Source organism: Haemaphysalis longicornis, unplaced genomic scaffold (genome assembly GCF_048455015.1).
Source record: "Haemaphysalis longicornis isolate Haplotype H1 unplaced genomic scaffold, Haemaphysalis longicornis Haplotype H1 scaffold_6, whole genome shotgun sequence".
Taxonomy (NCBI): domain Eukaryota; kingdom Metazoa; phylum Arthropoda; class Arachnida; order Ixodida; family Ixodidae; genus Haemaphysalis; species Haemaphysalis longicornis.
This window is the reverse complement of record NW_027526407.1, coordinates 28967995-29087180: the sequence shown is the minus strand read 5'-3', so window position 1 is coordinate 29087180 and position 119186 is coordinate 28967995. Positions and strand designations below refer to the sequence as shown.

At 47.2% G+C, this 119186-nt stretch overlaps 6 protein-coding genes and 1 pseudogene across 12 annotated transcripts; 3 read left to right on the top strand and 4 right to left on the bottom strand.

Moving 5' to 3' along the window:
- Positions 1-2836: 2836 nt before the first annotated feature.
- Positions 2837-14531, bottom strand: LOC144142392 (uncharacterized). Of its 4 annotated transcripts, none has more exons than XM_077673879.1 (5): positions 14434-14531; positions 11946-12268; positions 11780-11878; positions 8888-8993; positions 2837-3957 (listed from the first exon to the last, which is right to left on the bottom strand). In XM_077673879.1, exons 2-5 carry the CDS (start codon positions 12025-12027, stop codon positions 3132-3134), a joined length of 1113 nt encoding a protein of 370 aa, XP_077530005.1. In that variant the 5' UTR covers positions 12028-12268; positions 14434-14531; the 3' UTR covers positions 2837-3131. The 4 variants fall into 4 exon arrangements, with proteins under 4 accessions (XP_077530005.1, XP_077530003.1, XP_077530004.1 ...); XM_077673877.1 differs by lacking the exon at positions 14434-14531 and adding an exon at positions 14230-14422; XM_077673878.1 differs by lacking the exon at positions 14434-14531 and adding an exon at positions 13897-14099.
- LOC144142383 (kelch-like protein 12) lies at positions 14432-16440 on the top strand. The gene has a single exon (XM_077673853.1). The coding sequence runs from the start codon at positions 14528-14530 to the stop codon at positions 16364-16366; it is 1839 nt and encodes a 612-aa protein (XP_077529979.1). The 5' UTR covers positions 14432-14527; the 3' UTR covers positions 16367-16440.
- Positions 16441-21145: 4705 nt separating this feature from the next.
- On the bottom strand, positions 21146-45073 carry LOC144142384 (uncharacterized). The gene is made up of 5 exons (XM_077673854.1): positions 44790-45073; positions 43528-43854; positions 42184-42282; positions 39875-40040; positions 21146-23974 (listed from the first exon to the last, which is right to left on the bottom strand). The coding sequence occupies exons 2-5, from the start codon at positions 43664-43666 to the stop codon at positions 22546-22548; spliced, it is 1833 nt and encodes a 610-aa protein (XP_077529980.1). The 5' UTR covers positions 43667-43854; positions 44790-45073; the 3' UTR covers positions 21146-22545.
- A 295-nt stretch (positions 45074-45368) lies between these two features.
- Positions 45369-48681, top strand: LOC144142395 (uncharacterized). The gene is made up of 2 exons (XM_077673885.1): positions 45369-46188; positions 48135-48681. The coding sequence occupies exons 1-2, from the start codon at positions 45577-45579 to the stop codon at positions 48471-48473; spliced, it is 951 nt and encodes a 316-aa protein (XP_077530011.1). The 5' UTR covers positions 45369-45576; the 3' UTR covers positions 48474-48681.
- Positions 48682-53617: 4936 nt separating this feature from the next.
- LOC144142390 (uncharacterized) lies at positions 53618-70297 on the bottom strand. Of its 3 annotated transcripts, none has more exons than XM_077673871.1 (6): positions 70156-70297; positions 66408-66531; positions 66134-66222; positions 65446-65547; positions 63703-63874; positions 53618-58614 (listed from the first exon to the last, which is right to left on the bottom strand). In XM_077673871.1, exons 2-6 carry the CDS (start codon positions 66467-66469, stop codon positions 57711-57713), a joined length of 1329 nt encoding a protein of 442 aa, XP_077529997.1. In that variant the 5' UTR covers positions 66470-66531; positions 70156-70297; the 3' UTR covers positions 53618-57710. The 3 variants fall into 3 exon arrangements, with proteins under 3 accessions (XP_077529997.1, XP_077529998.1, XP_077529999.1); XM_077673872.1 differs by lacking the exon at positions 70156-70297 and adding an exon at positions 70067-70140; XM_077673873.1 differs by lacking the exon at positions 70156-70297 and adding an exon at positions 68974-69034.
- A 67-nt stretch (positions 70298-70364) lies between these two features.
- On the top strand, positions 70365-101218 carry LOC144142394 (uncharacterized). 2 transcript variants are annotated; one of them, XM_077673883.1, is made up of 7 exons: positions 70365-70471; positions 78085-78272; positions 78346-78444; positions 79945-80028; positions 86251-86355; positions 87634-87805; positions 96452-101218. In XM_077673883.1, exons 2-7 carry the CDS (start codon positions 78239-78241, stop codon positions 96957-96959), a joined length of 1002 nt encoding a protein of 333 aa, XP_077530009.1. In that variant the 5' UTR covers positions 70365-70471; positions 78085-78238; the 3' UTR covers positions 96960-101218. The 2 variants fall into 2 exon arrangements, with proteins under 2 accessions (XP_077530009.1, XP_077530010.1); XM_077673884.1 differs by lacking the exon at positions 78346-78444.
- A 4645-nt stretch (positions 101219-105863) lies between these two features.
- On the bottom strand, positions 105864-107290 carry LOC144142401 (SOSS complex subunit B2 pseudogene; annotated as a pseudogene).
- Between the last annotated feature and the right edge of the window lie 11896 nt (positions 107291-119186).

The following is a 119186-nucleotide window of genomic DNA, read 5'->3' as shown; positions in this document are numbered from 1 at the left end:
CTGTAAAAGAAGAAACACCCATGCTCTCCGTCCAGTGGCGCTAAACGAGACGTGAAATGTGTGGCCCATGTTCACCCATGTTACTAGTCCACATGGTTCATTACAGTCTTTCTCATTATACGTTGCATGTTCGTGGTACTTTGTTTGAGTTGTGCGTATCTATGCTGCCCCACCCACAGCGCTGTCACTTGAGCTGTGCTTCACGTAGCAGCTGGCTGCACGCGTGTTCTGCTGCGATTGAGACTCCGTCACTCCCTCCAATGCGCTGTTCTTTGGCTTAGCAGTGTCACTAGGTGCGAGTGTAGTTGCATCATATCTCAACCCAGGCAATCCCTCCGCCCTTTAGTTCTAGCTAACCCCTCTCCAACAGCTTTTATTTTATTTTTTTTTTCCTCGCATGTGCACGAGGCTGTGCCGGAGCAGCTTTCTGCGTGCACGGTACGGCCGGATCATCCTTTCGCCTAAGCTTCGCTTTAAGAGAGCTCGGACTGGAATCGCACAGCCACTCTCAGGACCACTTCCGATAGCCTGAACGTCAAGTTCAAACTGAACAACAACCTGCTCTCCCCCCTCCACTGCCCACCATTTCCGCAGCCGACACTGACACTCGTATGGAAAGCTACAAGAAGCTCGAGTGTTCAAAGTAACCAAACACAAAACAGTACCACACACACCAGCTCTGAAATACCCTCACTGTCCGAATGTTAGTCCTAGCACAACACCATTTCCCTCTATCGACAAGCACAGCAAAGCACAACTTTCTACCCACCTTACCGCTAATCGAGATATTAATTGAAACGTATGAGCCAGTGACGACTCCGCAGCCACCTTCAGATGTCGCAGAATCTTGTTCGGGCCACTGACCAAATGATTGGACAATTGGAGTAGAGCCTCCAGTTCCATTTAATCATATCACTTTATGGTAACGTGCAGGTTACCCACTAATAATTGCGTTTATAGTGCTGGCCTCTACTGTATGCCTCTCCTCCCCATACCCTGTCACTGTAGTGCCAAATTTTAAAGTTTTTCAATATTTCTTGTTTTTTCAGTTAAAAACGTTTAGTGGCTGGAATAGAACTGAGCGAGTTACAAAGGGCTAGTTCTTTCAAACCAAACAAAGTCGTATATTGTGAGCAGAGACAGCTCAAATACTTGGACTCCCCTTTTGTTGGAAAGTATTTACAAGTGCGCGTCGCGGAGACGAAAATCTAGGCTATGACACTGTTACTGGCTATGGTTTTGTTAGTGATTTCTTCTCGATTTTAGTTATTTTGATTGATGTCTGCTCGTGAATTTATCCCCATCCTCAAGATTTGCATGTGGTCTGGTGCGGCTTAGGTGTGCTGCCCTTCCGACTCTCCTTTAGTTCCTTCCTGAGCTCGAGCGTTCGGGTTCGAGAATTAACTCCGCACTGTCCAAGACCTGACATGGTTCTTAAAACTATTTCTTTTATTTTTCAAGTAAACTCTGCGAAACTTGTCAGTCTTGCTGCTTTTCCCCCACTGATTTCAAATGTGGCATCATTTTTTCGTTTCGTCAATTAGTTCCCGAGATAATTAGATATAGTAAGTCATTTTTGGAGGAACAATAGACAAAACTGGGTTGGTCAAAGAACTGTTATGTTTACATTTTACAACACTATGAACCCTCGTGAGTGCAATAATCGAAGCAGTTTTTTTGATGCATCACTTGGAACTAATTTTACAGCTCGTCAGTGTTTGAAATGGGCACTCGAAATGGTTCCTTGCCACTGGTGCCACCAAAGTTTAATGAGCTGTAAAATTAGTTCCAAGCGATGCATCAAAAAAACTGATTCTCTTATTGCACTCACCTGGGTTCATAGCGTTGGAAAATCTAAAGATTACAGTTTTATGACCAACACTGTTTTGTTTATTGTTCCTCCAAAAATGACTAATTATCTCTAATTATCTCAGGAACTGATTGACCAACTAAAAAAATGCCATTTTTGAAATCAGTGGGGGCAAAGCAGCAGGACTGACAAGTTTCGCAGAGTTTACTTAAAAATTAAAAAAGTTTTCTTAAGAGGAGTGTCCCCCCTTAAAGGAGCCATGAAGAAAAAAGACAACTTCGTTTAATTTGAAAGAACTAGGATTCAGTATCTCACTCAGCTCCATTACAGCCACAAAAGATGTTTTTTTTTTTGACGGAAAAAAAAGCAAGAAGTACGTATCTAAAAACTTTCAAATTTTGTGCCACAGTGACGTGTTATGAGCAAGAATGACGTCATACAGGCCAACAATAAAACATAATTTTCAGTGCGTTAACTGCACCTTAGCGTTCAAGTTATGCGGTCAAATGGAACTAGAGGCCCCATTACAGACGTCCAGTCATGTGTCGTCGCGACAGGTCAGTTAGGCGGCCGCCAATCGCACAAACAAGGTTCCGTGACGTCATAGAAAAGTTGCGGGAAATTGGCTAGGGGGTCGCGACTGCTTCACACGTTTTCTTTAATATCTCTGTTATTTGTTCGAAGATTGTGATGATATTGGTATCATTGTTATCGGGACTCAGCAGTCTTTCTAGTAAAACCCAACTTGGATTTTGTCTTCATGGCTCCTTTAAGTAGCCATTCTTCAGATTAGTGATTGCCTGTCCTGTCATTCCCCGATATGCGTGCAAAGTACACCTCTGCTACAGAGTTGACCTGTGAGGTGACAGAGATGAGCCCATTCTTTTGGTCGACATGGTGCCACCCTGAAACCCACCGCTCGCCTTTGGGGGCCGCAATGAGACAGCCCACTTTTCGGCGACCTGGTGCCGTTTCTTCTGAAACTGCAAAACCATGGAACGGAAGCAATGTAATCTAGGAATCATGTGCTGTAGGAACCTTTTGTTTGTCTCCTCTTCTAGGTAGAGCAGAACGACGCAGTGGTTCTGCAGAAGTACCAGCTTTACGGGTCTGGCATTGTGCATTTCAAAATGGGCCCAAGCACGTCACAAAAGTCCATTCCCACGCTTGAGACGCACGTGCGCTATCACCGCAAGAGGCTAATGGGGCTTGTTTGCTGAGTGATGAAGTTGAGGTCTCTGCCGAAGCACTCCCAAGGCATCATTGCCTGATGTCTTTGAACTTGGCAATCGCCTTAACGATCAGCTGCTCGACAATCGGCTCACTCAGGGAAGCTGTTTTCGAGGGCTGCCGCTGCCGCCATGCGTCTCCTTAGAGGCACGCACTCGTGCCGCACTAGGCCCGCTTTTTCAAGAAACACCTGGTGACACAAGATGCACGCATAGGGCTTCTTCTCCACGTGCGTTATCATGTGATCGATGAGAGACTGCTTGCACAGAAAGTGGCCCCCGCACACCTCGCACGTGAACGCTTTCTTGTGGCTCTTGGCGTGGTTGTCCATGTCTGCCTGGCGGCAAAAGCGTCGCTTGCAGACGTCGCAAGCGAAGGCCCTCGCCCTCGCGTGACTCGCGGCGTGGTTCCGCATGTCGGCGTGACGGCGGAAGCGGCGCTTGCAGACGTCGCACTCAAAACGCTCGTCGTGGGCCGCTTCGTGGGCGACGACGTCTGCGTGGCAGCGAAAGCGCTTGTTGCAGAGCTGGCACTTGAAGCACTGCGCGGTGTGGGCGACCAAGTGATCTTGGCGGGAGAAGCCCCTCTTGCAGACAGGGCACACGTGGGCTGCCCTCTTCGCGTGCATCCTCTCGTGGTTGCTGCAGCTGGTCTGGTCGGCAAAGCGCCTCCAACAAAAGTGGCACGGATAGCGCCTCTGGGTGTGCGTTTTTTCGTGGGCGAGTAGGGAACGTTTAGTGGAAAAGTGCCTCTTGCAGAGACTGCACTCGTGGGGAGGTTCGTTGGCTGCCGGTTGTGCGCTCACGATGACCGGACCCGTCTCGGGAGGTGGCCTTGTGGTGGAGCATTGAGCAGGAGACTGGCGGGCGTGGGGCTCTTCTTCTGCGTGGGTCTGCTGGTGAACTTGATCAGGGCTCCTGCGTAAGTGGGACAGGGTGGATGTGGGAAAGAAAACAGTGAGGGAGGAGGGAGAGAAGCAAGGAGAAAGATGGAGGGTGAGATTGAGAAAGACAGCAAGAGCGAGAAAGAGAGTGAGGGATAAAAGAGAGACAGAACAAGGAGGGAGAAAGACAGGGTGAGAAAGCTGGTGGGAGAGGTGAAGAGGGAGAGAATATAACGAAAGAGGGAAAAGGAGGGAGAGAGTGAGAAAGATGGAGATATAGATAGAGGAAAAGAGGGAGAAAGACAGACAAAAGGTGAGGGAGAGACACAGAGAGCGCCAACAACTGCAATGGAGGAGACGTTTAATGACAGTCGAGGTCACCTTCTGCGACTCACTTAGTAGTGTCACGCAGGCTCAGAAGAAAAACCACCAGGGCTGAATACCCCCCTCCCCTTACCCATGTGCTAGCATGTTCAAGATTTGACGCCATGTGTAATGCCATGAAGTGAGATGATGCACTGAGGAGGATACAGCTGCGTAAATTTCCATTGAAACCTGTCTTTTCATAACAATAGAAACTACAAAAAGAAAGCTAGCTTCAAACAAACTGTCCTCATTGCTTTTCCCAGTATATTTTTTCTATAGTGGAACAAGAAATGTGCAATATGAACCAACGCGCAAGTTCATGTCCTGCACATGAGCGTAGCAGTTCATGGGAAGCGCCAAAAAACTGTCAAGTGGTGACAGGATATAACGGACCACTTGCTGCACTCGTAGAGAAGTTGCTACATTATCCAATCACTGTAACTGAAATCAGCTACAGCGTGTAAGTTGTTACTACTCTTCTGCAAGACATCGGGTCGTAACTGATGACTTCAACATCAACTTTACTCAGCTTACAGAAGAAATGTTTTCAAATGGCTGAGAGAAATATTACTCCACAGCCCACCGGAACTGCCATCTCGCCAGAAGTGACAATGGACTTGTGTTTTGCGAATTTCGTTGCGCATTCGACCTCTTCCAGTGCAGTAGCCGACTGATTTTTCAGACCTGGAGGGGAACGAAAAATAGTTCGAATAAAAGAGCAGTCCGAGAAATCCACGAGTCACAAAAACGAGATTTATTTCATTTAGATAGGACTGAAGAAGTCACGCATGGTTTAGGACAAACCTGATGGTCATGTTCCTGATAAGTCAGCGTCACCTCGTTCCCCCAAAAAAGCGGTGTCTAGAAAAAACACTGCCCTTGTATGTCCCGTTTCCACCTTTTGATATCGCTTCTGCCACAGACTACACGCAAAATTATGGCCTCCAAGGTCAAAAGTTCGTAATCTCGGCGGGAGCCAAGCCAATCACCATACATTTTAAGGCTAGCCACGTGGCTTAAGATTCAAAATCGTGTCGTATGGAATCGCACCGTTGCTATGTCGCGGAAAATTTTGTCTGGGAAATGGAACTTTTGGCTTTATTTTGTCCGAAATATCCGCTGTTCATCTATCTACATTGCTCCTACAGGACAACTGGCGGTTCCTCGGGAAGGTCCGGCATATCCAGCAAGTCTGAATTTTTGGAGTCCGAAAAAACGGTCGGCTACTGTACGCCAGAATCAAGCTTGAGCAGTCACATCCCCACATTTGCAGTTGTACTAACTCATTTACGTGTAGAGAACGGCGGCAATGCAGTGTGAGCCACAAACAACCACAGTACACCTTAAAACAGTTGCCACGTCTGCTTTACCTCACGGCACGCAGCCAACCAATCTGTGCTCAGGGGAGCAGCGCACACAAATACTGAGGCCAGACGGCTCAAAAACACAAAAGGTCCTCTGATATCATGCAATGTAAGATGCTGCACTTACAGCGTGCACCCATGTAGGCCAGATGCAAATTTTCGAAACAAATCTCCTGCTAGGCTTCATGACTAGTCTGCTCAACTCCCATTGTGTCAGTCATTGAGCAGCCAAATGGATTGTGGCGGAGCAGATGTGCCATTTTCAGGGTTTAGCTGCCAGCGAAAATTAGGATTGCGTTTACGTCGAGCCAGGGTTCTCCCAGTGGTGGGCAACGGTGAAAATGCTGCCCACTGCCTTCGGTAGGCAGACAACGGCCCAGAGTGACTTGTTCGAAATGCACGTCTGAGGGACTCAAAACGGCCACTGTGCGAAAGCAATGCAAGCGGCAGCGGGATGCCCCTCCCACCATCTGGTTACAAGGAAAGGAGTATCAACGAGTGGCTTTGAAGTCTCCAACTGCCAGCTACGTCCAAATGTGGAGTCAATGCGTGCACCTGTCACTTTATTATTTTAAGATCTTCCCCTTTTCGTCATGCTGCGGCACCACAATGCCCAGTATTTGACAAGAGTTGCTTGATTTCGCGATGAAAATTTGAAATTCTCGAATTTTATGCCCCCCCCTTCCCCCCCCTTTCTCCCTTATTTTCAATATGCCCACCGCTCAAAAATTCCTGGTGATAACCTGTGAAGAGACCGATCTCCCAAAATCCAACGATACTTTTATCCAGAGATTAAGAAATATACACGATGTTTAGAGCCCCTCACTTTTTGCGGTGGAACATTTCAAATTCTGCGATTCTAGACAGGGGAATCTGCAAAATTCCGCGACAACATTGAAACAGCATAAGCTACATGCGACAGTTAATTTATTAGACACTTCAGACTCCTAACATGCTAGATTTTGTTTACACCTGAAGGAAGCTGTTGTGCCTGAGCATCTGGTGATGCTTTGTGCTTTCTTCATCAAGAGAATGGCGCTTGTGAGGCACGATGTCACCACAGCGACTGAATGACTTTTCTGCGTCAACAGAGTTGATTGGCACCGACAGGTATTTAAGGGTGATGGAAGAAAGTGTTGGAGTCAGGTGTTCCATCCCAGCCCAGAAAGCCAGGACACCAAAATCTTCACCTAGCTTTTCTTGTTTAGAAAGAAATTGTGCCAAGTCCCTGTCACTAGACTTGAGGTCTTGGGCAGACTTCAGGACACCTGCCATTCAGCAGCTAGGGCTATAAATCCAGCAACGGCCCCAAACTCTGATCTCTTCTCTGAGAGACACACAACTTGGTGGGGATCCAAGCACCTCACACTCTTGAAGAACTTCCAAGTGCCAGAGTTCTCCAAGTATACTAGTGCCTTGCTAGCCGCTTTACTCATTGCATCCTTCATTTGTTTGCAATCTGACCAGCCTTGTCGTGTACAATGTTCTCTTTCTGTGGCTATGGCTAAGCCCTTTGATTCAGTTGAAGGCTGCGCCACTTAGCCACTTTTATCATTTGATAAGGTAGGAATACGCAGATGCAACTTTAAATTTTCAACAGTAAAAATATTGCATACAAACAATAGAAACCATTTTGCTATTGCTAATAGAAAATACCACTTTCCCGCCACATTTCACCGAATATATCGTTTTGGGGACGTAGTGCCACGCTTTTAACGGTTTTTTTGGAATTCCGCGAAAACACCTTAATTCCGCGAAAAATTGCGGAATTGCGGAATCGCGGAAAGCTAGGGGCTCTAACGATGTTGCACTTGCCTTCAATCAGCAAATTGAACACACGTGAGCAAGGAACGAACAGACTCTTCATAGAATTTCTAAGTGCAAAATGCCCAAAGCTTTAAAGGGGCACTGACACAAAAATTTTGCAACTTGTTTTTTTTGTTGCGATAAGTAGCTAGTGACCTACTTATAACCTGTAGAAACCTCATTTGCTTCAGCGTGCGACGGTTGTTTAATTAGAGGCATTTTAAATGCGGCCAGTCGCAGTTTCGGTTTCAGCGAGTGCCGCGAAACGATGGATTTTGTGGATTTTGTGTGCACAAAGCTGACCACGTGACCGTCGGAGGGATATCACAGAGCAGAGCCGCCGTAGCACTGTCGAATCCGCATCTACGGCAGTTTCTGCGAATGCCCCCCCGTACTGATCTCGTGAGGCGCTTAATTATAAAGCGACCGTGGATGTGACGCAGGCGCTGCGAGTGCAAATGCTACCGCGGCTAAAGAACGACGCGCGACGCTCGAGACGGTGGGTGGCAAGACGCGCGCTGGGAGCAGCCGCCCGGTCTGCCTACAGGTCCGCCTACAGATGTGTTTGGCTTAGCACTGCGGCGGATATTCGAGTGCCGCTCTCGTAAGCGGTGCAGATGACAATTTTTAATGCAACCCGCCATCGCATCATTAACTCCTTTCTCATGTAAGCCACCATGGTCGGGACTTGGGGGCAATTTCGTGCAGCGGTAACAAGATATCACTCGAGCTACCTGCGTCGGCCTGGGCCACTGCGCGGCCGTGGCCGCCGCCTGCACAGCGACCGTGCGGCTAGCTCAGTGGGCTTTTCGTGCCTCCGGCGCGTTTTCGCATCCAATGGTAATAAACAGTAATAGAAACAGAGTGCCTGGAATCGCTGTAGAACTTTGATCGCGGCCAGCTGCCCCATGAGCTGACGAAATCACGGCGCCTCCGCCGCCAACGATCGGGTCGTTCGTTCTCGAGAGCAGAAGCTCCGCCCTCCGGCCCTCCGATTGGAGCGGCGAGCCGGGCGAGCCGGCCGGCAGTGCGGAAGTGGCAAACACAAACTCGTGACGTGTTTAGATGTTGTTTATTTACACAATATCCTCGGGATGTCGATTGCGCGTGGTCCTCTGCTGACAGGTCGGTTCAGTTTTGCACACTTTAAAATTGATTTTAAATATGTTCTAGGCTGTATTCGCCGCTGATATTTTGCAGATGATGTATATGTGTTCCCACCAATCTATCTCCGAAGTTATCTCGCCTTCAAAATTTTGTGTCAGTGCCCCTGAATCCCTGAATTCAGTGAACCTGAATTCCTGCGCAAAATTAAGGTTAGGAACAAGCACTAATATTTAGTGAGCAACAGAGCAGTGACCGCTGCAGTTAAACTCATTTCATAAGCCGTTACCCATGACCCCCTATCTCAGCACAAGTGTCGCTCACCTTGTAAAGAGTGTTTCTTGTGGCCGTTCGGGTGGCTTCACTGCGTGGCAAAGTCTCCGGCACCTCTCACTGGTGACTCCATCCTCAACGAGTGCGACCTTGGTATCTGAAAAGGTCAGAATGGCAAAACAGGTTCCAGTGTGCCGCCGCTGCTAGCAAATCGTTCAGTCCTGAAAAGCTCGTTTTAAGACACGTCTGGAGGAAATGACAGTGTTACAAGACCACTCGTGGTTTTAGTGTGCAGCACTTTAGTGGTCGGTACAGTGGTTTGGCGGTAGTGGTCATGTCCGCGTAACCGAGCAAGCGAGACACCTACAGTGAACTAGAATGTCTTGATCCAGTGGCGCGAACGGGAGCGCTCTGCCGCGTTCGGCTGAAGCAAAGCGTGTCTACCGCCGCCAGGGGCGCCACTGCGCCTTCTCCGAAAACGGTACCGTGGTTGAACGGGCCGTTGCTTGGGGCGCTCGCCAGGTATTGCCGCTGCCGTTTTTTAGTGTGGTACAGTAATTAATCTTTATGGCAGAAAGATGCTCCCTTTTGTTGTCCCTGCACCTTTCTAGGAACGTTTTGTTGCTTATCAGACCCGTTTGAGCCATCGGGCAACGGCAACAAACAAAGTAGCGCTGTGTCGTCTGCTAGCGGCGCAGACGACACGAGGGGATGTGCGATGCGTTGGCGGCGCTCGGTCGGGCAGACTCTCCGTCTGTTTATGGTCGAGGCCGGCCTTTCATTTTCTGCGTGTTTTACGTTTCCGTGATGTTCCCCTACAGAAGCAAGGGGTATCTAATCGTCAGAAAAATAGTTATTGCGAGTGCTGTCGAATAGAGGTTGGACAGGCGCCGGGTAGCCGCGATGTCAAAACGAAGGACGGACACCTATTCCCTTGCTCCGGGTTGTCACAGTGGTTACCCAGGTGCTCCCAAGGCGTCTTTGTTCGCCGCTCCAATGGACGATGAACTGCGCAAAAAGTGCGAACAAAATTGGGGAAGACTGGACAAACTCTTGACCATCTCTTTAGCCGTCGGTGAGCGCCACTTTGAGCCCGACTGCATATTGCGGCATTAAATCCGCGTAATAAACGGCTGTGAAGTGCGACTTGCACGCGGGAAGCTGTCACTGGCTCCAGGTGCTGTACCTACCATCCTGCCTACTGTGCGTCGAATTCTGTACGGAGCATGCAGGCGGAAGCTGCAAAGAAAAAGGCGGGCAAAAAAAAAAAAAGAGTTCCAGTTTCGGCAGTCAGCAAGAAGCCACGACAAAGCTGAAGAGCCGAAAAAGACGAGGTGCACCAGCCACACCACGAGGCTTCTCTCTCTCCGCAGGGCTCGTCAAATGAAGGAGCAAGTTCTGTGGAATGGGATGCTTTCCCAATTACCCATCTTCAAGAAGTCAAGCTTCCTTCAAAGCTCTGGTGCCGGCTAAATTTTGCCGACGATCGAAACGTTCTTTTCGCTACCACATCGATACGAAGAGAAGAAAAGCTAGAAGTTTTTCACGAGAAATCCGTGCTCTTCTATCCACATGACGACAAAGTGTCGGCGCAAACATTTTTTCGTAGTGTGTTATGCGGAAGCGGTTAAATAGATTCCCCAGCTGTTGCGAACAGTGTGCTGCAAGAAGCTGACAGCAGTTCGGCCTGCAAAGGGTCGTGATGACGGCTACGGGGTTTAGTGATGTATTGCACGTGCTAACGCCGCATTCAGCCCTAAGTGCCTGGGGAAAGCTTCCTCTGAAGGTAATTTGTTCATTGCAAACTTTGCTGCTGAAAAAAATCGGCCGGGTGCTACTGGACGCGTGAATACTGGGTATAATTTGCTTCTGTAAAGTCAAATTCACGAGTAGGTTCATGCCGGGACTTTATTACAGTAAATACAAGAAAAGTAAATCCATTCGTAAAGAATTAAACATAGCAGTTGTCCGCCGGCAGCACATCGAACGCGTACGCTCGTAACGATCATCTGCACAGGTAGCAGACGACACCAAACAACACGATTTATAGCCGTTTCCCTACCGCTCAAACGTGCAGATTTGCAACAAAACGTTCCTAGCAAGGTACGGGGATGCCAGACGCGAGTAGCTTTTTTTTTTTTTTTTGTAAAGGTTAATTACTACCCAACATCGGAACAACGACAGTCATAACAACTGCAGATCGCCTGAAGTACAGCGACTGCCGCGGCGGCGCCTTTCGAAGAGGGCGCAGCAGCGCCACCTGGTGTTTTCTACACAAAAGAGCACACCCCTTCCTCGCCGTTCGCGCCACTAGATCATTCTAGTTCACTATAGAGACACCGAAGGAAGAAGGAAAACGGAGGCGGAGTGTCTGGCGAAAGTGTGAGGGGGAGGGCAGCACACGCTGCTATGGCGTCATCTCCCAGTGTGTCGCCACGGCTCAGTATGTCTCACTGCATCCCCCTCACTTTTGCAGCGCCCTTCCCCTTTTGCCAGTCACTCCTCCTGCATTTGTGGCTCATCTGAACCACATGACGTTTGTGCGGGAGGTTCAAACACAATTTGCAACAACGTGATCGGCAGCAGCGACGCGCTGCAAGATAACGGCAGAGTGGTGCACGCCGCCGTGCATTTGCTAATCATGCGATCTCTTCCTGAGACGCAGCAGCTATGCGTCGTCACCGAGAAGACCACAGTTCGTGCTGTGCACTAACTTCCCACTAGAAACTATAGTAATGTCAGCTACTTTTTTCAATAACATGTGTCATGTCCTGCTCCCAAAACCAGTGCCTAAGTGACGTGTTTCCCAAATGTTTAACGGCAACACGAACTGCAAAGAAGAACTACGGCAAGTGGCAAGCATGTCACATAATCTGTGACAACAGCAGCCAAGTGACACTCCCAGCATGTAAAGAAAAAAAAAAAAAGTGGCGGCCCCCAAACCTGGAGATGCGGCTTCTGTTTGGCAGCCTGCACTTGTGAGGGATGTTGGGTCTGTCTGCGTTGCCTCCTGTGTGCTCCCTGGACAGCCACAATGAACCGCTGCACGAGGAAATAAAACTTCTCAACGTGCACCCCATACAGAAAGAAACCTGCAAAGCAAAGGTACCTTTGTCGGCAGTGCAGACAGCGGCCTGAGGTTGCCGACTTCCGGACATTGCGGTACTGCTTGGTTCACGGTTGCAGGTCATGCCGAAGCATGCGGCAACGGCTGTGCAGTCTGTCACCAATGTCGTCGGCACTGCCCGTTCAGTCACTGGTCAGTGTGGCTACAGACGTAGACTGTCCCAGCTCACGAGGCATCTCAGCCTGGAACTCACGCTACGGAAGTGTGGTATGCAGGGCTCTGTGGTGCAGGCCCCTTTCCCCTGTCGGACATGTTCGAGCCAAACCACTCCTGGCACCCAGTGCAGCCGACAACTTGAGGTAGGCCTACAGAAAATGGAAAGAAAGCTCTTTGTTAGAGGAGAAAGTCAGGATGTTTGCACAATTTTCAACACTGACATGCTACTTGGAGGGGGCAGTAGGAAAAAAAAAAGGCCCGACAGATAACAGGACAGAAAAAGGATGCGGAAAGATGAAATAAAAAGAAACGGGAGTGTTCAGTTTGTGTGAGCAGTTGAGTAAAGCAATCTGAAGGTCTTGGTATCATTCTGAATCATTTCAGTGATGCCGACCTCTTCTAAATAATAAAACAATTCCACTAGTGCGTTGTGTTGAGCTGATGGGGAGGGCCATGGACCGAGAAGCCCTCTTAGAGTGAAAAGCACGCTCTGTCCACACAATCAGCTTCTAAGCTTGCAATTTCATGATGCACACGAACAAGCATATGCACTGCACTAAAACTGCGTTAACTTAAATTCCTAACATCTGAAATCCACTTTCAAATGAGCACAATTTCAACTTGAGACAACAGGCAGAAAATTCCTCTCCACAGGTGGAAGATTGCAGTATGTGCAGGAACCATGCCTTGCGAGCAACTTTTTTTTTAGGTGATGTGCACTTACAAAGGCCTTCATGCTAGAAAGACCAGAAAGTCTTGAATGACAGGCGCCTCTACTTTCAGAATGACAGGCAAATTTAAACATTAATTTGCATGCATTTTACATCACTTGTCACCAAGTTCCTGAGAGGATTGCTTGTTCAGTAGGTTTAAAAAAAAAAGCCTGAAAAGTGCCTCTCCTGTATACTTTGTGCTCGTTGTCCGTGCTTTGAGGAGAACCCAGTAAGTAGAGTATGCAGCAAAAAACCCCTACATTTCTAATGCTTCTGACTAAGCTAAACCTGATATCCAGTTTTAACTTGCTTATCCCATCTCGAGGCTCACCATAGCTGGACAAATGTTAAACGGAGTGAACCTTGAAGCAAACTCTACCACTAGCTGCTTGTGTACTATTAGTACGGGAAGATAAATTGTGCGGATGTTCGTGCTAAAACCTTGGCTTACAGCAAAGCAGCTACGGTAATAGTAGGGCACTGAAATACGAAAAGAGAAGGGAAATCCTTGTATAAAAATTTGACAATTCTGTTGGCCTACGTGGAAGCGTGGCGCACTGTGCAAGTTCTAAGCACGGATAACAAAATGGGTCGTTCTGAATGAAGCTGGTTACTGTCGTTCAAATAAGGAACCCCAAATTTGAGGGAGCAGTTAGTGTATAGTGTAACTCATCTTGATCCAAACTTTATATGTGCCAACCACGCAGAAAGCACCATCTTGGTCTTATAAAGGAAGAGAAACCATATACAGTATTCTAATTCAAGCTCGGCAAAATTACAAAACTCTCCTTCGACATTCACTCTTTTTTAACATGTCAAGACTCGAAAAATTCCCTAATCTGAAGGTTGAAATACCCCTGCAGCGCGGCGGCGTACGATTTGGCGCTGCTTCGGTCACACAACGACAAAAGTTGCGAGGCTGGATTGCGCTTGTATGAATATCTTGTGCATTTAGCTTACAATTGCGCCATACGCAGTGCCTATTCTGTGGACCAGACCCTGCACGGCGCTGCATTCGGGCTCAAGGGGTGCGCACATTATCCCCCCGCTCATCCAGGGCTCACCAACAAGCAGGAACGCCTTTGGCGACTTTTGCAAACGAATATGCTTTCTTGTCGGGCAGTACTCCATCGCATCTATTTAATTGCCTCCTCTGTGGCGCCCCATGGATTCCCAAATCACTGATTTCGCTACATCACAACACAGCATATCTTCGTGTGGTCAACTCGGCGGCGCATTGATGCACGTTGTTTCTGATGGCAACATGACTTGTACCATACTTGTAGGATAGGGAACGCAGAACTAGCGGTAACAAACTACGGATCGGTGTCATCTCGTCGCCGTTTCGCCGGCGAGGGCTCAGCCAACGCCTGCTCAGCACGCCGGCTCACCCTCACCTGGCTCAGGGAAGCAGACAATTCGAAGACGAGTGTTAATAGCTCGACGCTGCACGTGCTGATTTAAATAACCGGCCACGATAACGTATCATAGCATCTACGTTGAGAGAAACCAACTCGGACGCCAAACGCCGAAGCGACCGCACCACAAAAACAAACGCACAAAACAAGCGGATGAAAAGGTCTTTGACACGTGACTTTTACCAGTGACGTCACGACCCCGAATCCTCCCTGTTCTGTGTTCGCGCCAAATTCACGCTCCCGGTTGCAGCCGCATTTATTTTCTTCGTGCACCGAAATGGGCGAAGAGTCGAACAGCGGGTCTTCGTTAGCTTCGGAGGAAGGTTCACCCGACGAGGAGATGTCCAGTTCTAAAAGCGCTGTAGAGCCTTTGAAGGATCCCGGAAACATGGAGCGGATTTTCAGCAGTATGGACGCTTTGCGAAAGGACAAAGTGCTCTGCGACGTCCTTCTGTGCGCCGAAGGCGAAGAGTTCCCGTGTCACAAAGTCGTCCTCGCGTCATGCAGTCCCTACTTTAAGGCAATGTTCACAACTGCGATGGCTGAGAAGGAACAGCACCGGGTGCCCGTAAACAACGTCGGAGCGAGCGAGTTGCGCACGCTCCTGGATTTTGTGTACACGTCGACCGTCGGCATCACCGACACCAACGTTGAGACCTTACTATCCGCGGCCAACTACCTCCAGGTAACTCGACTCAAGGACGCATGCTGCCGCTTCCTCGAGGCCCGCTTGGACGAAACCAACTGTCTGGGTGTCTACCAGCTCGCTGACAGGTGCGCCTGCGCTCACCTCGAAGCCAAGGCTCAAAGACTTGCCTGCAAATATTTTGAGAAAGTGATTTGGCATGAAGAGTTTTTGGAACTTTCGAAAGGTAAACTCGTCGAATTGATTTCTCGGGACCGCCTCAACGTACAGAACGAGGAGCTTCTGTTCAAGGCAGTCTTGACGTGGCTCAGGCACAGTCCCGAAACACGAAAAGAGGGTTTCGAGGAAATCTTCAAGCACGTGCGCTTGCCTCTCATGAACCCCTACTACCTTGCCCACAAGGTTGCGGAAACGCCGGAGGTGATTCAAAACGAGACTTGCTGCAAGTTGCTTGAGGAAGCAAAGATGTTCCACCTGTTGCCGGACAGGCGTCGCGAGTCCAGCCGGCCCTGGACGACTCCTCGGAGCAAATCGTCCATGCTCGAGGCCGCTGTCCTCGTTGGAGGTCACGATCAACTCGAGCCTGTGCGGAATGTGGATTGCTATATTCCCAGCAAAGGCAAGTGGCTTGACCTTGCTCCACTTCGTATGGGAGTGTACAAGCATGGCGTCACAGCCAGCGGTCAGAATTCTCTGTTTGTTGTTGGGGGCGAGCACCGGCGAGTGCAATGCAAGTGCAATGACCCCACATGGATCTTCCACCCGGCCTTGAACTCCTATTGCAAAGCGGCTGCTATGACTTGTAGGAGACGGAATGTGTCCCTTGCGTCAGTTGATGGATGTGTCTACGCCGTGGGAGCTACCGACAATGAACCGGATGTTCCCAGTGTGGAACGATACAATGCGGTCAGCAACCAGTGGGAGCCCGTGAAGGCAATGGACACCAAGCTGGCAACGCCTGCTGTGGCTGCGTCTTTGCAGGGAAAATTGTTTGTTGCAGGCGTTACTGATACGGCAGATGACGAAAGAGTGGGTTGCATTCAGTGCTTTGACCCCGACTCTGACCGCTGGGAAACCGTGAGCTCATCTTTGCCGCCACTGTCCTATTCGTCCCCGTGTGTGCTCAACGGGAAGCTGTACCTTGTCGGTGGCTGGGATTCATGGAAGAGGGAGAGCAGCAGAAGTGTGGTGTGCTTTGACCCTAAAACGTCCACCTGGAACATTTGTGAGCCGATGAAGGAGGGACGTGCGAGTCCTGGAGTGGCTGTCATGGAGAGCAAAATCTTCGTCTTTGGTGGGAGCCCGGACGTGGGCGATGAGCGGCAGGCAGTTGGCACCATGGAGACTTACCACCCAGAAACCAACAAGTGGCTCTGGAGAGGGAAAATGAAAGCGAAACGAAGCTGGTTTGGTTGCACTACATTGAACATTCCGTATTCTATGGCTCATCGACGAAGGGCTTCGAAGTGAAGTGGCGATGGGCAGCTATGTATGGGGCTGAAAACTACAATGAAGGCAGATTAAAGTGGGCCTATTTCGCACTACTCTCCGACTGAAATTTTCCATTGTAAACCTTGTACTGAATCATGCAGGATAGAGTGGGTCCTTAACATCTTCAACGGGACGTGCATGGGCCTATACTGGTACGGTATCTGGGTTACCAGGACCATCCAAATCCCATGAGAAGTTGTGCCAGCGGCGAGAAGGTACATCCAGGCACCCTAGACCGTTCCGTCGATCAGCGCCGTATGATGGGGTGATACGACAAAAACTCGACGAGAGTAACCGCATGCGCACTAAGCGAAGGCCGCTGCTGCCGTCGTCTGCTAGGCTGTTCTAAGAGCCGACAGCCACCCCATACTGCTGTTACCACTCGCTTTCACTTGCCCTCTTCGCCCCGTTAAAGGTGGGTTGGAGAGCAGTGTGATAAGCAAATGAAAAAATCGGGGTGGTTGTCTGCTGTTGGAACAGCCCAGCAGAAGACGATAGCAGCGGCCTTTGCTTACTGCGCATGCGCGCGTTACGCGCTGAGTTTGTCGTATTGCTCCATCATACGGCGCTGATCGACGGTACGGTCGACGCTCCCGTGATAAAAAATTGGGCGGGTGTACATTTGGTGGCTTACGTCTTGCACCAATTTCCTATATGCCTTTGTCATGCTCATGATCATTTTCGCATCTTTTTCCATTATTGCAAGTAGCGTGAAGCTCAGTAAAAGTGCGAGTGAAAATCTCAATTCATGCTAAGAATCTTTTTGCACTATTCCTTTTGAATCCACTATCGCACTTCATTGATAGGCAGTGAGCCCCTAATCATGTACAGCATGCTGTTGATGAACACGTTAATCTCAAAGACTAACGAATGTTGTCTCACTTGTACACTAAATAAGGCGTCGCCATTTAACTTACAGTGGTAAAAAAAAATTAGCCCCACCTTCCCGAAGAGAACGCTGAGTAGATGCGGAGCATCTCGGGGTTCCGTTGTGTTCTTAGTCGAATTTGGGGGACCCACTAACTGACGGGACTGTTGCTTCCATCACACTTCATCGGAAGACTGGAGTGGAGTCAACCGCAGCAAGCGCTGAACTGAACGCGCGCAGCCCCCTACCGGATTTACAGTCAAGGTTGAAGGAGACGAGGGGAGGAGAGATGCGCAAGCGCTGAGCATGTGCCGCGAAAGCAGAAGCGAGATTGCGGGAGAAGTGAAAGCTAAGTGCACGCAGCCGGTACGAGAGAAGTGGCAGAAGTATCGCGCAGCTGTGGGAGAAAGGGAAGGAGGAGAGTTGCGCATGCGCAGTGCGAAAGCGGACGCCGACGCGGGACATGCACAGACTATAAGATGCTCCTCATCTAAAACTTGTGCAGTATCTTGACTGTCAGTATTAGGTCATTGGCATCCTTGTGCTTGGAGGACAAACTGTTGCACGGGCTGCCTATGCTGCCTTGCTGGATGGTGTCAAGGCAAGTGTCTTCAGCACTGTTTCCTGATAAGGCTGAAACCATTAGGACAGCTGACAAAACAAGTGTAAAATAAAATCACGGTGTCCAGGCAACAACCTTGGCGAGGCGTCGACCAGGCCTTTGGAGGATCAACCGGAGTTACAATCAGGAAAGGAGCAACCAAGCGTAGCCATTCACTCAGCCTGAGCATTCACAGGAACACAGCTGCAGTGCTTAAACCCATCGCGGAAGAATGACTTACTTGGTTGCAATGATGGCACACGTGGGTAAAGTTTCGAGATTTTAGAGGTTTACATTTGGGTTTTACACCCCTAGGTTGCCTAGTACGGGTGTGCCGTGGTGAAGGCCCACAAATTATGTGAACGAGTTCCCCGGATGCTAAATTTGGACAGGGAGAGGAAGAAAGGCGTGCACAGTTGCAGTTGAATGCATTTATTTCACATTTTTCTGCCATTAGGCTGCTATGAAGATGACAACAGAATCCTGTAAAAAGAAACTAGAAACAAGTTCTCATATTTCATCACTGCCTTCGACCGTGACACGCTCTACTTTTGGCTCTGTGTCCGAGCCTTGAATTGCTGGCAGCAGCTTGTGGACCCCGCATAAACTTGTTCCACAATTGCCAAAACCCATTGGCAACACCTGCGGTAGTATGCAAATGTGGTGCCACCCAGTTCAGGAGGGAAGTTGACCCCCCCCCCCAGAGGCGAAGGCACCGCCAGAGCTCTGGCAGCTGAATGCAGCCACTGCTCAAGGCCGGCCTGGGCACCGCTGGGTGCCAGGGAACGGTGGCCTTCTTTGCTGCAAAAACACTGAAAACAGAAGAGGGGGGGGAGGTGAGCAGGGTTCGGTTTGTAGCCACCAGAATGTCACTTGCAGCCACCGGGTAAACAGTCTTGCAGTGAAGTAGAGGAATATACTATGAAAATTGGAGGCGCTGCGGAGATAGTCCTTGTCGGAAGCTACGATTGCTGTAGGATCTAGCCACTGATTGCGTGCCTGTTTGAAGTAAGCGGATTGGAGAATCACTAGGGTGGTTTTGAGTATGTGCATAGAAGTACTGCGCATGCTAGTCGATGGGCCCAATTGTTTCCTTGTCAGGAGCAGGGCCACTCGACCTCCCCCCTTTTGGAGTGGCCTGCACATTGGTCTTGCAAACTAAAGAACATTGTGAAAGGAGAAGTTGGTTCGCTGATCTGCGAAGAAAGTGCCTTGCACATGCTTGCACCGCCGCGTGTGAAGGTGGCAACCTTTCTATTCTTCGCTCTTTTACCCTGCCATGGTCTGGTCAGCATGAGAGCTAATTTTTTTTTTCCGGAAATGGTGTTAGGTTTACCAGTCTGTGGATGCCTCAGAATTGTTGCACGACACTTTTCAAGTGGGATGCCTCACAAAATGCGGAACTGTGACACCATGGGCTATCAAAAGAAAACTTTCAATATGACCAGCTGCGGAACATTTTCTTAGTGGGGTGATTCGGGACATGGAAAGGTAAAAAAGACAAGAGGTTGAGATTGGGAGAAAGCATTTTAAGCCGAGTAATACTATTATTTAAAACGTTACATTTTGCACTGAAATTCATGCAGGCAGAGGCAACAATCCCACTCACTGTTCTATTAGGGGAATTCATTTGAATGTCCCGTCCGGGGTGCTTCGTTGCTTCGCTGACGGTTTAATTTGCTCCTAGCTCCAGGACCGTTGCGTCTTTGTTTTACCTCACCACAGACAATTAAAAGGTAGAAAGCATACGCAAGTTGCTGCTTCCAGCTGCCGTACCGACTCCGTTTTCATCCTACCCAGCCTACATGTTGCTGTCTCGTGCCAAGGAGAGCAAAACTCGGTTTAGTGCTTGCTCACGTCATCAGTACACGTAAGCCAGAATATCTGGGGAACCAGTGTTAATGGCATACGAGAAAAAGAGAAATGCCTTCGTATAGAACAACACAATACTGAAAGCGCAGCCAGTGGATACTGCACACCAAGAAAACATAGCTTCAGGCAAGCCTTCAGACTGTCGGAAACACCTGGAAAGTGAATTGAAAGCTGAACAATGCCAGACGACATTTGACCTGATTAGATGAACTGCAGAGACGGAATGAAAAATGCACTGCTTCGAAGTGAAAGTGCAGAGGCTAACCAAGTGCTTGGAAAAACAGTTCAGCAAGCCCGTGATAAATCCGGAGGAACAGTTCAGCAATATGGCGCCAACCGAGCTGTGCAAGCTCTAAAGACCCTTCGGAATCCGCACAAGGAGGAGATGGGAACACGAAATTTGTCGTGGAACAGATTATCAACATTGACAAGGTACGGCCAACTTGGAGCCCAGGCTGTGGGAATGTGTGTTGTGGAAGGCGACATCCTTAAAGGGGCCCTGAAGACAAAACAAAAGTTTGTTTCATTCAAAAGGCGGCCTCGTTAGAATCACACCGACACCACTTTTAACGCCCACTTCGCTCAAACAGACTATACACCAATAAGGAAAGATGGGAACGGCCATGCGACCCACTAGCTCATTTCTCGCAACAGAACCTAGGATGTCATACCAGACAGCACCGTGAGTGGCGGCAAAAACAAACGCAAATTAGGCAGAGCTTGTAAGCTTGCCGAACGAGCTATTTCCGCTTAAATTTAGGGCACATTCTTTTGACGGCAGTAAGAATGGTGGGACAAACAGCAGAAGTTACCACAGCACACATGAACGTAGAAGTACCGATGAATGCTGCTGTTGGTACTTGGTTCAGCTGCACAGGACTGCAGGGCTTTGGGGTTGTCTCAGACGACACTGGGCGATTGACGCATGCAACAGTGTGAACTATGAATCTTATCCTAAGTTAACTCGTTATGCCTGCTTACACAATGGCGTCTGCTTGGGAGGTTCATTCTCTGAAAAACGCTTCCTTTGCTCAACTTTTGCACAGTTGTCCTTACCTGTTATGGCCAGCCCCTGGTTGTGAGACCCAAATATCGAGCACCATAAAATCCTGGTGACTCTAGTGCATTCAAATACTGCCCTAACAATATGTAATCGTCGCACCTTCGGTTTGCCAACCCTGACTACCTTTCTCGCCAAGCTGTCAAATGACTTACTGCACAGGTCTAGCAGATGAATTTACCATACTGACTTTGTGAACGCAGTCCTCAAGAGGCAAGGCTGAAAATAAACAAAGCACAGACCACTTGCAGCTTGAGACACGTGGGCATTGTAAACGTAGGGCATCGTCGCAAAATTTTCCAGTTTCGCGAATTCTTTAATAACACAATCAACGCATTTGACGCAAGCGAGGGAAAATTTTTGGTTGGCTATAACTGCCATTTATTCACTCTATCGCGTACATTTAATAACAACCGGGCAGCTATAAAGCAGAAAGCTCCAGAAGCCAACTCCACTGTTCCAACAAGTTCTGTCTCCTTGATCTCTGCTTTGAGTAGCAGCAAGCATTTTCACTGAAGACTGCACAAAAAGCCGACACTTCAGTCTTTAAAGGAGCCATGAAGAGAAAACACAAGTTTAATTCATTCAAAAGATTGCCTAGTTAGAATCATACTGACACCACTTCTAATGTGAACTTCGCTCAGATAAGCTACATAATTAGGAAAAAATGGAATGGCCATGTGCCCCACTAGCTCATTTCCCACAACAGAACCTATGATGTCATACCAGACAGCTCTGCAATTGGGGGAGGGCGGCAAAAGCAAACGCAAATTAGGCACAGCTTATAAGCTTGCCGAACGAGCTTTTCGCGCTTAAATTTAGGGCACATTCTTTTTAAAGCCCAAAGAATAGTGGGGCAAACAGTGTAAGTTACGAAAGCACACGTAAACTTAGAAGTTCCGATGCGTATACTGCTGTTGGTACTGCGCGCACTATGCTTGGTTTAGCTGCACAGGACTGCTGGGCTTTGGGGTTGTTTCAGACGACACTTGCCGATTGACGCAAGCGACGATGTCTTGCGTGACCGTATTTGTCGAGCGATCACCATGTTTCTCGAAACGATTGTCTCCATGAACAAAAAAAGCCAGGTACAAATACGTACACAAACAAACCAAGGGCAGAAAACGACTTGCCGCGGTGTGGTGGTGCCATCTAGGCTCACTAATGGTAAACAAGGCCCTGTGATGTCATTGCAGACCGCGAAAACGCACGATTTAGCGGCAAAATCAAAATTGTAACTTAAATTAATTTCTCAGTGAATAAAGCATCGCTTGCATTTGGACAAGCGCTGGGGGCACTATAAAACACAAAATCTTTTGAATAACACAAACAAACTTGTGTTTTGTCTTCATGGCTCCTTTAAAAGAGCCCCTTTGATGAGCATAAATTTAGAATACACATACATTTTTGGAATTGCCACAAGCTTTGGAGAGGCAAGAAAGAGAACGCACCGAGTTTAAAAGCGCACCACTTGTATGCTGTTTGTGCCATGAAAGCACCACTTCACAGGTGCTTTGCAAAAAGGCTTTGCAGAACACTTTTGGCTACACTTGTAGGGCATCCTGGTTGAAAGTATGACTTAACCGTAAGGACTTTAACTGTTGGTTGTGCCATTGTATGGCAATGGGGGCCCAGCAATGGCAAGGGCCGATATGGCTGTTACAGACTGAAGACCAGCTGGGAATCCCTTGATGTTAAGCCTTCAAAAGCACTGCACTTGTCACCCATTCATTGCACTGGAATCCCTTGGTGATCACCTACTCCAAGTCTCCGATGGAAGCAGTCTGTGCAGACGCCGCAGCCATTCGGCTCATTATCAACGTGCAGTCATGATTCACAAGTCCCGCTCTTTGGGGGAACGTTTCGTGACAAACAATGCACTCGTACGGCTTCTCACGCAAGTGTGCTGTCCTCTCGTGCTCTGCGAGGGCTTCCTCACAAGCAAAGGCTTTCCGACAAGTATGACAGCGGTGAGCTTTCACAGTGCGCTCTGCGTGCGTTTTTTTGTGAGCCAGCAGTAGGTACCTGCGAGAAAACCTCTTCTGGCAAACGCCACACTCGTATGGCATTCTGCTCGTCTCGACAGACGCCGGGTGGGGAGAGGCCAAGTGGGCATCTAGGTCTTCCTTGGACGACAAGCAGTCGAAGCAGACCTCGCACTCAAAGACCTTGTTGTCCGTGTGGATGACTGTGTGGGCTTCCAGCCCTTCTTTGCAGAGAAAACGTTTCTTGCAGACGTCGCACTCGAAAGGTCCCTCACCTGTGTGAGTCACTGAATGCACGTCTGCATCCCGTCTTGGAGCGAATCGCTTTGAGTGCATGTCACACTCCAGGTTCGTAGCCTTCGCGTGGATCGTCAAGTGGTCTTCTAGGGATCGGTGGTAGAAGAAGCGCTTTTGGCACACACTGCACTCGAAAGGCCTGTTGCCTGTGTGGGTCCTCCGGTGGGCGTCTAGGCTGTCTTTGCGAGGGTAGCTTTTCTGGCAGACTTCACACTCAAAAGGCTCCTTGCCCGAGTGGACCACTAAGTGAGCATTTAAGGCATGCTTGTGGTGGAAGTGTTTTTGGCACACGCTGCACTCAAGAGGACTTTCACCCGTGTGGACCGCTGAGTGAGCGTTTAGGGCGCGCTTGTCGTTGAAGCGTCTTTGGCAAACGCTGCACTCGAAAGGCCTCTCACCTGAGTGGACTGCTGAGTGAGTGTTGAGGGCGCGCTTGTACTGGAAGCGCTTTTGGCAAACGCTGCACTCGAAAGGCCTGCTGTTCGTGTGCGTCTTTCTGTGACAGACCAGGGAGCTTTTGCGGAGATAGCCTCTCTGGCAGATATCGCACACAAAGCGCCTCCCGTCGGTGTGGACTACCGCGTGCGCGACCAACTCGTCTCGGCGACGAAAGCCTTTCAAGCAGACTTTGCAGATGTGTTGCTTCTTTACGAGCCTTCTCACGCTGGAGTCATCCTCGGTGACCTCCGAAGAGTGCTGGGGGCACAGGCGGCAAGCACAGGGCTCGCAGCCGTCTTGGTATTTCTCACACTTTTCACGGGAAGCTGGTTCCTTGCAGCAACTGCAGACACTGTCCTTGATGAACTCTGTGTCACGGAGGATCTGAGCGCAGCGTTGAGCCGCGATTTGGCGGGCATGGGCCTTCTCTGTCTCGTGAGTCCTTTCGTGCACCAGGACTAGCTCCCTGTGTGGGGGGGGACAAAACAAAAGAAGGGAGAACATCAGTAGGCTACTGTGCACCACAAAAGAAACTCACACTCCAGACAAACAACGGTCAAAACAAAGGAAACAAGAGCGAGTGAAGAAAGTTTTCATCATTACTTTAACACCGCCACATCGGCCACTGGTCAAACCGAGTAACATGACATTTGTTTACACCCCAACAGTTCACAGACGCTGACATTTCAGTGCCTTCAGTGCCATGCACGTGCATAACTTTGTTGCAAGTAACATTGCCGATGCAATTCGACTACATCTTTGGTCCGTTTCCAGCCCTAGCAAATGGGCAGGGATGTCGTTCTGCTCTGTAAAATGCCGTCACAACCAGCTCGAAGTGGACAACAATAGCCTCACTAGTCAGTAAAAAACGGCGATGGTGTTCGTAAGCCTGTAGGGCTAAACGTGGTCGCTTAGAAAAGGTTTCATGTAGAGGTATGCAAATATCAAATTTTGGAGTGCGAACCAAACAGAATATTTTTATAAGAACACCAAAAACACCGCATATTCAATTGTATATTTCTGATTATGAATATAATTGGTTTAATATGCATGGAGCTTCTGAAACATCATCATCATCAGCCTAATGAGGTCCACTGTAGGATGAAGGCCTCTTCCATTAACCTCAAACCGCTCCTGTCCTACGCTAATTGAGTCCACCGTTTACGCCCGAAGTTCCGTATTTCATCTCTCCATCACGTTATTGGCCTACCCTTTCTCCTACACCCATCTCTTGCTATCCACTCTGTCACCCATTTCGGGGTTCTTGACAAGTGCTCCCCAGTCCATATCTATTCTGCGCCAGATTTCTCTGTCGTCGTTGGGCTCGGCACTAACCATCTGCCCAAGGTAGTTATATTCTTTTACTGCTTCTACGTTTCATTTCCGAAGCTGAAGGGGATGCTTTTGGCATGTTTATTCCTCATTACTTTATATTCATTATATTTATTTATTTAGATTTATAATATTATGCTAAATTTATTCATATTTATTTTAATCCCCATGGCTGTGCTCTATTGTAGTTCCTCAAGCATTGTTTGCAGGTGTTCTGCAGTCTCACTCAACAGACGATGTTGTCCACAAACCTCAAATGACTCAAGTATTCTCAATAATCCTTAATTCTGTGTTTTCCCAGTCCAGCTTTCTGAATACCCCCTCCAGACATGCTGTGAATAGTTCTGGCGAGATACAGTTAAACCTCGATGTAACGAAGTCGGTAAAATTCGTAATTTACTTCGTTACATGGAAATTTCGCTACATTGAAATTCGCGGTTATAATGAAGTGTTCATCCCGTGAAGCGTTTCCTGCAAAAGAAAACGTGGCGCGCATACACGGCTGGCACACTGTTTCTGTTTCTATCGGAGCTTAATCGTCTACGTGGGCATCAGCGTGAACCGCATGGAGCGTTTTCTCCCCGCAAAAACGCGCTCCGCAAGCCACAGGCGCGCTGACACAGCCGCGGAGACCACCCGCGCGATGTGGGTAGCTGCAGCGACCGCTTCTAACCGCTCGGTGAAATGCAACTCGAGGGGCAAACGAGAGGGGCATGCGAGAAAAAAAGCGAATAACATGGGCAAAATTTTCACTGTAATACGTCATACGCGCTGCTTACGAAAGCGCCCATCAAATATCCTCCGCGGCAGTAAGCCTAATCGTCTGGCCAGCCAGCATCGCTGAACGCTTCGAAGCTGCCGCCATAGGGAGCGCGCCGCGCCTCCCCATTGGCGAAACTGGTCAGGCTCCTCCCACTGCCGCGTCCTGCGCGAGTCACCAGAAGCCGCCGCCGGCGCGCAATCGCGGACGCGGGTGTGAAAAAAACGTGTGCGCAAGGCTCATAAAGATTCACAAATGCTTGCTGGAACGATGAAACCCAACAAGCATGAGCGAACTCGAATGAAGGGCAAAGCGGCGGCCCCGCGAGAGGCGATTAGGCTTACCACTGCGGAGGATATTTGATGGGCGCTTTAGTAAGCGACGCGCACGTATGACGTTTTACTGTGAAAATTTCGCCCACGTTATCCGCTTTTTTTTTTTTTTTTTCTCGCGTGACCCTCTCATTTGCCCTTCGAGTTGCGTTTCGGGGAGCGGTTGGAAGCGGTCTCTGGAGCTACCCACATCGTGCGGGTGGTCTCCGTGGCTGCGCCAGTGCGCCTGTGGCTTGCGGGGCGTGTTTTGCGTATTTGCGGGGAGAAAACGCTCCATGGGGTTCACGCTGATGCCCGCATAGGTGATTAAGCTCTGACAGAAACAGAAACAGTGCGCCAGCCGTGTATGCACGCCACGCAGTTTGTAGGCAAGGGGCTCGCTCACAGACCCCGCAGCTCGCTCCATCTGCGGCATTGGGTGGCCCGTGTTGTCGTTTGCGTTTTGTTGAGACCTCATTTTGGCGCTTGCGTCTCCCAAAATATACCTCAACTTAAATTTCGTGCCTAGTTCTCCATGAAACTTTGTTACATTGAAATTCCGGCAAACGGGACTTAGTTACACAGAGGGTGAAAATACATGGTGTGCATACACTTGAAGTTACGAAAAATTCTGATGTTCGTTACATCGATGGTTTCGTTACATTGAAGTTCGTTACATCGAGGTTTAACTGTAGTATCTCCGTCTTACTCCCTTTTGGATCAGGAATTTATCACTTTGCTTATAAAGTGTTATTTCGCCCGCACATCCATTATATACCGTAAAATTCCGAGCAAGCGCCCCCCCCTCAGCAAGTCGGAATTACCGGCAAAGTGGAGGGGGGGCGCTATCCCGGAACGGCACCGAAATTCAAGATGGCGGCGACAATTGTTTTTACGAAAAAAAAAAAAACGCAGTGCGCGTGGTTTTAAACTTTAATTAGGAAGATGATCTTTATTACGCAAAAGATGTTACTGTTAGTTACTTTGGAAACCATTGAAAAACTTAGCAGCACAAAAAAAAAAAAAGTTCGCAGCACTCTGCTGCCCGTCTTCGGGTGCCATGGCTTGATCTGACTGCTGTTCGTCACTTTCGAAACCATCGAAAGACTCCTCAGAGTCTGTAGCAAAAAAAAGTTTGGCGCACTCGGCTTCCAGTCCGCCCTGGTCTTCTGCCACCACGGCTCCGACATCTGCCAGCCCGCCGTGCAGGTCGCCGTCCTCGGAACCATCGAGTGCGTTTGCAATGCCGCACCCCTTGAAGGAGCGCGCCACTGTTTCCCCCGGTACAGCAGCCCACGCCTCGGCAACAAAATCAAGGACCTGCTGCCGCGACGGCTTCTTAAAGTTGCCTTTTGGCGTCATTTCGCAATCGCAGGGAGTTCGCAGAAGTTCGGAAGGCGCTTACTGCCTCCGCAGATTCCTCGGGCGTCCTCTGGCTCTCGTTCGTTTTCACAGCATATTCAGACAGGAGACGGTTGCGCTTCTTTCGCTCTCTAAGAACTCGAACAGCGCATCGTCCACGTACTCGCTGAACACTGGGGCGCCGTTGCTTAGCTTCCGTCGAAGTTTTGCTTTTCCGAAGTTTTGCTGCAGGAGATTGCCGAAATTCTTCTCCCATTCCTCTATGCACTTTGGGTCGAGCTTGAACTGTCGAGAGGTCTGCTGCAAGTTTTTCCCGTGCTCTCGGTGCCATCGGATCACCTCGATTTTCTTTGCAACTGTGTAGGAATGCATGACCTACCACCGCCAAAAGAAAGAAATGGCGCGTAGCGTCCCGGATGCGAAGTTGAAGTTGAAGTCGGATTGGATTGGATTGGATTCTTAGACTGGATCCGGCAAGCCAGTGTTGCCTGCACGCGGTGCGTAATAACTGCGCGGGGGGAGGGGGGGGGGGCGCTTTCCCGGAACGGCGCGGAAATTTGAAATTAGCACTGAAGTGGTGGGGGGGCGCTTGCACGGGTGGGGGCGCTTGCTCGGAATTTTACGGTATGTCCTCTACAAGTCGTATGTAGGTTTCCTCTATTCCCCTGGTCGTTTACTACTACTAAAACGGCTGCGGTGAGTATGCAATCAAACGCTCTCTCGTAATACTATATAAATTTCATGTAAAAGGGTTTAGTGTACTCTGCGGATTTTTTTATCACTTGATTGACGACATGAACGGGATCCATAGACAAGTACCCTTTCCTAAAGCCAGCCTGCTCTCTGGGTTGTTGGGAATCCAGGCTGTCACCTATGCAGCTAATATAACCTTGGTAAAAAGCTCGTAAACAACTGAGAGTAGGCTAATAAGTCGGTAATTCCTAAGGTCCTTGCTACCTCCCTTTTTATGAATCAGGATAGTGTTGGCATTCTTCTAGGCTACAGGCACTTTTTGGGTCCCAGAAAAGCCTTCTGCAAAAGTTACAAAAGGATTGTATCGTCGCACAGCACAAATATAGCGATGCAATGCCGTTGGAATTATTGATTTACATTCAGTATTAGCTGCGCCAGAAGCAATTAAGTACACCTCTCCCCCTTGCCGATCGATTCCTCCCCCTCTCTGCTTCTTTCAAAGCAGCTGGAAACACTGGGAATAGCCATGTGAAATCGCGACGCTCGACTTCCGTTCTGCACCAGCTACATTCCTGCGCCTAGGCACGCGTCAATCGCTGCGAACCCGCCTATGCCGCCGTTGCGTCGGGATCGCGCAGGAAGGAGGAAGAGCAGCCGGAAGCCAATGGCAGTGACGCCGCTGGCGGCCGACCTCGCCGGCGATTGGGCGAATCAGGGGCGCCTTCGCCGTTGCGTCAGCCACGATCGCCGTTGTGTAAGCCGCGGTCGGCTCGCTGCGGCGTCGCGCTCATCGGCTGAAAAAGGCGACCTTCAAAAATTGTTTACAAATTATCCGTACAACGCATGGGGCTCACACTTGGCTCAAAAATCCCCCGTTATGTGTTCTACCACCTGAATGCATTTGATTGCCGCCTTCACAAAGCATTCCGAAAATAGTGCAGCAAGTTTTTCAGTAGTGTCTTTTCCCTCCTTCAGGAGATCCACGGTCACGCCCTCGTCAACAGCACCATTTCCTCTTTTCATGCCTTTGAGAGCCTCTCCTACCTCCTCTTTAGTTACTAGTGGGGCATCGCGCGTTAAACTTGAACTCTCAGTAGTTTCCTCTGGTATAACGTCACTGGCATACAGCCTGATGGAGAATCGTTCTGCTACCTTTATTATCTCGTACAAGTTGTGCGTAATGTTGCCCTGCTCGTCTCTCGAGTATGTACGTTCTGTCTTTGCCAATGGCTAGCTTCCTCTTAGTTGCTTTCAAGCTTCCCCCTACTTGCAGCGTTCCCTCGATAACTGCCATGTTACATGCACGAATACACTTTGTTTTACTTACTTCCATTAATCAATTTAGACAGCTCTGCTAACTGAACTTGATCCACCATACTTTACACTTTCATGTTCTTACATTTTGTAATTAGTTCCTTTATTTTCTTGGTTTTCTAGTGCGTTTCCTATCTGCTGCTTGTGCCACAGCTGCTGCAGATTCTGTGATTGCCATTGTTAGGTTGCCATTCAGCCCGCCTACGCTATTTTTCTTCTTATTTAGAAGTGCAATTTTGTTTTGAAGAGTTATTTTGAACTCCTCCGTCCTGGCTCTGACTGTCTCCATGCTGGATTTCTTATTTTTCACGAGTTTCCTTCTTTCTCTTCTGATATTCAACCTAACCTTGCATCTAACCATCCTATGATCGCTGCTCCACATATTACTTAGCACCTCTACGTCCTGCACGATACCAGGGTTGTCACTTAGAATATAGAAGTCAATTTCGTTTGTTGTTGTACCATCTGGGGGCTTCCATGTCCATTTCCTATTCTTTCGTTTGCAGAAGAATGTGTTCGTCAATGGCAGGTTATTTCTCTTCACAAATCCCAGCAGTGTATCTCCCCGACTGTTGCGACTGTCTATTCCAGAGTTTCCCACTGACCTTTCTCTCATTTGTTTCTCACCAACTTTTGCGTTGAAGTCTCCCATCACAATCATGAACCTATGCAGTGCCCTTCTTCATAGCTGATTCCATGTCCTCGCAGAAAATGTCTACGGCTTCATCACCGCAGCTAGTTGTCTGTGCATAGGCCTGTACAACCTTTAAATCGCTTGTTTAGCTTGACTACGACGGCTGCAACTCTTTCGTTACTGCTGAAGAATGCTTCCACCTTCCCTGCCATTTCTCTATGGATTAACTAAAGAATCCCACTCCATGTCCTTTCTTTCTCTTGGAGTCCTCTGTAGCACAAAATATGCCCTCTAGTCAGCTCCCTTACTTCACTTAACCCTACGATATTCCACCTAATATCGGAGAGCCCCTCTCGTAGCACAGCTAGGCTTTCCTCGGTAGACAGGGTTCGTGCGTTGAACGTTGTCGGGGTCAAGTTAGCTACGAAAAAACAAGATAACTCAGGCAGTCAGGAGACCTGCATAGGACATCAGAGGGTCCAGGTGTTAGTGCTTAAAGAAAATGGCACACACACACACACAAAAAAGGTTTACGACAAGGTGGCGAAGTGATGAAACAAAAATTTGGCATAAATTACCACGGAGATGTAGATACCGCATTACACCGTAAATACAGGCGGTACAGTCAAGTCCACTTATAATGATACCATCATCTGCAATACATGAGATACAGTCAAAAGTTGATGTAATGAAACCCGGTCTTACGAACAAATTTGGATCCCCCACAGGTGCGCATACGGCTCAATGCTTTTTTGACTCGAACTAACGAAATAGCCTCAGCGCCATCCCCAATGTCACGAATTATTTCAACAAACAGACACATGTAAAAAAGGAGGAATTAGGCATGTCTTTTGTCAGAACGCCACAAAGTTATATTGCTCCAAGTTAGGAGGAAAAAAACAAGGCACCCACTTTCATTTTTACAGAGCCTTGTAATCTTTCTAACCTATGTCCCCCTCCCACATATTAACTACAATTTATGCAATTAGGCAATCTTTTTGTTAACGTACGTCACTTCTGTTGGGTGCAGCAGCCAGCTTGGAGGGATTCGGCTCGGAAGCTCCAGGTCACTGCAGACGCGGCCTTTTTTGAGATAAAGTTTTGCTCCTCCTACTCGCAGTTTTTCCCAACGCCAGTGCATTCGCTCGGATCTGTGTTCTTGGATCTCACGAAGGAACCGAGAACACGTTGACCGCGCTTGCGTACTACGAAAAGTCTGTCTGGCCAATGCTAACGAAGCGCATGCAGGCGAAAATCACAGGCCTTTTTGCCAGGAAATAACTTTATTTCCCCCAGAAACCGTAGTGTTTTATTATTACTTTCAGTGCGAACTTTTCGTACAGTGCTTAAATTATCAGCGCGAGCACCACGGCCGCTACAATTATGATGTCATGGTACCTGCTGGGATGCACTTCCCTTTAGACATGGAATTTTCGGATTCAGGTGCTTGTAAAGTGAGCCCTGGTTTTACGAAGTTCTCAATTTAACGAAATAATTTGCGGTTCCCAGTGACCTCGCTGGATCGGGTTTTAACTGTACAACAATGAACAACTATGGCACTGTCCACTGTTGCATGCTTTCTGTGGAAAAACAAATAGCTGATTACAATTCTCCAGTGCCACGATATCGAATGTAACAGTTGAATTGGCTACCGTGGGCACTAGCTGCCACCGGGTCTCCGCGCTGACGGCATGTGCAGCGTGCCATGATGTGCCATGCATTCCTTTTACCTCTCAGCTTACGAAGAAGCGGGGGAGGAGGAGAGGGAGGAGAGCAGCTTTCCTTCCGAACCCCCCTCCCTGTGCCATCGCTTTGGCATTGTCCCCGTGCCCACTCGCGAGCTGGCCCCGTTCGCTCGCACGTTCGCTTGTGCCATGGGTGCTCCGCTTTGAATTTGACTGGGTGCCTCTTCAACTGCCTCGTTTTTTTTTTTTCGCTGAAGAAACGTCAGGGCCGATATTTTGTAAATGTCCGAGTGCCTCACTGAAGATACGTGCAGATTGTGCAGATACGTGCTGTGGACAGCGGTGACAGTGAGCCTCCTCGGTTATCAGCCCCGGATCTCCCACGGACTGCCTAAAACGTGATCCAGAGCTCGATTTTCGCTAGTATTCTTATGAGGCTTTCTCAAACTGCCCGGGGACCGTCCAGGACTGGTCAATCGAGGATGCCGAGTGACAACTCTGACAACGTGGTTCCGCAGCCTACTCAGGTAGTGTCTTCGCAGAAGGCCCACTGATCCAGTCCCTCAGGGACTTCGCTTACGCCAAGGACCTTTTTCTCGGCTAGGTGAAGCACCTATAGATGCTCGCGAAAAGGATGTGCACCAACTTCGCGTGCAGCAAACAAGGCTGACCAGCCATGGCTTCTTTTCTGCAAATAAGTAGCAGTACGACCCGTCTTTCTGTTTCGCAACACAGTTATAAGAATTATCGGTTATAATGATGGAATTTCGTTTACGCTTGGATATTGTTAGAAGTGGACTAGTTTGCATATGTTCGATTGGTCCCCTCAGTCCTTTAGAATATGCTACGCATATTAGTGGTGGTATGACTTCACTGCAAGCCAAGTAGCAACTTTCAATTCCTCATGCATGGCACTACACTGATGAAAAACTTTGCCTTATAAATTTTGTGCAAACAGCACTCCATTTCAACCCCTGTCACATGGCGAATATAATGCCATTCAAAGCGAATGGCATTGTTCATCGCTACGAATGACATTCAGCCTGGCTGTGCAGGTCTCCACGATGAAGTAAATGTCGTTTGACAATGATAGCAGTGTGGATTGGGAAACTCATAGAATTCTAGATGCACATTTACACCGGGACACTCGTTTTCCAATGCCTCACACTATAACGTAACGCGTACTAAAAGAACACACTGAGACACTTGTTTTTACAATGCCTCGCGCTGGACCCCTTTGTGCTTCAAAGACACGAGACTTTTACAGCAAGGCCTAAGATGCCGAGTGCTCAGCATCGAAACCGCATTACACACTTCATCATAACTTCAAAACCGCATGCCACACTTATACACTGCCTCATTCGCCCCTACGCAGGTTTCACGTTAGTGGATATGACCCAGTTCTTTTTTTATATAAAACAACACGCAGAGAAAATAGTGATTGATTGGTAGCCTACACAGTACTCTACAGCTTATTCTTAAGCTCGCATGTTCACTGATGGCCCACCGCTGCTGAGACTGCTCATTTGGTTCGGAAGCTAATGCGAGTGTGTTCCCCAAACTCATTCGATCACCGGACACCATTCACGTAAACGTCATTTAGTATTCTCATGCAGCGCCAAAGCAACGACATTCACAGCTAATGACACTCGCTCTAAATGTAATTAGATTTGCCGTGTGACGGGTGTAGCATACGCCAGAGTTGGCACACACTTGTCTCGCACAAGGTTTGCACGCGTCAAGCTTTCTTGCACAGCTTCGGTGTCACGCAAGAAAGTCAACCTGAAAGGTCATGCTATGCGGTGATGCCTAACCCTTTCAGTCACCGTGTCTCCATATGGAGACGCGACTTCGTCGTTTTCCTCGTGAAAACGAAAAGAGTTCAGGCTGCAGAGCAGTGCGGCTGATGTTCAAAACCTACGGAAGTGAAAGGTAGCACCATGTGATGTGGAATGGCAGAACCGCACTCATAAACATCGTTTTAAAATGGACGCCACCAAGTTTTGTGGGAGCTTCGGGGCATTGCCGTCCTAAGTTCTCTTTTACTGCGGCGTAAATAATTTATAAAGGCTCGAAACACCTCTTTCATGTGCAGAAATTATTATTTGACCTCCTTGTTTGTAAACCACCTCAGGATATTTATTGTTTTTATAGGGAAAAGCAGGATTGAGTAATGGTGTCTCCGTATGAGGGCACGACACCATTTACGTAATAAGTATTCTAGAGAGACGGAACCTTTTTTTCTTACCTCTAGGCAATTGACACTGCTAAACCTCCAAGTATGGAATTTTTCTGCAGTGAGTATAATAATTCGTGACTGAAAGGGCTAAAGGTTTGCATGCCACGTGGCAGAGCCAACTTTTATTCCATCATTCGTAAACTTTGTATATTCAAGAACTTTAAATACTTCAAGCATTAAAACTGTGAGCAAAAGTTTCGGATATTTGCATATGCCTAGTTTTAAAGCTATAGGGAGGCGAAGCTAAAGTTTGCCGGGCGAGGGAAGCGCTGCCCTCTCCCCTCCGGGGGAGTACGCCGGGCCGGCGGCCTATTCGGCACGTGCTTTTTTCGCTGCGCGCGTGCTGCATTTCTCGCGCTAGGAAGAGGGCTGGGTAAAATTTTCTTTCGACTTATGAAAGCATACACATTAGCACGTGTCCAGCAAGTTCGGTTTAAACTTAGAGTAGTTACTGAGTTCATTTTTGTCGACGTTTGTCTTGTCGTCTGCTACAGACACGCCGCCTGCTTCCCGCCGCTCGACCGGCAGACTGCCCCACGATTTTAAGGGGGGAAACGCGTTGTTCGGCGGTCGTCGGTTGCTCTTTTCTTCTGCAAGGCGACAGCTGTTCAGCTGGTCACAGTGCACTTTTCTCTTGTTTGTTACTCCCTTCGCGTGCTCGCGCTTCTGACATCCGGACTTTCTGGACTGCAGAAACACTGACGCTTGCAAGAAATGTAAGATAAATGTGATTGATTATGGTTAATAGGTTATTTCTTACTCTTGAAACAATCAGCTGCATCTTATAAAAACGCATTAGAAAGGCACACGCTAATTAAGGGGTGCGCTGACAGCGCCGCATTTCCATTTTACTTGTCCTTGAAGAAATTTTAGTTCGCAATGTTTGTCACCCGCTTGGAGTACAAGTATGGGTTAGCGTGACAGTTCGCGGAAACAACAGAACAGCTTGTGGCGTATAACTTTTAATTACTATAATATACAGAATTTGGTGTATACCTCTTCTAATTACCAGTATTTCTAAATGTGGGAAAAAAAGCGAACAACGCAGCAATCCCGTCCAAAACACAAGTCACAATGACAAGACGGACCAGGGCTACTACAGCCGGGTAAATCGCTAGAAACGTTTTTTTTTCACCCATGAAAAATGTCAACCTATTGTGTTATATATGGACGATATCGAACGGCACCAGCTAAACAACTCCGAAGTTCATTTATTATAGCGGAAAACAATCATTGGCAGCATGCATTAAAAAAAGTGTAGAGGGGAGGACTCGTTAGAACACTAGTTCGAATTTTCAAAGCCGGGTAATGTAAACTGAAAGCACACAGATACAAACAAAACTGTGTCAACTTATTTCACCTTTCGAACCGCAGTGATCCACGCAGTGATACCGTCTATCCTTTTGGTGTGCTTTCGCGGGGAATATGCAGAATTTAACGAATGGATACTCTTCTTTCGCCTTGTTACTGTCATGGCAGCTGACCATGGAACAATATGGGGGGTTTGCTTCACTTTCAGTTTCATCTTTTCGTTTCGGGCGAGTGAGGAGTGTTCCCGCCGCCCTTTGTACGTGCTGGCTTAAGTGGCTCGCCCACCCGGCGGTCGCTTTCATCACATTCGTGAGAAGGAGGCTGGATGCCTCAGGCGGTGCGGGAGACAGCACGAGCTGCGCGTGCACTTGCCAGACGCAGAGGAGCGGGCCGGGAGGCGTCTGCTTCACAAGACCACTCTTTATGCTGTGAAACCGCCGGGGCGCTCGGCCGTTCGACCGGCGCGTAGCAGACGACGCGTCTCTAGCAGACGACAAGACAAGCACCGGCAAAAATGGACCCAGTAGCTACTCTACGTGTAAACCGAACTTGCTGGACACGTGCTAATGTGTATGCTTTCATAAGTCGAAAGAAAATTTTACCCAGCCCTCTTCCTAGCGCGAGAAATGCAGCACGCGCGCAGCGAAAAAAGCACGTGCCCAATAGGCCGCCGGCCCGGCGTACTCCCCCTCCGGGGAGAGTGCAGCGCCACCCGGCGATCGTTCCGGAGCCTATGCTGCACTCGAGGATTTGCGACAAATGTTTTCAAGAGTACACATTTAATTGAATTACACTGAACAAACTTCTAAAACCTCTTTGCCTCTTCTAGACAACTGGACATGAAGCAGTTTTAACTGTATGATCAGAGCAGGTTATGCCAATAATCTTGTCTCGTCAGCATTATTTCATTCAACACACCAGTGGTGATGGAGTAAAAGTTGAAACTACCACACTCTGTCACTAAATGAGGCAGTATTTTGTGCCCGACAGATCCGCTTCTGGTACGATGTGCACGAAATCACCCCAAAGTGTTGTTGCAGAACAACACTGCTGTCACAGTGGGAGAGATGACTCCTTGCAAAGTACAAGTGCTCGAGCACTTTAAAGCAAATCTTTCTAAGTCTTACTGATGGCACATGTCGCGTCGAAAACGTACTGCGGGAAAGCTGACTTTCTATGACGACGATGATGATCCTGGGTGAAGTGAATGAGTGAAAGAAACACTTCCCGCGGTCGGAATCAAACCTCGGTCGCTGTGTTATAATTCCGGAGTCTATCAATTGAGCCATAACTACATGGTTGAAGCAGTTTGGAATTGGAGAGGGGTGCATGGATGTTCAAAACTAGACAGAAAAATCATGCACCCTTCCATCCAGCGATGCCAATGGTCGAACGCGAAGCTTCATCGTGTGAAATGAAAAGGTGAAGGGTCAAAGTGAAAGCCGCTGCAATCAAAGTGCCAACTGGCTGTGAGTCAGAATGCAAACACAGATGACAACACAGGAAGTTCTGAAGAAAGTTTTGTGTTAGACCACCGTCGTCATAGTTAGACGGTAGGGTGCACGATTTTTATCCCTGTGTGACGGTCGGACGTCGCCACTGGCTGCCGCGGACAACACGTGCTCACACAAAAACGTGCTCCCACGTGGAGGGACCACGTGCGCGGGCAAACACGTGCTGCCACGAGGAAAAACCACGCGCGCGCGGAACATGCGCCCCCCGATTATTCGGAAATGTTGACCTTGAAGCGCCCGGAAGGTTTGCAGGGTGGCACGCCCGCACGCGGGGCGATGACCGGCCGGTCCCCAGTATTCCCCAACGAGCTCGTCCTTGCCCTCCCTGTACGCAACCCAAGGGGGGTATAAGATGGCAAACGAGGCCCCCTGACTCTCTCCCGACTGGGCACCATCCAGCCAGGCCGATCGAGGAAGCCGCCCGTAGGAGTCATCCGATCGCGCGCTCCCTCCCCAACCCGGGCCGAAATTGCGACGAGGGGACCTCCGGCTTCTGAATCTCCCGAACTTCGTTGACCAGACAGCCAACAGCCTCATCTCGGGACTGTGTCCATGGTCCAACGAAGTACGGACCACCTGCGCTGCCCGGCACGAGAGTTCCGGCACCCGCCCCCCCCATTGGCCCAGCCGAGCACGTGCACACCGCAACGCCACATGTGGAAGACTTCCCGGCTCCGCGACCCGGCGCCAGCCGCCCACCTGACCCACCTCTACCGAGTCCCAGCCTCTCAACGGGTGAGCGCACCGGCACCAGCACTAATTATTGTTAATTAAATGGTATATTTGAGCCTGCGTTGTCTCGTTTCCCCTCAACTCTGCGTGGACCCACCTAGTTGGTAGCATGATGCTATCTCCCTTTCGGGGAGCATCACACCTGTATTCAGTTCCACAATGAGGAGTGGCACCTTGGGAAAAGTGGAATTAGAATAGCCTGGCAGCCGCTTCCAATGTCGACGTCTGAACGCGGCCACGCATCAACTGAGGGTGAATGATGTTACGCAGGACTGCCCAATCTGAACTGAAAAGAGCGTGCATTACCCTGCCCGAGGGATTGCACACAAAAAAATGCTGTGCACGATGAACGCCGCAATTTTCGTCCGTAGACCAATATTACACACTTCCCCAAAGCAGCGTGCAACCACACAAATTGCCCGAATGTGGCTTTCAAGCAGCTTCTCACGCCCCACACGCTAAGTGTACAGCCCAGCCTGTGGTGAAAAGCCTCCAACAACGCCAGCACCTTGAAGCAGAACACCGCTCACACTCGGAGCGAAACATCGACAATGGCACGATGCTGGCTGAGTGCACGCACCCATCGCTGCTGCAAAGAGCGCAACGGAGTCCCTCCCCGTTGCCCGTTCAAGACTCCACTGGACCCATGAGCTTACGAGCCTACCCCACCCCTCAAAGGATAACAAGTGGCTTCAAACAGCAACCATGGGATCAGGTGTCACAGGGCACTCACTGAAGCTTTTTATATGTACAGCTTTTTCCCTTCCACTGCAGGTGTAAGCCCAGCACCTTCTCCGAGCAAACAGTGCCACGTCGACAAATAGCACACACAAACGGGGACAAGAAAGGAAACGTGTGCTCCCTTTCTCAGCCCGTTTGCGTGCACTATTTGCCCAGATGCATCAATGCCAACCAGGCTTCGTTGCAGTGATGCTTCGGTGCTTGCCAGTGCTTCCCCTGGTACACCGCTGCTCTTTTGTGTAGCTGCCAATACAGCTCTGCTCTGCCATCTCAGTAGCCTAGAGGTCGAATCTCAGGTTCTGGAGCAAGCAGGTTTGAGCCACACCAATGCCAATATTGTTTCCACGGCGCGCCATTTCTTTTTACTGCAAAATGCTACCTCAGCTAAGGTGTGCACACTCGTTTTGTAAATAAAAGAGGTTTGGTATCTTTTAGGGCATTGTAGAGCTAGGGTGCAGCAAACACTTGGCATCGTACCAGAAGTGGCGAGCTTGCACCGATCTTGGAACGGAGCACCGACTTTCAGTTAGCTTTCGGTGTCGTTCCAGCTGTGATGAGCCCAGGCCTCCAGGGTTCTTGGCCAATCCCCATTTAGCTCTCTTCTTACGGCGCCATAGGCTATCAGACACGGAGTTCCGATGATTTCAAATGTCCTGCGAAAGCTAAAAATGGCGCCTTGAGGACAACTAACGCCATATGGCGCATTTATTGACAACTCCTTTTTCGATTTTATTATGTTTTGTTGATGTTTCGCGTGCGGAGACGGCGCTGAGAGTGAAATTTGAACCCGTGGTAGCGACGAGTTCGGTGAAAATGGTGTCCGTCTCACGGTGCGCTCCGCACAAGCGGACAGCTGTAGCAAGGACTTCGGCAGCTGCTGCTGCTGATTTTTGTGACCCCGGCAGCAGTGATGACTCGACCAATGATGTGGATTCGTTAGATTTTAGTTCTGATGAAGACGCTCCCGTTCAAATGCCTCAGACTTCGACAGGTGCTGCCAGTAAAGGTTCATTTTTTACTTTGCAACATATCTGCAAACAAGACGCACTTGTTATCTGACAACTGTGGTTTTACTTTGATGTGTAGGGTCTGGAAAATGTATGACAGGGATATCTTGCCAAATGCACCACGCTGTATCACATTATCACCTTCAAGATAGCCTGGCGCTCGCATCAGATTAGCGCTACAGAGCGATGTGTCACGCTTCTCAAGAGCGCCAATTTTTTTTTTTTTTTGACTAAGTGATAAGGATTTTGTCTGTGAACACAAGCAAGTATGTTTGGATGCACATTTTAGAGAGACTGAATAACCCTCGAGCTGCTTCGCAGAGTGGCACAGACGTCAGTTCTGCTAGGTTGACAGGCTTGCAAAGATCCAAAGCTTCGTGTACAGCGTTGATTAATATATCGAATCATAGCCAAGGAATGTAGGAACGATTTGTATATATTAGAATTCTAAAAGAAATTTTTGGCTCAGTACAATCACCTATATACATTGTGTGTATACATTTTTTGCGCATTTAAATCCGATTATTTGACCAATAAACTGTAAATAATTGTACCTTTCACAATGCTGTCGTTATGTGTTTGGAAGAGCAACCTACAAGCTACAATTTCATGCACAGCAAGGCTAAATGTGTCCACTAGCTCGCGAGAAAGAAATATTTCGGTGGAAGCACTCAAAAAGTGGCCGTTTTTCCGCCGTAACGGAAGAGTTATGCGGCTTGATGCACACTCACTTTGCGTTGCTGGCAAAAGGGCACTGGGGGCACTGGTAGGGCTCCCATCGTGCCCTGGACATCTCCAGCCCGTGGTGCAGCCTCCAGTGCCTGAACATGCCGCCCTTCTGGAAGAAGAACCTGCAGCACAGCTCGCAGAACACGTTGGGGGTCTCCGCCTGGGCTGCTGAGGGTTTGAAGGGGAAGAGCAACAGGAGGCAATGTGAGAAGACAAGGCACAGTGCGGCCGTCTTTGATGCAGGCTTAAAGGAGCCATGAAGAGAAAATACAACTTCGTTTGATTTGGAAGAACTAGGACTCAGTATCTCACTCAGCTCCATTACAGGTCCAAAAGATGTTTTTTAACGAAAAAAAAAGCAAGAAGTATTTAAAAACTTTCAAATTTTGCGCCACAGTGACGTGTTATGAGCAAGAATGACGTCATACGGGCCAACAATAAAACATAACTTTCAGTGCGTTAACTGCACGTTAGCATTCGAGTGATGCGGTCAAATGGAACTAGAGGCCCCATTACAGACGTCCAGTCATGTGTCGTGGCGACAGGTCAGTTAGGCGGCCGCCAATCGCACAAACAAGGTTCCGTGACGTCATAGAAAAGTTGCGGGAAATTGGCTAGGGGGTCGCGACTGCTTCACACGTTTTCTTTAATATCTCCGTTATTGGTTCGAAGATTGCGATGATATTGGTATCATTGTTATCGGGACTAAGCAGTCTTTCTAATAGACCCAACTTGTATTTTGTCTTCATGGCTCCTTTAAGAGATGCTTGTGTCCTTTCAAGCAGCCACAAAGGCAACATGCAACTTTGTTCAGTTTAGAAGAACGAGCATTCGGTAGCTCACTGGGCACCATGCCAGCCAGGAAAAAAGATGTTTTCTTGACAAAAAAGGAAGAAATGTAGAAAAGAATAAGGAAAGCTCAACTGATTTAATGCTGCCAACGCTGATATTAAAGCTGCTTGGCGTTCCATAACTGCATGGTTAAGCTTCACACAACTTCTCAAAGCCAGCAGATCGATTCCCGTTCGTGCGCCAACTCTCGCTGGCGTTCCCGACGGGCGGCTGCTTCTTCCGGAGTGTGGGTGACTTTACCCTTCCTTTCCCGAACATTCGAGAGACGACCGCCAAGCGCACTTGTCCATATGTGCGCGCTCCTCCAACCGTCTGTTGGGTGCGCACTCTCTTATTGGCCGACCCCTTTCTTTGGCTCCGCTTGGCTGCACTTGGCACCCCCTACCCCCCACTACGCTGCAACTGTGCTTGAGCAGCATGCACACACTACAGCGCCAAGTCAAATCCCATTCGGATCGCGTTGAGTGTGCACTCTTGTCTTTAGGGTAACTTCAGGTGGTCTCCCAGTCGCCAAACAGGGCCATCTTACACTTCGGGGACTTCAGGGTGCAACGCAGAACCTCCGCCTTGAGCCGTGTGACGGTACGCTCGCTTATGCCGGCCAGCTGGCTGACCAAACCAAATGCAGAAACAATGGGGAGTTCCCGTTGCGCCAATCTCGCTTGGACGTACCGGTTGCAGAGAACTTGCTTCGTTTGCTTTCACAGCTTTTAGTCCCCAAGCTTCTTGAAAATCCCACGAGTGAATTAGTTAGCCCGCTACCGCAGGGAAAGGAAGCTGCTGTCGACGAGAACACCATTTTTTTTTTTTTTTTCTGAAGAGAACCTACGCAATGCCAGTTGCTGACGCCGGAACCAAAACCTCCCATAAATCTGAAACATCATGCTCTCCGTTTCACATATTCTGGCTAATAATTTTGTGCCATTGTCTATGCGAGGCTAAAAACTAAAAAAGTATACATTTTTGAATAGCTTAGGTTGCCCCCAGCAAATAATTTTTGTTGAACTACTTCGAGCTGTGCAATGAAACGGCGTGGTTTGGCTCCGTAGCCTTGACTGCATTGCCGCAGAAAGTTGTCCCCGAGTATAGACAGGCTCTCTATGGACACCAGAGCTATCATCCCAGTAGACAGCTCTTATCAGAACCACTACTCCGATGTGCAAGAGTCGTTCCCCCAAGTTCAAGTGCTGAGAATTTAAATCAAAGAGAAAAGAGAAGAGAAAGTTCAGCGAGTAGCTGCCACAGAACAGCAATGCCTTCTCGTCTGCAGAAAGGGGGTACAGTGTGCAGTATTACACTGACTGCTCTCTCTCTCATGTTGGGCATAGCGGAAGACCTTGCTTACAAAAAGGTTATACGTTTGATCAGCACATAGACAACATAGACGAGGGCATAACGACCTGCGGCGGCCTTTATGCTCTCGCAGATGAAATGTGATGGGAGGAGGGGAGAAGCGCACCTGGAAGCACAGTGTCCGTCTGGCATCCTGCAGCACTGAAGGATGCAGGGTCCGTCTGAGTGGCCTCTCCTCTGCTCTCCAAAACGACGCACTGGGCAGCTACGAGGGGAAAAAGGAGAAACAGGAGAGGATGTGACAGCAGTGCACACAAGTGCTCGTAACATACAAAACAAAAAGGACCGTGTATCTGCCCGCTTCACTGCATACGTCGCACGTCTTCTGCCACGTAACTGCCTCTCCCTTGTCTTCCCCACCCACCTCTTATGCTCTTCCCCTTCTCCAGTACCAGTTCTCCCACGATAAATGCAATCGAGGTTTGCTCAAGCCAATTCAACTCCCAGTGCTCACACTGCCTGCATGCCATCTGTTGGGGCCTCTTGTTACTGCTGAACGTGGTGCTCTAGCCATCAGCCTTGGCTCTTTTTGTATTTTGGGGTTAAAATATTGTTTTCAACGTGGTTTTCTGTGTTTACTCTCGCAAAAACTACGTCCACATTTATTTTGAATTAAAACACCACTACTAGTATCAGTTAGGTTTTGTCTTAGATGAGCCTAATGTTTTCCTCCTACTGAACAATGCTGACAAGTATGCAGCACGCTACAAGATTTAGAAGTTTCGAAAAGTGTTGCCTAACAGGTAGACATCTCGAACAAAAACTCGGTACAGTAAAACTCTCTTAATTCGGAATTTCGGCTGATTTGGACATGCTGTCGGGTCCCGTCGAAATTCCGCATTGTTCTGTGGCTGGAAATGCTCAACAATTTGGACAGATTGAGCTGCGATTCGGCCAATTTGGACTCCCCACCGAGTTTGGGCGGGGAAACAGCAGCGCATTCTGTGGCTTCAGCCAATTTAAATTCGCAGCAGAAATCAAAGGCGCACCTAAAAAACTTCAAGATCAGGATGGGATACGAACGAGCTTGAGTGGATCTTGGAGGCACAAAAAAACAAACAATCAAAAAAAGAAGACAACCAAATGCACGGCATTTGTGCACAACCAAGTGATGAAAGGCTGAATCCCCATCACTGTGGCCATCAGACTAGCCGACAACCACGGCGGCCACGGATTTTGTTTTTTTGTTGAACACTTCTGCATCAGCAAACGGCAATTGCAGACTTCAATAAAAGGTTCGTGATGTTGAAAGCTTTTTTCAGGTGTTATGACCGTACTCGCGATAATTTGGACACTCCGTTAGTTCTGGCATTCTCTCGGGTCCTTTGAAATCTGAATGGGGTTGTGCTTGTACAACTTTTGGCCAGGCAGCGGAATACAGGGACAAACAGACAGACCAAAATTATTGCTCTCGAGTAGACCAAGAAAGACTGTTGCCTTCCAAAAGCACCTTTGTCGAGGGTGGTAACAGCAGCCAGGCTCCGAGACCCTGTAGCACCGCCGATGCCACAGTTGCCGACCATGCTGGCGGGTGTGGCCAGGGTCGAGTTGCTGATCGTCAACGTTGTCGCTGTGTTTGGTGTGGCCATTGCTTAGGACCGTTACATACGCACAGTGGGAGGACAAAGGGAGGCACTGTGAGACTGCCTAGAGACTCGCACAAGGCTGTCGCATGTGGAGCAAAGTCCTTCACAAGGGCTGTCTAAGTCCACGTTTCACATGGCCGTCACCATCATCCCTTTTGGTACAGGCACCCGGTCAGCGGACTGATGGCAGCCTGCAGAAAATGTGTTTTGGGGCATTAGCTTGATGGGTTGGCAAATTAGCGGGCATTCAGGCCCCTTCAGGAGAGTTGTGTGCAGGAGACAGCCCTCCTTTGTATCCGCATGTTATCTTGCTGCCAAGGTTTGACAGAAGTGTGGGTTTCGCAGATTACTGGTAACCAAAACATTGCAGCTGACCTCATTACTTGTTTGTGTACTCGTTGCAATGAACTGGTAAATGTCAACAACTGCGGGAATGAGTAGCACTATCAAATGACAGGGCAGCCACTACACGGTCAATCTAGAATTGTTTACGCGGACGCACCCATTTTTTTTTATCAGCAGTGGCTGCTTCAAAAGGATAAATTTTATCCAGAGCTGTGTTTTACGCTGAAAGCAGCAACAGCAATAGCTTGAATGGCTCAAGCATACGAGGGAATTTTAAGCTGCGGTCTAAAGCGCGAGTTATGCGACTAGCCAGGGCGGAGGGTTCGGGATGCATCAAGGACGTTAGTATTCTGTTGAAAGGCGTGCCACCAACTGGCCACTTGCGTTGTGCCGTAGTCGTACGGCCGTAACTGCAGTGACAAATGAATGCTGCCCTACAAAGGGAACAGGTGAAAGCGTGTGTTGAAAATGAGCAGACTTGCTCGCATGTGGTGTCGCCAACATACTGCTCGGCCGAGTTTGACAAGGGGATCCTTTACATGCACGAGTGCGCATGTACTGACAAGGGGGGGGGTGATATAAAATAGCTTATCAAGTTTTATGACACCGCGGACAGTCGATTACAGCATCATTTAACCGATGACGAGCGCTTGCGGCATTATCTGGCCGCGCTAGGAAGCCTCGTTTTCCCTCCTGTCTGGTTATTGTTTCATGAGACCGGTGAATTTGAAAATTTGGTCCCCCGAAAACGCGCGACCACTGCACAAGTGATCTAGTGTACCTTCGACATGCTTCAGCAGCGAAGGAAGCGGTTTGGAGCGTCTTGGCCCATCGCTATCGCAGAGCTTACAGCACAGGGCCACCCCAACTGCCAACAGGAAGATATCAGCACAGCAGAAACAGCAAGTCAAGTTGGGGAGTAGATCATGCGCAGTCTGTTGAAAGCGGAGAAGTTGCATAAGATACAAGACGCTGGTATGGTGGCAGCCACCATAACCGCCATAACGCTGGTAAACAAAAATAGTGCAAATAGCGCACAAAAAACTAGCTAGAAAAAAAACAACAACGCACAAAACGGTACAGCGTTGCCCGACCGAAAACACGGTACCCGCTAGCTGCAACGAAAAGGGATTTTCACGTGTTAAAAAAAAAAACCTCTCCTCGTTAATGACAGCATATTTCTTTGTTTAACCGTTTTTGAAGACGCATCGTGTAGGTTGTTTTTTTGTGTGTGCTTTAATACCGGCAACGCCCCAAGCGTTGCTTACGAAATAAAAAATAAAGATAATAATCCAATCCAATCCAAATGTCAGAGGGCGTTCTATTCAAACTACAGTGCTCTAAGAGCACTGTAATTCAAACGTTTAAACTAGCGTCACTAGATAAGCTAGTTTAAACCTTTTCTTTCCTCCATGCATGGCATGGTTTAAACATTCAAATTCAAGCTGTCCGTCTGACTGCCGGCGTCTCTCCGCGCCAACGTTCTCCGCGCGCTGTCAGTGTTGCAGAAGCGGAAGACGCAAAAAACGCAAGTAGCAGCAGGATATTCAGTGTTCTCTTCTGCAACGATGAGCCAAGACGTGTTAGGGACGCTGCATTCCGTCCTCAGACGGCTGACAGTGACGGAACTGCGCTCGTTGGATGAACTCCACTTTTCGTGGCTTCCGTCCTTGCAACAGCTGTCGCTGCGTCCCGCCGTCAACACCATCGTGGGCTCCCTGCAAGCCATCGAGTCCCGTAGCAAGCGGCTCGAAGGCGTCGCCTTGATCTACGCCTGGCTGCTGCCGGGGTACCAGCAGCCGTGGATGCTGTTCAGCGTCGAAGAAGCGTCCGAGAAGCTGTCCGACTTCCGTCGTCTGCTGACCAAGTCGGCGTCCGCTCTTCGACTCCACAGCCATGAGGTGACGCTCCAGTGGACCCTGAGGGACGGCGCCGTCCGCGCATGCGTGCTGATGAAAGACGTGGAGCGGGAGTTGTTCGCGGAGGCCCAGGCCTCGTACGTGGTCTTGTGGCCAGGTCTGCCGCTGCTCGCGGTGCAGACGCCGGGGAGACGCGCCCGGCAGGAGTTTCTGTCCGCACTGGGCAAAGGGTTGAACGGCGCCCTGTTCAGGCGACTGAAGGTGCCTCGCCAGGACCTCGGAGCCGCCTTCCGCGCTGCCCTCGCCTTCCTGGGACTTCAGGTGCGCGCCCGACGTCGTTTGTGCGCATGCGCTAAGGACGGAAACCACAGGACAGCACGAAAATCACAGGGCTAGAGTTCGTCCTGTGCTTTTCTTCCTTCTGTGTTCCCTCCTTAGCGCCGGTACAATGTACCCAGTATCCTTAAACCAACTAGCCAACTTTCCGTCCTTAATAGGGTACTTATTTATTCATTCGTTTGTTTTACAAGTACTCCCGGTCTTGTTACCGGGCCTTAGGCAGAAATGGGCATTCGGAACAAATGAACAGAAAGATCGAACACGATGGGAAACAATGAACAAAAATGTAGCGTGGTTCGAAAAATTACAGCACGACACAAGCAGGACGGGAGAGGTAATTAGTCCCATCCTGCATCTTCATTGTCGCGTTTATTGTCCTGTAATTTATTTAGAACAAGCTTGCATAAACTTGCCCAACAATGCCTTTTACTGTAGTGATGGTATTTCATAGTTGTAATGACTCTAGGCTGGCAGTAGGTTTAAATCATTGGGCGACTTTTTCTTTTGTATGGACTTAAGGGCTAACTGCACTCAAATTTCACCTCGGCCAAATTTACTTTGAACGTACAGTACGTACAACCAAACCAACTGGAACATGACTGGTAGCCCCGTGAAATGCCTCGTTAATTAGCTAGACACGCTTAAGATAGCTCCGTTGCAGGCGACGCTGCGTCTGCCAGCGGATCGGGCCAACAGCCATGAAGCAGCAGTGACACTGCGGCTGGCCGTGCGTTTTTTTCTACGGCTGGCCAGGAGAACCGGTTGAAAACGTGGAAAATGGTGCGAATTAATGGGATGCAGAGCAGAAGGCACACACAAGGCGCTGAGGTTGTTAGTCAGTGTGTGCCTTCTACTCTGTGTCCTGTTAATGCGCGCTGTTTTGCACGTTTTTAGCATGCACCAACCAGTCCACTTGCTTCCCTTTCTAAAAACTGGTCGAGCTCTGCCAGTTGAGCTCTGCGCTTCCACTAGGCACGGCGAGAGTGATGCGTTGCGTGCAGCTTTGCCCCGGCCGGCTGACCGCTTGCTTGCCGGATGGGACGTCGCTTCGGCCTGGCCATAACTGCTGTGCTCCCCTCAGTTTTGCTTTCGAAATCTCCGATTTTTGATGGTGGTTTGTGCCGCGGATATGCGCGTTTCAGGTGTCATGTTGTGTATCTTGCAGTTTTTTTTTTAGGCGGACTACATGTAAATGTCTCCAGAAGGTTGAAATTTTGCATGCAGTTTGCCTTTAAAGCCGCTCCAAGCTTTCCGCCTGTTTATTGCTGGTCAGCAACACGTGCTTCAGGTTCTGCTGCAAAAAAATACCTGCGACTAAACTTTAGAGCTGAGCAGTGTAGCTTGCGTCATTAAAGCATGATGGTTGGAAAAAAAGCAGTACTAATGCGGCAACAATGTGTCACGGCAGATCGAACTAGCACAAATTCCACACTCTGGTGGCACGAACACAGCGGGACGTGTACTGCCGCTCCCACATTGGTGGACAGGGAAAGTTGCTCACAAGGGAAAAAGGCATTTCAGTGTGCCGTGCTATACGCTCGACAGCACATACTCTTCAGAACTGGTTACACATAGAGACATTTTCTCGCATTCTCGGTGTTGCAGTAATGCCTTATGCTTGGAGACAGGAAGCGTCTGTTCTGTACCAGGGGAGTCTGGTGGGAGGCATTGTAGTCCAAACTGAGCGAAATGGACTCCGGCTGGCCACGTAATGAAGCGAAACGACAGCTAATGGACCCCTAGGGTGGCAGAGTGGATGCCGAGAGATGGGTCTAGGGGAAGGGGAAGGCCACTGGCTAGGTGAGGGGACGAAAACAGGAAATTTGGAGGCAAGGAATGGATTTGGGCAGCACATGACAGGAGCGGCCCTGCAGTGGACCTAGATAGGCTGTCGATGATTTGTCCAGCATGCTCCATCTTGTTTGCAGGTTGAAGAAGGCACTCCCGGTGTTCCGGCCATGGCGATACCTCCGAGTCACGACACCGGTCCGGACTTGCTGGCATTGGACGTAAACGACGAGGAGACGAAGGAGCGTCTTGCGGAGTGGGAGGCGGCTTTGGCCGAGCTAGGCTTGCGCTTGCGACCGGTGGAGCACGGCTACAAGATCACCGGCAAGTTCGGCTCCACTCGGGTGAGCTTCGACGGTCCCGACTTGCTGGAGAAGCTGCGGAGGCTGTACGCCTGCGGCTTCAAGGAGATGATCAGCCCCGCCATGCTGCCGGCCTTCCTGGGCAAAGACTCCCACGTTGTGGCCGACCAAGACTAAGACTGTTGATTTTTTAGCTTTTGACTCTGCATGCTTTGTTTGCATGCATTGTTAGCTTCTGACTCTGCATGTTTTGTTTGCGTGCATTGCTGTTTGTTCCGTGCTGAAATAAGTTAGTTGGGACTAGGACTCTCTATTGCCTTTTGGACTCCACTTGTACTGCATGCATTGCTGTTTCTTCATTGTCAAAATAAAAAGCTGAGACGAATCTTTGTTGGTCCAGTGGCAGTAACAGAAGAAGAGCTCTGGTGCCTGAACAATATACACTAGTGGTGTTGAGGAGACAGTGGTCAACCGTTTAGCGGCACTTTTTGTGTCAGTGTTCTGGACAAATGTCGTTGCTTTCCTGTTACGTGGTCTATGAGCAGCGTTCCCTTAAAGTGGCCGTGAAGACCAAGTACAACTTCATTCTATTTGAAAGAACTAGCCTTTGGTAACTCACTCACCTCCGTTCCAGCGGCAAAAGACATTCATTTGTCTGAAAAACCGGAAGAAATATTAAAAAACCTTCACATTTCGTGCTACAGTGACGTATTATGGGCCAGCAGTACAGAGGTAGTTATCCAGTGTTAACTGTGCACTAGAATTCAAGTGATCCAATGGAAGTAGAAGTCCACAATTGTAGACATGTTTCCTGACAGTGGCTTGATCAGCAACTGCAGATCGCATAAACAAGGTTGTGTGATGTTGTAGAGAAATTGCCGGAAAATGAACGTGGCTTGTTCTACTCTGCTTCATTCCTGCACTATGTGGTTGAAGTTTGCGACAATATTGGCATCACTGTTATGGGAACAAAAAAAAGTCTTTTTGATGGACCAAAGATGTATTTTGTTGTCAAGGCCCCGTAAAAGCGCCACGTTGCTGCACAAAAGAGCAGACGCAACCGTGCACGATGTTGCACCCCTCGTACGGAGTTTCGGCTACAAAGTTGGCTCGACTCTGGAATACTGACTACATCTGAAATGGTCATGGAACAAGACTACGTGACACTGGATACTGTCACACCTTCTGTATCGCAGGTCTCTGATATCGAAAAAGCCTGCACTGGCCTAAAACGGCTGTCCCACCGCTGCTTTTCTGTTACAAGTTGCCAAGCTAATTCTGCAGATTTTGCCCACTGTTGTCTTATTGCTGGCTCACAACGAAGTGTCTGTACATATGTGTGTCACCAAATTCCTCGTCTTAATTTTGTGATGAGGAGCGGGCTGAGGCCCAAAAGCATTTTCTTCTGCCGAGGTGTTATGTTCACGCACAATTTCTTGCAATGTCATTCCACTAGCGCGCACTTTCTTTAGATGGTGGATGTTAGCCTCGGTAGGAGGTACAACACCTGGATACAAGATGCGAGTATGCATCCTCCTCATTAATTGATGCATCACTTGCTCCTTCATTGTGTGCCATTACAAGACAAATAAAAATGCTCCAAATAGGCGGATGATTCCTTCAACAAACGTAGACAAGAAATAAGAGGCCACCTAACTTCTAATGACTGACCATAACAGACGAGCATTTCTTATGGGTGCACAGCTAATATGGAATGCTACAATGAAGATTCACTAACCTAGTTAATTAAAACGTTCCAAAAAGCACACACACAGACAGTTGTGCGAGGCAACATTCCATTGTCAAATTGGTACAAGCCAGCACTTCTGGTGCGGTGCACAACTTTAAAGGTGTTGACATGCTGTGCCCCACCGCTGTACCAGCCTGAAGGGTACCACAGCACTTTTATTTACGGAACAGAAGTGCAGTATTTGAGCTAACAGAACATTTTATTGATAAAAAAATGACGTCTTAAAATGAATTGGAACTGCTGTGGGTCTACCCATTTCACTGCAGAGGCTGAACAGAGCAGCTTGTTGAGCAGTTCTATAAAAGAATAGAACGAGTGTTCCAAGTAAAGCAGTGGATGCCACTGGGGGTGCCCAGGACGTAGCGGGCTTGTACCCACCAGCTCCCTCCAAACGTGGCTCAGCCGATGGTGGTCCACCTTTTTGGGCACGTGATATGGGTGCGAATCCCACCATTGATTCTGTTGAAATGTGATCACTGAAGTTTTCTGTTTTTGCATGTGTTGGAGAGGCAGACCAAGATTACAGCTCGTAAACCACCTCAAGAAGGACTGCCGTCTTCAACAAGTACACAGGATTTATTTGCCGCACTTGGGTACCGAAAAGACGGTACACTGCCCACAGCTAAGCGCATCACTTTGTAGTGAACTCTTACACCATCAAAGCACGTAGCCCACAGGACACAGATGGTGCACATATCCTTCCTCAAAGTGCACCTTCAAGTGAAACCATTTCCCTGGCTGATGCAACTCTTTCCAACTCCCATGAAGTCCCCTTTCGTGCTAAAAGTGTTGCCCATGAGTAACCATCTTGCTTGCAAATCCCTTGGCAATCACCTAGTTACGCTCGTGCAGGGAAGCGATTTCAACAGAGACTGCCACCATTCGGCTTTGTATACTACCCCAACTTTTTGCGTCAACTACAGAATGGCACAGACTCAAGGACAGGGCCACTGGACAGCACTTAAATGTGCTCCAATGCCTTCAGACGCCGCTCTGATGTGGAAATTTTCATTCTGCTGCCACCCAAGTATGGAAGTAACCATTCCAGTTAGAAACCACCTATTGATCAGTGACATTCTGAGAACCTGTGACTTAATTGTTTCAACAGAGCAGAATAGGCTTCACGGCACTTGGCTCATCTCAACAACAAACCCTGCAAAGCTCTGCTGTACTTATCCAGCATTCAGCCTCGTCCCATCACTGCTTCAACACCCTTAAAAAAGAAGCGCTCACTCCCTGCACACACAACTGAGTGCTCTACTCGTGAGACTCGGGACATCAGGAAGCATCAGTAAAGCACGGATAGCCGGTCTTTGTCTGGCAGGGTACGCAGCCCGCACGAAATATTGGATCAGAGGCAAATCCTGTGCAAAACAACACCGCAAGCAACAAGTGTTCATGACGCCAACAACACTGGGCAAAACAAAACACGAAAGAGCAGATTTCAGACTTTTCCTTTGAAACTGGCCGCACCACCTCACGAGAAAACGCTCCGAGTGCTCTGGCAACACATCTCGAAAACATTTGGCTTAACTTGGCCCTTTTCGTTGCACTTGGACACTCCAGAGTTTCTCTGCTTCTAACACTCGAGTCGCCACTTGGCGCACTCCCTGCCTTTGTCGGCCAATCCGCTCGGCACAACACGTGACGATGATGACCTTGTCGTCAGGCCATTTGTAGAGGTGAGTGTTCAGTAAAGCTGCCCTCACTAGGGGAAAAAAAAAAAAAAGCCCACAGCAGTACAAAAGTGGAAGAACAAAAAAATGAAGACCCCAGTCCACGCAGCGATTCCTTGTCTTGTGGCAGTCCAACACTCCCCCGCTGTCGCTCTGTCGTTCTGTGCTCTGTCTAAGCCAGTAGATAAAACATGACACGGTGCACTCCTGCCTCCACCTCCGACAGAAGACTGCTGCTGTTGTCGCAGCAGCGTCTCTCGACCGCGTCTCACTCCAAACTACTGCTTAAACTAAACCTATTTTAAAGAACACATTAGTTAACTGGATTGAAGCTTATTTGTCACTACGAAAACAATGTGTGCAAATCAATGATACAGCATCGTCACCTGCAAATGTAGGCTCAGGCATCCCGCAAGGATCAGTATTAGGGCCGCTCCTCTTTATCGTCTTTATAAATATTGCTAGTGACATACGCTTAAATATAAAGCTTTTTGCAGATGACTGCATCCTGCATAACGAAATATGCAATTCAAGTGATCAGGCAGACTTAAACACCTTGCTAGCTGTAGTACAAACATGGTGCTCAAAATGGCAGATGACTATAAATTTAAAAAAGCCTGTTACAATGACCGTTACCTGCAAAAAGAATCCCTTGGTTTTCGCTTACAGCATTAACAACCAGCCTTTATCCGTCGTGTCTTCTAACAAATATTTGGGGGTAGTAATCACATCAGATCTTTCGTGGAATGAGCACATAATATGCATTTACAATAAAGCAATGAAGAAACTGAGGCTAACGCGTTTTAAAATTCTTTCTTCCCATGCACGGTTTCTGAATGGAACGCACTACCGGCTCCCATTGTTGACTGCCAGACTGTTTAATCATTTCTTTCTGCACTTTCCAATAAATCATAGCTTTTATAAGTCTTTCCCTGTAAAATCGCGGCACGGAAAAATATCTTGTGCTGATTTTTGTGTAGTTTCTCGTTCGTTGTCTTTCTTGTTAATTTTTGTTTGTTGCCGAAGTGGCAAGGAAAAACATTTTTTTGTGCTGAATCTTGAGCATTTTTTTGTTTATTGTCTTCTAGCTTGTTGATCTGCGCTTGTACCATATGCCCACTCCTGCCGAAGGCCTTGTAACAAGGCTGGCAACACTTGTAAAATAAAAATAAAATAAATAAATGTTCTGTGGCAAATAAACTTCATCAGCACAACGATTCGTCTTCAAAGTATCCCGGAGGACCTGGTATCTCGAAAGTAAAAAGAAATAGGGACGTTTTGCTTCGTGGATGCATGCTATGCATGCTATGTGCAAACGCATCAGGCGTTCTTGGTTTGGCGGCACAAACTATATCATATCATGAGAAAGAAACATACACCTCCACTCACAAGTTGTTCTTTCCCTGTGTTCCAAACACACGCAGTTTAACGTGCAGTACACGCTTGCCAACAGCTATGCTGCAGTGTAGTTGCTTCAATGCTTCTATAGTTGTCTGCAACTTGCGCTTTTCTTTTTGTGCATGACATGCATTGCTGGTATATCATTAATGTATGGAGTGCACCATGGAATGCAGATACAACTAAGGACTCATAGCCGTGTGCGAGATTCACCAATGCCAACCGGTTGCTAGACTGGGTAATCATCACCACCACCCCATGTAGTCTGCAAATTTGTTCCGAGGCGTTACTCCCTGTCTGCCTGCAAGTGTCAAGCCATCAACGGCAGCCAAGAAAGAGCGTTGCTAGAGGAAGTTGTTTTATTGCAGCGCAAGTACTCAGTCAGTTGTAGAAATAAAGAATACCGTCATGCAAAGCACGTTGCTCAGCAATGCCCAGAGCCCCCCCCCCCCCCCCCCCCCCCACTAAAAATAAAATCAGTTAAAGTTCACATGACCCTCTCAGCTGCAGAGACAAACAATGCAGCAGAAGTAGAGAGCTGTTGCTGGCTGCAAACAGTTGTGGTGTCATGCCGGATTCCTCACCATGGGCCTTAGGGTCTTCAATGCATGCTGGCATCGCTCCCACATGTGCACTTCTGGAACACTCTCATTGTGCGATGAACAGCCACAAATACATCAGGGTTATTGTTTTTACAAACCTGCCTGTTACCCACCTTAGTGTGCAGACTCACCAGCATGCCATCAGGTCTACGCAGAAAGTGCGAAGGCTCGAACAGGTTGCCGAGGGTGGCTGCTGGGCTTGAATTACCAAATTTTTTCTCAAGCATTTGTACACGGTGGGAAAGACCTGCGCGTGCAAGGAAATGGGCACAAAGATTTCGACAAATGCACACACCTCTGGCAAGGATGTGTCAGGTTATGGATTTTTACTACGCGGGCAAAAATACACAAGAAAGGCAGGAGAGCAGTTATTTTTCATTGGCCCTTTACAGCTATGATTTTGGGTGGAGACAGCACCATTCCCACTATATCGCATTCAGTTAAGTTCTTGTTCATCTGCTGTGCACCACCTTCTCTTAGAAAGTAATTTTGGCAACCTCTTCTCCGTTAATTTTTAATTCACATGATTGATGGTTGTTAGTCACTTATTATACTTTTTTTCTTTTCCATTGCCTGGAAGCATTTTGTAAAATTATTGTAATATCTGCCAGTGTGGGCATATTTTAAAACAAGGCAAAGCAAAAAAAAATGAAAACCGTAGTGTGAAATTGTCAGAGGAATCAAGTTTCTCAATTGCTGGGTCAGTTTTTAATGCTTTCGGTCATCCTGTGTTTTTCAGCATGAACGTTACACACGTGCGATGGCTTCAAAGTCTTTTCTAAACGTGCATATCAATGATGGCACGGTCACTTGTAATGTTGCCAGGAGGGCTCTTGGAGCCCACAGTGTTGGCCCAGGTAGAGCAGTGGTATGTCCAGTTCATTCCCACTTATATTCACAACTAGACAGTGCTGGTAGCACACAAAGTTTGCATTCATCGCTACAGCACAGTTATTCACACAAATGAGACAGAACGGAGAGAACGTCATCCTGGGAGGCTTTTCTCTTTTTTTTCCATAAGTCTGTTATTTAGTGTTAAGAAAATTGTACAGTGAAAGCTCATTAACCCTTTCAGCCTTGGTGGTGTCAATTGACGCTGTCACATAAAAGTTCGCCTAGCGCATCGAGAACGAAACCAAAACTGGTAGTTTTTTGGGGAATTGCCCTTCAATGATGCCTATTGCGGTAGATATCAGGGTGCTTTCTTTTTAATGGAGCTACACGCTACAAAAAAGAAAAAGCTCTGGTGAAGTCGAAATTATGACACCGAAGCTGAAATAAAAAAAAATGCCGGCCTCAGTTTTTTCCTAATCTTGTAAATCAATAAATACGGGCACAACGGAGCCCACTTTTTGCAGGTTCATGCAGTCATAATGCTTAGGAAAATGTGAAAAAGTGATGTACTTGCTGAAAATACTTTTTTTAATTCGCAGATGTCCTAATTAATTGCCTCATTAATAAATCAGTTATTACTTAAACTTCCAGCTCTATTTTTGGTTTGTGTGCTTATGGAACCCTAAAATTTAGGAAAACACTATTTTGCTTGAAGTAAAAAAATCAGGGCTGAAAGGGTTAATTTGAAATTCAATAACTCGAATTTACGGAAAATTCAAACTGTAAAATTTGGTCCGGCGAAGCCTCCATATAATCTATGCATAAAGAAGCCAGTGGAATTGAGTGCAACTAGGCTCTGCCACGAATAATTCGAACTACGTGCCACCACGCTGGAACCTCAACACCTACCACACAGCCAGAGAAATGAACCCTACGGTTACACTCAAGGCTGCGTAGAATGGAGAAGGCAAAACAGGTTAATACCAATCTATATGATGGGTTTCTTGGAAGATGCATTTTTTGCGAACTACGTCGATGAGGAGTCCAGTGGTGTGCTAACAGGTGAGGGCATCATATCTCAGGTCACAAGTGCAGAGCCTGCGGGTGCCGTTGACAGCAAGGATGAAGATGGAGCATGCTGCATCTGTCCGGTTCCAAGTTGCGGCTGGATGAAATGCTGCCAGTGTCTCCTTCAGTTTGCAAGCTGGCAAAGACCAGGCTTTCTGCTACACTTCTTAAAGCAAAAAGTGCTGGCTATCGCCTTTATGGACAAAAGGCAGGTTGCAATCACGGGATATTCTAAGCATGATGTGCCGACATGCCCCGTGGCACCTAAACTTCAGTGTACTGTCATATCTTGTCACATTTATTAGTTCAAACTGCCACTAATTTGAACTCATATGGCGTCCTCTTGTGGTTTACATTAACGAGCTTTTCCTCTAAAAAAACTGGAGCAGGGAACCATGGTGTGGATTTTGAACAGAGCAAACCGAGGGACCATCCCACTGCATGAAGATGGGAAGCCGGGTTGAGAGAGCAGAGAAAATTTACGCCCACCTCCCCTCGCGGGAACCCCGGTGTGATGCGACGCTGAGGGGGGTTCAAGCGCAAGCGGAGAGCAACCGTCGACCGAAAGGCCGCCGGAGAGCGGCACACCGGTTATATGCGCAGCGCCGCCCACCGGCGGAGTGAGAGCGCGCTGGGCCGCACACCCGCAGATGTTGAGAGAGAGTGTTCGCTCTCACCTGGGCACGCACCGGCGCCAGTGCGTCTGCGGCGGCTATGACACAACACAATCCACTTTAATCGAATCGAATCCAATCCAATGCCCCTCGCGAGAGAGTGTTCGCTATCGGAGAGGAGAGGGGGTGAGCGAAGGAGAGTGCGGACGCCGCCGCCGCTGACGGACGCACGCAGGAAGGACAGGGCCACCAACAAGAGATGCTCTCAGCGTCGCATCTAATAATATAGCCACCAGTGGGGATGTGTGGGTGTACACACACAAGACGGAATCTTCACCGAATACATATCTCCCCCAAACCCTCAAAGCTGACATCGAGCACTCTGTGGGAATGCATTTTCCATGAACGAAAAACGATAACCCCACACTGGTGATAGTTGTCAGTGACTTCAGTGCGGGCGTCACCAAACCAGACATGCAGTGGTCCATCCAGTTTATGTGGAAAGGCTTTTACCTAGAGGAGGCTGGCATGCCAAGCATGCTATGCATGGCCTTTATGAACCCGCAGCCTAAGTCCCCACAGTTGTATGTCGTCGCATAAGTGGGTGTCTAACAGCCTGGGGATGTTTTTGTTGACAGATGAGCTGAGAAACCCTGCCACCTTGGCCATATACAGCTTCATTGTAAAAACGCAGATGGAAGCCACAGGAAGGTGATGGAAGTGCAAACTGCAAACAATGAGCCTCTGGAATGAGCCCCGTCCATGCACTGTACACTGCAACTCGGTGTGGCCGCTGATTTAAAAGACCACTGGATTTTACAAGTGTGCCACCCTGGTGCTGCCTGCATGTGCAGATGCAGTTGTCCGCTTACACTGAAAATGTGCAACGGGGCTGTCGCGGAAGCTAGCGCGAGTCAAAGCCCCAGAGCCCTAGACGGAGCGATACGATCAGGCTCTCGCTGTACGATGTACTCGACGTGGGAGCTCAGGGTTGCCGTGTCGGGAGAGGGCTGCTGCAGCAGGTCATTCAGCTGGGTGAGCAACCGCGTGGTGCTGCTCCTGACGATGCCACGAGTCTTTCGAAGGCAGTCGATCGGCGAAGCCATGAGGGTGATGCTCCGAAGGGCGATTTCCCGGGTCGGGAGGCACCAAAGATGTCGCGGAAGCTAGTGCGAGTCAAAGCCCCAGAGCCCTAGACGGAGCGATACGTGCTTCTTTATTCGCTGTCCTCGAACCACTCCCGATCCTGATCATGGCGCGTGCTCACTCCCGCTTCGTCCTTCTTTTCTACTTCGTTCTTCTCTGCTGCCACACTAGCATTGATTGTTAGGTGGCACTGGGAAACCAATTTTGCCTGCAGTGTGGAAAGTACAGCACACTTCCCACAGACGTGCGACTCCTCTCTATGTTGCTGCTACAGCCTTTGTCCAGCCTGCTGGGTATTGCCGCGTCTTGCTTGGGAGTCTCTCGATCTAAGGCAGCTTGTCGAGGGAAGCATTCTGGGTGGACGATGCTATCATGCGGGTTGTCATCAACGTGCAGTGGTGGCCCAGCAGGCCCATCTTGTGGGGGAACGTCTTGTGACACACAATGCACACCAAGGGTGTCTCGCTGATGCCCGCGTGGGTGTTCCTCACGTGCTCTTCCAGGACCTCTTTGCGCGAGAAGGACTCCTGACACGTGCCGCAGCCGTACGCTTGCACACCAAGCTCTGTGGGAAGCTTCTTGCGGGCAGTTGGACACGTCTGAGTCGACTGTTTCGGAGGGACGTTATTGCTGAAGAGGTTCACGATCGGATTCACGAGGTTGCAAACGTACGTATTCGTGACGGCCTTCTGCTCGTGCGTCTTTTTGTGCGTGAGCAGATGGCCCGGGTGCGGGAAGCGCCTGTGACAGACGTCGCACTTGAACGGCTTCTCCTTCTTGTGAATCTCCGCGTGGGCCAGCAGGTCGCCCTTGCAGGAGAAGCTCTGCTGACAGATGGTGCACTCGACGGGCTTCTTGCACGCCTGACGCCTTTCGTGGCAGCCCAAGTGCTCTTTGCGAGAGAAGGATCGCTGGCAGACCTTGCAGGTGTACAGAAGCGGACTCGTGTGGCTCTTCCTGTGCAGGTGGAGCTTGGATTTGTTGGTGAAGCGCTGTGGGCAGAGGTCGCACGTGTAGGTGACCCTCCGGGCGTGGCGTCGCTCGTGGGAGTTGCGCTCCTGCTCGGTGGCGAAGTACTTCCTGCAGAATCGGCAGAAGTTGGAGATCTCGTGGGAGGGCTCCACTGCGTACAGGACGAGGCTGCAGTCTTGGGGGCAGCCTTTGGCAGGGGACAGTCGCAGGGTGAATGCCTGCTCCACGTGGATCCCCTCGTGATCCTGGGCATACTTCCTGGGTGGGGCAAAGTGACGGACTGTATTAGTCGCATGTACCACGTGAAGAGAGTCACTCGTTAAGACTGAAAAATAAAGCGCGACTTGGACGACAACACAAACATGTGCATTTACCCGCACATTGCAAAGACTGCAGGCGTGTCAGTCCTTTGGAAAAATGCAAACTTTCTTTGAGCAGATTCGAATTCTTGGCAGGAGTGATAATACAGTGGCGAGAGAGCTCTTGGAAGCGTTTTATATTAAGAAGAAAGGGGAGAAGCGCGTCAGTGATTCATCTGTGATTTGGAGTGCCACCGAGTTTGAGTTCTTGAAAATATCACTTTGATTGTGTCCATAGGTTTGATGCTTTCAATTGAGTGTATCCCAGTGCGCATGCTTCCACGATAAATCTATAAATACGAGACGACACTTCAATAAATGTTCGTTGCAAGTGAGCGCTTGTCCCGCCGTCCTTCTTTGTGTCGCTGTCCAAGCCGCACTCCATTTGCACCAGCTTGCCCATCAGCTGTGTTTAAAGGGTGACTTGTGCACACGATTGAAAACTGATATCAATAGAAACACAGGGTCGCACACTTGCAACCCTGTGGATGTTCAATAAAATAGGTGGGAGATCGCATATCACCAGGGAGAGGAGGGAGGGAGGCTGGGTGGAACTTGAAGCAATCAGAAAATGTCTTTGCATGTCAATTTTCCCAAGAACCTGCCTGGAATTTGTAGACCCAATCAGATACACACTGCATTATTCAATATCTGTTTAGACCACAGTTTTGGAGTACGTACGGTGCAATCATGACAGCTTTTGACAAAGACAGTAATTCAGAGAACGATTTACCCTCGAGTGGCTTCGCGGAGTGGCACAGCCATCAGTTCCACTAGGTTGATGGGCCCGCAAAGATCCAAAACTTAGTGTAGAGTGTTGATTTATATATTGCATCATAGCCAAGGAACATACGAACAATTTGTATATTTTAAAATTCCTAAAATAATATTTTAGCCTCAGTGAAATCGCCTATATACGTTGTGTGTATGCCTTTGTGCATTTTTTGATTATTTGACTAATAAATTGTACATAATTGTACCTTTCACAATACTGCCATTACGTGTTTGGAAGAACAATCTATAAGCTACAATTTCATGTGTAGCAAGGCTAAATGTGTCCACTAGTTCAAGAGAAAAAAACATTTCTGTGGAAGCCCTCAAAATCGGCCATTTTTCCGCCGAAACGGAAGCGTTAATACACACTATTTGCTTCGTATGCACTCCAAAACCAGAAATCACTGTTCGCACATGCCCATATCCTACTCTACCACGAGGTCACCACTTCATTGTCTGGTTCTGACATTACAAACGGGCCAACAAGTCTGCACTTCAACAAAGTTTCCCCACGGCTCAAGCAAAGCATCATGCAATGCACAGTAGCATGTGCATGCAAGGTGAATATCACCCCCCAGAACAACATGTCGAAATTCTCTACCTGGTGTAGGTCCCAGAAATCTCGAGAGAGGAACCCCAGCCTGCTTAACGAAACATTCAAATGTCAACTGGTTACAATCACTATCCTGTGCACCAAATGTTATGATGCCCACATTTGATGAAAAATTGATTCCTACACATGGGTGGGAATCAACATGAAGCCAACCCTCGATTGCATGCCATTCCAAATTTGTCCCTCACAAAGTGCATTTTGAAGTACCGTATTTTCCAGTGTATAAGTCGTGGTTCTTTTCTGAAATCTTATCCACCGGTGCGACTTATGTATGGAATAAATCCGGTTCGTGGCGGCCGCGCTTGGTCTGCGCTCGAAAGTGCCGTGCATTGTCAGCGCTTGTTAAGAGACACAGCTCTACGGCCTAAATGAATCCAAAGCCTACCGCTACGGGGTCCCTCATAGCCCATATGGCGCTTCAGGACGTTAAACCAAAAAAATTAAGCTTTTTCTAGTCAAAAACACGATGACGTGACACGACCGCGCGTCACCTTCTATTACGCACGGTAACTACATTTCAGAAAAAATTCAAAGTGACAGCAAACTGGCTCGCAAAAATCAAATGCAGCTAATACATTCTTATAGAAAGTTCTAGCCTGAAGGAGGGTAAATGTGTGGCTTTTTTGCAAAGTGACAATTTCCGGGCTGCTTTTGTTCGTGTCACTTCTGTCCGCCGTGACACCTTCATTGTATTTATAATTGTGTAGCATCTGTCGTGTCATATTTCTCGCTGACCATGACGCTGCCTGCGAGGCAAATTGCGAAATGTAAGCTGCGTGCAGTTGCATTTATGCAAGAACATGGGAACTGGGCTGTGGGAAGGCAGTTCAAAGTTAGTGAGAAAATTATACGAGACTGGCGCAAAGCCGCCAGCGTGCTCCAGACAATGCAATCGACAAAGAAGGCTACCGTATTTTCGCACGTATAACCCGCACCAAAAATGAGAAAAATTCGATGGCAAAGTAGGGGTGCAGATAATACGCGGGGTTTTCCCTTTAGTGCAGCTTCACGGAAATGCGCGTTGTGCCAGAGTGTGAAGACGGGCTAGCTGGTTCATACTGAAGGCAAAAACCAACGCACAGAAACGGCATGGAAGACGAGAAAGGGACAAACACGGGCATTGCACTGGGCCGTGAAGCTGCCCTGGGCGTTGTGCCGTGAAAATAACCTTTTGCACAACAGTGAGGACTGTTAGGACAGTGAAGCCACTGAGGCTCAAGTGATAACTCTAGCGAGAGCAGTGACACTGAGTGAATTGTGACCTTCACCTTTCAGTCAGTGTATTCTACTCGCTAAATATAGGCTTTTTCTGTGTACATAGTATGGGATGTGTTTTTTGGTACAGCCTTTCCTGTATCAAATGCGGGGAAATAAGTGAGGATTTTTTAGATGCGAAGCATCTCATGCTCGGGGCTGTGTCCCTCCCTCCCTTGTCGCTGTCCGCACTCCCACTGCGCATGCCTGGCCAGGCACTGCTGATAATGATTGTGGCAGGATGCCCTAGGGATTGCCCAACCAAAGAATTCATCACCAGATAGCTTCGCATTCAACCGTTAGCGATTTGGAGGAAGACTGCTTTGATCATTTTGCCTAAATGCCATCTGTAAGTACATGCCATCTGTGTGTACCAATAAGCCATTTTTGAAAAGTTAGTTCTGTCTCTGCTCTGGCAGTATATGCACGTGTCTAGCACTGCTGACCGTGGGATGCATTCACAGGGGGTGACTGACACAAGCATGCACTTTCGCCGCACTTTTTAGCGACCTGATGCGCAATGAGTTTATCTAATTAACAAGTGCATCTTGTACACCAGTACGTCTTATAGACTGGTGTGACTCATATTCGTCTTCTTTTGGAAAAACTGCTGTTTTGTGTTTTGGGGGGTGCGACCTATACAAAGGTGTGCCTTATAGACCAGAAAATACGGTATTTCCCTGCACTGACAAATGAGACGTGTTGATCTCGCAAGGTCACAACATGTTGCTCTACCGTGCTTCCATCAGCACTGCAAAACTGCGAGAGGTGCTTGCTTGACCTTGGCCGAGCTTGAAGGTCAGATGGACACTACCAGGCATTTCCTGTGTTCTACGTGAAACAATAGGCTTTGCTAAAAACTGCATAGACATTTGTCTTTGTACTCTCCGCTAGATCACTGCAATGTTTCTGTACCGGTTGGGTCCACAACTATTTAATTATTGGCCAGTTTCTAATTTAACTCTTTCCTTATGGCGCCATAGGCCATCGGACACGGAGTTCCGATGATTTCAAACGTCCCGTGAAAGCTAAAAACTGCGACTGGCGGACAACGCCATCTGGCGTACTTATTGACAACTGATTTTTTTTATTTTATTATGTTTCGTTGATATTTCGCGTGCAGAGACCGCGCCAAGAGTGAAATCTGAACCTGCGATAGTGGCGAGTTGTGTGAAAATGGCGTCTGCTGTGTTTGGGCTGTATTTATAAACAAAACGGGCTTCCTATCTGATGACTGCGGCTTTACACATTGATGTGTAGGGTCTGGACAACGTACGGTGGGGATATTTTGTCAAATGCGCCGTGTCATATTGTCACGAAGCCAAGGACGACGCAGTTGTCTTGAAGGAGAAACAAGTTTATTGGAGCGAACTTGTGCTCCCCTAACAACTCAAAAGAATACAGAGGCGGCGAAGCAGCGGTCAACAAAGTGACTTGCACAGGCGAGTGTCGTCAAATCGAACGCTGCGGCGTTTGCTCTGCAGGCTTTTATCTTTCGGCGCAAGTGTTTCTGGAACCGTCGATTCACATCCAGAACATTGTAGATCACAAAAGATTATTCTGGGCTAGTGACGTTAGGGCGAAACAGTCTGCTTATCTGAATGTGATAGCCCGTGCGGCATAAAAGTAAAGAATGTAAGACATGCTTCATTTGTAACGCAGACAACACAGCCGGGCGTGGCCCGGCAGTAAAAACAAACAATAAATAAACAAACCCATACATGGTTCGCGGCAATATCGCGTTATCACCTTCATGATAGCCTGGCACTCGTGTCAGATTACCGCTACAAAGCGATGCGCGACCAATCTCAAGAGCGCTGGATTTTTTTTCTGGTTTTTTACCACTAAAGTGAAAAGGATTTTGTGTCAGAACACAAAAAAGTGCTTGGATGCATGACCGACTTACACTCAAGTGGCTTCGAGGAGGGGCACAGCCGTCAGTTCCGCTAGGTTGACGGGCCAACAAAAATGCAAAACTTGGTGTACAGCGATGACATATATATTGAATCATAGCCAAGAAATGTAGAAACAATTTGTATATCTTAGAATTCCTAAAATAATTTCTAGGCTCATTACAATCGCCTATATACGTTGCGTGTATACTTTTTTGTGCATTTTTTTTTATTATTTGACTAATAAACTGTAAGTAATTGAAACCCTTCACGAAACTGCTGTTATGTGTTTGTAAGAGCAATCTATAAGCGAGAATTCTATGCATAGCAATACAAAATGTGTGTCCACTAGCTCCAGAGAAATAGTTTTGTGGAAGCACTCAGAACCGGCCGTTTTTCTGCCATAACGAAACCGTTAATTAGGTCAAACGAGCAATTATGTGGCTTGACCCACCTGCTGTAGGTAGAGAAAGCACAATAGGGGCAGCAGTAGAGCTCCTGGGGCCCTCCAGGTGGCTCCATGGAGTGTTGAATCCTCCAGTGTCGGTCGGCGCTCTCTTTTTTGAAGAAGAACTTGCAGCACATCTCACACGAGGCACCCATTTTGGCAAGGTCGATCTCGACCTCTGAGAAGAGTAGATGGGCAATGGCAAAACAGAAATGGGCATGTACTTGCTAACCGAAGTCATTACAAGGGCACGTGCAGTTTACAATGCCATATTTTTGCTCTGCACTTCCTGAACCAGCGCCTGAGCAAGATGTTCTGCAGCAGCTCAAAGATGAGGTGCTGTACACTGAGGGACGTGGCAGTACTATTAGCTGATGTAAAAAATTACACTTACAGCCATAATGTTTTCACAATTTGAACTACAGTGGAACCCAAATTCTACGACTTTCAAGGGACCGATATATTGTGTTTTATATAAGCCAGAATTAGTTTATGCAATGCTGAACATGTTTGTGTGCCCGCTTGCAGTATTTTGTACTGTGTATATTTGTATTAGGAATAGTCATTTTCTTGTCAATCTTGGCCATCACCTCACAGTTTTCATCACTATAATATTGGATCATAGTTGCATTGTTTCCTGCTCTGACTTCAGGTGGATTATTTGGATACGAGTATGATACTCGACATGCTTGCACAGAATTTTAACGTGGCATGCTTGGTTCATTTTGCTCATCCGACTTCAGCTGATTAACCGGTTTAAAAAATTGATTGTGACTAAAGCATTAATTTATTAATCGGAACGTTAATTGATCAATCGGCCACCCCTAGCATTTATACTACATTTTCACGCATGTTTTATGCACCATATACTAAATACCCATGCCCGTGCACTTGCACATCAAAGAACACAAACGCATCAGATATAGACCAGACAAAAATCACTAAAAATACAACAAAGGTGATGAAGGTGGAACTGTAAGCGGTCACCTACTAAAGGTGCGAGGGATGTGGGGCCAATTAAAGGAAGCTGACCACAGGTGAGGAGCCATCCTTACAACAGGATCCCACAGCCGTACCTTGGTGGCTGCAAATTTTCTTGCTAGATCCATCACAATACGGCCCTAAAGGGACCCCGACAACAAAATACACCATAGTTAAATTTGAAAGAACTAGCCTTTTGTAAATCACTGAGCTGTGTTCCAGCCACGAAGGACATTGTTGTAATAAATAGAATTAACAAATAAATCGAATTAACAATCAGGTGATGCAATCACATGGAACTAGACGCCCCACTACCATTGTCCGGCCATGCTTCTTGGAAGTGGATGACGTCGGCGGCAGCCAATCTCACAAACAAGATTCTGTGGTGTCGTGGAGATTTTGCCCGAAAGTGTCTAAGGAGTTATCACTGCTTCAGCTGCGTTCATTAATGTCTCGATTGTTTCTTTGAAGTTTGTGATAAAACTGGTATCATTGTAACTGGGACAAAGACGTCTGTTTAATGAACCAAGCTTGTGCACTCTGTTCATGGCCCCTTAAACTGTTTTTGATCAGTCAGCTGTTCCGTTGTCAGGCCAGATTAAACACCTTGAATGGAAACATGCACATACACAGGCTGTTCCTTTACATTGCCTCACTGAACAGCACACGGCATGTGGTGCCTGTAACGGCCCACGTACTTGTGCAAGGCCAGTAATTCAAACATGCTGACCAAAGCATGCAGAGTAGCAAGAGTGGCCGACATCCTACCTGAAACAGTAGTGTCCGTTTGGCACCCCACACTGGAAGTGGAAAACACGAGGCCCTTCCAAACGACATCCTCGAATCCATGATAATACTGACACTGTACATCTGAAGAACAAAAAAATACAAAACACAAATGTTGATTTGAATCTCCCGCCCTGAGGCCGCTTCTACGAGTCTCGCGGAGAAGCATGCAGATGGCGCCACGCGGCCGCCTAAAGGCAGAAATGCTTCCAACTCGTTCGCGCCTCTCCAAACACACAGAAACATCCCCCTCGCGAGGAGCACGATCAAATGCAGAGCATTTCCGGGGGCGCACGACGTTAAGTAGTTTGCGTTACGTTAATGTTGTTGCATTTGTGGCAACTGCTGACGAGAGAGCGCTCGTCAGCAGTAATTTGAATGAGTCAACGATATAAGGCGCGTTTGTAGCGTCCCAATCTGTGTCGGCTTTGTGGCGCAGTGGATAGAGCACCATGCACATTGCGTTCTGCCCGCAGGGTCGAGGGATCGAAACCTGGCGCCGAATAGTATTTTCTTTTATGTAGTGTAGGGGGAGGGGTGCGGACAAGGACGGTGCGGACCACGACGGGACAACGCAGGTGACATCGTGAGTTACTGAAATGCTCTGCATTTAAAAGCACAAACACTCAACACAGACGTGTCCGTAAAAATAGGTCGGCAGTGCACGTACCTTTGTCAGCGGTACGGACGGCAGCCCGTGTTGCTACAGTTCGGGTGCGGTGAACTGCAGCCCTACACAGTTGGTGAGAAAAGGCAGGACTGTAGGGTAAAAAAAAAGAAGGGGGAAAATGCGTCAGTGAACCGTCGAGTGTTTTTAGGTGACAACAAATAGCGTTTGTAAGCGTGGGGTGTGGAGTTGTGTAAAAAGGCGAAATAAATGCATCTTCCGCATCCAGTAGTAGTTTAGCTGTTTCGAGTAACGCAAAACAAAATGCAAAACTCACCGCAAACGAGCGTCACTGGCAGTGGCGTCACACTTCACCACTAAAGGCCTCTGGGTTTCCATGCCTTCGCACTGACGTTCACCCCAACCCAGTTCTCCAAGGGCAAGTCAGGTCCCACTCGTCCCTGCAGTTCACAAAGAACAAGTGGTGCGCGCTCTTTCCACAAATGGCAGCACGAAAAAGTGCATGTATAGGTGGTATTCGTTGAAAAGTTTAGCTGTCAATTTCGTCACTTGGCAACACTGGAAATGGCCACAGACACGGCTGATGCGCCATGGACATGGCGTGGCCTGGGCCACTGCGCCCGCATGCTGAAGAGAAAAAAAAACACTGGCGTGCATTGTCTGCTCCGTTTCAACCCGATTCTCAATGGTGGTGTCAACAGAGTTGTTATTAATCACACCCATAGTGGACTCGAGGCAATACTTTGCGTTCGGTGAGATAGAGTTTGTAACGTGCAACACAGTCATGTGCTTAGCACGGACAAGTACCGCCATTCCGCGGAGCCCAACATAACCAGTGACGGCGCACTAATACGGTTGCCTGCATGTGCGCCTCGCCAGTGAATACAAGCAATAGGTATAGACCGACTTATTTCACAGCACGATGTCAAAGAAATGCACTGATGCCAGAGTCAGGAACGACTGTTGTCAAAGTAATGGCATCTGCAAATTGTAAGCATTAAGAGTCACGTGGCATACGTTATCTGCTCCTGTCTTAGTTGTTTTGAAACACCAACCTTTTGTGATGTGTGCATTCTCGATTTCCTCAAATGACTTGAAATCTAAGGTTTTAACTATGAACCTCAAACGACTTCTGGTTACAAGCTAACGTCACCATTAAGGAACACTAACCACATGTAGCGACAGCAACGAGCGACGTGAAAAATTAAATCAAATGGGTGCAGAAAACAGATGGTGTGGGCAACATTTACCAGTGAAAAAATTTATACACAAGCTGCCAGGGGCGACAGTGATGGGCCGTCGCCATCACTTGCCCTTCATGTGGGCCGAAATGATTTAATCTCCCAACATCATATTTAGTGAACGTTCTTTCCTTTAGATGACAAACTTTGCAAAAGTGTAAGAAGAAGAAGATGAAAACTTTATTTTTGCAAGGATCCCCTAGTCCGGAGCTCCCGGGATAGCCGACAGGGCCTTCTCTGCGCGTTCAATGAGTGTTCTTTGCACTTCCGCGCTAGAGTCGGCCAGCCTTCTTTCCCATGAAGTGGGGGTAGGATTGGGTATGGGGGAAAGGTTAGGGTACAAGGCATGTTGACCAAGGCATGTTGCAGAAGTGTAACATGGGCATTTTTTTTTGTAAATAAGCATGTGCATTACCATCACTACCTCTCGTTCATTCAGAAAATTAGTCTCGGACAACTTGAAGATTTTACTAATAAGTGCTTAAAAAGAGCTATAGAACCTATCAAAAAATGCTGAAAAATACCACTGCAGAAGCTCCCTCTTTAAGTGTCGTGGGAAAAAGCATTGTGAAAATTGACCTCACTATAGATTTTGCCCGAGTAGTCTTAATCATTCTAAATTTAATGAGCAGGCAATTAGAGGATGCCTTTTATGCCACTAAGGTGCAATGACACCAGTCCAAAGGCTGACCATGACTGTGCAAACAGAGGTGCAAAAACAAGGAGGGTTGGTAACGCACAGTCCAAACTCCAAACAAATTTCCTTGCACCTCTATGCCAGCCTGCATGATCCAAATTATAAGTACCGTGATGCTGCCATTGAGCAAGTCAATTTTTTTTTGTCGTTGAGCACGGGCCAGTGAGGGGATCTCACATATTAATCACTGAAGTAATTCATTAGCCCCCGCCTCCCGTAACTTCACATACAAGTTGTGTCAAGCCATACACGGTTTCTTGCACTGATAAAAAAATGGCAGCATCTCCACTCCGTGGAGGATGTCGAGGGTGCGGAGTACGGGGACTCGAAATGACATCCCATTTGCGCCCCGACCGTCATTTGATTTCGGGCCGTGAGTTGCACCTTGATTATTCCCTAAATGAAACTGCAACTCACGGCTCAAATCGAATTTCACTTGATGGTGGTGTGCGCACGGATGGATGCGGACAGACATGGGAGGTCCTAGGGTACTCCGCACCGTTACAGGCGAGGGAGTAAGCCGTTTGACTATCGGGTACTAACTCACGGTCATAGCCCAATGGGTAAGACGACTGACACTAACTCTGTCTGGTCTCCCAGACGCAGGCTCGAATCCTGCCGGTGCCTGTGGTACTTTTTGCGATTGTAAATGTGATGCGCACGGACGTGGACAGACATTGTGCAGTCCTAAGGTACTCCGCACCTAAAAAAGGGTATACTACCACATGTTAGTCAGTGTATTGCTGTGAAATCATAGGTGGGAAACCGTACACCCCATGTTTAGCACATCACACTAACCTTTTCCCTTGCTAAGTTTTAGTACACTGGTCAGTCAACTGATGGAATTCGTATTAGCATGGCAAAGCTTTCTACACTTGTGGGAGCAGAAAAACCTCCGTCAGGTTTGCCTTCCGACATCGTGATCCAACGGAATAACAACCGACCTTATGCCTCAAGCGGGGAACAGGGAGCCAACCACAGCTCACGCTTCAGGAATTTGTCCGTGCGTGTTCTAGCTGGCATGCACTCTCCCACCACCTCGTATTTCTTTTTATTAAACGCCTTATTATTGTGGGTCACAACAAAAACTGAGATGGAGATAAAATCGATTATTTCTTATTGATAAACAAAAAGAAAACAAAGGGAAGTCTTTTTCCTGTTCCTTTAAGCGCACTATGCATTCCCAGGCAAAAATATGCAACTGGTTTTCAGTTAGGATCAGCTGATACCACCCGGTCCCACAGAATATTAGCTGGTCGCGATTGGAAATCAACTGGTCCCAGTTGGGAGCTAGATGGTGGTCCCATCCAGTGTCAGTGTCACGTGGCTCTAGTCCCAACAAAGAGAAAATTTGGTAGCTGGTGCCAGCTGGCTTACGTTAAATTCCAACTGGCACCAGCTGGTCCCAGGTGGGACCAGCTGGGGAACAACTGGTCCCAACTGGCACCAAAAGGTGAACAGCTTGGAATCAGCTGGTCCCAACTAGCTACGGACTGGGTTTGCTACCATGCTTATATCTTGGTGAAAAGAAGAAAAAAACGTACGCTCATTTTACTACATCGCAAGAAAAACGTGAGCCTATTGTCTTATATGTGTTACCTTACTGAGAATTACCTCATTTTCCCGTTTAATTTGCGCACAGATGTGGTTTATGATCCGATCGCTCGAGGCGAAACCAAAATGCAAACGACATCCCACAAAGCTTCACCGAAACAGGCGTTATCCTAAACGACCTTCTCAATCACAAGGAAATGATTGTGAACCTACTATTGTGCAAGGAAACCAGACAAACGTTTGCTTATTCAAGAATGCGCGAGCAAATAAAACGTTACCCGGCAGGCTTAAGAAGACGTTCAACGTTAGTCTCCGGTTTATGACCAACATTTCAAAGGCCTGCAGCAGGGCAACGTGCCTCTTGCAACATCGTATGAAGTTTCGATATGAATGAGAACAACTTGGAGCAGAGGCATTCATTCAGACTGCAGAAACGGCACGACAACGCTCGATTTAGAAAGCAAGCGTGAAAAGCAAACAAACCATGCCCTCTTTCCAGAGTCTGGTCTACAGTGTTGTTAGGTCGCAAAAGAAATGGGTAGAGCATGTGTCCATGATGTGTTTTCCCTTACCTCTGTTCATGCGCGCCGTTCATTTGCGCTTGAGTCCAAGAACGTCGTTCTATGCTTTTGCTGATCAAACGCGCGGTCGACAGTCCGTATTTCGACCATAGACGACGAAAGGTACAGTACATCAGTCGTGGATGTCGACAGGCAAAAAGAGTGAGACGGATAATGCCGCCTGGAGTCACTGCAATCGTGAGGCGTCAAAGCGGGATTATTTGTGTTTTCTTGGATCGGTTGGGCTGAACAGGCTCACTGTCTGCACTGTTGTTTTCGGCGCTTGGAGGAAAATACCGCGCGGTGCAATTGGAATTGTCTTTACAAGGTGCGTACAGAGGGAGCTTTCTATTACGGGCAGAAGCCTTCTAGTTGTTTGGAAGGCTCTGATTACGGGGAATCGTCAGGGACTCCCGAGCATCCCGAGCATAGTAATCGCGCAAGCGTACGCCGGCAACCCATGTCACGCTTGCTTCACGTAGATCGCAGCGAGAGCAGTGTGCTTGATTTTTACCCGCCAAACCGCTGCCTAGCGCTTACTAGCCGGAGACGCTGCAATGATAATGATATCTGTATTAACAGGCGTAAACCGCGTAACTGTAGGCTTCGTGCGGACGAAAGCCCAGGCAGCCGAAGCACCCCTGCCGATTTTTGTCTACATGCTAGCAGCCCTAGGCACCCCAGGGCCACTTTTCTGAGCCCCGTGACGTTTTGGCCCTGAAGATGGGTAGCGCGCCAGTGAAGGCTCATTTAGAGTCAGTTGGCTGCGCAGGTTTTAACACCAGAGCTGTTTAAGCTTTGAATTCCGCCGTGAAGCGCGTTACCAGAAAACTCAGCCGAGCCGAGCGCACATGAGCGTGCGCCTCGATTGTGAGGAGCTCCCGGCGTCGTCCAGCTTGCGCCACGTGATGAGATCGAAAAAAAGACAAAAAATATCTAGCGCCCGGGAGCGTGCGCCCCCGTCCGGCGCCGACCAGCTCGACCTTCGTGAACACTGCCCAGCGTTCGTGGGCGTGACCTCACGTGTGCTGTTGTCGCCAGTTTACGTGCTTTCGCGCCAGAAACGAAGAGCACAGCCGCCGAGTTCGCGCTACAGGGGCCGAGTGCGCGAAGCTGGTTGCCGCGGGGCCTAGCGCGTGCTCAGAGATGGCAAAATTACTTCTAAAAAGTAACTTTTATTTTCATATACAAGTTTATTCGAGACAATATTGCAAAACATTGCCTTGGGGGACATGGCCAAAGGCAAACCAGTTGCCTGACGGAGGCCATGCCACCCTCAGCAGGCCACTAAATTACATTACTCATTACTTTCCTACAATCTTCAAAAATGTAATTAATTTGCATTAGAAATTACAGGTGGCCGATTACGATTACTTTTCAAAAGTAATGAAATTACTTTGCAACTTAACGAAAATTCATCATTCGACAAACGGTTCGCGTGCTTCCATGCTTATCCCCACCATATGAAAAAAACGTGCCTTCATAACAACGGGCTTGCAGCAGTGACCGGTGTAAGGAAGCCTTGAACACAATCTGCACGTCTTTGTTTAACCCGACTGACTGTCGCACGGCATTCCCGGAACGCATAAAAAGAGAACGAAGACGCACATGAAGGCAGGCAGAGCTCTCATTGAAGCATTGTTTTCTTCACGCTCATAGAGTTCCAATGCCCAGAGACTCTCGGGGCATTGGAACTCTACTTGGTCAACTTTTTATGCCGTAAGAGCAGCAGGAGGCTATATCGTAGTCAAAGGTAATTGGGAAAGTAATGAGTAGTTTCCATGAAATTACTGGCCTAAAGTAATTTATTACATTACTAAATTACCAACACTCAAAAGTAATTCATTATATTACTCATTACAGCAAAAAGTAATTTAATTTCATTGCTGCCAAGTCTGTCCGCTTTGGGAGAGGGGGGAAAAACGAACCAGGCCTGCCAGTCATGGAAAACCTTTAGCGGCAAGTGGGGAAATCCATGTGTGGTGCTAAAGTCGACCAGGTCTCTGACCAAGGGAGAGGGGCTGCCAGCTCTACCGTTTTGCCAGCCTTGCACCACTCGTGCAAGGTGCACCAGTTTTTTTATCCACCAGTTTGTGGCAAGAGGCACAGCACGCATATTGGCCACACATCTGCCCAAACTGTCTGAAGCCCCCAACTAGCCGGCAGTTTCATAACTGGTGAGGAGCGGAATAGCATGTCTAATGCAGCAGCCAAAAAACTGTGCTAGGCTTCTGCCAAGCTTTGCGCATGCCTTTGATGCGCGTGTGCACGCCATTTCCTTGGACACTGAGTGCCGTACTGTGTCCTGTTTCCACTTCAACTGGTACAACATCCGCGGGCTCTTTGGCAGGCTTCACTGCAAAGCTGTGCCACCATGTACAGCGTCCTCTACTGTTAACAAGACTGTGTTTAAAAACATCTTCTAATGCTGACGGGTGTGCCTTCGAAATTTGGCCCTCAGCACGGCTCGAGGTACTCAGTGAGTAGGCACATGTGCGTTTTACAAGCGTGGAAACTGAATTTCCGTGTTTCCTTTAACATTGGACCGCACTATACATAATGGGCCAGTTTTAGAAATAGCAGGTAGGTAGCATTGTAACACACCTTACTCTAGGCACCCACTTGTCTACTTAACCATGTTCATCTGTCCGGAGCCAGCTGACATCATCAGAATAAATATCCCCATGTTTGACTTGACTGGACGAAGTGGTTGATGCTGTGGTCAGTGCAAATTGTGTTTACAACCCTTCATGCATGCATGGTTCACAGTGCAAAAAGACGAAACACAAGGACGTGCACAACACAGGCACTTTCTATCAACCGTTTATTTTAGAAAAAAAAAGTCTATGTTTCAACCCTTGTGTTCCATCATCTCGGGCTGTGAGCCATCAGTTTAGTAAAGCATGCTCAGTTTTTCGCACTTCTTTCCGCATGCCTAGCAGATATGCTGTGGCCTTAATACAGCTGCAAGTACCGCTGTTTGGGAAAACACAGGGCCTTGTGACTGACAGAATTATTGAAGCAGCCTAATGATACATTGTGGCAGATGTGCCTTCACAGTCCAGTAAAAAGCTGCAATGGCCGTACATGCGGTATGCATTGAGCCTTCGTCCAATCACATTATTGCTAGAATATCAGTTGTGACAGCTGTTTTTCTGACATAGGTGACAAACAAATGCTGTCATGTGCCGGCACGTTAAAGATCCCCAAATGGTCTGCATTATTCCATGGGCCTCTGCCACTGCATTTCTCATAGCCCGAATGGAAACCTCTGTACGTAAAACACACATGTGAAAAGGAAAAGAGTCTCACTTAGTGTAACTGTCACACCTTGGTTTGTTTATCGCTGTTCCTTAAATGCCATCTGGTGTCAATATCACTACTCCACTTAAGTGATGTCCGGCTGGGGTACCTTGCCTAACATCATGCATGGCACTGTTTTGTTCTCCTCCAAGCTTTACGAATGGCTAAATTAAAAGTGTTGGCTTTCGTTTCGTACCGCAGCCTTACCTAACTCAACTTGACCTAAACTAACCTAACATAGCATGGCCTTCCTAAGATAACATTAGTTTATCGCATGTACCATATTTCCCAGTCTAAAAGTCGCACTTTTGTATAGGTCGCACCCCCCACAAAATGGCAGTTTTTCCACAAAAAAAAGTATACAAGTCACACCGGTGTATAAGTGTGTACAAAATGCACTTGTTAATCAGGTAAACCCATAGAGGATCATTTCGTTAGAAAGTTCAGCGAAACTACATGGTTGCGGTGGCCGCCGCCTCTGAACCCATTTCCCGGTAAGCAGTGCTAGACATCTGCATATACTGTCCAAAGTCTAGACAGAACTAATTTCTCGAAAATGGTTTATTGATACACACAGATGACATGTACTTACAGACGGCGTTTAGGCAAAACCATCGAAGCCTTCTTCCTCCGACTCGATAACAGATAATTCATTCATTTAGACCATAGAGCTGTGCCTCTTAACGTGTGCTGACATCATGCAGCGCACAGGCACCTTTTCGAGCGCGGACCACGGGCAGCTGCCGCGTACCAAATTAATCCCATACATAAGTCGAACCGGTAGATAAATCGCACCAACGAAAATTTTAGAAAAAAAAAAAAACGACTTATACACCAGAAAATACGGTAAGTAAGAATTCAAAGCCCTAAAACTGAATAATAACCTCAGTCAGGAAAATAAACATCATGCAACCGTGGTATTCGAAATTCGTGCCTTGGGATCAGAGGGCGACCTAAGCACTACACCGTAACGTCAGGCATTCTGCAGCACGTCAGCCAAGCCTTGAAAATTCGAGTGCTATAAGATGGCACTCTAGTGCTGAGTTGGACTGCTGTCGGACAGCACTGCAATCCACGGACATGGGTCATTCACATGTTCTACTTGCGGTAATATTGCATGCCAGCAAAAGGTGCTGCCTGAGCCATGAATAAGGCTTAGTTCTCCAGCAGGTTCCATATTTCAGCAGCTTCACTAAAGTCAGTGGACGTGAGCTTCGTCACTGAAGCAATCACCTTTGCCTGGGCTGGTAGTCTCCTAAGCTGGGTTGATCATTCTGGTTGCTGTCGACAGCCTTGCAGGTGTCTTTGACCAATATCACCACCGAGCACTGTATGATGGTGCGGTAAGTGGATGAGATCATGGGATTCCCCTGCTTTCACTCTCTGTGCCTTAGTTTTTATGAGCCATTTCAACAGTTTTTATGTTCTGGCATTTTCTATGGATGTGGACCAGTGCAGTTTTAAAGGGACACAAGAGATTCGTAAACAGTGTAGTATTACTTCTGGACAGGAGAGCCTGAAGACCCCAGGCCAGGTTTCAGAAACCCTGGGTGTATTTATGTGAATTTATTTAGTAGAAAAATCAATTTGAAATTGGTCTTCTCCTTTCCGCATCCTCCTTGCCAATTTCCCGTGACATTTCCTATGACGTGTGCTCTTTCAAATAGGCTTGACTGCGCTGGCTGCGTGCCTTGCCAACCCACCAACTACAAACAATGCTGACAAAATAAGTCGGCTGGCCGTTGGAAGGTCATAGCAATTTGATCGCACAGTGAACCCGGAACCCGGACAGGATTGGTTCCAGAAAAATGTGGCTTTATTTTGTTGTTTTGAGACTGTTAAGCTTAGTAAAAAGTCAATGAAGTCACAATAATTATCCTACACTGGCACATATGATGCTTCAATAACTCTGCTTCAGTGGAGTTGTAAGCTGCTTCAAGAAAACAAGCACTATAAACCAGGACAGAAAAAAACTAAGGACGACAAGACAGATATGCTTACGGCTGCATATGGCCATGTGACTGGTACGCATGTAAAAAACGTGAGGCCAAGTAAAGGCGCGAGAAAAGTCACCAAACTTACTGTAATCAACCGAAGCTCTTGTCGTGAAGCATAAAACCAAGATGGAAAAAGCACTTTTAACACGAAAGTGTTAAGTGCCGGGGTTCACCAGATCTGACATCATACCATCACAGAAATGACATCACCAGAAAAACTCCGATTGATGCGGCAGCGCCAGGATTCGAGCCACGGACTCTTCTGCCGCAACGGGAGGTACGAAATGTGCTCCCGACTGCGCTATGAACAGACGCGTGAAAAGGACAACAAACATGCCTTATAGCGTTCCTTTCAGATGGTGCTGCCATCTAGGAGAGGCGAAGCAAGTAGTGCAGCATGACGCTTATGAGCGCCAACAGTTGGCGCCTCGATGCCAGCACCTACGTGTACGGGGGAGGCGCAGCGTAAGCTGCGTAGAAGCCGACTTGCGAATGTCGTGCTCATGGCACAGTCCGCTGCTCCTTTCGCTGCAGCGGACCGTGTGTCCACCAAACGATTCGCAGACAACCCGTTTGGTTTCATTCGCACGGACGGTTTGCGAGCGCCTGTGGTTTCAGTCGGATTTATGTAATGCTCCAACGCATGCAATCCAGTGTCGAATGTTGATGCGTCTAACGGTACCATACCGACGAAATATAAATAGCGACCTGCAAGTTCATATCGATGAACAATAAACATTCAACTGCTCCTGTGAAGGCACATTTCACTTTCTTGTTTTACCGGTTCCTATGGAAGAGGGAGCATAGACATTTTTGTCACTGGGTAAACTAGCAGGCTGGTCTATAGCATCACTACACATTTGCAATCACTTTTCTTGTCTGAAGGAATGCAGTCACTGGTGATAATATTTGTGGCAGCTGGGGAGAAGCTTAACGCACAAGTGTTACTCAAGATATGCTCAGCTTAGCAGCTTGAAGTGCTGCAATCTAACAAGTAAACAACAATGTGCAACATGACAGAGTACACCACGGCCTATATACTTGTTTTTGTGAACGCTCTGATGTGTTCGCGTGGCTCAATTCGTGTTGAGCACCACTCGAGCAGCATCGCCTGGTGGGGTGTTGAATTTGAGGCACTGTTTCTTTTTTTTGCGAATGTGCCTGCTGTAAGCCTTGTGTCAATGTGCCCTAAATACCCAGTGGCTACTACGCAGAGGACACAGGAAAGCTCCGGGGGCGTGTAGGGCATTCAGCTCTGCATCTCCCTCGGCTCGTCCTTCGTCACTGCCTACAATGATAGTTGGTAACTCAAAGCACTGCTAGGGGGATTATCCAGCCCGTTTCTGCAGCCAACATGGGAATAGCAGGTCATAGCAATTACGCTGGTACACATGGACGTGTTGCATGGAACAGAAACTGAAACTAGATTGAACAACTCTCCAAAAATAAACCGCAAGAACTTCGTTCTGACACATAGGCTTGTTTCCGATAGTACTGTGCCAGAAAATAACATTGACTCACACTTAAGCGGATATACATGAACTTTGAAATCTTGGACGTTCAATCACATCGCAAGAAGGGTTCTCATCATTTCACATTACTGCTGTGGTCATTGCGGCCACTGCAGACGTCACATCAATTTTTTTCTTTTTTCAAGCTTTATAAAATTATGTGATATATGTTTTATAAAATATATCTTGTCAATTTATAAAAGGCTTTATCAAGTGACAAAATGAACTAGAAAGAGTGTGTTCATTTGCGCCCATCTATGCAATGCAAACTCAAACAGAAGTTTGACTGATTTGTGTAGTAAAAAAAACACTACTATCTTCGTAAGCTTGAAGTGTGGGTGGTTTTTGCGCAGTTCACCCCCTATTTTGCCGAAATTAAATGTGTGCGTGCTGGCATTTGTTTTCCAGAATGTTTTCAATTGTAAGATTGGGCTGCTTAGAAGGGGATGTGGCTGGGGCACGCTGCGTATTATGTGCTGCTTGTGCACCTAAATTTTAGATGCGAAGCATCTCATGCTCGGGGCTGTGTCCCTCCCTCCCTTGTTGTCGTTGTCCCCCGTCCGCACTCTACTGCGCATGCGCGTCTCTTCAGCCCCGTCAGCGTTTGGGCTGACGTCAGCGCAGTCCACTATAAAAAGAAATAGTTAGGCGGCGCCCGGTGCAACGGGAGGTACGTGGCGCTCTTCCCACTGCGCTACAAACCGAGACGGGAGCATGTGCTACGAACGCGCCTTATATCTTTCACTCGTTCAAACTGCGTCAAGAAGCTACTGATACAACGAAGGCACGCGAAGCTAAACGTCAACGGAAACGACGAACTGAAAACTATTGGGAACTTCAGTCGACCTCATGGCTGCTTCGCATACTCCTCAGGATTCCCCTACGGGAAGATGGTGTAATTTTATTTCCTGGAAACTGCACGAGTAAGATTAAATAACTTGTGAATGTAGGGAGCAAATACTGTCACTGGCAGAGATGCATTGCTGTAGAAGCCTGTTGCTCATACGCTGGTGGTGAAGATTTTGGTAGCCCACACACGCTGTTAATTCTGCAATTCTTGCAGGATATGAAGTGATGGCAGGCCGATTACTCTGAGGATTGAGTATGTTTTTGTGGCGCGGTTTGCCCAGGCCACCAGAATGGGAGCAGAGAAGCTGAAGGGAGCCCTCTAAGTCAGCTGGAATGCAAGGTTTGGCAGTTTCGATTGGAGACCGCTTACACCGGAGAGCCTGTGGTGTGTGACCAACGCCAATTCCTGAACCGTAGCCAGTGCCGAGCCAAGGAATGAAGGCCACTAGACCCCGCAGGAAAAGCAAAGGTGCGCCTGCGAGCAGTGTTTAAACCATCTTTTTCCAAAGTTTAACCAACAGACCGCCTCTGTTCATTCAAAGGTTCACAGTGTGGCCATCGTGGCAGCACGCAGGAATCCACTCAGACAGATGCCTTGACCCTTGTGAGTTCCATTTGCCAGACCGAGGACATGTTGCCAGGTTCGATATGTAGAAATTTTTCTGCATGAAATTACATTTTTTTGTTTTGTGTTTTTTCAGCTCTCCTTCAACAAGCACCTGGCTGCGAGAGTTGTCTGAACTCCGTAGTTTTTCTTTTGGCATTATGTGCCAGTGTGGTCATTCAGCCCCCCTGGTTGTCTCAAAATTAACATTGTACAGATTCGCAGACAGCAAAATTTTTTTGCTGTGGATCGAATACAAACAATGAAGACTGACTGCAAATCACGTCAAATATTTTTAGTGTAAATATATGTTTACCTTTAAAGGGACCCTGCAGCACTCTTCGTGCAGTGCAAGTAAACCTGCGCGGCGTTTAGATTAGACTTTCAGGAACACCCGAGCCAAATAGTACACGTGCACGTGAAGCAGTAAGCGTGCAAATCGCCGTGAAAGACGCAGAAAAACCAACCGCTCTCTCTTCAATTCTCCTCATTATGCGCCCCTGGCATGGCCTCTGCGACGTCATTCGGGCCATGGCTGTCCTATTGGCTGTCGGTGGTCAACTTCGCGGCTAAATTCTGGCATTTCCTGTGACGATCAGCCGTCGTCGGCGCTGTGTATGAACCTCTTCTATGTCTGAACCTGTCCGCATGCTTTTGGTTTTTCTTGTTTTGAGTGCGTGCGGAGTTTGAGTGACGAACTAAATATTCCACTTTCAACGAGCCCACTCGACAACAAACGTTTATTGCTCCAAAAATGCCCTACCAGCCTGAGCGCTTGCTTGCGAGCAGGCCACCATGCCTGCTTTTTCGTAGCACCAGACCGGAAATAGACCCGTCTACGTTGCGGAGAAAAGGACGAAACTCCCCGGCATGTGGCATATTGAAGGCCGCCGAACAGAACGCCGCACGCCGCCCCCCTCTCCGGGAGAGAGTGCGCAGCTTTCGTCGCGTTGTCCGCGGTTGAGTTGAGAGGGAACATTTATGCATGATTTTTCATCGCGCGTAGTTTCGGTGATAGTGAACGGATTTTCATAATTCTTGCGGGAGGAGATTGCTGGGACAATAGACTACCCCAAAATACATTCCGAGTAGTTGATGGTAAGTGTTGCAGGGTCCCTGTAAAGGGAAGATAGCAAAGAGGTGGGGTAAAAAACTGGGCGGGCATTGTGAGAAATTGTTGGTTCCCCAATTTTTTTTTTGTATACAGGAAGACTCTGCTCACTGCAGTCTGTTGAGGTTGTGACAAAGTGCTTGCTGTGTAAGCACAGCCCACGTCTTGTAACACTCATGCTGTCATCCACTGACAAAATTTTTAGTTTTTAGATTTAAAATGTAAAGAGCAATCGACTTTGGCAGGGATATCATATGCCTGTTCTGTGCAAGCATTACGCGTATTAGGCTTTTCTCCACAGCTGTGTTACTATTGTGCAAAAAGCCCATCTGAATCCGTGCATGTCATGCGGTTAAAAGAGTAATGACTGGGAAGTCAGCTGTTTTAGCAGCAGTTTCAGCAACGCGCCTTCTTTCTCCTCATCAGGTGTGGAGGACAACTTGCCTGCCAAAACACGGAATGCACTACAGTGGATGATTACAGTCAGACAAGCGAAGTCCATGGTTTCAGGTGGGATACCGGCTGCCTTCCCTTCCATCTAAGCGCCCCTTTTTAGGCACTAGGGTGTCGCTTGTTTTTTGTCATGAGGGCTTTAAAGGGACAGACAACCGATTTTCGTCGCGTATATGTTCTCTAGCTCATATGAAACCAGCGTTATATATAGCCCGGTAACCACAAGCAATTTCTAAACAAATTGGCGGAAATAATTTTAATTTGGCAGCAAACTTCCTGAAATTGGAAGGGTGGCGGTTCGTAGTGTCGAAACTTGGCACTACAATATGTGTCCCTGTCACGTGACCTGCAAACCTAGCAGCTACTGTAACTGCTGAAACGTCTATTTACGTATTGAAAACCTTTTAACACAAGTATTCGTACAAGGTTAAATTGTATATGTATTTCTAAACATTATTTTGAAAATTCTAAAGACACGCCACCTGCCGCTGCCGCTGGGTTGCTCTCAGTGGCTAACTGAGCCACCATGCCCAGAATCAACGGCAGCGTTAGTAAAGCAGCTTTGACTATTCTGCCTAAGTCAGAGGTGTTTGTTCTGCCAAAATATTTGATTTCAGTTTCCAAATACGCCAACGGCAGCTTTCAAAAAAAAAAAAAAAACGTCGCACCCGGGGAGAATCGAACTTCCCACCTCCGCAACGTGAAGCCAGATTCTACCTATTGTCTATCCCAACAGATGGCGCATTCGTGCACAATAGACCGTTGCATTAAAAAACACATGGAGGAACAGGAAAGCCTTCAATTCAAACTTTTTAGCTGGGGACAAGTTTTTAAATATCGTTTTTCATTTCGCATACAGACAAAAGTATGTTGCCGAGCTACTCTAAGTCATGGTTGCCAGCATCATTTTTGGGAGGGACACATACGGCTCGCAGATCTAAAAATTTCGATTTAAAAAGTTCTAGGGCGTTGTCAGCAAAACCGTTTCTCGTCAAGGTGCTTAAGTGATGCCCTTTCATTTGGGATAGAGAATATATACTCGACAAAAATCAGTTGTCTGTCCCTCTAAGCCTGAGGTTCTCCAGAGTGCTACATACTTTTGCGATTGAGCTATCAAAGGGTGTTGATGGACTGCGTAGAGGTTACGCAGGACACCCACAATGTTGATTTAATGTTTCAGCTGTGCTGCTCAGGTCAGCGGAGTGTACGCCTGTTTTTTTCATCCTAGCTTGCAGCACAGGTTTGACCCTTTGTACTGAGGCTGTGTCTAGTGTTTCATCCAAAGGGAATGATGGGACATGCTAAGGCGCCCTACACGTGGAACAGAAAGTCACAAAGTGGGAAGTGTCTGCGAGTTCCGACCATACGGCACAGTCGCTGTCAGTACAGTTCTGTCCAGAGGAAAAGCCAACCTTATGCTTGCCTCTCAACTCGCGGGGAGTGCAGTCTGTCTTGATTTTTACCCAACCGGCCAAACCGCTTCCGCTCGCTGACTAGCCAGAGTCACTGTTAAGTATTAATCATGATTAAAAACAGCGCAAAAGACAGGACGAAGTAAAGAACTACAAACCACAGGCGCTGACGAACAACTGAGCGCTCCTGTGTGACAGTCCTGTCTTACAAAGTAAAAAACTACAAACCACAGGCGCTGATGAACAATTGAGTGCTCCTGTCTGAGAGTCCTGTCTTTTTCGCTGTTTTTCTTCGTAGTACATTCAATGTACCAACTAGCCCTTCAGCAAACCCTTCTGCACGTAATTTGAGCTCTGCGTAGATAGAACTACAAGTTACTACCTTACACCCGCTTGACCACACATGGCGAGAACAGTTTTTCTTGGTTTTGACTCAACTCACCAAACCGCTTCTGCTCGTTGACTGGCCGCAGTCACTGTTAATTATTAAGCACTATTATTGATTACACATGATCGAATGTAGCGCTAACGAAAGCTATGTTGGCTGTGGCTTCAGTGAATAGTAAGCTGGGGGAAGGGGTAATAAGATTGATTGCTCACACTCTTTCTGGGAATACAGTCAAACCCGTTTATAGCGAACCGCAACATGCACCACGATTAGTTGGATATATCCAATAGTTCGATATAGCCTTACCCGCCTATAACGAGCTTATTGTTACGAGTTCGCAATCCGCAAGAGCCCCCCGCCCCTTCCCCAACTCCGCCACCCGCGTATGCAGAAACGAACAAAGTACACTAGCCATTACCATACCAAAATAACCCATTTATTGGAAGTAATGAAGCTACTTTCCGCCTTAACTGCCCACGTTGCAAAAAAAACGGTGATTTTTGTTTTCACTTTCGTTTTGGCGGCTTCAACTAGCATAGCATTCTCTACACGAAACATTGTTTGCACAAGTTCGAGTCCGCATCCTCAAAACTCTAAGAAGCATTGGCGGAGCACATCGACTGCCGAAAGCGCTTTATTATAAGCGTCGGATGGATTTCACTCCCGACATCACCGGGAACGTTGGCGAGCTCTTCCCACCGTTCACCGATGCTGCTGTCTTAGTCCGGACTCGCTGACTGGGCGGGTTCCATCGTGAGTCCCGCGCATCGGAAACAGTTACGGAAAGTATTGGGCGTCACGTCGCTCCGTGCGAGGCGCAATGTCTCAGTCGAGGCTCTTGCTCCGTGGTCGCGGCCAATCCACATCTCAATCACCGCTCGAGATCATTCATTTCGGCGGCCATTCTAGGCGCCCAGAGTTCGATATATCGGATGTGAGCTTCGTTATAAGGAGTATGTTTTCCATGTATTTCCGTAACTGAATTATTTTTGTTCGATATATAGCATAATTCGCTCTATCTGGGTTCGTTATAGCCAAGTTTGACTGTAGTAAAGTGGGTGTGAAAAATAGCTATCACAAAACGCTAGCCACAGCCACAAACACACACACTAAAGATTCGAACTCTGCACCTAAGCATCCATAAGCTGTGGCATAACCTCTGCATCAAACGGCCACGACAGCAGTGTCATGTGATCAGCAGTATTTGGCAATCTTCACTCTATCAGGACCGAATTTTAGTGGCAACTGCTGGTCCTTAAAGGAGGGAACGGTAGACACAGCCTTGTACAAATAGTGAAGCCATGTTTGTATGCATAGAGGTAGCTGCTGCCTCTCAAGAGCTTCCTTCTCGCTTGTGCAAGGGGCCGACCCTGTTGTTCTAGCTGTGGCTGAGCATCTGACCTTCAAACAGCAAGTGTGCTCACTGTGCAGTAAAACTTCACAGTAAACTGGCCAATATGGGCCTCGTGCGCTTGTATGGTGGCGCCACTGATGTGCCGTGTTCAGCGCCATCTCGCGGGCAACGGAGGCATAATTTCTGAAGTCCGTGAGAAAACGACGTCCGGAGGATAGTATTCCGCGCAGTACAATTATTAGAAGAGAAAGAAGAAATGACCGCTATTCTGTTGCCATGCGATACAAACAGCCAAACGGTACTTTATTAAATAGAATATGGTTCGCAAAGGCGACAGGAAAGCGATGCATCACACAAAAAACAGTTTTATACAAGCGCGGTACTGTCTCCGCGCAGCGCGCGGTCACGCTGTCATTTCGCAATGGCTTCCACTGAACACCAGCAGCGCCGCCCAAATAAAAGATAAAAATAAAAAGACGGAAGCCCGCGATGTTACCAAGAGAACGAGAGGAGTGCAGGAGTGTGCGTCTGTGTGTGCATCGCCTCCCGGAAGCGATAATGTATGTGTGAGGGAGGGTGTGATCGCTGGCTCCACCAGTGGAAAATTTTTTGTGGGGCCGCCGGCCCCCGAAGAGCATGAAATAACGGCATAACGTCCCAACGACGCCAACAACGCCTTGGAGTTGGTTGCTGTGGTCGCCTTGGTGGATTTGATTTATTGAGCCTTAGATCAGAACGGCTGGGTTAGAACTGCTGGCATAACCAAGCAGTTGGCGGACAGCTTATTGTGAGGAGAAGACCGACTACGTGACTTCGTGGTGCTTGAAGAAGCGAATTTCTCCCGTGTATACGCTCCACTGTGCCTTGTACATGTCAGGAAGTGTTTTGATGTGTTGTGTGTGCGAAATCGCGGCGAAAGGTTTGTATGTATATAGCGACACCAAGGATAAGCGGCTTCAAGAGCCCGAAGATTCAGGTTTGTAGAGGCAGGTATTTGAAAATGCCAACTGCTTGAGTAAACTCTACTTCAAACTGCTGAAACTACGATGAGTTCGTTGGATGGGCTCATAAAAATATCGCAATGCTTTTTGAATTGCTTTCATAGGTTTGTAAATGCGTACTTAATATACGAATAATTTTGGACGTAGATGCGCGAGATGAGGCTTTCATGAAAGCCTCTGGACGTTTATTTACCTTGTTTATCGCTCGACATAGACACGGGCACAGATATGGTAGATCGCACAACAGGAGCTTTAATTGTGCACGAATGATTCCTCTCGCATTCGGAGTGCCCTTGATAAAATAAGATCATTTTGAATAATGGAGATTGTTTCAAAGCTGACAGAGTTGTACGTGATGTTTTTGCGTGACTACGCTGGCATGACTACATGCCAGCGTGAATAGTTGTGCTGGTGCAAGTTATTTTTGTCAGCAAAAATATTTTGCGCGACAAGCCCCACTTGAACTCGTTTTTCAAACGCAAACTACAAGTTGTACATGTTTGAGATATTTGAGAGTCCTTTCAATAAAAGTGTAGATGCGAGTCTCCGAATTGTGGCTGGTTTGTGTCCATCTGTTTTTACGGTTGTGTCGCAGTGTAGCGTGAATATTTACGTTTCTATTTTCATTTTCAAGCTTCATATTTTGCTGGTATGAATACGTACAATTCAAGCATGCATATCCGTGGGTTGTTCCATGTATTTTCTGATGCGTGCACACCAAAGGCTATTTGAGGTGCTACAAAATTATGCACTGGATACACGGCATTTTTTTTTGCAGCGGTCTTGCGCCAAGTAGCGTGCACATACGCAAATGCATTTGTGGATCTGTCCTTTTTATTTCTTTTCGAGTACTATGTGCGTCGTGAACGTCGGCGTCGCAGGCAGCTGATCCGTGCAATGTCGTCTGCTTTTATTGGAGAAGGGGCGCTTTCTAACTTATTTCGGCTTGTATTCCCGCACAACTCGTAAGCGTAATATTTCTATTATTATAACAATTGTGAATTAAAACGTGGTAATTGTTGTATACTTATTTTACGGTTGTTTAAATTAGGCCGCGTAGCGAAGTACTGTAAATGTTTATTTTGTTCTTCAGAAAAAATTCCGCCGCCGCTCCCAGGTAGCGCCACATGTTTATTTGAAACTGCAGTGCACGAGGCCCATAGACAACTGGGCAGAATGACTATTCCCTTGTGGTGAGGCTGGCTTTGGGGGCAAAAGTAGTGTGCACTAACAAGATTTGACAGTGGATGCCAGTTATACATGCGAAAATACAGTACCTGTGCTCCTGTGTGGCTATCAGCTTCAAATTTTGTTTCCGCTGTGAGATGTACATTGGGAACTCAAGAGGACAGCCAAGCAAGAAGGGGCGTGCACCAATGCAGTGCGGCTGTACCTGATCATGATGAGTGTGCTGTAAATGAAGCATTGTTTGGATACCCGCTTGAAGGCACATTTGTACTCTTTGTCCGAAGTATCCTCTGAGGTGCTGTTTTTGGAAACTATGCATAGAGTATCCACACTTTTTGGTCAATGGAAGGTGCACTTCACTGATCTTCTGGTGTTGTTAGAAACAGTATTCTGTAAACGACAAGTACCGCTATTTGGCCTCGAGAAGACCTGTTAGACATTTTCCCTCCAGTGCTGTTGAAGAGGAAGAGCAGTGGTGTCTATCAAAAAACAGCCGTGCGCAACAGCAGTTTCCTCGTGAAAGTAGTAATAAGTAGTGACTTCTTTAAGAGCAACCCATGCGCAACAGCAGACGTGTTCTGTTGTAACACCTCCTCCAGAAGCCTGTGCACCCACCATTAGGCAAAAGCAGTTGACACTGAAGGGGCAGGTGAAGGGCTACAGCAGGACCTGCCCTCTCTCTCGTGTAGTGGTGTGCCTTCACATTAGATAGCTAGATAGCTTTCTGAGACACAGGAAACTCCATAGATGGCACCCCTGCATGCCTTTATGCAGTCGATGCTCGCAGAATAAAAGTCGCTATTGTCACAGACTGTTCAGTGGTGTAGTGTGTTCACTCCTACAGGTCTCGGGTTTAGTCCGTAAAACTTGTGAGAAGGGCATTGATGCATAATGTAGTGGGCACTTTGTTTATGGTGCATGCCTTTTCTCTTTCAGATATGTTGAAAACCTTGCCCGAAGATGCCCAACAGGTGATCAGACTGAAAGGCATCAACCTTGGCAACACGTGCACCATAACCGAGATACAGGCTGCACGCCCAGGTTAGATCAGCAGTGGCGCTCTTTCTTTCCGAGGACAAGCATTGCCCTCCTTGGGGTGTGTCATGTGTGGGCCTTGCCTGAGCACCTCAAGTGGAAGCCGCATGTCCGGTTGGGATACCAATGTTCTGGCCGTCATTTTTTGTCACTGAGAAGAGGTCTCAGCTTTGTGAAGTTTAAGTGTGCCCGCTTAAATTAAAGTCTACCATGTGAGGATTATCTGCAGCTGCAAGCAATCAGAAGAGCGCTGTCACGACCACCAAGTTTCAGAGGACAGCCTCACTTGCTGACAACAAAATGCTGCCTATGACTGCACTGCATGGTACTTCTTGGATGTCGGAATTGGTGTCATAGTGCATGTGTGCACTGCTCTCAGAAAGTGCATCGGTTCACTGGAACAGGAAGTTGGGTGCATTTGAGTTCCCATGAGAATCGAACTTGGGTTTCGAGAGGAGGAGCCGAGTGCTATGTCGGGACATTGCCTAGTGGAGGACCAACAACTAGTGTGCACACTGGTAGTCGTACCTCGCGGCAGGTCGACAGGACAGCACGCTTGTACAACAGATGCACCCCAGCCGCCATGAGAACTGTTTCTGGGGGAGCTGTAGCAGCATAGAGTATCATACTAATGTAGACTAGAGGGAAATCTGGCGCCACTGTCTAGGGGAGCCGCGCTTCAGCGGGCATTCCGTCATGTACCGGGCAGACACGTTCCACCTGTCCTTGGCATGGCTCACGAACAGGCTGAAAAGTTGCCTCGGGCTGCAAAAATGCAACAGTATTACTTCAGAAGTTTAAACGAATTTAAAATAAAGCTACAGAAAGATGTATGTTGCATCTTGTAGATGTAGATGTAGATGCATCTTTACAGCAAGATGTAAAGAGGCGGTCAGGGATTATTTAGAAGCTTCATGCAAGACGAACAAAAAAAAACAATGGTACCTGTTTTTGTTGATTTTGGCTTCAAGACGAAAAAGAAGCCATGTGGCTAACCAAACCAAGGAGGCGAGGAACGTCGCTAGCTGCAATGGCGCCGCTCATGAGGACCGACGAACGCAGCGCCAGATTTCTCTCTAGTATATACTAGCATGAAACTTTATGTGTGGCAGGACATGTCGCCAGCTTGCTTGTCAAAGTAATTTATCGTATGGGGAGCCGTACGTAGTTTATCGACGATTTTCATTTTGCAACGCTTTAATTGGCCCCTTCATGGGCACTACAGGGTAAAGTTTCTAACGGCAGCCATATTTCTCCCCCCTTTTGTCTGTGGCCTCAACTCAGCGCACGGGATGGACCCGCTGCACACTGCCGTCTGCTGCGTGAAGTGCTGCCAGCTGTTTACTCGGAGAGACGATGCCAACAGGCACTGGCAGCTGTACCATGCAGCGGAGCCAGCAGAGGAACCACAGGGGCCCCACCACTGCTTGTACTGCTCCTTCTCGAGCAGCACAATGTGAGTCACGCTCTCTTGCTCTTCATACTGACGAGGGGAACCGTTTAGCAACAAAGAAGGTGTCTGCAAGCGACAACAGCAGCTTGACCTTCTTAGAAGGATGAAAAAAAAAAAACAGGTTTGGTTTATAGACTGTCCTATAGGCCGACATTCTGTGTAGGTTGATCTCTTAATTTGGGGTGAAAAACGGCAAAAAAACATCCGGAGGAGAGCTTACTAGAAACATTGCCTTATTTCCAGTCCTCATTCATCAGCACTGTTCTCTGTTCAAGTTGCTGATCAGAGTCGTTGAAGCTCTGCTTGGAGGGCAAAGCCTTCACACTTTATACGGCAACACGCTCAAGAGCTAGGACATTTGTGCTGTCGTGACAGTCATTGGAACGCGACCTTGATTGCTCTGCTGTGGACTGTCTCCACGTTACTAAACTCCGTGTGCAAAACACAAAACAAGAATTTAATGCACAAAGAGAACTGAGCCAGTAATGAAAAGGAATAAGAGAAATACGTGTGCTGAACACAGCTCTCTGTCGTGCAGGTGTGGGCAAAACTCATGGTTGCCAAACTAAAACTGCATTCTGCCAATGACTAGTGTATAAGACGAGGGGCGACTTTCAAACACTGTTTTGGCTGATAATCGACCAGATTTAGGGGAAATCTCCAAGGTGGAGTATCTGCGAAATAAAGTTTCACATCCACCTCGAATGCACCTGTACGGCTACAAAGGAAAGCTGTACAGCTTTCCTCTTTTGGGAGAAAACTTGACCTACATTTCAGTTTATGTGGTATGTTGTGCTAAATATTTGGGTATGCTTGCTAAGGTTTCTTGTGGGATATTTGCAGTGCAGGCATACGAACACAGAAAGAAAAACACTCATTTGTCTCTGTGTGTCTGCACTGTCAGTATTGACATGAAGCATCAAGCCCAACAAATTATCAGTTTTTTTTTGTGATGCCTGAGTTATTCTGGGTACTGGTGAATAGTAGAATGTACGAAGTTTGGTTAAATCCAAATTGAGTATGCATTTTAGTTAAATAATTATAATCCAGTTGCTTCAATATAAATTATTGCATAGCGCGCACTCTGGTCAGGTATTTAAGTTAAACCTGCAGGCAATCCACTGGTCTCAAATTAAAATACTTAAAATTATTGCTTAAATCGAACAGTGTGCCGGTAGAGTTCGTTGGTGAGCTTTGGTGGTTTTGCCGTGGTGGGGTGTGAGGTACCCAATGACGATATGCAGAGATGTAGATGGTGAAGAGTCTATTCACAAGTATTTACAAGCCTTTACAAAAGATGATGAAGCGCGAACAAGACAAAAGGATAACTGGGTTACAATTAAAATGTGCTGCAGCGCATGAGGGTATCACGGCACAATCCCCGATAGGGGCCCACAGGGTAAAAAGTTGCTAAACCGCCGCATGGTTGGCCAGGTACAAAGCTAGCGTCTGCTCTCGTCTGTACCTCCAGACCAACTCAACGAAGGTTGCGGACGCAGTCGCAAGCCAAGACGCCACGCCACAGCAGTGTGCATACCATTCAGGGCTTTGAATTCCACCCTCTGCCCCTGACGTTCAGGAAAGAAGGAAAGCCTTCCCTGACATCGCGTACGAAGGTGCTGGTGAGGCCATTGCAAAAGTTCGCAACCGGCTGGCGCCTATGCCGGCCACACTTTCCAGCCGCCGGATAGGGATAGAGCAAATCTAGGCGACTGCAGCTAAACAAGAGCGAAGGGATGGGGGAACATAGTCCTGTTGGGGCCCATTGGCACTGCCATCATTACATTGCCCTTCAACGTATTTCTATACATTGTTCATTTTGTATGCGTGCAAAATTTTGCTATATCAAACTAGTTTCGGATTTGGTCCGCGCTTAATATATGTACAGCTGTTCACATTTACAATAATCTGTCTTGTATTCAAAGTATATTGTAATTGTTGTGCGTTTAAAATGGCGACTATTGTTTAAAAAGCAAGCGTTATTGAGATGGAGTAAGTAATTGGCAGGGTAAGTCATAGACGAGTGAATTCCCCCTCTCGACACAGCTTACTTCTGTGATTTAAGTGTAGGGGAATGTGTAATGCTGCAACTAGCCCGAGGCTGCTTCCTTAGTCTTTGTGGACACATAGTGACCAGACTAAAATCCTACTCTGTAAGTAGTTTAGCTCTCCTGACCTTGGGTAGCCTTTGTGAGGGTGAGCCTTCCTGTATAGCAATGTGCAGCGGTAATTATTCTGCCGTACAGCATTAACAGCAATGGAGTCACTGTTGCTGAAAATCGCGGGGTTTGTAGTACCCCATGGTTGCTTAGGCCTGAAGAAGTGAAGCTTGCTGGGTCTGTTGGTAAATTGTGAAGGTTGGAAAAGCCATCGAAAAAAAGACGCAAACATGAAGGAGAAAAAAGACAACACACACGCTGGAACAAAGCCTAACAGACCAAGGCCTCTATGGAAGGCCTAACATTATGCCTTGAGCTCCGATGTCAGAGAGCACTTGCAGCCTTAAGGAGGGACGTGGCAAGTAAAACAACTTTTTTATTTATTGACGAAGTTACATCAAATTAGGAGCATTTTATGTAACCAACCATTTTAACAACAAAACTATACTATCTATACTTTTTAAGTTAGAAGACCCTTTACCTGAAACTTGCATTCGGCATAACTAATTAGGCAAGAAGTCAACAAGATTTTTAAGTCATGACGTGTGATCAGAAATGTCTATTCTGTGCAAGGGAGCTATTAGATTGTTGAATTGCATCCTTTAGGCATAAAGAAAGAGCAAGGAAAGTTTCACCTTCCTTTCGAAATCAAAAAAAGTTTCATGTCAAAAAGAAAGTGAAACTTCTGATTTTCTTTTGGGATACCTAAAGGAAATAAAGCAGTAATGTAATCAAGTAATCAGTAATCACTAAAGTAATCAGTAAAGATAAAGTAATCAGTAATCAATAAAGATTCCTTGCACATAATAGACCTTCCTGATCATGTTGACATAAACATCTTGCTGGCTTCTTGCCTAATTAGTTAATCAATCTTGGGGTGACTTTGTTAATTAGTTAGTCTTGTAACTCAAAAAGTATAGAAGATATTTTAAAACTAATTTAAGTTTTGCTATTAGGTTAGGTAACTACATAAATTCTCCTAATTTGACTAAACTTGGCCCATAAATAACAAAGTTTTACTTGACACGTCCCCCCTTAACCTTCTCAATACCCATTGTGCCACCAGCAGTTTGGCTTGCTCCTCAGTCGTCGTGAATCTGTTGCTGCTGCAGAGAAGGCCAGCAGCGTTGCTGGCTACACTTGCACCTGGGTCCAGTCCTCCCCCGCTTTACTCGGAGCTGCTCTGGCATTCCTTTTGGCCACCACCGGCCCTTCTTTCACAACTGTTATTTGCCAATGTCTTTCAGGTTTAAGCAGGCACACATAAGTGGTTGCTGGTTTATGCTTGCACGTGTGGGGAGTGCAGGGAGGAAGGGGGACGTGCGTGCAAAGCTATAGGTTTCATGCCTTCACTGATGGCATATACGTGGTGCTGGCGCAAGGCTACACATGCACGTCAACCAGCTGGCTGCGACCTGTCAGGTGTTTGCACTGGTCAGGCGGATATGGTTGTGTGTTACAGAGACAGCAAGGTACCTATGATGCGGAAGGGATACGGACAGCCCCATGTTCGTTCGTTAGAATAAAGCTCGAGTCCTCCCAAGTTTCATTCAGCCAAATGGCTAGGAAGTGTGCTCAATCACAAATTACAAACGGGGTTTGTTTTGTGCACTCCGTCGACTGTATCCAGCTCTGCAGGTCATTTGTCTTCACAGAACGAAAAGGCACTAATTTTTGTTATTACTATCATTGATTATAGTAATTGGTTTTAGTAATGTCTTCTATTGTTACAGTATTATTACTATCATATTAGCGAATACAGGGTTGGTATTAAAGAACATGTATCTTTTTTAGATACAAATGTCAAAAACACTGTTCACAGGTACTGACAGCATACGTTGGTTTCGAAAATTTCAATGCAAGCAAACATAATATACAACATGCGATGCAAAATGAAGTTACAGGATAATAAATGATGTGTGGGTTATCTATGAACAATGAGCAATATATCAACATGAGCAGCAATGCATGAAACCATGTACTATTTATGCAAACCAAACTATAATACCTACATGCGCTCGGTTTAGAGAATCACAGAAGCCGACTGTGGTGCAAATCACGAATACACGAATATCGACTTTTTCAGTGAATAACATTCATTGCAATTCATTTCTTTATCAAGCCAAGCATTTTGAGACAATAGAGGGTTTCAACTGACCATTTTTGGTGGTCTGCTGCGCTTCCGACGGCCCACTCAGCACAACCTAAGCAACCACAGATGTCTGTGGAATGTCCGAAAAACAGCCAAACATCCAATGCCAAGTTCGGACGGCCACTGTACATCCACGGTACGTCCATGTTTGCATGTATATTTGCGGATGTGCAGTGGACATTCAGCAAAGGATGTACAAAGGATATACATATCTGTAAGCCCAAAGTACATGCACCCGTGAATGTTCAAAGTTACCGCGAAGCATCAAATAATAGCGTAACTTTAACCGCCATCATCATCAGCTCGTCTACGCCCTCCGCAGGGCAGAAGCCTCTCCCATAGATTTCCAATTATACCGGCCCTGTGCTAACTGTGACCAATTTATCCCCGCAAACTTGATCTCATCTGCCCAGTGAACTTTCTGCCGCCCCCTGCCAAGCTTGCTTTCTCTAGGGATCCACTCTTTTACCCTTAATGACCAACGCTTATCTTGCCTTCACATTACATGCCCTACCCGCACCGATTTCTTCATAATTTCTACTGATATGTCCTTAACACGTGTTTGTTCCCTGACCCACTCCGCTCTCTTCTTGTCCCTTAATGTTAGACCTGTCATCTTCCATTCCATTGCACGCTGAGTCGTCCTTAATTTAAGTTGAACCCTTTTAGTGAGCCTATAAGTTTCTGCCCCGTATGTGAGTGCCGGTAAGATGCAGCTGTTACTTTCCTGTTCAGGGACAATGGCAGGCTGCCATTTATTATCTGAGAATGCCTGTCGAATGCACTTTACCCCATTCTTCTCCTGGTTGGGATCCGGGGTCACTACTTGGCCTAGGTAGATATATTCTCTCACCACTTCAACTGCCTCGCAACTTATCTCGAACCACTGTGCTCTCCCGAGGCTGTTGAGCATTACTGTAGTTTTCTGCATATTAATTTCCAGGCCCACAATTCCACTGTGCTTGTCCAGTGCGGTAATTATGCTTTGCAATTCGTCTCACGAATTACTTAGCAAGGCATTATAAGCAAATCTGAGGTTACTGAGGTATTCTCCATCAATCCTTATGCCCACCTGTTCTCAATCCAATGTTCAGTGTCGGTGGTTCTGTGGTAAATTGAATTTAAAAGCAAATACACAAAAGCAACTCTGCTTTTCCATTAAAAAGATTTTGCACATCAACACCCTCACCCTGACTTTTATATTGCAAGTTTCATCTGTATATTACTAAAATTAGGCCTCATTTTTTTCTGTTTTGGAGCACTTCACCAAATCCAACAATGATTTCTTTGGAGAAGGGTTGAAAACCTCTTAACTGAAGCAAGTTTACCCTGTTAGTGTATATTTGTCTGCCCAGTAGCATGTTGGTGTCGTGCAGTGTAGTATTTGTTGTAGGAACATATGCTTCTCGTTAATAAAACATTTGTGATTCTATAAATCTTGACTGAACATTCAAAATACATTCAATTTCGGATGTCCAAATGGACATACGGAAATATTATATCTGGACGGCCAAAGGACGTATATGCTTATAACCATCGACTCTAAAAAAAAAGTCCAGCGAATGTCCACTAGAGTTAAAATGGATGTACAATGGACGGCCGACGGACGTCCAGTTGCTTGGGAGCCAGAGCATCAGCAGCAGAAAGGCTTTTAGCTAAGCGATAATTGTATCTCCCTGGATGGGGAATCATTCGCATCACTGTTTGTGCCCTGTGTGTTTGTAAACCAAAGCTTTATCCTAAAGAAAATATAAGGATTGATATTTTGGTGACTCAAATAAAGAAAAATACCGTCTTCATTGCTTTAATTCATCCTTTTGTATTAAGACAAGGCTGCTTTCTGGGTGCTGCATAGAAGTAGGCTCGCGCTTCGGTCGACGTTTTTCGCTTCCATTCTAAACCTCGTTGAGGTGTGTTACATATTTGCCTATTCCGAAGCACTTCCTCGGTTTCGTTGCTCGTGTTTCAACTGAAGGGACGGAGTTCACATTTGTGGGCTCGTCTTGTTGGTAGCAGCCATCTTGGAATTCTGTACCAGAATTTTGCGCCATGCATGCTCAATGCTGATCCCGCCTGCTATTGGAGCGGAGCAGACTGTGTACAACGTGGTCTGAGCAAGAGGTTTAAAATTACATATTATTGTATCATTGTATATCGGTATTTGCATTATGTTTCACATCGCATTGAAAATAAACAAGAAATGCCTGCACCCATTTAATTGACACGGCGCTGAAAAAAGGTTACTCTGGCCTATATTGGCAGTTCACTGCACCAAATAAAAAAAGCGTGCCAGCGGTTGTTGGATAGCTGTTTCGTGGTATTGAGTAAAGACATATGGAGGCCATATGCCGGGATCACAAGATTACCACCAGTAACTATTTGGTAGAAATTAAAATTGGCATGTTTCAAGTTATAACATTGGACGTGCAAAATCTTCATTTGTAATGGAGATTTTAAAAACAGTAGAAACTTGTCCGAACCGAAGAAAAGAGTAACAGGGGAGCTAAAGGCCACAGTTGTTGAAATGGAAACAAAGCATGATATGTCGTTGAACGAAAGCCGAAATTGACCTCTTTGTTCTCTGTATGTCTTTATTTTTGCAAGTTTTTTTGCTATTATGTCAAAATTTGTCATCACATAATCTCTTTCTATTGACAGTACTGTCAGGTTAAAAATGCCAGTCAAGTTTGATCGCAGAGAAGTTTTTCTTCACTTAAGTTTAGAGAAGCATCCTTCGCGTGATGCCACCAATGCAAGTACAGTTAAAACAATCAAGTGATAACGTTTAGGTTTGGCATACTATCAGAACGTTTCACTTGGCAACATCCTAAGGAAAGTTTAGTACAGTCTGAAGATTTTGTTTCATTCTGATGCAAGTTAGTGGCTTTGAGTAATCTCCATAGTCACGAATCTCCAAATCCATATCTTTCCCACAAAACTCACCAACAATGAGTCTTATCCTCTGCTGATTAGTCAAAGTTGGTTAGTGTTGTCTAGCTGCAAATGCAGTTTGCAAAAGGGAAGAAGTGGGAAATTTCCTCCATGCAGAAAAAGCTACAAGGAGAGCAGAAACGATGGTGCAGTGGAAAAACTATTGGGCTAAAACAAATTAATTTGCACGTGTACAGCCTTCACGACAATAAATTAGTTTTTGTGACCTCGAGTGGCAGGCTACCAGTTTAGAAAAACAAATGGTGGCACATTCTTGGCCTAAGCAAGATACAGAATGACTGAAATAAAGACAAATTAGGTATCGATAAGAATTCGAACACAAAATCATGCTCCCCTCTGTCCAACGACGACGATAATTGAACGCAAAGCTTTCTCGTGATGGATTCTTCGGTTGGCCAATCCCACACTGCGAGTATGTGCTGCTCTGGTGCTACGCACCATTTTTCTAGAATACCCACAGTAACTCTCAGGTGTGCACTGTGTAGGCGTTTTGTTCGGGTGTATGGTGGGAATCAGTACCTGCTAGCTGCTTGGTGTTTGCTTCGACCATGTCGAAAAAGAGCAATCGAGTAGACGCCGGCTTCATAACGCAAGGGACCCAGGTTCAGTTCCGGCTACAGGAAGCGTCTTTTTGTTTCATTTCACCGACGATCATTTATCATCATCGTCAGAAAAAGTTGGCTTGTCAGAAAAAGTTGGTCTGTCATGTAAATCGGTCTTTAGCAACACCACTGAGGAAGACGCACAGTTACAAAGATTACCCAAGGCCCGGAGAGCTTAACTATCTAAAGTGTAGGATTTCAGTGTGCTTATGATATGTGCTTATATTATGATTATGACAGCCTATTCTTTCTTTGCCTCTGCTGCAGTTCTGGTGTCCTCTTTTCCACACTTCAGTTGGTGCTGCACCGTACTGTAGATTCAGGCAGGCCTTGGCGTGTGGCTACTTGAGTTGTAGCTTCTGGTTGGCAGTGATGATTTACTTCCGCGGGCACTTGATGTTTGAGCCGCCGCTGCGCCGTAGCACCTCTTCTTCTCCTCTGCTAGCCTTCACGCTCTCACTGCTTGGCTGGGCATTAAGCCTAATGCGTGGGTGGCCTAAGCAGAGGCCTTACCCTAATTAGGCCGGAAAGTGGGGCAAGTTGGTGCTGGGATAAGTTCCGCATATTTGCAAGCTCAAAAAAAGAGATAAGAACACGGGGGAAGAATGCAGACGGGACAGGCATGTAGGAATCTGTTAACAAATGCTTCGAGGTAGCATTTTGTCAGCCATTGTGGTTGACTTGTCGAAAGTTATCGTGGCTTTCCTATTGTGGTTTGCAGTTTTATGGGTGCTGCTGCTGAGTAAAATTTGCTTTTCCTCTTGTCTCTCTTCTGACCATGCAGGATGACTGTCCTTCAGCATGAAAAACTTCACACACGAGAGGAGCTGTATGCTTACCGATTCTACCAGCATCCCCCGCACCGCAATTCTTACATTTGCGGTGTCTGCCAAAAGAGGGCGCACACCACGGACAAGCCGTTTCGCTGCGTCCGTTGTTCAGAACGGTTCTCTTGGAAAAGCAACTTGGATGCACACCAAAAAGCGCTCACTCGCGAGAAACCGTATGGCTGCCGGTTCTGTCCGCAGTATTGGTACAGGAAGCACGACCGCGACGTTCACGAGCGAAGGCATTTGTGCGGCCATGCTCTGCACGTCTGTAGCAGGTGCCAGAAGCACTGCTCTCGTAAACAGTACCTCGCTGCACACGAGATGGTGCGCACTGGAAAAGGGTTTTTCACGTGTGGTATTTGTCAGGAAGGGTTTGCTCGGGAAGTCTGTTTGAGGGCTCATGCCAAGACGCACAGCGGCAAGAGGCCCACCATCCACCAGTTGTCTGTAACCTCGGCATAGGTGCTGTCTGCCCCAGAGACTTCTCCCATAAGCAGCACCTTGTTGCATGTGAGAGTTTACACTGGCAAGAGGCCCTTTGTCTGCAGCATTTGTCAAAAAAAATGCTTGGAAAGCCCGTTTCTCTGCTCTTGAAAAAATTAATTGTGGCAAGAACCCGGTGCTCACCACTTTTGTCCTTAAAGGGGGCCATGAAGACAAAATACAAGTTTGTTTTATTCAAAAGATTTCGCATTTTATAGTGCTCCTAGTGCTTGTCCGGCAACAAATGATGCTGTATTCACTGAGAAATTATTCAATTTAGGTTAAAATTTCGATTCTCCCGCCAAATCGTGCATTTTCAAAACGTCGGCAATGAAGTCATAAGCGCGCGTATACAAACGAACTTGCACTGTGTGATTCAGCTGCTGTGCTGCATGCAATCAGTCTTCCCAGATGGCGATACCATACTCGCGCACGGACCGTTGTCTGCTGTTGCTTTGTTATTTGACCGTATTTGCACCTGGCTTGTTTTTGTTATTGTAGAAAGTACAGTTAAACCTCGATATAACGAAGTCGTACTTGGGGCCGCAAATTTCGTTAAATCGAGAATTTCGTAAAATCGAGGTTTCGATTTTACAGTTTATTTAACCAGTTATTGGGGTTTTAACACTTTGGCCCTTGCCAGGCAACAACTGCTATGTAGTTACCTCTCCAATTAAAGCGAAATTTGTACTAAAACTGGCCGCGAAAATTGTGTGAATTAAGAGTTTCAATACTTGGGCAATGGAATTGGGATAGCCGACGGTAGTTCATGTGTCATCGTAAAACCGGTGCTTTTTCCGCAACGCCTCATTAAATATGATAGCAGACTAGGTTTCCACTTTTTCTTTTTTCATTTCGGTCACTACTAAATGCCGCTGTTAGTCAATTGAACCCGCGTCCATGTCCGGTGAACTTCACCCCGCCGAGGTGCTCGCTCGAAGTTACGCCTCTTTTCGTCCATTCAGTGGTAGGCTTAGGCGCGGCGGGCCAACAGCGGAAGGCTGCTATGAAACTTTCGAAAGACTTTTTTCATGTACAAAAGCTCTGCAGTATGGGTGCGTGATGCAACCACAACACTCGAGATAAAGCCATGATTGCGAGTTGAGCGGAGTACACGCGGACCGCTTCACTGTGTGGAGCAGCGCTTACGTGCTCCGGAAAGCTTACATTAAAAATCTTCCGGCCAAATTCGATTAAGCAATTACTTTTATGCCCACTGAGCCCTTACGAAACTGATTTCTCCGCACCGCAGCTGTCTAATGAACGCTGGTGAAACGAAGATGACCACGTTCAAAGAGAGCAATTTATTGCCACCAGCACTCGATGTTCAAGTCGTAGTGAAGAAGTCCGTAAGCAGTGCTTGGCGTTTCTTGACCAGGGCGGGCTTTACGTGATGCTCATATGCTGACAGCGCTAACCGTGTGCACCTGCGTGCCTCCGCAGAACATCGATGGCATCCATCACACTTCGGTGGCTGTCAGTTTCACCGAACTTCCTCAGGCTCTTGTTCGGAACACTTTTCTTTCTCTTGGAGTGCTCATGCTGCTTACAAGACTCACCTAACGATGCACGAACAAAATATTAATTTGGTTATCAGCGAGCGCAACCTAAAGCAGCAATGACGCGTAGAAAAAAAAAAGCTTGAAGTAGGCTTTGGCAGCCTAAGCATAGAGGGCGCTGGCGTAGGCAACGATGGAGACGTCAAAATAGTGGCCGCACTATTAAACCGTCTATGACCGCTAGCGGTTTGTGCAGCTTCGTCCTTCGCTTTTAATTGTTGTTAACCGTAGATTTCACCGCTTTTCTTTCATTTTAGCCTTCAAGAGTCAATTTGAGTACTGAATTTTTTCAATGTAGGGCCTGAGAGGCAAAATAAAACGTGCCTCGACCGGAATTTCGTTCTTCCTATCTTGCCGCGACTTCGTTAAATCGAAAGCGCCGCACAAAATTACTTCGTAAAATCGAGACAAATATACATGCATTTAGCAAAATTTTGTTAGAAAACTTGAAAAAATTCGTTATATCGCGAATTTCGTTAAATCGAGGTTCGTTATATCGAGGTTCAACTGTAATCATTTCGTGAAACATGGAATATCCTCGACAAACAGGGTCATGTCAGGCAATGTCGCTTACGCCAGTCGGCCAGTGCGTGTAAGACAACTCAAAAGCGGCGGACCACTGTGCAGCTAAAACAAGCATAGTGCGCGCAGTGCCAACAACAGTATGCATCGGTGCTTCTATGTTTATGTGTGCTTTCGTAACTTCTACTGTTTAATAAACCCCCCATTTTTGACTGCTATAAAAAGAATGTGCCCTAAATTTAACCGCAAATAGCTCATTCGGGAAGGTTATAAGCTCTGCCTAATTGTGTTGCAAATAGCTCGTTCGGGAAGGTTATAAGCTCTGCCTAATTACGTTTGCTTTCGCCGGCCTCTGCCAATCGCAGAGCTGGCTGGTATGACATCATAGGTTCTGTTGCGGGAAATGAGCTAGTGGGTCACATGGCCATTCCCTTTTTTCCTATTATACAGCTTGTTTGAGTGAAGTGTGTGTTAAAAGTGGTGTCAGTATGATTCTAACGAGGCAATCTTTCGAATGAACCAAACTTGTGTTTTGACTTCATGGCCTCTTTAACATTGCTTGGTGTTGAAAAGCCTCAACTGCTATAAAACAGTGCGTACCAGTGGTGCAAAGCCTCCTGCGGTCTAATGGCAGTTCTGCTGGCAGGCAGAATTAACCCCAAACAGAAGCATGTATCAGAATGGTGTGTCAAAACTGATTGCCATAAAGAAGCTCCTTTATTATGCATGATAAAATCATAGTGACGATGAAATATGTGCTTGCCGATCTGCCAGCAGTAGTGTGTACAGAAGAGCAATTTCAACTCAAAATGAGGTGTACCAGGACTGAAAAGCTTGAGCAGTTCTCCCAGTTGGCCAATGCATCCTGGTGAGCAGCTGTACAATGTTGCAGTGTTCGTCAGCAGTGCTTAAAGCTCTTCATTCTAAGAGTGGGCCAGAGGCAGCACAGGATTATCGCGCTGGATGTGTCCCTGCTGTCAGAGGCTGCAATAATTGCGTGCCATAAAAAGACAGTCCAAGATCAAAAGGCAGCCAAAGGAGAACAGTGGGCATAAGATCGTCGACAGGAAGAGCTTTCGTGTTAGCTAGTGATATATACCTAGTGGACCATGCAAAAAGATTTCACTACTGAAGGCCCACTTGTCCTGTTGATTTTATAGAGGTACTATCAGTAATTCATTTAATGCAGTATCGTTCCTTTATTTTGGGTATGCACATGTCCTAGCTTGTCTGAGAAACTCTTTCTAGTTTATAAATTTAACAAACGACATTAGGCCGCCTGTTGATTGCTCGTGCCCTTGGGGATCTGTGTGTGTATTGGACAGGGCTACGGCTCGCATTCACGGACAGCTTGCTTTCTTTTTCCCATTGTGCTCTGATATTTTCCCGCAACCACTTTAGGGGCTGGAAATAACTGGCTGAGGTTTTTTATCTCTGTGAGGGTTAGCCAAATGTTGCTTGCTCGCATGTTGGCAGCCTAAACAGCACCTAGTGTCGAACGTGCTTTCTTACCCCACCCGGTACAGATTGTTGTCAAACCTCCAGATCCGCTCCAGCTGTTTGGCAACATAAGAAGTGGCACATGTTCAAACATAGGCTGACCCTCTGCAGAATTGCAATGAAGGCCAGAGCATTGTGAGTGAAAGCGGCAGTTGTTTTGGACAAAGGCATTGGACGTCTGCAGCAACTTCTCATTTGCAGAGTTGAGGGAAAGAAGACATTACTGCAAAATTTTTAAGCATACTGTGTCGACCAGAAAAATAAAGTCCACGAAAGACACGTTTCACCAGCCGTTCTGGACTTTCAAAAGGCTTTGCTTGTTGTCTTTTGCTACTGCCAAGTGAAAGTGCGTGCTACAGAACATGAGACGCCATGTAACACCTCGCGCTCTAAAGACACGTGGCACCTATGTGCGAGGACATCGACCTATGCATGGAAATGTAGCTTAAGACATCTCCACTGTAAAATATTCCTAAAGCAAAACCTTGCTCCTTCAGTTCTCTTCAGGTGTTCATGATTGAGGACCAAACTGATTTTGTTGCGAATTATGGAAAAACTCCCAATACTGGTTAATAGGTCATATGGATTTCAGCTTGCAGACAGCAGAAGAAAGTTGCAGAGCCACTGAAATAAATTTCTTAAGGGGGGAGGCTGGTCTTAGACAAACTTTTTTATTTTTCAAGCTATTGAGATGAAAACTTCCAGACAGATGTATTTCAGCATTCTGATTTCAAATATCAATTTAGATTTTGGATATCACAAGTAGTTCTAATTTCATACACATTTCATTGTTAAAAGCCTATCCCCAATTAAAAAAAAAATCTGCTTTAATGATGCTTCTAAACTGCACTTCATTGCATTGTTTAGCAACCAGGGAGTGCAATAAAAGTATTCCCATGCTTCTAGCCTTCCTACAACCAATTGTATGAGGGTTCAAACTTCGTTGTATGAGGGTTCAAACTTTGTTGTTTGAACCCTCATACAATTGGTTGTAGAAACGCTAGAAGCATGGGAATACTTTTATTGCACTCACTGGTTGCTAAGCAATGCAATGAAGTGCAGTTTAGAAGCATCATTAAAGCAGATTTTTTTTTAATTGGGGATAGGCTTTTAACAATGAAATCTGTATGAAATTAGAACTACTTGCGATATCCAAAATCTAAATTGATATTTGAAATCAGAATGCTGAAATACATCTGTTTGGAAGTTTTCATCTCAATAGCTTGAAAAATAAAAAAGTTGTCTAAGACCAGCCTCCCCTCTTAACTCGTCTGGAAGAGCTTGTTAGAACCTAAACCTTTATAGAGCATGCACACAACTAACTTGAAATATGTGCCAAGTGAGCAGAATACAGCAAGAGCAAGGCAGGAAACGTTTGCATTGCTGTTTGCACCAGCTGCAATGCAGCAACCTGTGAAAATTTGAATGCCAGGAGGATCGACATTTGGGCAAGTTAGTACTGGCATCTTGAAAGGCAGTGTTATTATACGCAGGCGCGAGAGAGTGATAGCGTCATCCTGTTGTCTTTTTTCCCTCGTGTCTATACTACGCTGCCATTCCAGATACCTAAAATTTGAACTAATAATTAAGCGTGAACTGAACTCATTGGAAATATTAATGCCATGAAATCATGCAAAATTGTTTACCCTTTAATATTGCGAAAGAAAGGAGTAACCTTGCCGAGAGCATTTTTTTTGACAAATGGTTCAGATAGATTCGTAGAGAAAGCCACAGGAGATATCTTGCATAAAAATGCAGACTAATAACAAGAATACGATTACAAATGTTGGGCATCAATGCAGGCAAATTTTCCGATAGCTTTGAGCAGATAAAATAGATCAGTGGATAATAGGATGGACTCCACTCCAGCTCCCTCATTATGTGGAGTCTGACATGAGTACAGCCAGCCAGTAAGAGGGAATGTGGGCATAGATTGCAATAAAGTGACTATTCGGGTGTTTGTTCGGAATGATCAAGACAAAAAGATAGCGCAGCGGACACACGGACAAAAAAGGAAAACTACGCACAAAAGGACCAAGTCGAGCGCTCGTGTGTCAAGTCTTTTGTCTGTGTTCTAGCTGAGCTGTCTTCTTATCTGAGATCTATGCAGAAAAGGAGTATTATCAGTTGGGAGGCATTTGGCAGAGGCTTTCCTGCAGACTCCTTCTACACATCCTTGCCAGGATGTTGTGCCACCTGGTCGACACGTTGAATGAAGTCACGCTGTCGAGTTCCATAAAGAAGTGTGGGCTGTGGTCCCTGAGGAAACAAGTTTGATGTAAGAAAGTTGGTACATGGCACTTTTTCTTTCGTCCTCATTTCCTTGTGCCGTCGTAACAAGCACGCTCACTGCGCTGGAGCCGACCTGCACCTCCTCAGCAGCGAACATTTGTGTCTGAGTACATAGTGTTATTGGAGTACCCCTTTTTTGTTCATGGACGCCATGAAAAATCCCAGCTTCTCGTGAAAGTTCTGCAGGCTTTCATGATGCCAAAGCTGTGGGTGGTCAAACTGGTACCGATGGTGCTTGCGGGCTAAAAGTGGCAACACAGTGGCAATATTCATCGAGGGCAGTGGTGCAATGTCACACCATATAAGAATAGGAGGGGGCCAAGCTCCATTAATCCATAGGATCCCGATGATGGCTGCCACATAGGGTTCGTGTTCGATCAACCTTTTAACCTACGAGCTGATTCATCATTTCTGTGCCTTGCATATTCCACTTTACCACAGTAGCTTTTGGGTATTCAGTGTTAATCAATGGTGTTGCCCGCTTCCACGCCAGGCTGCTGTTTTTCCAGTGATAATCATGAGCAGGTTGTAGATTTAGCTGCTGCTCCATGACAAAGTTGGCTTGTTTTCACAATGAGAGCTCTTGCTGATGTTTTTTTTTCTGAATGCACTCTTTCTTCCCTACTAGCCAGCAAGCAATCCTGGCATCAGTTAAGGCATTTAATTCATTTATGAGTGTGCACTTGTGATTTATTAATTTGCTGTCACCAGAAGGGTGTTCCTGACATGTGCTGCTTCTACAGAACCATTACTGTCATGGCCGTGTGTGTTATGTTTTTAGAGGACACGTATACTGCCTCTTGAAAAGGCTGTGACAGAGCTATGGGTCCACATGTCTAGTGAGCACTTAGTTGCCTTTTTCTATCATATCACCTCTTGTAGGCCCAATGGGCACAGGGCACTACTCTGGTTATTCTCAACTGAAATAAAGTATTTTTGTGAAGAAAATGTTCATGGCAAACATTGCGTGTGTATTCTTTTCACCCATGTGCACTTCTTTCTTTGGGGCAGAAAGATGTTTGTCGTGCGAATCTTGCCTGCAAGATGTTTCACAGATGAGGCTTTTTGCAGTTATTGTGCTTCCTCTCATGTAGTTTGCTGCTATATTTTTGATAAGTGCGCATTAAGAACTGAGATGCAAACAACTTCTCCCCTGTGTGTGTCCTTTGGTGAGTGACCGGGTGCCAGTTCTCAAGAAATTGCATCTAACAAACTTAGCAAACAAGCCTTCGCCATGATAGGTGATACTTTTTGTGGAAAAAGCTCCTTGAGTAGAATTTACAAACATGGCTGTCTCTTCTGTGTGCACTAATTTGTGGGTTTCTTAATCTATTCGCCAAAGGAATCCCCTTTCAGAGATGCTGCAGTCACCTGTGTGCACCACCTTCTGGTAAGCCAGATCTGCTCTGCACACTACTCCTTTCTAGCAGACATTGCATAAGTGGGGCCTTTTGCAGTTGCTGTGCTTCCACTTGTGCACTCTGCAGGTGAAGTTCAAAGCAAAATATGATGTACAGAACTGGTATCAGAAAGGTCTCCAAACAGTGTGTCCTCACATGGGAGACGACGTGATGGTTATCAATGAGTTGCAGAGGACAAACACTAGGCTTCAATACAACTAGCTTCCTCTTGTGGGCATCGAAACATTTTGTTACAATGCCATTTGGCCCACAAATGTGGGCAACCACAGAATCCCTGAAGTAATTGTCACCTGGGTCTTTGTGGTCGGCTTGGTATATACAGATAAGCATACTCGAAACTGGAGACACATTGGATATCTAATGTCAAATTCATGTGCCTATGCTGCTGGGTGATGGGTTGGGTCGGGTTGGATCAGTGTATCGCAAGTGAAATGTCGAATGTAATACGTAAACCTCTCCCTTTTGGTCTAATCACATTCACATTGCAATAACAGACTACAGCCATAAGGGTGGTGTCATCGCTATTAACCCATGGACCGAGGACAGTCTAACGACGCCTCAGCATTTCTTTGAAGTTTTAGAATGCTAACAACTGAATGCCGGAATTGTACAACTGAATGCCTGAGACGCTTTGCTTCTGCCCCACATTCTCAAAGAGCCTAGTCCTCTTTCCACATTACACAATTTGTGTCGTGATCTTCTGCCTTATGCTCTAGAATGGCTTCGATCTGTTTCCGATGCATTGTGCCAGCGCGTCTTCTTTTGCTATTGCCTAGATAAGTGCATGCTACAGAACACCACACTTTATGGAACACGAATTCGCGCTCCAATGGCACGTGGATTGTAGATATGAAGATTTTGAAATATGCATGAAAACCTAGCTTAACACATCTCCACTGTAAAAGATTGCTGACAGGCATTGCAGGGGAAGTACTTCTTTATACCTCTTTCTTCATAAAAATTTTCTTGCAGACATCATAGACTGGGTTTGTCGACCTTTGATCCTGCACAATGCAAGTGGTTCTCCAAACAAACGGTTCTGTACGAAATCGACCCACGGTATATTACCAGTGTGCATCCCCCCATGACAGGCTAGACCACTTCTTTGGGCGAACCGTTTTCCACAAAAGCTGCAGACATGGGAAGTTTCACCAGTGCAGTACCCTATGGATGATCAAGTTCTTTTTTGGATTAAAGTTTTTCTCCCATATCATGCAGAGAGCGAAAAACTATTTAGAACTAACACCGGTTCAGCCTACCCAAATATAGTTGCCTTTATTGGCTGCTAAGTTCTGCTCGAGCATTTATGCACTGCACTAGGGCTAGCTGTTCAAGACATTTTTTCCTGCGTACTTCGTACTGACGCCTGGCATGGCTGGAACTCAAAATTAAGCATGCAGCTCCACTTCAGACTTCAGAAATCCACAAAGTAAAGATCCTTAGTCTTGGAAATGCTCGCTGCACAGGCATGGCCACAGTGACGCATTGCTCCAGTGTCCAGTGAAACTAAAACATGTAAGGTGCCGTCTGCAGAAAAGCCATGCACATGTATCCTTGTAGAAAGAAAGCTGCCAACATTGCGTCCTTGGAGCAAGGGCGAAGATGCTTTATTTAATATTTAATTTGCAATACAAACATATAGTTTCATTCTAACTTTGGCAAAGTGCAACAACCAAAGCTTGGCTGGGACACTGTCTCATGGCATGAGCACTCTTGATCCACTACACTTGCGTTTTCTCAACATGTAATACACACTCAAACTTGGTGAACAAAAGCACGCATTTAGCAATAAAACAGCGAGGCACTTTGTCCTGGACACACCAGCCCAGCAAAGGCCACCTAAAACACATCCTGGACAAAACTTTCTGGCAGAGGGAACACTGCCTCTATGGCATCAGCTGCTGTCCACATCCCTAAGTTCAGCTGCTCCAGCGGCTCCGCATGTAGCTGCGACTTGCAGTGCACGAGTCCAAAATGGCTAACAACAGGCCGACGGTGGTCTGAGGACGATGACTAGACTCTGCCAGGGGCTGCAGGCCAGGCGGGACCCAGGACCACCCCCCGGTCAGATTCTGGGACGTTGAAGACTCGCGGCTAGGCTCCTTAAAGCCGAACCCGTCGTTGCGGCTGGATTGCGATCGGCATGCGCATAGAGCTGTCGGGCACCGGCCCAATGCCGCCAAGCAGGGCCAAGCCAGCTCCGCCGGGGCGGCCATTGGCGGGTGAAGGCGGCCGCAGCAGGGGGCGCACGGGGCCAACGGCCGCCAGTGGTGAGGGCGCCCGCTGGGTCACAGCGTGCGCGTTCAGCCTGTTCTCCAGCTGCTGCGTGAACTCCGGGTTGGGTTCGCTCATGAACGGCGTCTCGCTGAACGCCAGGCAGAACTCCCCGATCTTGTGGATGTCGCCGCCTCTGCCAGTGTACAGCCGGAGGCAGCCCTTCCAGAGCGAGGCGTACCCTCTGGTGATCTCGCAGATGTAGCCCGGCTGGAGATATGCCCCGACTTCGCCCCACAGGCAGAAGAGAATGGACCCCGACCGGTCGGCCACCCTGAATGTCCGCACCGTGTTGCCTTCTTTGGTCATGCTGACCTGCTCTATTTCCAGGATGATGAATGTCATGGTGAGGTTTCTCATTCCAGGCTTCAGGCCTCCGATCGTTACAGGCGGCTCCATTGCACGCCGATCCGCACAGTCACGTTAACCCCTTGCGGCGCTGTCAGAGATGACTTGTTACTGTGCTCTAAACGCGCATTAACGAAACAAAACAACGTCGTGCAACGTACGCGTCCTTTTCCCTCGCGGCCTCCAAACTCTTTCTGCCGCGATCTGTTCGTTTGCGCCACGTGTAGGTCCGTCGGCCCAACTAGCGTGCACGTGCTCACTTGAAATGTCTCATTAGACGGCGCTGCAGTTTACACAAAAATGATTTCGGACGGCAGAATAACCATAAACGAGGGAATCGTGGCTTGTTCCCCTTTGCGCATAGAGTTTCTCACTGATACACTCTATGACTTTGCGGGCTTTTAACGAAAAAAAAAAAAAACACGTATATCGCGTAGCAGGCGGCGCCGAGAGATGTTTAAATTCACATCAGATTTGCAGTTATGCGTTGCGGAGCCAATCAGCTTTTTTCCCGCAAGGTTTGATTAGTTTTGTGACCACATGCCTTAGATCAGTATTTTAACTGCTTTACGGAGGCATTCTAATTCACAGATGATCAGAAATTCATTGTGGCTTGAACTCGCTGCAACTGCAATCGGCAGTGCCAAAAGTTCACGTTGCTGCAGACTCACGCGCATGCACGATATCGTTGGTGCCCATATGCAACCGCAGCCATCGCTAAGCAATTAATGCCACACACTTGGGACGCTTACGGTGATACCAGAGATACTTGAAACGGCTACGCCGCGCGCGCTCTCGCTGGCTTCTCCTCTCTGGCGGGCTTCCGATGGCGCCTTTCCGGCGCGGTAAGCAGTGAGAGACGATCAGTGGCGAGCGGCGCTTTCCGCTTGCGCATTCAGACCTCAAAAAGCCCGTGGTGTACGCAGCTTGAATAAACCGCCGGCGGCATATTACAGCCTGCGAACATAGCACCGCACGGGAACTAACTCGAAATTGCAAGGCCAGTACAAGGCTACAGTATTTTCTGTAAGTTTACGATTGCACATACTCACGCAAAGGCCTCTAATGTGCACCACATGGTGTGTTGTCCTTGGAGAAGCGTCATATCTGTGCCTCGGGTCATTATAGCTTCGTGGAGAACATGTCTTAATTTTTGTAGCTTTGACGTACGTTGCATTCAAGTGAGCACGAGGTCGCGGGTTCGATTCCCGGCCGCGGCGGCCGCTTTTCTGATGGAGGCGAAAAGCAAAAACGCCCGTGTGTACGAGATTTCGGCGCACGTTAAAGATCCCCAGGTGGTCAAAATTAATCCGGAGCCCTCCACTACGGCGCGCCTCATCGCCTGCGTTGCGTCGGCGCGTTAAACCCTACAATCAATCAATCAAATCAATCAACGTTGCATTCAAGTGGAAAAACTACCACTTCAGTGCGGCAACACCTGCGAGTTTCCCTGTTGCTTGGCATTGCCCATGTTGGCCTCCCAGCAAGACGACTCTTTCACCAATCCCTTGTTATGCATGCATTCCATTCTTAATCAAGGCCAACGACAAGCTCGTGCGGAGAAATTAACCCACCCTCCAAATACGACTTTCGCCCACACACTCTATTCGCCGCGAGATCGGCATGTAGGTGGCGACAGCCTCACCCTGCTAGTGTGGTTCACAGATCAGTGGTGTGGATGCACCGCTGAGCGGCCCGGAAGAATGCACACTGTGGGCGCGCTTCGTGCCTTTTTCGTGCCGTATGTGCGCACGAAAGGTGCAAACAAAAGTGGTATGCTGTAGTTCGGTCCCTCAACGTGACAAAAAAGCGGCGGCCCATCGGGAATCTCAGAACGGCCGCAATAATGACAATGAACTTTTACGACGTGGCTCGTAGCAAGCGCGATCTTTCCAGACTATGGCGTTGAACCTTCAATAAAAGCATAAATAGAAACAAATCATGCAGCCTCGATCTCTGGAATTCAGTTTTCAACAACAATTTCTATCGCTTTCTCTGCATGGTAGCATGACGAATTCTTTCATTTGTGCGATGCCCTTAAATGGTAACACCACTTAACTGCCCCGACATTCTTTCTAAGAGCTTACGATATTTTTGTGTGTTCGAAAGGCAACATAAAATTACTGAATTTTAACCAGCGCAGAGATATAAATGCAACCGTTCTAACGGGTCTTTTGCGCGCAGCTTTAGTTAAATGAAATTTTAGCGAGTCTAAAGGCAGGTTTGAGGAATAACGGTGTCCGTGTCGGATCAGTTATTTAGGGCTTTCGTCGCAAGTGAACTTGCGAATTAAATTGCTAACGCGCGCAGCACAATCATCATCTCATGTTTAGCTACACTTTCAAAGTAACAAGCAGGTTTACAGTGTGTAAATTAACCAAGCTCCTGGGACCTCACAGTGAGCACAGATTTTCTGTTACGGCTGCACTGTTGACCATTTGCGTTCCTTTTAAAATCTAACAGGGGCCTAGAACAACTAGATGTGTTGCCATTTGCGTAATGTCGCTTACAAACCATAAGGATGGGAAATGAAGTTGCCCTATTGCAGATGTAGTAAAATGTTCCTTTTTATTTCTCGTTACGAAACAGTGCAACGGGTTTGTTTTGTTTTGTAAACTGAATCCCGCTTTTGTCTTTGTATTTAATTCGTGAAGATTGGTTGAAAAAGGCAAGGATAAAGGTTTTCTGTGCATTTCATTTTTTCGGTGGGGGGGGGGGGGGGGGGGGGGGGGGCGGGTCCTGCCAACGTTCCAAGAGCAGCGAGAAGAGAACGCGTGTAACGCTAAAAGCGAAACGTTTAGTATCAGTATTACGTACAATTGAAAGTACGCTAGGCGTCGTGCTCCGTATAGCGGTGAAAAAGCAGCACTTCAACAACTAAAAGCCAGTATTTTCAAAGCTGGTTAACCCCCCTTTTGGTCCGAGATTGTCCAGGAATTTCGGGTCACCTTTTTCGAATTTGTATTGAAAGCAAGCATTGCGGGTAAAATAAAAAAAATAAAATCCAGCTAGTCATGGCACACACCCTCCACACATGTGGGCAACAAGGTGCATTATATTACGCGATTTTTCCTCTTTCTTTAAACTTGGATCCACCTTAAGACGTGACCATATTAGGCATTTGGTAATGTTGAGTGAAACACATTTCTGGACAAGGTGATTCATTTCGGGATTTGAAAATGGGATATATCGTTAAGCCTCGATGTAACGAACTTCAGTGTAACGAAACCGTCGATGTAACGAACCACGGAATTTTTCGTCAAGTGTACACGCACCATGTTTTTTCACCCTCTGTGTAACGAAGTCCCGTTTGCCGGAATCTCAATGTAACGACGTTTCATGGAGAACTAGGCACAAAATTGAAGTTGTAGAGGTATATTTTGGGAGACGCAAGCGCCGAAATGGGGTCTCAATAAAACGCCAACGACAACACGCGCCGCCCAATGCCGTGGATGCAGCGAGCCACGGGTCTGTGAGCGAGCCCTTTGCCTACAAACTGCGTGGCGTGCATACACGGCTTGCTCACTGTTTCTGTTTCTGTCGGAGCTTAATCGTCTACGCGAGCATCAGCATGAACCGCATGGAGCGTTTTCTCTTCGCAAAAACTCAAACGATGTGGGTAGCTCCAGCGACCACTTCCAACCGCTCGCCGAAACGCAACTCGAGGAGCAAATGAGAGGGGCACGGGAGAAAAAAAAAGCGGATAACGTGGGCGAAATTTTCGCAGTAAAACGTCATGCGCGCCGCTTACGAAAGCGCCCATCAAACATCATCCGCGGTGGTAAGCCCAATTGGCTCTTGCGGGGCCGCCTCCGCCGCATGCCACCGCTTTGCCCTTCGTTCGAGTTCGCTCATGCTTGTTGAGTTTCATAACGTTCCAGCAAGCATTTGTGAATCATTATGAGTCTTGCGCGCGCGTTTTCTTCACACCCGCATCCGCGATTGCGCGCCGGCGGCGGCTTCTACGCCAGGAAGTGGCTCGCGCTGCACGCGACAGTGGGAGGAGCCTGACCAGTTTCGCCAATGGGGAGGCGCGCACCCTCCCCATTGCCGAGCGGGGATGCCGACGATATTTGATGGGCGCTTTCGTAAGCGGCGCGCATGACGTTTTACAGTAAAAATTTCGCCCACGTTATCTGCTTTTTTTCTCGCGTGCCCCTCTCGTTTGCCCCTCGAGTTACGTTTTAACGAGCGGAAGCGGTCGCTGGAGCTACTCACATCGCGCGGGTTGTCCCCGCGGATCAGCGCACCTGTGGCTTGCGGGGCGCGTTTTTGCGGTGAGAAAACGCTCCATGCGGTTCACTCTGATGCCCGCGTAGACGATTAAGCTCCGATAGAAATAGGCACAGTGCGTCAGCGTGTATGCGCGCCACGTTTTCATTTGTAGGAAATGCTTCACGGAATGAACACTTCATTATAACCGAGAATTTCAATGTAGCGAAATTTTAATGCAACGAAGTAAATTATAAATTACGAATATTACCGACTTCGTTACATCGAGGTTTAACTTATAAAAATGACACACGTAATGCAACAGGGCCGACGCAAACTCACAACTGCTTAATTTTACCAAGAAATCCTCCCGAAATAATTGCGCAGCCACAGAAACGTATTTTAAATAATGCGTAAAATTAGCAACACAATATAGGCAACGACAATCCAAAAATGGTATTTATTTTCGAAAAGGTACGGGAAGAATTCGATCATACAGGCGCTTGCGGGAGTAAAATACGTTTACGGTAATGTATGGGCGATTGCGCAATGGTCGTGTGCAGTGTAATTGTTTTTGTTTCTTTCTTCTTTCGATAAGGACATAGCGCAATTTTGCAAGGGTGTAGCAAATGCGTGCACGGGTATGCACAGGTCTTGTCGCTGCTTACCCGTTTCGTATACTAAACTTTTATCCTTTAAATAATCTCCACGCCACCTTCAAAAAGCACCCTTTGACGTTCCCGAAACGGCAGACGATTGCGCTCATCAATAAGAAAAGTGCAACGTGTCGAAGCAATGTTTATAACACGTTTCACACTCAAGCGGTAACCACGACGAAGATGTTTCGTGGAATTAAACTAGCGCATTATCCTGCAACGGCCGCTGATTATTGCGTTTCTAGAGGAAATTCGCCAGCACAGGTAACTATGTTATTGCGTGCTGCCAAGTTGTTTTATCGTACGTGCAGCACGCGCCTTGCGCCGCTCGCAACGTGAACGAGCAGACGACGCGAGAGCGCCATCCACACTAGGAGCGGTTCGTCGCGCCGCCGCCAGGGGCCGACTGTGTTCGATCTCGGGGCGAATAGAGCAACGCTTCTCCCTACTCTACCAGTCTAGCACCCACCTTATCAGATTACTTTAAAGGCAGCTAGGTTTCCTCAATCACCCTCAATACATTTCTTACCAATCCTGTGAAGGCCACCATTGCTCTGGCCCTAAATCCAACCCTAAATATGCCCCTGTCCTGACAGTCTCCCAATCAGCATGCCAACTGTCAATGATCTGCATCTTCGTTGTTGCCGTCAAGCTTCTTGCCCATCACTGTCTCTGACACCCACACCATGTGGACTCACACAGGTCATGCACATGTGCCAGGGAATGAGCTCATGCATCTGCCTCTGCACTCATACTCCGCCAGGCATTCTTGGAAGCTGCCGATTTGGATGGCCATACACAGCGCCATCTTGCTAACTAGTTCAATGCATCCTAGGTGATATCTGCTGCACAACGGACTTGACCAAAATAAAGAGACGATATAGTTCCTGAACAGCCGTGAGTGAAACTGTGGTATGAATCGAAACAGCGAGGGACAACAAAGAGAAACGAGACCAGAAAAATGACAAGTGTAGGGGTCGTTCCCTTTTCTTGTCCCTACGCCAGCTCACGCTCAGACTTCATGCTAAGAACTTTTGCCCCTCTTCACCTCAAGAAACAGAAGACTGAAGAAGCTAAGCTTCCCTAAGTTCATGCAACTTGACTGCATGAGATCTATGCTCCCCGTTCTCCCCAACACGCACATTTTCCCCCTTTGCGAGTCCTCTTGCAGCCAAACATTGCCTCCCAGCCTAACCCATCCCCAAGAGCAGTGGCAGGGCCAGATGACCAGCCCACACCTGGAGGATTAACCTGTGTGGATCTCTTGGGCACAGGATGGTTGAGACCCACCTATCTTTCTCTTTGAATGAATGTTCCTCCTCCTACACTCTTTTCCCCCCAGACACATCCTGTCCCATTGTTTCACTCATCTCACTGCAATCATCTTAACATCATTTGCATCTTGCAAGACAAGCGAGTAAAAAATTTCTTTCCACACAAGCCATTTTTATTAGAACATAAATTTACTGAAAAAAATAAATCACCAATAAAAAAAGCAGTGTCGAACTGGAAGTGAACCGAACCAGTATTTTTGCCAAAAGTGAACCCAAGCCCAAACTTATTTTTTGAGCACGCTGAACCCAAACCGGAACTGAACTGAAAAGTGAAATGACGGTTACCGGTTCACGACAAAATGTTTCGACCGCCTGTTGATATGGCACAAGCAGCCACTGAGGACTTCTTTCTGTCACGTATCATCAACTTCCTACCCTCTCACACACTTTCCCCTCCAGTCAAAATACTGTGAACACTGTTTCGCAACAGGGAAAATGAATGTTCACCAATGTTGCGATGTTGATGCTGGTGGCGCGAGCAGAGTGCAAGGCTGACCAAACAAAAACTTTACCATCCCATTCCTAAAGCCAGTTGACAGAGGCGCCAAAGTTCTCTTACGTCCGAACTGCGTCAAAACCTTTGCGAATGGTGCATTCAACCTTCGCTGAAAGTAAGCCGAATTGTTTGTCAAACCTTCGAAAACCCAAGTCTCAAACGAAAAAGAAACCCGCGCGACAATTTCTCACATACTAAGTTAACGCATCTACGAATGATCTAAATTTATACTGATAAGTGGCTCAAGAGATGAAGGTATACTATTCTACTCCTTCTTCATGATAGATGTGTCTATTGTTTTATCTAGAACCATTCATTTTTCAAGTAACCGCTTTGATACAACAGAACCCTGTTTCACGCACGCACCGTGTGTTCAGAGATATTATCACAGCTTTTTGGTCGACCAAGCGATCTTGGGGAAATGCATTATTAATTTTATGATGCCGACTTTGGCCCCACTAAGAAAGCTTTCCACTAATATGCCATTCTTTGCAGCTTGCAGGCGATATGAAACAGCTTTGCCCTTCCATCACGGCGACTTTATGGGAGCAATCGGCTGCAAGAGTGCTCCACTGCGCAACGGTGAAGGCACACCTGTGAAGTGTGCAAACTTGTTGCATTTCATAATTTGTTCACGATGGTTACACACGTGGAAAGTGTAAATACTCGACAAGTGTGATTGCAGGAGTTGCTCAGTGTGGCTAAGCTGTTTGCTTCTGTCCAGAAGTGTGCGGGTTCGATCCTCGTTCCCGGCGACTGTTTTTCTGATTAGGACGGAAAACGAGATTTCGACGTACGTTAAATATCCCCAGGTGGTTTAAATTACTCTGCCACTTTGCAACATAGGCTGCGTCCCGAAGCAGAGTTGCAGCATCGGGGCATCGAATGGACCAATATTTTTATAAAGAATGTTTCCACAAAAAAAATAAAGCACATCATGTGGTTTTAAATCATTATGTTCAAAATAAGCAAAATCGAACCAGGAAAAAACATAAATGTGGATATTGCTCTTTACATGTCCCTTCCTTTGTTTGAGCTTTCACAACCAATTGAAACCTGTCATAAATGCAAAAAAAAAGGAAGTGCAATGGCGACTAGTATAATCGTTCATTTTTCAGGACGGTAGCATGGACAAGTTTGGATTTTGGAACAGATACAAATAATAATAGATATAGCAAGAAAAACTGTTAGCGTATGGCGTGCACTTATTTATTTTGCAAGCGACGGCATCCCTCGACCAAGCAGTCTTTACATTTGTTTTACGATGGGAAAAACAGCAATAAAGCAGATACATGCAGAAAGGCAGGCCAGTCCCACACTGTACCATTCGCCCAACACTCTCCCTTTCTCCTTGTTCTGCAATTTTCAGCTCTGATTTGTTTGCGGAGGTGCACTTTGACTGACTACCCAACTCGCTAGTTGTTCTGGAGTACGAATGCCAACGAATTAAAGGGTGTGTCCCAAAAAAGTACCATCTCGTGCTTGATGCCTCAAATTACCCTTTCACTTTATAATGGCACAATTTCGCATTATAATTCCACAATGTAGTGGATGATACGATGGCTGGGGTTCACGCAGAACAATTACATATTCCCTGTGAAACACACATGATAGCTATCGCAGAATGAATTCCAGTGATCAGAGTAATAATGCAATGACTGAACATTACTGCAGCTTACTTTTAACAAAATTGGGGTTAACGCCGTCGAGAAGGTGACAGCTAACAAATTATTCTAGGCGAGCCAATAATCGAACCGATTGGCAGCATTTATGTGGCTAGAGATTAATTTTTTTCTAACACTGCAACTGATAAAATTGTACACCACTGGTGTTAAATGGTGGTATTTAAACGCGCCAGTATGCAGGCATAACTCTAGGATTTGATGATTAGCATGATCGGAAATTTTGTAGCAAGTATTGCAATTTCAACAAAAAACGAAAGAGTAGAAAATATATCTCACCGTCATAGCACTCGGCAGTGGCTTTGTGTATTCAGAAAGTAGCTGGTAAATCTTCTCTAATTAATTTGTTCTCATAATATCTCGCCTAAGTGCTCAAATTTTCTTTAAAATTGCACCACTGTTATAGGGAAACAGCACCATTTTGAATTATTGTTTGTATTTTGTTTTTATTGTCGTTTTCAACTACGAAAATTTTTTTTAGCTTATCTGATAATTCAACTCACTGAACCGGCTTGTGAACTGGTTCAGGCTTCTGAACCGGTTCGGTATGTGATGTAGTCGATCTGGAACTGAACTGGAACAAAATGAATTTGAACGAAAACCATAACCGAACCGGTATTTTTTTTTCAGTTCGACACACTTCAAAAAAGAAATTAACCTGGAGGGTCTTGCTTGCATAACGTAGAGGGGGAACAAATCCGCAATGTTCACTCAGCAGTTTTGAAAAGCAATTTAGTTAAGACAAACAAAATATTTTTTTTAACTCGCAATCTGATCCCACCAGTCATGCTTAATTTGCCAATGAAAATGACTATCACAGAAGTTTAAAAACAATAAGTATTATTGTTACACATTACTGTTGTTACAACACTATAATTTGCTATTGCAGTTTAGAAAACACATTTGGCCGACATGTCCTGCTTTTTGGTGGTGATCCATGACCATGCGCACTACACCCTTGATGGGGATTCTCTAGCTGCCAAGATTGGCAGTGGTAATTTAAACGTGTGTGGCTTAAGGATGACCCACAACTCCACGCGACCTCCTCAGACTCTACCGACTGCTGCGATTCCCAGCTAATGTGCTTTCTGATGCGTTGTTGGGTGTATGGCTGCACAGTGTCGTTGCCTTTTCATATGATTTGTAAGAACTGGAGAAGGAGAAGCAACACGCGAGAGGGGGGAAACAGTCTTAGCACGGTACAAGCTAGTCAACCAGCACACCTGCGTGTGTACAAAGGGGTGAAACCACTAGTGACCATTGATCTGTATCGCAGCCTACCAGTGCCACCTATGTTTTGTTTTTGATAAGCGTTCCCTCCCACCTACAAAGACCTACACAACCTGTCTGAACATGGCTGGCGTGCAGCGTGCAATGTCTCATCATTCTGTTGCATCTACAAACATCTGCACATATTTAGGCATAAAATCAGAGGTGAGGCGATTAATTTAGCAAATCAATGAAGCAGCCACGGCATTTCCACTTATTCAGCCAGCAAATCCGTTCCAACCGGAACGCAAACTCGCAGAAGCAGGATTGGAATAGAAAGAAGTGTAGGAACTTTACGAGGCAGCATGTGAATACACCACAAAACGAGCAGCAACAAGGAGGGCATTGCTTCATTATATACTAGACCCAACAGCTTGGAAGGTGGGGCAGAAATTCCACTTTCGAGCTCCAGCCGAAGGTGAGCAGATAGGAGACACGGTCAACGCTATTTTCGCAAAGTTTGATGAGAGACACCTCACGTAAGAATGTCACACAAGCCACCAGTGTTTTTAACAGCAAGTATCAAAAAGAGAGCCAGCCTATTGATGATTTAATGGCAGAGCTCCAGCACAAAGCCGAGAAGTACACAACAAGCATGACCTGCTTCTTGGTGATGGAATCATTGGCATTTGCGACGCAGCTGTACGAGGATGATTGTCCCAAGAAGTAAGCTTAATGCTAGAAAAAACTGCCATGGTATCCAGAGCAGCTGGAATTTTTGAGCGTCATGTGTCTTCGCGAGCAGCTGCGACAAATGCACAAGGTGTGATTGTGCAAAACCTGAACCGCTACTGTGGCAAGCAGAGGCATTGGCAACCGAGAAGACAGCCGGCACCAAAACAGAGAAACTGTGAAAACAAAGAAAAGTTTCAGAAAACATGCAGCAGCCGTGGAACCATGCACCAATCATGACAGTGCCCTTGCTTATGGATCAACCTGTTATGCTTGTGGCAAATTTGGACACTATGCCAGTGTTTTTTGACAAAAACAACAGCGTTCAAGGCAAGTCTGAATGTTGGATAAGAACAATGAGGAGGGCTACTTCTAAGAATTCTTTCTGGGGAGCATAACCATTGACAGCATTGCAGAGAGCAGGCCGCCTGACTGGTTCAAAAACGTGAATGTGAACGGCAACAGTGTGAACTTTAAACTTGACACCAGTTCCAATATCAGGGGTGAGACAGCTTAATCAGATTTGGGAGCAGTTTTTGGAGCAGCGAAATCTCGATTTTGGAGCAGAAGAACCTTGATTTGGAGCAGAAGAACGATATTTATTATGTCACCTTATAGGGGCCTAAAAAATCACATTTTTGGCAACTCCGGAGAGAAAAGTGCAATTTTTAATCGGTTTTGCACGTACATAACACTGAAACAGCATTTCAATCGTTTTTTTCTATTCCACTACCCTTCCACAAACCATTTTTAAATTTTGAGGCTCTATGCATAGATAGCGTGGAGCGCCGTTGGAAATATCGAATTGAAAAACTAAGCAATTGCAAAGCATTTTTATTATCATGTGTATGCAGAAATTATTATTTTTCTAATCCCAGACTGGGCTTTACGCACAGAACCACAGCAAAAGTTGCGCAAAGCGAGGTGACAGTCGTCGCACCCCACCAGCCCTCCCATTTCAATCCCCAATGTGCACGTTCACTACGATCGTAATTTGAGTAATGTTGGTACATTTAGCCCCCTCCCTCTGGGCATTAAATTTCACTTCAGATAGATGAACTGTTATTACTAGCGTGTAATAATAGCCTGTCCTGCTATCGGACACTGCTTTAACATTTTGCGGCGATGTAGCCTGCGCCACCACTCCTGCCGTGTCGATCTTCCCATTCCCGCCGCTCGCAAGCTCGCTGTCAAAGGCAGCAATAACTCAGCGTTTTATAACACCGAAATAAGTCCGAAATTTCACTTCAAGCACGCACCAGCGCCTCACACTCAAGGCTGAAACTCGGCGAATTCGCAGGCACCACGTTTCTGATGAACTCCCGTCTTTCGAGTCGCGCAACTTCCCGCAACAGACCAAACGACTAAGTGTAAACCCAGCCACCCTCATAACCAAAACCACGGTAGAAATCGGCGAAGAGCACTCTGCCTGAACCGCGAGCAAGTGCTTCGCTCAGCGGCGATGTTTCCTAACCATCTCCACACCAAGATGGCGGCGCCCCGTGATGTCGTTCCGGAGATACGGCGCTCCGAAAATTGCCGTTTTTTTCATCAACTTGGACAAGTAGTTTGTCGCCTCAGTACACATAAGTATTTTTTCTACAGGGCTTTGCAATGGTTTTGGACGTAAGACTTTAAAATCTCACAGAATATAACATGTGCAACCCGACATTGTGACCTTCAAAAAGACTATCCCCGGGAAAATTTATGCGGCTTTTTATGCGGGTTATTTTTTATTAAATGATCAATCGATTAAACCTTTACAAACAGCATCACCTTTGGGGTGCTGGACAATTATGCCGTCAGTAAGCATTTTTCCGCACCGAAACTGACGGGATCGTTAAAATCCTTGGCTCTCAGACTGTTTTGGAGCAGTTTGGCGCAATTTTTGCATATTTCAAGCTTTTGGAGCAGCCCGGCGCAGGAAAACACATTTGTATCAGAACTGCGCAATATGCGCAGCTGTCTC

Coding starts and splice junctions, on each gene's coding strand:
- LOC144142392 (XM_077673879.1), bottom strand. CDS start 12,027: ATGACCTGCAACCGTGAACCAAGCAGTACCGCAATGTCCGGAAGTCGG. Junction 11,879..11,945: donor TGTCTGCACTGCCGACAAAG/GTACCTTTGCTT, acceptor TTCCTCGTGCAG/CGGTTCATTGTGGCTGTCCA. Junction 3,958..8,887: donor CAAGAAACACTCTTTACAAG/GTGAGCGACACT, acceptor CCACTTACGCAG/GAGCCCTGATCAAGTTCACC.
- LOC144142383 (XM_077673853.1), top strand. CDS start 14,528: ATGGGCGAAGAGTCGAACAGCGGGTCTTCGTTAGCTTCGGAGGAAGGT.
- LOC144142384 (XM_077673854.1), bottom strand. CDS start 43,666: ATGGCCACACCAAACACAGCGACAACGTTGACGATCAGCAACTCGACC. Junction 42,283..43,527: donor TGTTACCACCCTCGACAAAG/GTGCTTTTGGAA, acceptor TTCCCCTCGTAG/CTGCCCAGTGCGTCGTTTTG. Junction 23,975..39,874: donor CCTTTTGCCAGCAACGCAAA/GTGAGTGTGCAT, acceptor CCCCCCACACAG/GGAGCTAGTCCTGGTGCACG.
- LOC144142395 (XM_077673885.1), top strand. CDS start 45,577: ATGAGCCAAGACGTGTTAGGGACGCTGCATTCCGTCCTCAGACGGCTG. Junction 46,189..48,134: donor TCGCCTTCCTGGGACTTCAG/GTGCGCGCCCGA, acceptor TCTTGTTTGCAG/GTTGAAGAAGGCACTCCCGG.
- LOC144142390 (XM_077673871.1), bottom strand. CDS start 66,469: ATGGAAACCCAGAGGCCTTTAGTGGTGAAGTGTGACGCCACTGCCAGT. Junction 66,223..66,407: donor GCCAGTGACGCTCGTTTGCG/GTGAGTTTTGCA, acceptor TTTACCCTACAG/TCCTGCCTTTTCTCACCAAC. Junction 58,615..63,702: donor GCTTTCTCTACCTACAGCAG/GTGGGTCAAGCC, acceptor TGCCCCACCCAG/GAAGTATGCCCAGGATCACG.
- LOC144142394 (XM_077673883.1), top strand. CDS start 78,239: ATGAAGGCCACTAGACCCCGCAGGAAAAGCAAAG. Junction 78,273..78,345: donor ACCCCGCAGGAAAAGCAAAG/GTGCGCCTGCGA, acceptor GTTCATTCAAAG/GTTCACAGTGTGGCCATCGT. Junction 78,445..79,944: donor GACCGAGGACATGTTGCCAG/GTTCGATATGTA, acceptor TCTCCTCATCAG/GTGTGGAGGACAACTTGCCT.